General features: G+C 43.5%; 4 protein-coding genes across 8 annotated transcripts in view; 1 reads left to right on the plus strand and 3 right to left on the minus strand.

Annotated features, from left to right (window-relative positions):
• Window positions 1–25,727: 25,727 nt before the first annotated feature.
• Window positions 25,728–32,066, minus strand: LOC105888751 (beta-2 adrenergic receptor). Its single transcript, XM_012814496.3, has 3 exons — window positions 31,521–32,066; window positions 30,038–31,233; window positions 25,728–26,857 (listed from the first exon to the last, which is right to left on the minus strand). The coding sequence occupies exon 2, from the start codon at window positions 31,220–31,222 to the stop codon at window positions 30,050–30,052; it is 1,173 nt and encodes a 390-aa protein (XP_012669950.1). The 5' UTR covers window positions 31,223–31,233; window positions 31,521–32,066; the 3' UTR covers window positions 25,728–26,857; window positions 30,038–30,049.
• A 4,185-nt stretch (window positions 32,067–36,251) lies between these two features.
• Window positions 36,252–50,258, minus strand: anxa4 (annexin A4). The gene is made up of 13 exons (XM_012842147.3): window positions 50,150–50,258; window positions 48,779–48,835; window positions 47,753–47,840; window positions 46,697–46,791; window positions 42,432–42,545; window positions 41,075–41,165; window positions 40,590–40,669; window positions 39,172–39,228; window positions 38,714–38,807; window positions 37,985–38,080; window positions 37,259–37,317; window positions 36,898–37,020; window positions 36,252–36,612 (listed from the first exon to the last, which is right to left on the minus strand). The coding sequence occupies exons 2-13, from the start codon at window positions 48,785–48,787 to the stop codon at window positions 36,553–36,555; spliced, it is 966 nt and encodes a 321-aa protein (XP_012697601.1). The 5' UTR covers window positions 48,788–48,835; window positions 50,150–50,258; the 3' UTR covers window positions 36,252–36,552.
• Window positions 50,259–50,846: 588 nt separating this feature from the next.
• aak1b (AP2 associated kinase 1b) lies at window positions 50,847–95,071 on the plus strand. Of its 5 annotated transcripts, none has more exons than XM_031577296.2 (21): window positions 50,847–52,783; window positions 56,754–56,872; window positions 57,567–57,675; window positions 59,806–59,948; window positions 63,798–63,919; window positions 64,925–65,006; window positions 65,765–65,897; window positions 66,617–66,720; window positions 66,988–67,079; window positions 68,782–68,948; window positions 70,430–70,512; window positions 72,222–72,527; window positions 73,400–73,572; window positions 77,768–78,015; window positions 78,819–78,914; window positions 79,755–79,826; window positions 80,330–80,434; window positions 81,789–81,866; window positions 82,591–82,704; window positions 83,470–83,577; window positions 92,175–95,071. In XM_031577296.2, exons 1-21 carry the CDS (start codon window positions 52,627–52,629, stop codon window positions 92,900–92,902), a joined length of 3,339 nt encoding a protein of 1,112 aa, XP_031433156.1. In that variant the 5' UTR covers window positions 50,847–52,626; the 3' UTR covers window positions 92,903–95,071. The 5 variants fall into 5 exon arrangements, with proteins under 5 accessions (XP_031433156.1, XP_031433155.1, XP_031433157.1 ...); XM_031577295.2 differs by having other exon boundaries at window positions 50,848–52,783; window positions 81,786–81,866; XM_031577299.2 differs by lacking the exon at window positions 92,175–95,071 and adding an exon at window positions 84,551–87,842 and having other exon boundaries at window positions 50,853–52,783; window positions 81,786–81,866.
• Window positions 95,072–122,902: 27,831 nt separating this feature from the next.
• Window positions 122,903–144,179, minus strand: part of antxr1b (ANTXR cell adhesion molecule 1b) — a 26,851-nt gene continuing 5,574 nt past the window's right edge. The window contains exons 6-19 of the mRNA XM_031578027.1: window positions 143,275–143,308; window positions 142,738–142,817; window positions 141,103–141,171; window positions 140,599–140,679; window positions 139,847–139,907; window positions 139,646–139,744; window positions 136,875–136,944; window positions 133,474–133,711; window positions 132,595–132,690; window positions 130,584–130,625; window positions 129,123–129,218; window positions 128,513–128,680; window positions 126,878–126,958; window positions 122,903–124,098 (exon numbers count right to left, since the gene is read on the minus strand). Of these exons, the coding sequence (XP_031433887.1) occupies window positions 123,706–124,098; window positions 126,878–126,958; window positions 128,513–128,680; window positions 129,123–129,218; window positions 130,584–130,625; window positions 132,595–132,690; window positions 133,474–133,711; window positions 136,875–136,944; window positions 139,646–139,744; window positions 139,847–139,907; window positions 140,599–140,679; window positions 141,103–141,171; window positions 142,738–142,817; window positions 143,275–143,308 (1,608 nt within the window). The 3' untranslated portion in view covers window positions 122,903–123,705. The remainder of the gene's footprint in view (window positions 124,099–126,877; window positions 126,959–128,512; window positions 128,681–129,122; window positions 129,219–130,583; window positions 130,626–132,594; window positions 132,691–133,473; window positions 133,712–136,874; window positions 136,945–139,645; window positions 139,745–139,846; window positions 139,908–140,598; window positions 140,680–141,102; window positions 141,172–142,737; window positions 142,818–143,274; window positions 143,309–144,179) is intronic.

Here is a 144,179-nt window from a genome sequence, read left to right on the forward strand (position 1 = left end):
ATGAATACATCTTAAATGTGCTGTGATGATTGCAGGGTATGCAGAAAGATCCAACTGCTTTTCCATAAAAAAATAGAAACAGCAAAAACTACTAAATTTCTGAAAAAATAAAAGAGAAGCCTATCTTGCATTTTATAAACCTGAGTGGCATTTGTTACGTAAATGAACTACGGGGAAATGTCACTTAACTTTGAGTGGCCATTGTGTGTCAGTGACAGGACATGGTGTGAAATTAACATTTTGCCACCACTTGGTTTCAACACTGAAATGCGCATCTGCCAGACATTTGTAAGTAGGTACTCAAGCATAATTATTTTCACACTGAATGTCCTGTCCAGGTATATGTACATGTCGATATGACATGTGGAGACAACTGGTGTGGATGTTCCCATGGTCTCCACGAGCTTTACAATTGAAACTACCCGGATGTATGCTGCTGTGATTTGTAATGACTTTCTTAAGTACCAGGATTAGTGCAGTTTACAGTTTCAAACTGTGACCATGTATGTCGAACAGTGCCATAATGTATCTTCACACCCAAGCAGCCCTGATCGACACCACGGAGAATCAATCCTGCATGTGTGTGAAGAGAAGCCTCTAAACAGCTGCACTAATTAACCAAAGGAGCTGTGCTTGACTGATGGGGGTAACATTTTATAATTCCCCTTAATTACATCAGCGCAAATTTACCTCATTTACCAAATGGAATACAACCCCCCCCCCCCCCGACCACCACACACACACACAGTTGTAAATCGCCCAGTCAGTGCAGAGGGTTAGATGAGATCTGAAGGAGGCTGCTCCCTCTAGTCAGCAGTCATTTGCAGAAGAGGCAGATGACAGCCTCACAGGGAGAATTACTCAACCTGTTTTCCTACAGGTTGCCATAGGATGTCAGGATGATGCACCCTCCCTTCAGAGACGGTACATGCTTAAGGTTTCTTTGGTAAATGATGTTGGTAGTGACGCTTAAGGTCGCTCTTGGGTGGATTTGCTTTCAGAATCTATAAGGTGTCTTGTGACATACTGAGTAGCCACTGATGTAAATCTTGAATTAATCCAATGAATGAAATTGAAAACGAGCTGAAATACACTCATGCGGATTACATGAGCTCACTTTGTGACACAATCATTTTCATAGTATGTTATATGTGAAGGTACGTGAACTTTGTAAGATATATGATATGCAGTTAAAAAACAGAAAAAATTAGATAGCCATCTTATAGCGAGGCTGGGTGGTTTATTCCCTGTAGAGCTTTGCCTGTTGTCCTAGAGGCTAGAGAAGCTGTGGTAGTTGTGGGATGGAATCAATTCTCCTTGTATAGAAAAAAAACACCATTAACAGATGTTCCTTTCTTCATGAGATCCAGGGCTGCGTGGCGTCTCTCATGTGTATTTTCTAAAGGGCGTTCATTATGGATTAACTATCACAGGAGGATGGGGAGGAAGCAGAGCATCATGGCCCCCCTCTGAAATATTAAATTCCTGACGTAATCGCCATTAAATGTGCGCACACACACAGAGAGAGAGAGAGAAGAATGTAGATCTGTGAAGTACTGCTGCCGAGTGTCACTCATACGTTATTCATGTGTACTGTGATAGCCTTGAGTTTTTTTGCTATTGTTTGTATGGTATTAATGTGTTGGCAAATTAGTCGACACAATAAAGAAACCTTTGATGTCTATTGTTTTGGTATAATTTTTACAGTTAGGCTCATTTATTTTAATTTTAATAATAGGTAGTTAAATGAAATCCAACTACACTGTCAAGTTTGAATTTTGTCATATTTAAATCATTTCTTTAAATCATCTTAAAATGTAGTATAAATATATCATATATTCTAAAATGAAAACATCTTAAATTTACTAGCTGGTGGAATGCAATGTTTTAAGTACACACATTTCAATAAAACCAGTGGGTTTGAATAATGCCAATCAAATTTCTTTTGTAGAAATTACTCAACATTTTATCAGCTGTATACCCAAAATCGAAGATGTTGTGCTAAATATTTATGTAAACTACACACATTATTTTTGTGCTGTTCTGTCCACACAAGACCTGGTGTTGTGAAAACGATGTGGACAGGAGGACAGAAGTGAACTTGACAGGGAAGGGAGGAAGGTGTGGTGTGGTGTGGTGAGCTGTACAGCAACTGCTCTTTAAAGTCCCTTCATTGTGGGTGGGTAAAAGAGAATACAATTGCATCCATCTTCTTGTTCTCTCCAATATTTGAAAAGGGTCTCAGTTTTAAGCATATCTTCAACAACATTACTTCCATTTGCAACAGCTACCAAAGGTATGGACAGGGTAATGGAGTTGCTGAACGTTTTATGTCTTATTTCCTATACACTACAGGATAATAACGGGATGTTATGGGCTACATTTAAGTAAAATCTAACATATATTAACTGAATTAGAAATATGGCGAACTTGGACTTTTCCTTGCTTTCCTCAAAATGATGCATGTATAAAGTAAAAACATAATCGGACAAAGAAATTAGGCAAAATACTTTAAAGATAAACCATTCAAGTAAAACGGTATACCCAACAATTTATCATTTATCCACAATATAGAGTGACCAGTTTTTTTTAGTCTCTCCCCATGTTTAGTACCTTTGGCTGAGGCGTCACTGTTTTTTAAGGTAGCTCTAATCATAGTGGCGATTGACGAGAATAATTACTTTTAGCGAGCGAGGAAGATTTGTCTACATGGAGACACAGTACAGTTAAACGCGCACAGTAGCAAATAAAGGTCTCATTGGCTCCGTCTTCACAGACTCCCCTCCAATTAATTTCGTCAATTACTTTATGTCAATGGTTAACAACTTCTGTCAGTATGGTGATGTTCAGGTCACCGTTGCAGATGTCAAAGGGCTTCCATTATTCTGATATATAAAATATTTGACGCTAAAACAGGGTTATCCATCTCAAACCTTCGATTTGAATAGCCCAAGGGATAACTTCTCTTATTCAGTCCCGCTTAAGCGATTACGGTTGAATATTTATCAAGATCAGTGTGAGACTCATAATTATTTCTCCAAACAAAGTGATAAATTCTTACATTACCTGGGAACGGTCATCACAGGAGTTTAACTGTTCGGTTTGACTGAAAGATTGTACTTCGACTTCACGTACTCCCTACCACTGGCAAATTAAAGTACCGTGCGCCTCCTTTTTTCCGCGCGCTACTCACCCGCGTATTAACAGAATGAAAGCGTGCGCACACACAGGGAAAGGGAGAGAGCGTCATAGAGAAGGAGAGAGAGAGGCAAATCAGAATCAGCAATTCACCGTCTCCATACAACGTAATAGCAACGTTTGCCATATGAACAATGTCGTTTGAAAGATTTTTAACTGTGGTGGTGTGTATTTGCATAACCAAGCCTCTGTGCTTTAGTTATACATAGCCTAATATAAAACATAATATTACTCAACATTTTTAAATCTCTGACTTCAGTGAAGCATTGTTCCCTTCTTTTATGGCCCTCACATCCCTGCATTGTGCAGATAATTGAGGCACACTGTCCGTGCTGCCCAATGATTGATGTCTTGGGGTGGTCGATGCCAGTGTTAGGGTACTGCTGTTCCTCTTGATTAACAATTTTCTTCATTGCCTAGCAGTCTCTTGGAGGAGCTGAGCTGATGTCGTCAGCAGAAACTGATGAAGCACCTAAAACCCCACTGCTGTAAATAAACACCATCAATGCAAGTCTGAAAGTCTGGGATGGCAGAGAGAAGAGATGTTACAAGCTCAGGTTCTTGACATGAGGGAGGAAACATCTACAGGAGGTTCACCGGGCTATGGGCTATCTTCCCTGTCTGGCTATAGATGACTGTTGTACTGATAGTAATTTTTATACCATATATTTGTTGGAAACTCAGTCTGAGATATGATCAGTCCAGGGAACAGGTTTAATCTTGTACAATGGTGCGCACCAAGAGAGAGAGACAGAAGTTCACTCAACAGAGCTTCACCTAAGAATCTTTCTAATCAGCCATTGTTACATTTCAGTTACAGTATATGCCCTCTGAGTATAAGGGGTGTTACCCCATAAATTCCATCCCTTCATGAATATGTATCAGATTATTATTTTGGAGACAGGAAGGCTCTGAGCCATTTGCTACGCAGAGGAAATGGGTTAAGAGCTCCAGCTGTGAGATTTAAGATCTCAGAGGCCCTGTATTCATGAGGCCAAGGCCCATCTAAGACACTTTGACATGACCAAGAGGAGGGGAGAGTGGGAACACTCATCACACCTCATTCAGGTCATTCCAATTTAAGTATATTCCATCAAAAATGTTTACATTCTAGCCTAAGTCCAATTACAAGCAACAAATACCAACAGATATAAGATGCATTGGGTTATTGAATATTGTACATCATGGAAGGTGATGATGTACAGTAGTTTGGCTCTTTACTGGCTTTTGCACAGACATCTGTTCCATAGTATTTATATGTAGATACATGAGAGGCTAGTCATTGCCAGTGAGAATCAACTGAGTGCTCTGAATCTCAGCCAGGGAGTAAACATTTTTTTTCCATCACATGGTCCCTGCCCCTTCTTTTCTTCTTGCCAATAAAATACAACTCCTCCAGAATCTATTTCATCCTTCCATTTGGCTCATTAAGATGGCTTTTAAGCTTAGAAGGACAGGCAAAGGAAATTTACAGCGCTACACAAACACACACATTTCTGGCATGCACGCTAGTATTCTGGGCGTTGTGGCTATTCTTTTTTTTAAGGAAAAGTACTTAAAAAATAATTGATATTCACAATGCAGAAGCAGTGGTGAGTTTGTCTTTGGAATACAGGTTTCCATCGTGTGCCATGTTTTGACCAAGGAGCCTGTGGAGTAGAGATTAATTTGGATAACTGCCTTCAGCCTACTCTGATGGGAACAGCTGTGTGTGTATGTGTGTGTGTGTGTGTGTGAGACAGGTTTCCTGGTGACACTGTGTGAAGCCCCTCAGGAGAGGCAATTCCACTCACGCCCCCCCGCATGTTGCAGTCTGAACACTCGCGCTCTCGGTCCGCACACACTGATTCAGATAGCCAGAGCGACACACACACACAACATACAACCACAAGTTAAACGGTAAAAGGAGATGAGAGAACGCCCTTGACAAAGATGCATGGGGTTTAACTAAAATGCTTCCACGAATGTTAAACTAACGCTGTAAATTGACACACACACACACAAACGCACAAACCGAGTATTATAAAAGGCACAGTTTTGTAGTGTCCATCATGATTTAGTTGTTCTGTTCCCAGGGGTGTAGACTGCTGACAGCAGGGACGTGCGGTCCTATGAGGCAGGTGAGGCAGAGCCTCACCTGTCATCTTGAAAAGTAAAAAAAAAAAAAAAATATATATAAAATAAAATAAATATTGATATTTCTCTACTAATCTGTGGTATAGGTTTAATTTCTGCATGATTCCAATCATTTCGAGCATTTTTATAATCAAAATCGCTGAATTCGATGAATTTGCGCATGTCCTATTCAAATAGACGGGAGAAAACAAGGGACGTGCGGTCAGGTTAGGCACCATGTATTGTCTATGGGAGCTAGTGAGGCAGTGCCTCACCTAGGATTGCGCAATCGCTCCAAACTGGGTTTTGCGCATGCGTGCAACTTCGTAAGAAAGAGTTCATATTCATGAGTGCATAATATTTACACATGAGTTCATCACAAGCTAGCAGCTGCCTACTGTATCGTAAAGATACCTATTAACGCCCCAGCTATTAAAATAGTGACTAACAGTTAAAAACATTTATAGATCGAAAAATATTTAATCAATCAATCTTACATATTTCAGTAGCGGTGGGTGTCTAGATTAGGACTGGTAACTTGTTTGGATTTCAACTGAAACGTGTTTTCAGTTTTTTTCTCCGTTGTGTAGACCGACACGCAAAATTAGCTGATACAGGAGGTGGAATCCATTAACAGCCTTTCTGTATGTCTATGGAAAGCTCTATGACCCTCACAAATTCTCGTTGCGAAATCGAATTCGTTCAGTTCGTTCCATGAGGGTTTGTACACACAGAAATAAATCGCTGTCTAGTACACTAAATAACGCTGTACTGCAATTTTTTGCACACATACAAGTTAAATACCCCCTTTGGGTAGGAGCGTATGGTGTTTAAAATCCGTTATCCTGGTTGATATAGAAATCAATATTAAGTAACATGTACCTGCGTGAGGCTGTTAATAGGTTTCGGGCGTTAATAGGCGCCGTTACTAAATTGGGTTTATGTATTTGTAAATTTGACTCTGAAAAAGTCAGTGCCTCACCAGCCACGAACCTCACCGCACGTCACTGGCTGACAGTCCAGCTCTCTCTCTCACACTCACAACCATATTGCAAATCCAAGCCTCTTAGGGAGCAATCCATCAGGTGTCTATATATGATGTTTGAAATGTCTGGTTGTTTAGGGGAACCCAGATGATGTTTGAAAGGCCTTGTTCTTTAGGGGAACCCAGATGATGTTTGAAAGGCCTGGTTCTTTAGGGGAACCCAGATGATGTTCGAAATGCCTGGTTCTTTAGAGGAACCCATATGACATTTGAAAGCAGGGGCGTAGCCAGGACATTATTTCTGGGGGGGCCAGCTCTGGCCAGTCTTTTATTTAGGGTGGCACAATGGATTGAACCTTCTTATGGACACTAATAATGTCTTATTGATAATCCCATGTTATTGGAATGGGTGCTTAGATAATGTGCGAGTGCGATGTGTCATGATTATGTGAGGGGGTTTGGGACCTTAACACGAGACGGGGATGTTTTTAGTGCAAGTGACAGACACAATATGAATTGTCATTTTAGGCGTAATTTATTTAGGTAAACTGTAGCATTTTAAGTGAAATATTCCATTCATTTGCGATAATATATACATATGTATATATAAAGAGAAAGAAAAGCAAAAACATTACATCACACACACATGTCCCATAATACATAAAAAAAAATATCAACAATATGTACAATGTACATTGAACAGTATCACTACAAACAGTGAACAATATCACTAGCTTACTACATCAAATAGATTGTGGTGCTGAATGAAAACAGAGCACTGACAAACCAGGTCTACAAGGGGCACTCTTTGTTTGTGTGTGTGTGTGCGTGTGCGTGTGCGTGTGCGTGTGCGTGTGCGTGTGCGAGTGAGTGAGTGAGTGTAGATCCATGTAAATCATTTTACATAATTGTCATTTTTGTTTGTTAGAGGTAGAGTCTTCACTTATGGAGTATTCTAACCAGGGGTGGACTGCATACCACTCACCCTTGAAGCTCCTGTTTCAGTCTTCCTGGAGTGTCTTGGGGAAATTTAGTTGAGGTTGCGCTGGAGCTTCACCCCTGGACTTGGAAATGTCTGTAAAACACCAAAGAATCCCATTAGTATCAGCTTTTAACATAAGTGCTATCCACTTCCAATTACATGTTGTTCTTTTGTTGTTTTTTAAGACTAAACATGCAATCATTAACATTTTACAGATTGAATAAATATATGTTTATATGGCCAGCCTTAAAATTATTTTTGTTTGCCATAAACCGACCGACCCTGTCCCATTCTTCAGCTACGCGTGCTGGCAAAAAAAGCATGGATTTTCCTGTCTCCCCTGAGGCACTTATCCTTTTCATTGTGTCATCTTTAAAGAAAAGTTTTACACAACATTAACTATAGACTGCTTTTATTTCAATTTCAAGTGTAAACTAGCGAGTGTGTTATCTATGACTAAGTGACACCTGGGAATGGACTTAAGCTAACTAGCTAGCGCTAGCTCGCTAGCTAGAGATAATCTTACAAGTTTGCAAAAATAACAGCAGCAGCCTAACTCAACTCACTCTGCCACAATTCCTCAATGTTGACACATTCTTACACATTAAATTGAGTGTGAAGATAACTTTATGATCTTATCATTTCAATGATCCTTTCAAGTATCACCAACTTACTCACCTGTTAGTTACAGTGGTATCCAGTGGTTAGCTGCTAGTCTCCATTGAAGCGCTGTCAGAATGCAGGCACGTTGGTTTGTGTCTTGCGCTGTTGATGGGGGCGTGGCCCAACATGTTGCGAATATGGAGCTTGTAGCGTAAGTGACAAATGACAATATAAGACGACTTGATAAAAAAATACTAATGCATTTATTTCAGCTTCATACCGTTTCTGTTCAGGTGGGTTTTTTGTATTTTTTTTGCCGTGCCGTGAGGTTGGGGGGGCCGGCAGGGTGGCCATTCTCTGACCAATGGTGGCCGTGGCCCCCCCTGGCCACCACATGGCCACGCCCCTGTTTGAAAGGTCTGGTTCTTTAGGGGAACCCATATGATGTTTCAGAAATCTGGTTCTTTAGGGCAACCCATGTCACATTTGAAAGGTCTAGTTCTTTAGGGGAAACCAGATGACGTTTCAAAGGTCTAGTTCTTTAGGGGAACATATATGATGTTTGAAAAGTCTGGTCCTTAAGGGGAACCCATACAACGTTTCAAAGGTCTGCTTGTTCGTCGCAGCACAGCTGCAACTGTTCTCATCAAATTCCAAAAATGCTATGATTTAGCTGCACTAGTGCTATGGGTCAGGATGGGCCTGGATGGGCCTCAGCTGCCACCCTACATCCCACCACAGGCTGCTCTGGTAAAATGACAAGAGCTCTATTTAGATACACACCCACACCCACAACCCCACACCCACCCCCACACCCACACACACACACACACACACACACACACACACCCCCACACACACACACACACACACACCCACACACACACACACCCACACCCACATACACACACCCACACACACACACACACACACACACATATATATATATGTCTGTTAGGTCTGTGGGAGCAAGCATAGTTCACCCATGCAGGGACATATTATTTAATCCCTATGGTATTTTTACTCCTGGCTAGCACTGTCAAATGAAAAATCTCAAAAAGTGTCAAAGACAGAAAGAGAAGACATCTGCTTCTGTATGTGTTAGAGACAGTGACGAGTGTACGAGCTGAGATGTACCTCTTCTGATTTGAGAACTCACTGAAAGCTATTTCCCCCTCCCTCATGTCTCTCTCTGAAGCACACCTGCCATTACTGAAGAACGTCCAAAATCACAAACTCATCTCTCACTGAGAGGAAAACAGCACTCACAGCTATTTCCCCCTCCCTCATGTCTCTCTCTGAAGCACACCTGCCATTACTGAAGAATGTCCAAAATCACAAACTCATCTCTCACTGAGAGGAAAACAGCACGTGCTTGCTCTTCAGAGGCCTGGCTCATTCTTGAGGTGATAAAGGGTGAGTGTGGTGACTCATGTGGCATTTTCCACAAAGCTTTTAGACTACTTGTCTGAATATTAGACAGGCCCTCGCACAGGACCTCGGGCACGTGTACCTGCCTCAGCCTCCACCTGCACAATCAATTATTATTATTTCATTTATCTTATATAGCGCTTTTCTAAGTACTCAAAGTCGCTTTTTACAGAGTCCAGTAATCATTCAGACACAGTCATACCGGTGGTGGTAAGCTACATCTGTAGCCACAGCTGCCCTGGGGCAGACTGACAGAAGCGTGGCTACCAATCAGTGCCTACGGCCCCTCCGACCACCACCAACATTCATTCATATTCATACGATGCATGTCTTTATGATGAATCAAGCTCATGAATATATTTTCCCTTTATTCCTTTACACGTGCACAGGGCCACACATGTTCTTGGTTATATCTATGGCCACAGTTACAGATAATGGGTCACAGTGAACTCCCAGCATGGTTAACCGTATTTGATTTCAGCAGCTTGTGAGTAGCTATCCTCCAGCACTGGGAACACGACTCAAGGGAGACGAATCTATCAGACAAATCCATTTAGTTAATCAGAGTAGGGAGCTGAAGGAGCACAGGCCTGGCTTTTATTCCACTCCCTGTGAAGGGTTTGTGATAGGTGAAAATTCACCCTAGTTACCTCAGGACTCCGGAGCTGCATATAAGTATATTTATTAGACAAACAACAATTGCAATCGGGCTCTCTCCCAGCACAAGGCTGAAAGTGAAGCAATGATAAACACATCGCACAAGGTTTATATAGACAGAAGTTGAGCGTTCAGCAGGGATAATCACGTGGTGGATTTCTCACGTCCGAGGCAAGGATGGAAGTTTTGCCAGGTCGGAAGAAGCACAGTTCGTCCCTTCTGGTCTAAACATGCTCTTGTACATATGCAGACTAAGTGGCACCTAATATTCTAAGTTACACACACGCAGAAAAGCCATGTTCCTGCTTTCATAAGCACATGATTCATACAAGGAATATATTAATACAAAGCACTTGATTATTATATTCTTAAGTCATTAACAGTGTTTGGAAATTATCTCCATCAGTCCCTCCTTTTATCCGTTTCAATGGATAATTCAAAATCACCATCAAAATCACAAATCATCTTTCTTAATTCGTCAATTATCAATTTCAATGGATAACCTCAAAATCATCACTCTGAGCTTCATCACATGGATTTTCGGAACAGAGATCATTACTGAGCATTATTTCATCTCATCATAAGTCAATCATCATATTTCACATCACACATTTGTATACTTTGCATTTGTAGGCCAACATAGTGGGTGTCGAGTGTGAGTGTGTGTGTGTGTCATTAGCTCGCCTAGGCTTCAGATAACATTCAAACAAGGCCTCTTTGCTCTGTCCTTGAAGGCCCTGTTCCCCATCAGGCATTCTGTTGGACAACTTTTTGCATCTTTTGTAGGATCAGATCTAAGTCTTTCCCATCTCGGGTGTTATCAGGGACATATGTGCAACATTGGTCAGTACCAAGCATGACACAAATGCCTCCATTCATGGCAGTGAGAATTTCAAGCACGGTTGTTTTTTGCCGCGTTAACCTGGAGTTGGCGTGTAGTTCTCTGATCTTTTGTAGTCCGTCTGTGGTCAGGTTCTGGAACTTCATCTCAGCGTAGTAAAGGAAGTTAATCCAATCTGTGTGTGCTCCGATGACGCACCAGGGGCAGAGGGTAGATGCCAGGCCATTGGCTGCTGGGTTCAAGGCTTTGTAGTGGTCTGGAATGCCTCAGGGAATGCCCAGGCCATCGGACCAGATCCCGCTGTCATCCCCTGCTTCTCTCCTCCCTCGTACGGAATGCATTGGAACGTTCCTCAGGTACTGGTGAGTCTTGGACCTGGGGGAAATCTGAAAAGGTTGTACCAACATTGTTCTAGCACAAGGCCCAGACCAACCCACAGGTAGTGTAGCTCTTAATTCACCATCCCCACTTATCAGCTATGGCTATATCCTGTACTTCAAGAAGTCTGCCATTCAAACACATCTCCGCTATTCTACATTCAGTGGAAGTATTTAACTGTATTTCTCTCCCATTATCTATCACATGTGTAATGGTTTTACATTGTGTCCAGTGTCCTAGGTGTGGATCGTTCTTTTCCCCAGGTTTTAAATAGCATTCAAACAGAGCATCTTTTCTAATAATGTGTGGAGGTGGGGCAACATTGTCTGGCATGTAGGGTCAGTTAAAATGTGAACAGTCATGCTGTATAGCTGCATCATTAAACGCCCTATTTCCCATCATCAGCAAACATTCTGTAGAACACATTGGCTGTTGTATGTAGTTACATTGGGCAGGAAGATATGAACATTCTTTTCTACGACACGAGGTGTCCGATAGATGGCACATCTCACACGTGCACTTGATAGCTAAGAGTAAGTTGACCATGTTTCTTCCAGGCTTCAGTTTCTCTAAATTCTTTGTCGCAGTGATCTATGTCATAAGGTACAGGGGTCGCCAGGAGTGGTTTGGTCGGCACCCTGGGCCCTGCACAGACTAAACAGACTAAACTAACTTGTGGTACTTGCGTTCTGACGGTCTGATTTACCCGTTTCCATCACGGATGATCTTTAGCCAGGCCCCATCGTGGATATTCGTCCAGGGCCTGTGTTTGCTGTATCATTCATAAGTATGTTACTAGAACAACAATGTAAAATCCTACAGTCATTGCTAAGAGTCCCTCACATCCTCTGGCCCACTTTCCGTAACCTCCTATGACCTTGCAGAGGAAGAGACCTCTTACTCCACAATTTCCACTAGGTTCTAATCCCCCAGGAGAGTACTGTATCTTCTGCCAGCGGTTGAGACGAATAGAATCTAAACATCTAAACCCCTTTGTAGGCTGGTCTTCTGTCACAGTGGGCACACCCTGGAAACAGCAAAGAAAGATGATCTTTATTCCTCTGCCTCAGCCGTGTGCAGGCTTACCCGTTTGCATTGAGCCAGAAGTATCCACGTGACTCTATCAGCTATTTTGACTGCGGTAGGTGTTGACAGTAGCACTTGTTATGGTCTGTCCCACTTGGGCGAATGGCAGTGTTTTCTTTTGAGGCTGTTGATTAGGACCCAATCTCCTGGTCCAACCTTGAATTCAGCCTCACAGTGTTCCTGTGTAGGGGAGAGAAGTCTGAGAGCATTTAGTTTCGACATCATCTTTGCCATATATTCTGCAAATGTATATTCAATCTCTTTGTCTGTTTCAGCAAATAGTTTGAGAGTTTAGGCAGTGTAGATTCTTCCATACATCATTTCAAACAGTGATAACAACATGCATGCTTAATTTCACTAATTTCACTCTTGGATTCTCAAATTGCTTTCAATAGGTCGGTTCATTCTTTTCTACCAGTCCAGCTGACTGGGGGTTGTATGAACAGTGATTGTCTATGGCTAGACAATATTTCTTTCTTTCGTTGGGATTTAACCCAATAAAATCAATAATGAATGATTAAACATCTTTCTCATGAAATATAAATAAGAAGTACAAATATATGCTTACTATCCCCACTTATTGAGGCATGTTTTCACCATGGCTCAATATTGCAGCATATCTTTTAATATTGTGAGATCTAATTCTTCAATTGTGTATGTGTCAGATGGTTGTTGTAGTGCGGCCTGGTTAGTGGCCTTGTCTGCTTTGTGGTTTCCCAATGAAACCGGGTCTTTGCATGTGTGCGCAATCAGTTCAATTAGTTCCGCTGCTTGTGCAGAATAGTGTGGAAGTATTGGCTATGCGTTCAAGGTTTATTTGCGTGAACCATCAACAAACAATAGTTAAATCAGCTTCTGGAAAAGGCATATCTTGTAGGTCAGCTCTGGCTGCCATAGTTTTTATCTGTCCTCTGCCGTAAGTAAAAGTGTAACTGGGTTAAATGTCACGCAGCGCTCAATATTGATATGAGGCTGAGTGAGCAAAAAAAATTAAAATAAATAAAAATAAGCATGTGGAACTTTCAGTGTAAGTGTCTGTTTAGTACAATAGGAGCAGAGGCCTGCACCGCCAAGGCTGCAGCCACTACTGCTTGTAAACATTCAGACATTGCTTGGGCTACTGGATCTAGCCGTGTTGCCTAGTATGCCACTGGTATCAACTTTAAGTCCCCACTTATGCATTAACACAGATGTTATATAACCTTTTTTTACAGTCTACAGTTTGTACGAATGGCTTTGTCCTGTCATGGATGTGCTAGGACAGCAGAACTGACCAACAGTTGTTTTATCTGTTCAAATGCCTGCTTTCCATCTTCAGGCCTTTTAATAATATCTCCTGCTGACCTGGGCTGAGAATATAGTAAACTCTGCAACATTTGTGTTTCTAACTCGTGGTTAGGAATCCATTATCTCTGAAGTTAGTCATTCTCAGAAAATACATAATTTATTTCTTTGTCTGTGGCTGAGGTGCTTTTTAAGATAGCTTTACTTTAGTGGACCATAGCTGCTAATGTTGTGGCCTTGTTTCTGCTAAAAATCCTAACAACGCCAGGGTATGTTGTTTACAGGTCTTCTTATCTGGAGGAACAGCACTAGATGTTCAACAACAATTGACTGTCCCTCGAACTGTAGCTAAGTTTGAGCTCATGGCTTGTGAGAATACAGTCTTTTGAGCCAGCACTCAGCCCCCACCCATCCTGTCTTAGTCCAATGTATCAGTCTAGGTTAATGTAGTTAGTGTGACAGGCTTACATTTCTCTTAAAATCTTTTTTTTGGGCTAAACAGTGTATATTATATACATAATAATATTTTGGGACATCATTGTTTAATTTATTCTAAAACCCATGTATTGTTGGAACAATTCTAATGCCCAACCCACATCACATCTCTTCCTAATAAGTTTGTAGGGCATGTTTTTGAAACATAATCTGTATTTTGAAATATCTCTCCTGTTTCAAACTCTGCTTTTAGATGTCTCTTTCTTCTTACAACCTTACTGTTCTGGGCATCTAATTCTCTGATTACTGCTCAGCAGGCACCAAAGTCACATAAAACAAAACAAAACAAAAAATCATTGGCTTTCTTGCCGCCATTAACGTTAACTTTGCTCTGTTTGGTGCAACCAATAATGTAAAAACATTTTCAAATCAGTGTTACAATTTTCTTCTTGTTGTAGACATTTTAAACCACCTCTTATTGCTATTATCATGTGCGTCTTCTGCTTTTGACGCACTTTTTCCCATTTGTAAGTTATTTTATGTATTTCTCTTAATACCTCTAATAATAACTGCTCTTGAAACCTTTTAAATTACCTTTATCTTATTCTTCACACTAGGGTTAGTTATGTTTCTATTTTCAGACTCTCATAGTTTGTTCTTGAGATCGCAATGCTGAGTCAACGCGAGCCCGACCAGAGGTCCTCCGTCTCTCTCGTTTTGTGAGGAGGTTGAGGCCAGGGGATTTCCCTGGGGTGATCAGTCCCCTACTGGTTCCGGGTCAAGGCATCTCAGTAATGCGAAATCAGTCCTTTAATTACATAAATTATGACTATAATTATCTGTGTTTTACCCATTGTAAAAAGTTTGTCTCAATCCCACAGAAAAATAACACAGGAGTATCTCTGACTCTTGCAAATTCTTTATCTCTTAAGCAGACTGGAGATAGCTCTTTTAATTCGTCTCCCTCAGGAATATATCTATTCGTAACGTACTATACCCCTCTAACTGAGCTATAACTGAGTTTCTCAATGTTTGTGTTTTGTCTCTTAAGGAGACCGGAATATACCTCAGCATCCAGGAGTATCTCTAACTCTAGCAAATTCTTTCAGGAATATATCTAAAACAGTTAGTATCAACCCCACAGCAAAACACCAGGTAAAGGGGAATGGATAGACCTTTAAAAGACTTCTCCGGAGTCGTCTAGAAATAGGTCTAGAGAGTTTGTACAGGCTTCCAGTGGCCAAGGGGATATATCTCTCATTTACCCCGAAGAGTTTGTACAGGCTTCCAGTGGCCAAGGGGATATATCTCTCATTTACCCCGAAGAGTTTGTACAGGCTTCCAGTGGCCAAGGGGATATATCTCTCATTTACCCCGAAGAGTTTGCGGAGGACCCCCTACCACGCAGGTTTATCTCTCATTTACAACCGAAGAGTTTGCGGAGGACCCCCTACCACGCAGGTTTATCTCTCATTTACAACCTTTTAACACAGCTAGCAAATTCGTTCAACACACGAGGCAAGCAGGAATATCTCTAACAACTTTGTAACCTTAAAGAATTCCTTCTCTACCCCGCGGAGAACAGGCAACACAGCCCCACTCGAAGACACGTGTACACAAAACCGAAACAAACAATAAACCAACAATATACTACCGTGCACTTACAACAAACAAACAATATACTCACAAACAGCTCGGAGTCCACACCCTACAGTCCAATTCTTTTCCTTCACTCTCGGCTCTCCATGCTGGCAGGCCCTGGCCTCCTTCCAATTCAAGGTTGAGGTCTTAAGAAAAACGGAGTCTCGTAAGCCTCCGTACGTTCAGGTCCTGATGATTAGCCCAGCGTGGAGAGTCGATGAGGTTGTTGGAATCCCGGACACGAGCCCCCAAATATGATAGGTGAAAATTCACCCTAGTTACCTCAGGACTCCGGTGCTGCATATAAGTATATTTATTAGACAAACAACAATTGCAATCGGGCTCTCTCCCAGCACAAGGCTGAAAGTGAAGCAATGATAAACACATCGCACAAGGTTTATATAGACAGAAGTTGAGCGTTCAGCAGGGATAATCACGTGGTGGATTTCTCACGTCCGAGGCAAGGATGGAAGTTTTGCCAGGTCGGAAGAAGCACAGTTCGTCCCTTCTGGTCTAAACATGCTCTTGTACATATGCAGACTAAGTGGCACCTAATATTCTAAGTTACACACACGCAGAAAAGCCATGTTCCTGCTTTCATAAGCACATGATTCATACAAGGAATATATTAATACAAAGCACTTGATTATTATATTCTTAAGTCATTAACAGTGTTTGGAAATTATCTCCATCAGTTTGACTTTCATGCGAATCATCTATTTTGAGGCGGTACAGGGCCAGTTCTAGAACATGGATCATCTATTTTGAGGCGTGCAGGGTCAGTTCTCAAAACATTTATCATCTATTTTGAGGCGGTACAGGGCCAGTTCTAGAACATGGATCATCTATTTTGAGGCGTGCAAGGACAGTTCTAGAACATGGATCATCTATTTTGAGGCGTGCAGGGCCAGTTGTAGAACATGGATCATCTATTATGAGGCGGTGCAGGGCCAGTTCTAGAACATGGATCATTCATTATGAGGCAGTGCAGGGCCAGTTCTAGAACATGGATCATTCATTATGAGGCGTGCAAGGCCAGTTGTAGAACTGAGAGTCCCTCAAGTAAGGCCATGTGTGCTCTGAGCACCACACATTGCATCACATAGAATGAGTTAGCCTGGGAGGGTAAATGTGTATTTCTTGACTAAGTAGCTCAGACTAAAGGCTGCTCAAGAATGACCTTTGAGTTGTAGGTCATTGTTTAGTAGATTTAAAGGCAGCAGTGCTCTCAGGGCTGTGATAAATGATCTCTCTCTAAACAGTAGGAGTGGATTTGAGTGCAGTCACAGTGAAGATCTACTGCCAAAACCAATCATGGGGTGAAAAAAAGCTCGAAGTGGAAGTGTAGTTGTCTTTAATTGCATAGCCATAACAAGGAAAAACAAAGATGTGTCAGGTCTCAAGGCTATATCGGAGAAACTACATAGACAGATAGACTGCTTTATTGATTACTTGATTGACTGATTGATTGAGTGAATGAATGAATGAATGATGTAGGGAGGTTCATGAACATTACCTGAGCACTGTGTGAGGCTGCTCTGTATGTCCGCCCGGAATCGGTGGGAAAAGCACAAAACTGAAACGACCTTGCGTGGGAAGAATGAGGAGAGGCTTAGGATTGGTACTCATCTTGACACAAAGGGATTTAAAGCAAAGGACATTGTTATATACCTTGGTGTCTTAATTGATTGTGATCTCAGTTTTAACAACCACGTGAAAGTAATAAGTAAATCAACTTTTTACCAGCTCAAAAACATTTAGCATTATGTCAGAGCATTATTTAGAAAAGCTCATTCATGCCATTATCTCCAGCAGGGTTGACCAAATACTCCTTTCACAGCCCTTCCTAAAAAACTCGAATGAATTAAATCAAACAGCTTCATTTGACATTTGAGGTCGTGAAGTTCGGTCTGGCATTGCTCGGTTGGGGAGGAATTATGCTCGAACCAGAGCTGTTCGTACCAATCAAATTGTCAGGGCGGGCTTTATACGATGATGGACAGATGATCAACAGTAACGTAATCAACCACGTCACCAAAGAGCGCTTGGGTTGAATTTGTTTTCAACAAACATGGCTGCCGCTGGAGAGCTGAGATGTGTAGATTCAAGTCGGTTTTAGAAGACATTGACAGCGCAGGAACAGAGAAACGCGATCAAGGCATTTGTCAATCGAAAATATGTTTTTGCCTTCCTTCCTACGGGATCCGGTAAAAGTTTAATTTATCAGCTGGCCCTGGTCACATACTACATTGCTCTGATTGGTTGTAGGTATATCCAATTGAGCAAAGAGGCATTTTTTTTCCTGGTTCGGTTGAAACACTCCCCATAATCACAGCCCAATGGAGCAAGCAGTATCAGACTCATATTCTGACTAGAATTATGAGTATGACAACGTCAGGCTAGCAAAATGCAGCTGCTAGAAAAAATAACTGATTTCATTACTAAAATATTTAAGTCCTTACACTGGCTTCCAGTAAGTCACAGAATTGACTTTAAAGCACTGCTGTTTGTTTATAAATCACTAAATGGGACAGTACCAAATTACTTCTCAGATATGTTTCAGCAGTGAACACCTGCTAGCCCTCTCAGATCACTGGGAAAAATCTGTTGGTAATACCTACTGTCAGAACTGAATACAGCTCTGGAACCAACTTCCTGATGACAGCAAATGTGCTTTAACTATAGCCAGTTTCAAATCTTTTTTGTATATGTTCTTTTAGATTCCATTTTAATCTTTTATTTTTATATGTTCCATAATTTTTTTTTATGAAAAAAATGTATGCACTCTATTTCTTTGCTGTTTGCTGCATTGAGCTGCATTGTTTTGCATGAAAGGTGCTATACAAATAAAGTTTATTATTATTATTATTATTATTATGATTATTATTATAATGCACTTTACCTTGTTTAAACTCTTTGTTTTCCTATGTTCTTTTAACTGCTCATTTGTAAAGCTGTCACGGAACGGACTGACACAGAGATTGGAGTTTCTTGCAAACAGAGTTTATTGCAGATAGACAGCCAGGGAACAAACACGACAGACCACAGGTTGTAGGGGAACACAGATGACGAGGAACAGATCCTCTTGCACGTAGACAAACCCACGGAGGGCCGCAGGCTCGAAGCACTGAATGAAACTCAGAAAACAGGCACGGAAGGCGCAGAACAGAAATAAACAGATACTTACTCTTAGAACCAACTTAACGAACACGCCTTAGCGTATAGCAAAACACTTGAGTCAAACTCGGCAAGACTATGGACAAACTATAACTGAGGCTATGAAAGAAACAAAGACAAACTTGAATGCGAACTTTGGCGATACTCATCAGACGTCAGGAATGCAGGAACTGGAAAGTAATCTGTATAGTGCGAGACCAGACACGGAGTGAAGGGAGTGCAGATTATATATAGGGAGTGAATCAGGTGTGTGTGATTGTGTGATTTTGAGAGATGTGAATGCAGTGCAGCTGGGGACGGTGAGTGATGCTGATGACTTGCAGCCGGGAGTCTGAGTGAGAGTGACAGAGCATTCACACCTTTGCGTTGGAATGCGTTGATCCGTTAAGGGCGACGGATCCCCATTCACTTTGAATGGGGTGTCGTCATCCTTTGCCGAACTGAATTGTGGCTCCGTTCAGTTCGTCAAAAGGTTGACGTCACCCTATTCAAAGTGAATGGGGATCCATCAACCCTGACGGATCAACGCATTCCAACGCGTTCGTGTGAAAGGTCTCTAACCTGCCATTCACACGTATGCGTTGGAATGCGTTGATCCAACGGATGGCGGAAGAGGAGTCTGGCGCATGGGGTTGTGTTGATACCAGAGACGTTATAGTGAGATTGACAGGTCAACAAACCAATCACGCCACTAGCAAGCTGTTTACCTTGTGAGTAGTAGCATGCTAACATTAGATAGGTGGCTCAGACACCTCACAAATCCGATCAGACGTATTTTTCAGTTACAATAAAGGGGCTTTTACATTGTACAGTGTCTATTTCTCTGTAACTTTAAAAAAATGTAAGCAAAAAAAAGTCAAACAAACAACTTTTAGGTACAAATACGACCATCTACAGAGATTGGTCCGCCACCATTTTTTTGTTGAGTTTCCCGCTCTTTAGACGTGAGCATAAACACGATCTGATTGGCTAGCGCCTGTGCTGTCAGTTATGCATGAAAGGCAATTTGATTGGCTGACGCATTCGTTGCCTCTCGAAAAGTTGAACATTTTTCAACTCCTGCCGCAAGCAATGCATGAAACGCAACGCAACGGAACCCAATGGAGCCACAATTCAGTTCGCCAAAGGATGACGTCACCCCAGTCAAAGTGAATAGGGATCCGTCAACCTTGACAGATCAACGCATTCCAACACGTACGTGTGAATGGCAGGTGATTGCTGAAGGGGGCGTGGCCAGAGCGGAGCTCAGCAGGAACGTGACAAAAGCATTTTGAGTTACCGATGTGTATGAATTGAGCTATATAGATGAACTTGCCTTGCTTTGATCAGTAACTGGAGCATGAAGCCAACAGGCAATGCTGGGGAGAGCCAGAGAAGACCGCGCTGTCGGTAGACAATGGTTGGTAAGTAAGGAAGTAAGGAAGTAAAGAAGTAACTCTTGTTTTGAGTTGTTTGGTGGATTGGATGATTGAACTCTCGATCAGTAACAAGGAACAAACAAGACATATTGGCAATTTTACACTTTATTCATTTAATACACAGTCAGGGAGAGAATGGAATGGCCTGCCATGAGTCCAGACCTCCACCCAATTGAACAGTTGTGGAATCAGCTTGGGCATGCTGTACGTGTTAAAGTGACCAACACAACCACGCTGGCTGACCTGCAATGACTCCTGTCGTGGCTGATCATTCCATTTCTTTTTGTTATCAATGTATTTTCTGAGACTGATTGTAGAGAAATCTGATAGTATTTATTGTAATCGTTAATGTCACAATAAGGAGACGTCCATGGTCAAGCTCGATCTCAGGGCATGTACTGGTCTCTTGGTACTATTTAAGCCTAGTTCTTGTGGGGCGTTGTCCCATATTAATTACCCTAATCATCTGTACTTGGTCTTGTATCGACTACCCCCAGGGGGTCTATTTTCTGAGGCCACCTTTGACCTGACAACTGTCTCTTCAGAGAGCCAGACTTCTTGTCTACTGTACACTTGGCACTTTTTGCTATTCTAAGAGTTCCTTACTGTAAGCATGTCCTTATCTGGCGCAAGTGTCCTTATCTATTCCTGTACTGTACCTTGCTCTGAGAACCAGCCCATTCCATATTCACATTAACATAAAAAATATCCCACACTCCACAGCAACGTGTGACCAGGTTCGTGACCAGCATGAGGAGGAGGTGCCAGGCTGTTGTGGCCATAGATATATATAAAGGCTAGATGTCTCGTCCGCGTTGCCAGCCAACGGAGTCGAACGTCCGCACATGGCGGCCATCTTGCCCCAGGCAGCTCGCTCACCCATAACATTGTGTTGGTAGTGGTATGTACTTTTTAAATAACCATAACTTGTTCAATTTTCAACCGATTTTTAAACGGATTGTTTTGTTATAAACGTCAGAGATGTAGTTATGACACTGCATACTTATGAATAATTATGTTATTTTCTTAAAAATATCACAAAAGCATCCCGAATTATAACCACGTTAATAACGTTTGTAAGAAACCAAACCATTTGTAAATCCGTTGAAAATTGAGCAAGTTATGGTTATTTAAAAAGTACATATCACTACCAACACAATGGTATGGGTGAGCGAGCTGCCTGGGGCAAGATGGCCGCCATGTGCGGACGTTCGACTCCGTTGGACGAGACATCTAGCCTTTATATATATCTATGGTTGTGGCTGCGTATGGATCTTCCACCCGCTACTGAGGCTCATGACGGTGTACTAAAGTAACACTGGAGTTTCTGGAGCCGCCAGGTAGGGTGCTACTTTCTGATGGACTATTCAGTTACTTATTTGCTGTCTTGCTTTGTCTTGTGTTGCACTTGCTTGATGTTTGACTCTGTTAGGAAAGTTGTTGACTCGCTAGTTTGTCATAAACAAAGTAAGCAAATTTCAACAGGTTTCGCTAAGTTTAGCCGCTAGCAAAGACATCTCGTTAGCGATGTTAGCAAGCTTGTTATAACACGCTTGGACATTGATGCTAGTAATAAGTGCTCTCGCGTCTGCTTCTTTGTAATGTTATTGTGATAGCGGAACCTCCCGCAATATCAATATCACAGATATAATGGTAGTAGAACTGAATTAGACTGATTGGAAGGATCAAGCAAAGACTGTCACCAGGCTGCCCACTGCAATCACTCCCAAGGACCCACTCACCATGTGGGCTACTCGTGGTTACCTGGGCATGCACCCCGAGACCAAGGGAGCCGAATCAGGGCTGCCAGCATTTGATCTTTTAAACCCCACAGACCCCCACTGTGGCCTCTGTAGTCTAAAATAATCACACCCTTTGTCAAGCTCCTGGAAAAGGACAAAGATACATTTGAGATTTGTTCCATAGCTCTATAAACCCAGTTCTCCTGTGAGTATCGTTTACGTGACCCCTTTTCAGGCACAGTATGGGTGCTTGATTATCCACATCTGTTCCTGGAAGACAAGTTGATGAGATCCCACACTTGGTCAACTCTAGGGCAGAGGTGGAGGCCCGCAGATGTGTGAAGTTAAATCACAGGCACGACACTTATGTCAGATCTATTTTTTCAATTGGTAGTACATACTGATTATCAATATGCAACAGCACTTTACATAGACTGCTTTATTGATTGATTGATAGACTGGTTGATTAATTGGTACTGCTTTATATCATATCCTAGTTGTTTTATAACAACACCATTAAACATTGATTATTACGGTGGCCGAGAGGTGCAAACCAACAGTACAAAATCTGAAACACTTTTACAAAGCTTGAGACAAATTAACATTTTGGAAAACATTTTTACATATCATAAAACAAAATTACATTACCATAACACATTTACAAGTCCCGAAACAAATTTACATTTCAGAAAACAAATTTACATTTCGAAAAGAAATTAACATTTCAGAAAACAAATTAACAAGACGCAAAACACTTTTACAAGTCCCGAAACAAATTTACAAATGACATTACCCGGAAAGGGAATGTACCAACTCCGTGATTGACGTGGAAATTTGTAAATTTGTAAATTTGTCTCAAGCTTTGTAAAAGTGTTTCAGATTTTGTAATGTTGGTTTGCACCTCTCGGCCACCGTAGATTATAAGTATGTAACACAACTTACAACAGTGTTTTGTATAGCATAAGAGTGAGGCTATTTCTAAACTGGACGTGCTTGTCTTTTCATACTCAGAACAATGAATACATCAGAACAATGAAATCAGTGAGGAGAGACATACAAGGCAGGGTACGAAAGGCAATGTTTTCTTTGGCAATGGCAAATTATCGACTCACAGTGTGCATAGTCTTGTTGTTACACACCCTTATGACTCGATTTCTCTGACTTGGTTCATTATTTAGGTGTTTATCTTCAGTGGTGTAGCTATTTATTCCAGTCAGTTCAACTTTATTTACATAGCGCCATTAACAAATAAGTCAGGGTTCTCCTAAGACACCAACATATTCACCCATATATACATACACATACACACACACACAAAAAAAGCTCTTTTGTCCCCTTATGTGCCTTCCCCTTATGTTTCTTCTTGATGAATAGGGAGCTTTTCCCTGCCCCTGTTGCCATTGTGTAAAACGCGTTGAGACAATTGTATTGTTTTAGCCCTAAATTGAATTTAATTGAATTTAATTGAATTGACACACCGACTTGTAGGTGACCCTGTACAATTTGCTCGTCTCAATTTCTGGTTTGAACATGTATGCCAGTTGCCTGCATTACTCCTATAGTACCACTTGCCTTTGTGTAGCGTAGAGGGGGGTTACTTGCAGCCTCCAGGGATCAGAAATCCAATGTTTTTGAGATCTTTATTTTAATGTATCTTTTCAGCTGCAGGACTGAGACCTCTGTACCACTCACACTGAGGCCATTCAAATGAAACCAAACATGACAAAGAAATCGTCTTGCAAATGCCATACATCACTTAATAACCTTTAATTCCATTTCCTGCCCTTAGTTTAACCCTTGTGTGGAAAAGCACAGGGAGAGAACCAGAGACATATGGTAGAGTTAAGGATGAGCAGAGGAAAGCCAACCTAGTGGAACAGTGCAACCTTGGAATGTTCTTACAGACATGTTCTGTAAACAACGGACCCATATCTAATTACTGCAGAGTAACTGAAACTAGAGGTCCATATGTGTTTTAATATCCAAAGGTTATCTGCCTGCAACTTAGAGCCTTAAAGAATCAATCCTCGTCAATCACATGTGAACAATCAAGGTTTGAATGACAGGTCATTTAGCAAACATAGCAAAAACACCATGTCACTGAAACGAATGAAGCATTTGGTTGATAACTGGTTTAACTGATTTGCATGTCATGACTTACACATTGATGTTTTGGAGGGTAAGCCTAACAGCTGATGATTGTACATACCCTTTTGCACAATGTTCAAATGTTCAAAACAGTGAGAAATTGCTGTTATGATGTGTACGACTGACTAGATGATGTGCAGGTTGAACAAACAGTTTTGAGAATTTAAATTCTGATCTAAGAAATGTACCAAAGCTTCTGAGAAAAACTGTAATTTATGGGTTAAGAAACAATGGATTGCATTGCATACCATATCAACTCTTTGAGAACCAAGTTATCTTATCCAATCATGATGATCATACACATTTCACCTTCATCCAGAGAAGGACTTTGCCATTAGATAAAGGCTGTGTTGGGGCTTCATGTTTGAGTTATGCTTCATCTAACTGGCAACATTCACCAAGGCTTATTGCAAACAACAAGAAATAATGACACATAGTCAACAGATGGCATAGCTCCAGACACTCCGGCTCTGTGGACTCGCGCCATGATGCACTCTGGGTACTTTAGACCGGTACAAAGTTCACTCCTGTTGAGTGTAGATCGTGCATTTTCATGTTCAGTCCAGCTGAGCCTGTAAGTTATGGAAGTGTCTGTGTGCACTGCATGGCAGTGACCAGCTGTCTCAGTCAGTGCTCAGGTAAACACACAGCCACCTCTGTGCCACCTCCATTTAAACTGGGTTCCGGAGGGGAACTAATATCTCAACATTAAAACTGGGTTCCGGAGGGGAACTAATATCTCGACATTAAAACTGGGTTCCGAAGGGGAACTAGTATCTCGACATTAAAACTGGGTTCCGGAGGGCCCTAGAACTAGTATGTGGACTATTTTCCCACAAGTAAGTTAATGTACAGATAAAACAACTAATCGTGTGTGTGTGTGTCAAGCTGCGTGTGTGTGTGTCACACATGTTAAGTGGTCCATGTGAGATATGTGTGACACGTGTGTGTGTGTGCGCACAAATGTGTGTATTTGTTTCAATCTTTTGCTTCTGCTGAAATGCTCAAAGAGAAGAGAAAAATGTAAATAAAATTGCAGTCATCCCCCTTGGGAGTCACTACAATATCCACAAGTGTCTACTCACTCACAACTGTCAGTGTCGATTCTCCACTTAAATAATGACAGACACCCGGGAGCATCAGCGATGAAGCATTATGGTGTCCCATGCAGAGATTCTGGCTGTTCTTTATCTCCTCTAATGTCTGTGAGTAAGGCCAGAGTAGAAACATGACCTGCACATTAAGGGTGAACTAAGAGCTCAGATCATTTGATCTCTGCACACCTGCCTATGTGACTGTGATCAGTATGTAATAACCAGCTGAAGTCCCTCTACTGTGATACTGAGATTACTGCATAATAGTTTGGGTGGGTGGGGTGGGGGTCAACAGCGTTGTGTCTTATATCCCATGTACACCCTGAAGGAAAGGATGACACCCACCACCCCATTATCATTGCATAATTCGCAATTTGCTTCAGATGAAATGAAAAGCCAAAAGACGTGAAGAGTGATAAAGATAGTTCAGCTGTCAGCTGTTCAGCAGGCTCTGTTACTACTCTGTTACTTATCACATAAATGTGAACTGAATGCACATTAAATGAGACAGATGAAGTTTTCTCACTTTTAATACTGACAGTAATTTTTGTCATTCACTATACATAGCTTCTACAACACACACACATTCTCTCTCTCACGCCAGTCAGTGTTCAGCTTAGCAATATGTGCTGCATGGTGTTTTACAACACTGTCATCATTTCAGAGGTGAATTAAGCTGACAACTTCATTGGTGCTCACCGAGAAGCAAGGTAAACATTCTCAGTGCTGAAATCTTCAACCCTTCTGACCTCGATGGGAACAATCAGAAGCATTAGGCATCAATAGATAACATGTTTCACATGAAATGACAAATGTAAAAAAAAAAAAAAAAAACATGTGCAAGAGTGCAAATAACAGCTGTTCCTGTGCCTGAGAATTAAAAATAAAATAGAAATAATGTATTCTGAAGCATTTAAGAAGCCAAAGGCTACTTTTCAGTGTCTCTTATTCCATCCTTCAGAGTGTAGACCTGGCCCACTATTGCACACAGAAGCCTAGTTTTATGATTTCCCGGATGGCTTAAGATTTTGTGGTCTCGAAGCTCTCTGCGTCACCTTGAGAGATCTGACCACAATGTTGATGAGTCTGCCTGTGTGCTCTTTCCACAAAGGTGTGCTTGTCCCTGCAGTTCCAGCTCTCACCTTTCATGTTTAAAAACCCCATCCTCACACTCGTTTCCAGTCCTCTCCTAGTGACAGCTGTATCTGATCCAGTAGAGCACGATGAGACGCTGTCAATCCCAACTTTATTGTTTTACGATGCCAACATTTTTTATTATATAATCCCAACTTTATTTGTTGTTTTTGCTTTGCTTTGTTGCTTTGGCAACACTATCTAAACACTCATGCTAGTAAAGCAACTTTGAAATTGGTCTAGCAAGTTTGTGGAGGTGTATGTGTGGGGATGTGTGTGTGTGTGTGTGTGTGTGTGTGTGTGTGTGGAGGTGTGTTCGTGGAAATGTGTGGGGGCCGCCGCTGGTTGGGGCTTAGGATGTGGACACACGGACAAGCGCAGGCAGAAAGCCTAAGGTTTTAATATGTGTTTCACGTTGTATGTTTCATTTCCCAGAGTGCTTCACGTCTTTGGTCTTCTGTCAGATGCTCAGGAAGAGAGGGTGCTGACTCCATGGGAGAGTGGGTGGCTAACAGGAAGAAGAGCCAGATCACGTTAGATATCACACAATGAAATGCCCTTACATCTAATTTCCTTCCAGGAAAGTACATTTGATCTCACCCAGGAAAGTCCCCAGTGCACAATCAAATCATCTTTACTCTTTATCAGTCCTCTGTGGTAAAAACTATAAAACATTAATGGTCGGTTTTACCTCTTTCTTTCTCAGAGAGCCATCACAGAATGTGGCTAGTAAAGCTATTTGATTTATGAAATATGTTCTCTATTGTTGCGTGGAAAACAAAACAAAAAAACAAATATTAGTAAACATGTTGTGTGGTAATGGACCAAGACTTGTCATGATTTAGAACCCGTTTAGCCACTAATGTGATTATGGTTTCTCTGGATTATGTGCTTTTCTAAATTACAAGATGCAGAAATACAAACAGGAGAAGAGTTTGCAGATTTTGTTACAATGGTGGATTTCGTCTCAACCCATATGGAAAAAGTCTGTCCAATTATTATATGTTCTTTTTTATATATTATATATGATAACAGTGTGTTAACACACATAACTACAGCCCATTTTATACACAGTAACATGCAAAAAATATATGTTTCACATGTGTGATCCAGCTTGAATGTTGAAGGACATTATGACATTTTTTTTTGTCTAAAATGTATATGCAAGCTCTTTACCACAGATTGATCAGGCAAGTATTGTACATGACAAGTGTGATTCCTAGCTCAGTACCATGTGGTCTCTCTTATCCTCATCCATGCATTCACATCACCCTTCTACTTAAAGGTACAGTCCTTAATTGATTGATTTTGGGGAAAGGTTGTTGCTAATTGAGTTCAGTAGCCAATCAAATTACACCCCTCCCTTCAGTGCTCCTGAAGCAATGTTGTTGATTGGCTCAATTAAAGAATTGTTAATTGTATTGTTTCCCATTTACAGAGCCAGGACTGTCTACAAAAACCAAAGTTTTTTTTGAGCGCACACACGCACAACACATAGCTATAGTGAGGACAGTGAGGAGAAATGAGCTCAATTTGACAAACAGCGTATTGGACTGATGGGGAGCAGAAATCAACGCTCTGGTGGCACCTCCATGTTGAAATCATCCAAGGTAATCCCTCGCTAGACTTTTATCTTCGCAGAGGGGTTGATCACCTGGGCCAGCTGGACCTCATTAATATATTTCACAAGGATGCTTATTACCCTGTGGCCGAAGTGGAAAGAAGTTTGTGTGGTTTTCCCCCCCTGCGTTCTTGCTTTCACCTTTGACCCCATTTAATGATATACAAGATAAATATACAAGATGTCAGAGGGCGTGTGTGTGCGTGTGTGTTTGCATGTGTGTGTTCCAGTTGTTCTCTCTCTCACCTTTGACCTGTGCAGGGGGACCTATCTGATAAAAGCAGTTCAGCAGACATCTAGAGGCATGTGTGTTTCTGGTGTGTGTGTGAGGATGTCTCTGTAGCACAGGACATCTACCATATTTAAATGTCTGTCTAGTTTGTGCAAGAGCCTCCCTTTCTTAGTCCTGCATTTAGTCCTGGACATGTATCCATTGCGCACATGTGTGTGTGTGTGTGTGTGTGTGTGTGTGTGTGCGTGCAAGTGCTGCAGAGCAGTTTCATCTGCATTCAGTTTTTGTATTTGGAAAAAAAAGAAGCAAAACCACAAAGAAAGAGAACTAGTGAACTGAAACTTTTGATGGCCTCCTAGATCGAATGTGCCACCCCCACACACACAGACACACACACACATGATTGTGTGGGAACATCTGATGTGTGGTTTTCTCAGTTCACAGAGCCAGCTTATCGCACGCTACAGACAGAATGAGAACAGAGGCACATGTGGCATGAGCCGTTTGCATGCCTCTTTGCATATATATAAGCATGAGTCAGATAAAGCCTTTTGTGTCAATGTTGCAACTGGATCAAAGTTGCTAACATAAGATTAGACATAGTCACTGTTAATGTTAAAGGCTGTGGTTTCTTAACATCAAGTAAACAAACATAATCAAATTATGAGTATTTTGGAGGAATGTCTTCTATCGTTTTGACAAGTAACCGGATAATAAACGGGATTATGCTAGTCCAGCGGTCATTATCAGAAAATAAATCTAGCTGCGTGTCAAGCTGCGTGTCAGTGTGTATTCTTTTTTTTTGCTTAGATTTTTTTTAAGTTACAGAAAAATAGACTCTGTGCAATGTAAAAACCCTGTTATTGTAACTGAAAAATATGTCTGAGGGTATTTGCGAGGTGTCTGAGCCAGCTATCTAATGGGATTATGTATAGTCCAGAGGCCATTATCTGAAAATAAATCTTGCTGCGTGTCAAAGGCAAAAATTTCAGTGCGTATTCTATGGCTCTGGACGAGAGTACTGACAAATGATAATACTTAGCTCGCGATTTTTTTCTGCGGTGTTAACAACCAGTTTGAAGTGACAGCGGAATTACTTTGTGTAAAAACAATGCAAGGCCGTACCACAGCCAAGAATGTATTTGAACAACTGTGTGACGAAATGGAGCATGCTAGTCTGTCATTGAAGTCGCTCCGAGGAATAATACATTTATTTTGTAAAATAAAATGATTCAGATTTTTGCTGAAACTTTATTCAGTTTTCTGCTTTGTTTTGTTTGTTTGCAGCCTTGTTAACAACTATACAAAAGTGGTGCAGTACAGCATTTGCTTTGAAATGTGCATGAATGAAGGAAAAATATAGATATAAAATATATAAAATATAGAATACTGCTGTATATGTAAGTCATGGGCTATCAATGGGACAAAGTGAACCAAAAGAGCAACTTTAACAAACACCTTTATCCAAAGAGCATCTTGCATTGCCCCAGAATTGAAACTCAGGTCAGCTACTTGTTATTCAACAACACTAACCATTGTACCACTAATCACACATGGTAGATTTGCCAACTCAAAAGTGGTATCTACAGTATTGTGATAGGCAAGCCAACAGATCAAAAAAATCTGGCCCCCCAATGACCAGACTGGATGCTCATCAGCCCCCGGGTAATTTGAGTTTGAGACCCCTGTGTTAGACCCTGTCCTTGTGATCTAATCAGCCCCCCATGTGAACTGTGTCTGACCATCTAACGTATAAGGATAGCCTTCAGACATTGTGAAAAAGATGCTTTCAGTCCCAGTCTGTATAAACATCAGAGTAATGTTGTTATACTCACATCTCCCAGGCCTCAGCTCTGTTGCAGTCTCTCCTCACCCGCCTCCTTCATAGCAGGAGCATTGCCCGCCTCTCCCTCCTCGGCCCCTCCTGCCCCCCTCAGTTCCCCTCCTGGGTTGGGGGCACAAGGGCACCTAATCCACAGCCTTTTGTAGAGGGCATCCATGCAAGGGTGTGCCAGTCTGGGGCTGCACAGCAGTGCCCTGAAAGCATGGCGGTGGTCAGGACTGTGGCAGTAGATGATGGGGTTGAGGGCTGAGTTCAGGTAGCCCAGCCAGTTGAGCAGCAGGTAGAGCTCCCTGGGCAGCAGGTCCCTGTGGAACGGCCGGATAATGTTTGCCACAAAGAAGGGCAGCCAGCAGAGGGTGAAGGAGCCCATGATGATGCCCAGCGTCCGCAGTGCCCGCAGCTGTCTCCGCTGTGCCAGTAGGCCCGTGGGTCGCTGCCCAACACTGCTGCGGTCGGCTAGGGTGCGTCCCCCCAACCCAGGCATCAGGGATGTTGGGCTGGAGCTGGTTGGACTTGGGAAGGAGTCCAGTTCTCCGGTGATGGGGCTCTGGGTCCTGAAGCGCCGCTGGCTCTGGTCGATGGTGTGGAGCTGGCGGCGGGCGATATTGTAGACGTGGCTGTACAGACACGCCATGATGACCAGCGGCAGGTAGAAGGACACGACCGAGGAGACGAGGGCGTAGGTGCCTGAGACTATGAACTCACAGCAGTCCTCCTGCCACTTCAGCTCAGTCGCTATGGGAATGATGTTGAGCGCCGACACACCCCAGATGAGGCACACCATGAGGCGGGCGCGCCGCTTACCCATCAGGCTCTGGTAGCGCAGCGGCTGTGTGATGGCCACGTAGCGGTCCACGGCGATGGCGCACAGTGTCCCGATGCTGGCCGTCACACACATCACATCAAGACACGTCCAGAGCAAGCAGGCGCCCATGCCCAGCATCCAGTGCCCAGTGAACACCTGACGCGCGCCCAGCGGGAGCACCAGCAGCCCCACCACCAGGTCGGCGCACGCCAGCGAGGTCAGCAGCACGCCGGTGGTGGTCCGCAGCGCAGGGGTGAGTGCCACCGCTGCAATCACCAGCAGGTTCCCGGACACCGTGGCGAGGATGAGGAGGAGAAGAGGAAGGAGGAACAGATGGGTGGTGCTAGTCGCATGGCAGGTGGAGTTCACCATCCTTACCGACTCTGAAAGCCCAAATCAGGAGATGTGGCTCATGCATAGGGAATTCATTGCAAATCCTCATACTCCAACATGTTCCTGCGACTGGCAGGGCAACTGGTAAAGCAAGATGCTTACAACACCAGGATCATGGGTACGCTTCCCAGGGAGCACACATTGGCTACTGATCAAACTGTGCTCCAGATCTGTAGCTGCTTTGGAGAAAAGCGTCTGCTAAATGAATAAATTAATAATGAATGCAATCACACTCCATACTCCATACTTCATACTCCATACTCCACTGGCTGCTTACCTTCTGCTCCAACACAACAACATCCACCACTCACTCAGGACGTCCACTTCCACTAGTGTGATGTTTCACCAGTGACCTCTCACTATGCGTGAACTGCCCAGATGTTCCATGTTTGATGTTCTCTGTCGATCCTGAAATGCAGTTCGAGAGTGAAAGGGGCAGCATGGGTGTGGACGAGTGAGAAGTGATGTCTGTGGCTTTGGGTTTGGCGCATAGCTTTACTTCATTTAAGAACAAGCTGCTCGTCCACAAACACTAACCTCTCTCATTCTCACTCATATTCTCAATCTCGCTATTTCTCTTCTTTTGCCCTCTACTTTTATTTACTCTGACTCCACTCTCTGTCCACTCGCTGTCTGCCTGTCTGTCTGTCTGTCTGTCTCTGCCTCTGTCTCACCCTCTGTCTGTGTCTATCTATCTTTCTGTCTCTGGTCTCCTTCACTCCTCTCCCTCTGTCATTTAGTCTCTTCCTCCCCTGGCTTTTGTAAAAGACTTTTACATGGCCCGTGTTGGCTTTTATGTCCTATACTTTGGGGAGGGGCTACAGCTACCTATCAGCAAACAGATTTGGCCTAAAGGACGACCTTCAGCTCAGAGGCAGTCACTCCAAAAAAAGCACAGGAGCTTGAGGTTACTGCCACTCTTGCTTCTTTGACCTTATTTGCCCTGAGCTTTGCATGATCAGCATGCCTAAGCTGCACTTTCACTACAAGTTCTCAGACACGCTTGACTATAAATACTGTATACTGCTCTGTTTTCACTACAGACCTACCTTAAATATACCAATGTACTCTTTAAGGGGTACATCTATGACATTAACAGCTGTAATTCTTAATGGAGTTGGCCTCTTTATGATCAAACAGGTGCATAGTCCACTAGCCAAATGAAAGTTAGTTTCACACACACCCTCTGCTCTCCAGTAGACCCAGAAGTGCACCACCGCCACTGCAATGTCTCTCCCTCTCTCCCTTTCCCTCTCTGTCTTTCTCTTTCCCTCTTCCTCTCTGTCTCTCTCACTTTCCCTCTCTGTCTCCCTCTCTCTCTCTCCCTCTACCTCTCTGTCTCTCTCTTTCCCTCTCTGTCTTGCCCGCTCCCTGTCTGTCTCTCACTCTCCCTCTCCCTGTCTATCTCTCTCTCTCCATCTCTCTCTCTGCACTCAATGCTGAGCAGCCCTGCGCCCGCATTCATGTGGAGTTTCAGAGCCGTGTTCACATTGTGTTGCCCAGTTGCCTTTGAGTGCTCTGTGAAACAGTTCTGGAGAAGTTTTCTGCTGTAAATGCTGTTCATTTATGTCAAATGACAAAGCAGAAGTAATGGAGATGGATGAGAACACTGGCACAATGGCCCTCTCATCACATCTACGTACACAAAGACACCACAGCAGCCAATGAATGGTGAACAGGGTATTTATCAGGTTTATGTCGGAAATGAAAAGTTATCTTATTAAAAAGTCATCTAAAAAGCGAGTCGAAAATGTTTTGTGAGTGTGTGTGTGTGTGTGTGTGCTCACACAGAGTAATGCGCAACAATGACGCTCACCTTGACTAGAAGCCTGCCTCGTCAGAGAATGAGCGTGATGTTCCAACGACAGTAAAAATGAGGTCGTTCTGTCCCAATGTATGCAGCAGAGTTTCTCATGGAACATTCACATGCGCAGTGACGCTTCGTGCGGCTTCTGAGAGAGCAACGCGACTTCTGCTTGTTTCCTGTGGTTTCCAGCGCAACTCTCAGATGCAAAAGTGCATGAGTTCACACACACCTCCCACAATGAGCAGCGGAGAGCACAGACAGGCATCGGCCGTGAACTTGACCACAATGAAAAGGTTCAGTGGAGATAGACCTGCCCTTAGCTTATGAGTTTTCACATGTCTATATGTTTAAGCTAGTGTATGATGTATGTGTGTGTGTTTGCATATTTGTTTGCACAAAAAAAAAACGTGAATTGGGTCTTGAGGATCTCAGGAACCCTCTGCAGCCAGAGTGGAGAGAATCTCCTGTTTTGGTGTTGTGTCTTTATCAGTTTAACATGAGTCAGACAGACAGTCACCGATCTCCTCTCTCAGCACTGGTAATGAGTTAGAGCTGAGTTAGACACACACACACACACACACACACCTCGGTACTTGTCCACAGGCAGCACTGCATGTTGTGACGTGACGCCCTCTCAGAGTCTCTGGGCCTGCTGGAGAAATCAAACTTCTGTTTCTGAGGGAGGGCTCGGGGACTTGATGGAGGCAGCCGATCAAGAAAAGGTCACATCCTGAAAAGGCCAGCAGACTCAGCAAAACATGTCCCCTGAGACAGATGCATGGCTCTGGAGAACACTGTCTGGGGTTGGAGACCTGATGTCTGTGTGTGCGCTGCAGCTCTATGTGCACAATATAGACACACACACACACACACACACACACACACACACAGACAGACATTCTCTCTCCCTCTCTCTCACTCTCCCAATAGATATGCACACACATTCTCAGGAGAATGTCACAAACCCACATGGACACAGACACATGTGAATGTCAGGAAAGAAGTGCTCTGCACAATCCAGTACTTCAGAGGGTCTCCTCTGGACTCCACCTGGGAGTGTGCGGGCACTTAGGACATCAGAGACTGAACCTCCTGTCATTCCGGCCCTCATACTTGCGCAAGTCGCAGCTCTGCACACAACGTGAAATAACCCACAGGCCGATCGATAACACTCCTGCTAAGTATAGGCTGAGAGCAGATGACTTCACACCGATGGCAAATGCAGAACTGTGCGAGGTTTGGACTGCATACACTCTTGCTTTTGCTCCTCAGCAGGTAGAGCAAGATGTTAACAACACCAAGGTCATGGGTTTGATCCCCAGAGAGGACCCATACTGATGAAACTATAAACTATATCAGAAACAGGGTTTCTGTTAGTGGCCAAATTGGCTTCGGATGACCATATGCAAATAATGGGGAGAATAAGGGCTTGTGTATCGTTCAGTAGAACACATTTAACAGGGAGTTTCTCCTTGCTCCTGTCACCATTGTAAGTCCTCTAGGGGGTTCAGGCCCTGCGCTCAGTAAAGCGCCTTGAGACAGTTTTATTGTTTTGGCCAGTGGCGATTTTAGCCCGAAATTTATGGTGGGGCAATTTTGTATGACGTCATGTCATCGTCACAAAAATACAACTAGCTGATTATTATATTATTATATAAGCAATTTGCCTATATGCCCAGGTAGGCATAGGCTATGGGCTGCATTTTGAGTGCCGGCAGGGAGGAGAAATCCGATTTCACATGCTTCAGTTCTCAGCGCGACACAAAGTTGTTGCTTATAATACAGCAACAAAGTAAATAAAATAGATTGCAATTAAATACAAATATTAGATAGACTCATAGTTAAAATAACTTGCATGCTTTATCAAGCTTGTGGCACACGCATACAATATGAAGCGAAAGGCACAACTGAAACAAATAACAGAAACAATTCATGCTGCTAAATGAACAAAACTTACATAAACACAGAAACAGATCAAACACAAACACAGAAACACACACGAATCAAATTATTCCAAAACAGCACTACAATGCTTGTGAGTCTAGTTTTTTCACACACACACATTTACAATTGAATTGCTACTTTGCATATTAAATAAAATAAGATATATTTGGCCACAAAGCACAGATGCATTGAGCTTTCTGCACCACAGCGCCATCTGGATCTGGTGGGGCAGTGCCTCATGTGCCACTAATGTCTGAGTTAATCAATCAAACCAGTTATCCTCTGCTGCAGTGTCTCTATTAATGCAACAATATTCCTTCGGATTTAATTGTACTCTCCATGACGACACCCCTGCCATGCATGCCAGTCAGCATTTGAGTGGAAAATGGCCAGAGGCCAGTGTTAACTATGTAGATGCGGGCGCCACCTTGTGGTCATGTTACATAATCAAACCAACCTTGGATTTTCTGATGAACGAACATTCAGTATAGTATACTGTACACAGCGTTGCAAACGACACGAGAGGAGTTAAATCAGGCCAGACTCCACCCCTGGAAGAAAACAAACCTGGATGGGAGGAGCTGGATACGTTCTGACTCTGATGTTCAGGATTCCCTCTGCACTTAGCTACTTCAGCTGCTGCTAGGAGCACACAATGAAGTGCACTGTTGGAGTATTTCAATTCAATTCAATTTTATTGATGTAGCGCCAAAACAATACTTTACAGAGCCCAGGGTCTGAACCCTCTTGAAGCAAGCACAATGGCGACAGGGGCAAGGAAAAACTCAGGGAAAAAAAGCATTTCAAAATGCTGCTAATAGGGCCAGTCTAATAAGCCACATTCCTTATCTTTAGAAGAGGGCTTCATGTACAGATGTTATGATTTCTCATGTCATGGGGAATGTATCAGGTGGTATCAGAATGTGGTGGTGTTCACAATTCGTAATGTGTTTTCAAACTTCATATCAGTCCTCCCAGCCTATCACCCTGTTTTGTATGTGTGTGCGCATGCTTGTGTGTGTGTGTGTGTGTGTGTTTGTTTGTGCGTGTATGTGTGCTCAATGTAAGACATAAGAAACACACTTAAAAATATAGAACAACTGACAGAAAGCTCTAGATGAGACAAGGCAATCACATAACACTTGTCTATCTCCTGTCACAGTCACCATTCACCTCTGGTCCTTTATCTGTCATCATCTTACGAATAAGAGCAGAGGTTGCATGGACCTGAATTAAAAACAGAACTCAGACACTGTGTGGAGATGAAAACTATGTTTATTGAAATGAGAGGATGTTAGAGGACACTAACAATGGCCATTTCTGTTAGCTTTTTTTTTTTGACACACTCTTGTGGAAAAAAATATATCATTACATCACAGAAGCCTTTCAGTACAAAATATCACATAGTTTAGTATAACTGGTATTATAAAAACATGTAAAAAAAAAAAAAGCTTTGGCGGATCTGTGAAAACCGGGGGTGGGGGGGTGGTGGTGGTGGTCAACTCTCAGCTGGAGCACTAATGGCCGCCACGGACTTCAACAGCCTCCAGGTGACCCTCTAGTTATCGCCACCACACAGCTCCAGTAGGATCTTGCGGTAGTCACCTGATGTGTCCCCCTGGCGACAACAGAACATTTGGCTCTTTCAAGAGGACATAAATTACTTCCTAAACAACAAGTTAACAACAATATATTGAATTGGGGTAATGGCTTAATACCTCTTCATCAACACGCTTGCCTAACAAGAACATTAGATGCTATGGCCTTTAAGAGATGTGTCACTATGCTGGTGAACTTGGTGGACTGTGAAATGCAATTGAATTGGTTGTATCTGGGTGTTTATTTCAAAGCTGAGCCCTCAGGCCTCCAGTGATTGGCTGCCTGCTGCAGTCTGATGTCTCACCTTGATGAAGGAGTGGAGAGTCTTTCCATACATTTTGTTAAACTCAGCTTTGATGTCCATCATGTCAATTTCAGCTCGGGCCACCATGATTCTGATCAGAATGCTGTCTGTAGTACCTAGGCCCTGTGCCAAGGGGACATGATTTCATTTTACATAGCACACTTTCACGCATGCACACACACACACGCAAATATATACACAGACAACAGACACAGACACCAGACACAGACAACAGACACAGACACAGACACAGACACAGACACAGACACAGACACAGACACAGACACAGACACAGACACAGACACAGACACAGACACAGACACAGACACAGACACAGACACCCCTGGAAAATAGATTTTACCTTCATGGATTTGTACAGACGCTCTGCAAAAAACGCCGGCTTGTTTCTGATGCATTTCACTAGGGAGGAGAAGAGTAAACAACACGTTATATGTGGACTCACGACTTAATGTTATTATATCTGAGAAGTGTGTCTCAGATGGAACACACATATACCGGTGTCACTCTGTTTACAAAAGAGAGCAGGGGGAAAAAAGCAGCAATATTTCAAACCAACACCCTTTTCTGTGAGGTAAAATTGAAAATGAAAATCTAATATCCAATATTGACAGAAAGTGATTCTCAGTCTGTGGTCTGGCCATGCCGTTGTAGTCAGTAGAGTTCTACAGCTATAGACAGAAGCCTGGGGTCGTCAGTAGAGTACTATCGTAACAGTGTTAATTATCAGACAATGTGTGTTATCGGCAAACGTTCGCGTTGCCATGTTAACCCATTATTAAACTGAGCATATCGATTGTTAACCCATTATTAAACTTAGCATTTTGATTGTTTAACAGAATGGCCGATGTTTGACACTCTCCGATAACTGACATAGCTACGCTACATCTGTAGATAGAAGCCTGGGGTCGTCAGTAGAGTTCTACAGCTCTAGATAGAAGCCTGGGGTCGTCAGTAGAGTTCTACAGCTGTAGACATAAGCCTGGGATCGTCAGTAGAGTTCTACAGCTGTAGAATGTGTCTGATGGCTCAGTGAGGGATCGGTGTCAGTGAGGTGAATGAGACTCACCTATGGCCAGAAAGACATCCTCCAGACAACCAGACATCTCTCTCTTAATGCTGTCCTCAATGTCCCGCCCAGACACCTTCTTATACTCGTCAAACACTGACGGGAACAACACATACACAGATGACAGACAGAGAGAGACAGAGAGGACAAGAAACAGAGAAAGTGAGAGAGAGAAACAGAAAGAAAGAGAGAGAAGTCCTGTTAGTGCCTCCATATGCGGGAAGCAGGACAAAGGGTCAAAATGTTGTGCAGTACAACACAGTGGGACACCTGGTCACCCTAACACACACACATACAGTGGTTAGCGTCGCTGCCTTGTAAACAGTTGACTTGCGTTTGATTCCCGGCCACTGCAGGATACCCGTCAGTCACTTTAGATAAAAATGTCTGCTAAACACCGGACCTTAACCTTTAAACACACACACACATATATATATGTATAACATTTTAGTTCTGATTGTAGCTGAGCTGGATTAGTGAGTATGGGCACAGTCGACAAACTGTACAGATCCTCTGTGCATCTCGACAGCATATGTGTTTGTTTATATGTGTGTGTACAATACAAGTGAAGGGGTGGGTATATGTGTGTGGAACAGAACTGTGTGAGTGGGTATATGTGCGTGTTTATATATGTATGTGGATGCATACAACAAATGTGTGTGTGTGTGTGTGTGTGTGTGTGTGTGTGTGTGTGTGTGTGTGTGTGTGTGTGTGTGTGTGTGTATGTACCTTTAAGCAGATGGTTCCTGTTCCTCACACACAGAATTGTGAGGAACTTCACCTCGTCTGTGCCCCAACGTGCTTCTCCTGCCTCGAAGATCTCCTGGGGAAGGGTGGGTGAGTGTGTGTGTGTGTGTGTGTGGGGGGGGGGGGGGGGGGGGGGGGGGACAGCAGCACATTTTAGAGGGATTTACCATCACATTCTTCAAAGCCAATCAGTTCACATGTAACTGAATGTACGCACAGATGAGGGAGGATGTATTCATCTGGGTGTAGACAGAATGTAGCTTGGTAGAGATTAGCTTTTGTGTTTTAGCAGTGGATTGTGGGACAGATCACGAGATCAGACCCACGTGTGCCACAGACATTGTCCGGATCTGGACCCCATCATTATCGGATCAGAACCCGGGTCTGTGGGAGAGTCTACTGCTAGCATTAGATGTTATTAAATCCCGGGCCCAACTCACCTTGGCATCCTGAGCTGCCCCAGCGTCATTCACAGAGTCAGTCGTATCACGCCCGGCCTATCCAACACACAAACACAAAACACACAGTCACAAAAGAGCGAGCAAAGTCAAACTCACACACACACACACAGTGCCCAAGGACTGTTTAATAAAAAGCTCAGCATCATCTGCTCACCGAGTGAGAAAATGCCAAGACCTCAAAATAAAGTACATTGTAATAACTTCTGCTGATTGACATTTTAGTTATTTGTGCCTACCTGTGTATCGCACTGTCAATGTGTTTTGTGTCTTGAATGTGGGCGTGTGATTGTGTGGATTGTGTGTACTGTATGTGTGTGTGTACTGTATGTGTGTGTGTGTATGTGTGAGTGACTTTATTAACCATAGTGCTACAGCTTACTATAATCTGGTCTGGATTTATGGTTTGTGTGGTCTTAAGGAGAAGTGTGTGTGACTGTGTGTGTGATCTGAGTTAGCTTTGTGTGTGTGTGTGTGTGTGGGTGGGGGGTATTAACCACAACTCTATAGCCACTAGCTGTAGTGGAAACCACTAAAGAAGTCCAAACACATTAACACCACACCCACAAACACTGCACTGATCCTCAGACACACTCTCGACACACACAGACACATTCACCACATGCACCCTGCAGTGCATCACACATGACTAGAGCTCAGCTGATTTCCCTTTGCCCTTGTCTCTGCACTCCCTGAGTAGAGCAAGGTCCTCTCTATAATGTTCAGGATATTAACCCTCACCTCATTTGCCCTTCGCTTTCATTACATGGAATTGTATGAGGGAAGAAATGACAATTAATTGTTTCTTAAACTCCTTATCAGTCTCTCAATGTGAGTTTGAACAGTTACATAACATGCAGAACAGCATAGAACAACTAAGGAAAAGGGACGTTCAGGAAACAGGAAACTCCAAAGGAACACATCCACCTGGGGGTTAAACTGCGACAGACAATACCTGACATTCAGCCATGCAGCACAGTGACTGTTCAAATCAATTAGGTTCTTGTGCGTGTCAGCGATCTAACATCCTACATTTCAACCTGTGTGAAAAGCCTGCATTAGGTGATGGGCACAGCCTTGAGTCTCCCTACTGTTTGCACGACAAACATGAGGTGGGCAGTGTCAACATAGGTGGCTCCGGGACAAGGCAAGGTATGCTTGTACCTGTGTTGCAGAAGGGTGTTTTTCGCTGTGTGTGCATATACACACATGAGTGTGTGTGTGTGTGTATGTGTGTGTGTGCGCAAATATGTGCATTCACATGTGTGTGGGTGTGAGTGTATGTGAATGTGCTGCACGTGTGTGTGTGTGTGTGTGTGTGTGTGTGTGTGTGTGTGTGTGTGTGTGTGTGTGTGTGTCTCTACATGTATTTGTGTAGGTGCATGTCTGGCTGTGCTTACCGTGGTCAGAGAGACCAGAACCCTCTTGAACATGCCAGAGGTGTCACTAGAGATGTCGTCCTCCAGGCTCTTGTCAAACTCTGCAGCAAAGAAACCCACACACAGGGCTGGAACTGAGCATATCATTCCTGAAGATCTCATCAGAGTCTGCCTCTCAATCAACACACAACACTACACAAGCATACAGAAGCTCTATTGGGAGCAAGCTTTGCAAGACCCCTCTGTCTGCGCTGAATTATAGCATCAGTAAAAAAACAGGTTTACACATAGCACACCAACACCTCAGCCATTACTCTGGTGTTGGTAGGCGCTTAGACTTAAAATCCCAAGGGGTGACAACAGTCTATATTCCACTGGATGATTCCAGATGTCCTTCCTTCAGCCAATAAATACGCCACTCTATTAGATATCAGGAATTACAACTGTATCAGTCATTTTGTCACAAAATTGAGCACTCATTAGCATACAAACACAATGGTACTTACTCTTTTTGTAATAGTTGTTGATTGCCCTGACTTCTTCACTGGATCTAGAGGCTAGGATGTCAATAAGAGCAGCCTCTTCAGTTCCTGCACCCTGTCATTACAGGAGAGAAAAACATACTAAAATGTAATGCTTTATTCAGGCTTATGGAGCCCAGAAAGTCTGGATTCTCACATGCATCATTTACCAGCTAATTCTATAGAAATGGCTAGATTTATACACATGCCATCATTTATGTTTGACAGACATCAGAAGACCCAAAAATCCCAACATGACAAACCAATGACCACCGTACATGATGTTAGAAACACTGGGCACTTTATTTTTTCCGCTCTGTTAAAAGTGTACCCCGCCCTCCTGTATATAACTGATAAGAGCTCTGGCTACATGCTAATTCCATTTGTATATCATTCATAAGAGCCCATGCTAACTCCCTCTGTATGTCATTAGTAATAACCCTGGCTACATACTAACTCCCTCTGTATATCACTGATAAGAGCTCTGGCTAAATGCTAATTCCATTTGTATCGTATTGGTAGGAGCCCATGCTAACTCCCTCTGTATGTCATTAGTAATAACCCTGGCTACATGCTAACTCCCTCTGTATCTAATTGATGAGACCTGCATTTTGCAAGCTTGAGTAAACTGTGAACTAGAAAACTGTGAAGAAGCATAACACAAAATGGTGGCCTTAAGCCTTATGCTGCCCTGCTATTAACCTAGATAACATCACATGTCATAATTTGCTGAAGTAGGGAGAAATGGGAACCCAACATACTAGTGGCAAGCTGCCAAGGGGATGTTGTTCCTAAATGATAGGCCAAACTTAGTGAGACATAAGGGAGTGGGAGGTAATAGATAGGAAGGGTTAAGACTATAATAATTCTGACACTTCGTGAATCACCTCATTTTATTGATCTTCAATAAAGGCCTTGCTACACAACGAATCTCCGAACTCAGACTCTCCTTGAAGAAACTTTATTTTATAAGTAGTTGAATGCCTACTCCCTCTGTAACTCATTGGTAAGAACCCTGGGTACATGCTAACTCCTCTGTATCTCATTGGTCAGAGCCCTGCCCACGTGTGAACTGCCTCTTTAGAGTGCATGTGAATGTAACGTCGTAGCGCCATCCAGCAGGGCTATCTAAGCGTTTCCACACTGACACCCTGTACAGCTGGAGTAACCAAGGCCCACAGGGGCGAATAACCTTGATAGCACTGTGAAGCTCAAGACTGGCCCTCATGGCACTGTGAAGCTCAAGACTGACCTTCATGGCACTGTGAAGCTCAAGACTGGCCTTCATGGCACTGTGAAGCTCAAGACTGACCTGAATGGCACTGTGAAGCTCAAGACTGACCTGAATGGCATTGTGAAGCTCATAGGCATCATACTCTGGTGCAGTCATCAAGAGACCAACCACCACCTTCTCAAAGTTCCCAGTCAATTCTCCTATCAAGTCATCCTTCAAGTCCTGAGAGAGAGAGATAGAGAGAGAGAGAGAGAGACAAAGAGAAGAAAGACACAATATTCATTATTTGTTATTACACACACACACACACACACACACACACACACACACACACACACACACACACACACACACACACACACACACACACACACACACACACACACACACACACACACACACACACACACACATATAGATATAGTTTGAATATGTATATATAAAGTTTTCCGACCCTTTCAAGTTTTTTCTCATTACTCCACAATGACAAAGCAAAAACAGGTTCTTGGGAGTGTTTTCTTAATTTATTAAAAATAAAAGTATTCAGACCCCTAGTTACGACTCTTGCAATTGAGCTCTGGTGCATCCTATTTCAATCAATAGTTGGGTTTCCATCCTACTTCTTAATGTGAATTATGACCATTCTAATAGGAAATTAGAGTAGAAACGCTTGAATCGCGCAAAAAATCTTGTAAGACAAATAAGAAATAGATTTGCTAGAAGGGGGTGGATTAACTTCCGATTTGCATAGGATATAATGCGACTAAGGTTGATGGAAACGGGTTTATTTGAAAAGATTCGCATTTGTTGTATTAGGTGTTCCCATTCAAGTGTCCCTGGAAAACTTACTTCTTTTAATCCCACGCCTGTTCACAACTCGCAGAACTCAGGAGATGGAAACATGCACAGACTCTCATTTTATTTATTCGAATTGTCATAAATGCGTTGAAAATATGGGTGGAACCACAATTTGGCCACAATTCCCAATGGCGTGTGTGGAAGAAACCAGGCACTGAGCATCACTTCATTAATACCACCTCTACAGTCAAACAGTGTGGTGGCACCTTCAGGGACTGTTGGGCTTTTTCCATCGGCTCTTTTGGCCAGGTTGTGCCGAGCTAATTTGCATTTCCATTACAAGTTAATAGCGGCAAACTGCGCCGCACCGCACTCATTTTGTGAGTGGCTCAGTCATTACTTAGAGGTTGCCATAGTGTGTCTGTATGTTTGTATATCAAGACAGGTATAAAGCAGAGCTGCCCATCGGCATTTCTACCACAGTGTTTAGGTAGACATTAAATTAACAAAATAAATGTATTCTCTCATTTTGATAAGTGGTATAAACGTGATAAAAATTACATGTTTAAATAACATTGTCATCTGAAGAACTAGCGAGCTGGCACACAGAAATAGAAACAGCTAGAAACAAAGCAGATGTATGGAAATCCAAAACCAGGCTGTGATTGGTCAACGGGCTAAGCTGGGCTAAGCTGAGTGAAGCCGCGCTAAGAACCGCCATTTAAATAGAAAAACAGCAAGGAAGATATGTAGGATAGAGGGAAAAGATGGATGCAGAAAAATATAAAGCAATCCTGAGTGAAAACTTTTTCCAGAGTGCTCAGGCTGGTGCAAAGGTTTATATTTCAACAAGACAACGACCTGAAGCACACCGCCAAGAAAACACAGGAGTGGCTTCGGGAAAACTCTGTGAACGGCCTGGAGTGGCCCAGTCAGAGTACGGGTCTGAACCCAATAGAACCTGAAAATGGCCAAAAAGAAAATCTGCCAAAAAGAATGGGAGACATTTCTAAAAGAAAGGTGTGCCAAGCTTGTAGGATCATTCGCAAGAAGACACGAGGCGGTCACTGCTGCCAATTGTGCTTTAACCAAGTACTGAGTGAAGGGTCTGATATTTTTTTATAAATTAATGAAACACACCAAAAACCTGTTTTTGCCTTGTCATCGTGGCGTATTGGGTAGATTGATGAGAAAAAGAAATTGAATTGAATCCATTTTAAGATGAGTCTGAAACCTATGAAAATGTGGAAAACTTTCCGAAATGCACTGTAGGTATATATAGTAGGTATTATGGGTATTATATATATATATATATATAAACAGACATAAACAACGGGTTATTGCTATGGAAAAGTATAAAAAAGAAAATGACACACTGCTCTAATGTGATGGATGTGTTCTAGGCAGCCCTGCCGGGAAAATACAACCCACACAGCTGCTAACCTAAGAACTGTTCCACCATTTCATTCTAGAACCATCTGAACACAGGGTGTGTGTGTGTGTGTGTGTGTGTGTGTGTGTGTGTGTGTGTGTGTGTAGTGTTGCGTGCTAATGTATAGGATAGCAGTGCTGGAGGGTGAAGTTATGTTGTGTTTGAAGACTGCTGTAGCTTTGTAGATGTTTGAGCGCTGATCCAGAGACAGCCGAGATTGTGCTGATGAAACAGCTAGAGAAACAGTAACAGTTCTGATGTAGGGCTATATAGACTAGTATTTAGATAGGCTTTTGTTGCTTCAGGCATGTTTCTAAACACTGTGCAATTCATTTTTTTAAGCTCTGGGATGTTTGTTTGTGTACTGCTCGTGAAACAGCTCGAGGAACAGTGCTGATGTTGGGCTATGGAGTGTTTAGACGTCTGTGTGCTGATCCAGAGACAGTGGAGAGTGGAGTGAACTACAGCCCACAGACAAGCTCCTCTTTAAGACCGCCTCGACCTCAGCCTGCAACACCCTGTGCTGAAGTATGAGTCAATCTTTCTGACCACATCTGCCAAACATACACACACACACACACACACACACACACACACACACACACACACACACACGCACACACGCACACACACACACACACACACAGGCACGCACACAGGCACGCACACACACACACACACACACAGGCAAGCACACACACACACACACACACACACACACACACACAGGCACGCACACGCACATGCACACGCACACACACACAGACACACAGGCACGCGCACACACACACAGGCACGCACACAGGCACCCACACAGGCACGCACACACACACGCACACACACACACAGGCAAGCACACACACACACACACACAGGCACACACACGCACACGCACACACACACACAGACACACAGGCACGCGCACACACACACAGGCACGCACACACAGGCACGCACACATGTACAGGCAAGCACACACACATACACACACACACACACACACTGAAGACTTCCCTGGATCAGCAGAACCTCCACAAAAACTTCACTGCACAGCACAGGACCTGACAGCCATTGTTGAGAAAGTCCAAGCACTGCATTCTTCAGGGACTGCCTGGTATTCCAGATCCCTCCTCCTGCTGCTAAAGCCCTTCCACAGCTAGCAGACACTCATGAACCGTCATTAACTGGCTGGTCGAGTACTCTGAAAACTACACTATCAGGACATCCCTGACCCCTCTGACAGTTTCTCTCAACCAAACTGGTGTGGACCACTGCCCAGTTAATAAATGGCACTTTAATGCGTTAACCATTAGGAGAACTCTCTCATAGGAAACGGTAACCGGGAAGTCTGTTATTTTATAGCCGTTATAACCAAATCAGTTCTATCAGACAAGTTAGAGGTCAGTGTTAGTTCAACACGTCAATCATCAGCACTCAAGGCCTCTCAGATAACCTTAGTTCCACAAAACTAGACGGCTTTAAGCTACTTCATCGACTGCTCTGAAAGGCAAATCAGACAGTGACAGGGAAGCCTGCTGATGAGGTTAAATACATCATCTATTAGGTGGAGTGCCTCATCTGCCACCCACAAAGAGAAGCCTGTTGGTTTATGACTGAGTCAATACTGTCTGTTGGGAGACAGGTTCTCACACACTCACAACTTCTCCAACAGCAAGGACATTTGACTTAAAACATTAACTGTCTGATCAAAGACGACCCATATACAGTATTTCCCTATTATCTCTGTTTGACAGTGAAATAACACTGCTATCTATGCAGACATCACCATTACCAGTTAACAGTCCCGTTTTTATGACGCCATTTTATAACATCTGCCTCTGTCTAGTGTACTATTTACCTAACCACAAATTACCCACAATCTTACAATCTTTCTTTCTTTCTTTCAGGAGTTAAACAAATTTGAATTAACAAAGATACTGAAAACTTGGTGCGTGTGTGCGTGTGCGTGTGCGTGTGCGTGTGCGTGTGCGTGTGCGTGTGTGTGTGTGTGTGTGTGTGATGAGAATGGGGATATAGGGGAATATGAAAGAGAGAATGAAAAAGAGAGAGACAAGGAGTCAGAGAAAACATGAGAGAGAGAGAAAGCAAAGAGGCATGCTGTGTAACATGGCTTCTTCAGTACCTTCCCAATAGACTGCTTGTAAGCTTCCTTGATGCGTTGCCTCTGTGCAATAGTGCGATGAGCCAGGACCTCAATGACGGTTGCCTCGTTGGTGCCTGACAAAAAACCAACATATTCCAGTCAGTCGACCTGCAGCAGCCCTGTTAAGCGAGCCACCCCAGGCCAGACTGCATTAGCGTGGTGTCCCTAGGAAAACAACATAATTGGAAACTTTCTGAAGAATGAAGGCTGCTGCCATGTGAGCGCTCGTCTGACCCCTCACACATCCCACGTCTTCTCTTGGCACTGCGCCGGGCCTGAGCAGGGTGGCAGTGAGTCAGTAATGAACCTCAGACCACTATCAGCTGACTTCCATTACAAACTACAGCCTGCAACCTCACTCCCAGAATGCCAACACCGAGCCAAGGCCAACTCTCAAGACTCAACCCATTGTCCCCTACAACAGGTTAGATGACACACACACACACACACACACACACACACACACACACACACACACACACACACACACACACACACACACCATTTCACAAGGTCCCCACCTGATCTGATAGAATTCAAATTGGTCATCTCCTGATCTGGTTTAGTGAGTGAGGTCAATCCTTGATTTAATATAGTACATGTGGTCACTTAGACCTACTGAGGGGAAAGTGTAGGTCACAGAAGAAAACCACATATGGTTATGAGGAAACTGTGGCGTCAGACCAGCGAGTAACCTGTAATTTAGAGGGAAAGGCCACATCACTGAAATCTAAAATCTAACTGTATAAAATCTCCTCTAACATCTAACTGTATAAAATCTCCTCTACTTTAAAATCAAACGAGGAAATGGCACCTAAAGCTTTAGAGGAAATGAAGAAGATCTCCAGCTGTTAGCTCCCTTCCAGTGGACAACTTATTTATCTAGACTGCAGTCACAGGTCTAAACAGAGAACCAACTCTGAAATGACAGGCAAGCCTGGATGCTGTTTCTGTTAAAGGCTGTGCAGCCCAACACATGCTCAGTCTGGTGTGTATGTGTGTGTGTGAGTGTGTGTGTGTGTCCGTGCAACACACCTGCTCCTTTCATGGCAGACCTGAGCTTCTCGACATCCTCCTCAGGTTTGAAGGGGGAGGCTTCAGGAATCGTTCCACGAGATCCCACCTAAAGGAACAGGAGATAAAGGACACAACATGTACACCAGCGCTCCATCTCTCCTGATTCTCCACTATCATTCACTCTCACAAAACAATATTGTGTGAAATGAGTAAGGAAGGAGTCAAAAGCACCATCAAGACAAAATATGTAACATGATGAGAGAAGCAGACACAAACATGGGAAGGTCTGTGTGGATATGGATGGGTATATGTCTTCTCCTATGCGTGCTTTCGTAAACTTGAAGGCTACTGAACTGAAAGGGTAGTTATTTATTCCTGCTTCCATATCTCGTGCATCATTCTCTGTGTGTTCACTCCTTCTGTCTGACTTTGTGAATTCAGCTGGGACTGCGCACAGGGAGCATTGCCTTATGGAGAGACCAGCGTTTGGATAATTTAGAACATTATGAATGTGTGTAAAACAGCATAACCATGAACTAGATCATGGCTTAGAGATAGACAGACTCTAAACCGCATCCGTGCCTGGGTTGGCCCTGTTCTGGCAGCTATTTAGAGAGGGACATGGGTGGCTCAGGTGGGCCAGTTACACACAGCAATCAGCTCTGCGCACAGGCACCATTGACTTACGGAGAGGCCAGCATTTGGATGATCTAGAACATTATGAATGTGTGTAAAACATCATAGCCATGAACTAGATCATGGCTTAGAGATAGACAGACTGTAAACCGCATCCGTGCATGGGGTGGGCCTGGTCTGGCAGCTATTTAGGGTGGCTCAGGTGGCTGTCATGCAACAGGATAAGATAATAGATACTATAGTAGCACTCGATCCTGGGGGCAGGTTACCAACGAACACAGAACACAGAGGAGTGTATGGGGTATGCAAATCAGTAAAACAATAAATGAAAAACTGTGATGTAAATATGAAACAAATACATGCATCAATGATGTATTTCTACTGCATTTCATGGGGATGTTTACTTACTGCTGCCATTGTAGTATGAAAGGGATGCTTGGAAACAAAGCAATAAAGATGCCAAAGCTGAAGAGACATAAAACAAAAATCAATTAAAACCTATAAGGATCAGGACAACTTAGATACTGCTTATGTTTTAACATATACTTTAGATTTAATATATTTATATACAAGACATCAGTAATGCATGTATGTAGTTTATGACAATCAAAATGCGAAGCACACTTAAAAACACGCAACTGATCTAAAGGGTGCTTTAATGCAGGATATGGCACTGTGTGTGTTGGCACAGAGTCCTTCTTGTTTACCGTAGCAACCAGCATGGGCTGGGATGACAACAGGTGGTTGCTGAGACCTATAATTACCTGGACCTCACGTTTAGCTCAAAACCTCTACGTGGTTTCCCCTTATGCCCTACAGAGTATGCTTAAGGTGCTTTATAGATGCTTCTCCTGATAAATAAATGATGAAACACTAAGCTCAGTTTTCCTCACACAATCATCTCATTAAGCCTCGAGGCTGACCTGTGATTATTACTTGTTTTCCAGGTAACAATCTGTCACATTCATCTTCCCTTCATTTAATCAGATTACATACCAAGACTGGTTCAATTAAAGAATGAAGATGTGATTTCAGTCTAGTCCTAGACTTGGTTTTTCGATCTACGTTTAGCCACACTGTGAAAAGGAGGCATAGCAAAAGGTGTTGGCCTAATTATTGTAATGTTCATCTTGAGACTGTCGTTTTCTTAGCCAGTTCACGTTGTCCTTTTAGACTGAACAGCAGCAAAACACATTTAATATAGCAAAGGCTCAGCACTTTAACTAGGCTATTTCTGTGCATTCATTTTCAAAAAGTATGCCTGCATTATCTGTGAGAAGCAGCTATAGCAGCTGTCATTCCAATCTTTCATTCTAAACATGCTAGTTAAAAGGGCGAGTGGCCAAGCGGCATCACCTGCTGCTGGGAGGACACTTTAGTGAAAGGCCGGGTAACTCTCGACGTTTTGTTGGAAATGCTTGCATGGAAATTTTATCGGGTAAGCAAAGCGTTGTGAAACAACCTGGAAAGCCAGTCGCTATTACAGTGCGTTCACATGACATGACGGAGCAGCCCGGGGCGTAACCGGCTCACTTTGCGCCGAGTATACAGTAAACCAAGCTTTTCAAACAGTAAAAAGTAAGACTTCATCAAAACATACACAATATTATGCTACTAGAGTGCTGTTGACAAACTGGCCATTTGCAACAAAAGTAATTTCTCAATTTCCTCTTACAGTGGCCAAGAGCCTGCTGGAGAAACCGTAACGCTACATTATGTCATACACAAACTTAAAAAAAGAGGCAATAACCTCATATTTTATTGTATTTAGAAGCCTACCTTAGGCGGGTTTGATTCAGGTCCCAGAGATGAACACAGGAAAAAATGAAGACGGCAAGGAGAAACCCACGGGCACTGCTGGGTTTTATGACAAGGGAGTGGGTGTGTTGTATTAGGGATCAGGTTACATTTCCTCATTCATAAACACCCTTTTGCTGCCAGTGCGTTAGAAGGCACCAAGCAGAACCCTGTTAAATGCTAAATGTGGTATTTTGGGGGAAGTAAGAGGTTTCGTCTTATCAACAGTTTTGTTCATATAGCTGATAGAGGAAGAGAAGCATCTGACCCAGAAAAGTCTCTGTTGGATTTTGAACTTGTAAGTGCAAGTCCTAACTCAGGTGGTCAGTCCATTATAACACACTTTGACTGGGGTGAATGGATGTTTTATATTTTAAAAAGAACACCTGAGTTGACGCAGTAGACTGTCTGTGACTTGCTAACCATTCCGTTGTGATCAGGGCGACTGGACTTGCGCTCTCTAGTGGTGACTAGAGTGATTGATAGGTGTTGACAGTGACAGAAACATTCTGCTAGTAGCTATTCTTTTCTTTGTCCCCCCTAAAAACAATGACTACTTTCGCTGTTTTATTTATATATAAATTGCATCTAGAGAGTTTCCCTCTCATAATTAAGATTATTTGGTAAATAACCTTTTATGAACAATGCCTTACTTTCAGTTCTCTCTCTAAAAAAGGGGGAAGGTTGGGTCATGATTGCCCTTTTTAAGGGACATGTTGCTATTCTGATGTGGTTCTGCAGCAGATGTGGGACAGATCTCACATAGGCACTGGGCAAGTAGGCCTACATGATGATAACATAGATGATTCCAAAATGTGGGCATTAAGAGGGTTCTTTTAAATGTTTTCTATTTAGCTATGAAGCACAGTACGTGTTAATTAAATCATGCACAATGTCATATGATTTCACAGGGTAAGAATGATCAACTAGCATACTTTTCACTGGAAATGGCCAGATGTGGGTTTCAAATCAGATGGATAACGGGAGACTGTGTGTAAGTGGGCCAATTCTCTAGATGGCGGTATAGAAAAATCCTCATTTGTCCTCAGCGAATGAAAACGAAGAAGGTCAGGAATTTCCTGTTACCAGATATCTCCTCATCATCAGAAATCTGTAACGGTTTTCAATGGAAATGGCCTTGACAGTGCGTTGAAATTGCATGGCAAAGGAACTCTCGGATGGCATCGAATTTGATGCTCCGAAGAAGAGTCACGACTGGTAGAATATCTGCAGGACGGCCTTGACTGTATGGGTTATTGACATGCCATAGCTTGTCAGTAATTTGGATGAGCGCTAACGTTAGCAAACATTAGCTTATCAAGCTGTGATTTAGGCTACTTCATGTAGGATAGCTAGCCAGCCAGCTAACCTGTGACATTTTTTGATGTGGATAACCACTGCATGGATCTGACCGTTTGCAGTAGTAACGTAAGTCATATGTAAGGTCAGATGACTTTATTCATTATTATGGTCAACCCATTCCTGCTTTATTATAACGTGGCATAATTCGCCAGTCGTCTAACCAGCTCACATATCAAATAGCCAACGTTGCAGTAAATGGGTGTACATAGTCCGTTGGTAGTCCTAGGTTACATTAACGTCCAGCGCTAGCTAATAAATATAGCTAACGGTAGTGTTGTCTGGTGGATTTACATCGTTTTGGCAGTTTATCACAAGCTAATTTACACTTACTACCAGTGTTCTAGCTATCTTGCTGATTTTGAGAGAGCAATACATGCAGCGCTGATTTAAAAACGCTACATAACGGATTATGTGCAGCAGCGTTGTCCTAGTGAGTGGTGGTTTGTGTTAAGGAACCTGAGCGCAACCTACTAGCTAGCTATCAGCAAGTACTAGTGGCTCATTAAGATGTTTATTTTGATATCCTTGTAGCTGATTAGCTACCAGTCTGTGGCTTGCTTAGTTGCTTTTTACATAGTTTACCAGGGTATTCTATTCACTATTAGCTTGTAATGGTACAGCTATTCATCACTCCGCACAATATTTATCCAGCTGTTCTAAAATAGAAATGCAAAACCAGTGAGCATTGGGTTTAGCGCAGGGAAGCTACATACCACTGAATTTAATATCTAACGTTAGTCAACACACAGAAATTGACGGGCTGTCAATGTTGTCATATTTGCCAATAATCTAGCTAGCTGCATGTTAATGTGGTTTGGCTGTTTTCTTGGATTTGAGACCGTGCTTAACTGATAATTATTTAGCAACTAAACTGGCACCCTATGGGAGAGTACAACCAGTAATATTGCTCTTGTTTTAACGCTAACTGAAATCTGCAGGTTAGCAGTAGCTTATAGCAAGTCAGCTAGCTAGCATAAGTAAACGTTTCTTGAATCAGTCAACTGTCCAGATTGGGGCTCATATCTTATTAAATCAAAGCCATTCTGGTGGCCTGTTAAACGAAGCTTTGCGAAAAAACTTGCTAAGCACAAATAATCATGAAGAAGTTCTTTGAGGGTCGTCGAGAGCTGGTCAGTTCTGGGCCCGGTTCGGGAGGGGGTGGTGGCGGATCAAGCAGCGCTGGTGGCAACTTCATCGGACGCGTGTTTACCATCGGACGTCATCAAGTCACCGTTGACGAAACTCTAGCTGAAGGTGAGTGGCTGTGGTTGCTAAGCTTGCCACGCTCTGCTTTGTCGTGACCTAGTGAAGTGATCAGGTGAAGATTTGTGTTTCTGCAGAGACTGTTACCCCGTTGCAATAATTTTTCTTAATCATCAAATGTACCCCGACTACACAGTCACTGAATATTTTAACATAGTTTCCCTCTGCTTGAAATCACATCTATATGTTTAATCTCAACACGTTAACCTTAACACGTTAAACGATATACATTACAATATGAAAATGCCCTGAGGGGGAGTTGTTCGACAAGCATGTTAAATAAACCCAAATGAACTGAAGGGTGCCCGTTACTGAGGTGAGTCTTGTCGGGCAGCTCTATATTGTCAGCATAGCAGATTAAAGTAATACATTTTTGGAAATCCGTTTCGTGTGTGCCGTTGCTGATTGAATGGCGTGGCCGTGTGCCATCAGCGTTGGGTTAGAATATGAGTTAATTGTGAGGATTCCCAGCTAGGGTGACAGCAACCCCTTAAAGTAAATGATAGTGATTCATCTATTCCCGAAATCACACAACTAAGAGAGAGCAACTGCAGTGACAATTTGGTTGGCACCTGTCCATAGAAAAGGCTTTGGAATAACATTTGAGGTTTAATGGGTCTTAAGTATTTGAGCCTAGGAGTGATGAGGTGGGGTGGGTGTAAATCATGGATGTCAGCGATGTCTGCATTGCCTTAGTAGCTCCTGAGGAACTGAAACGCCCTGTACCAGGAGAACTGACAGAGGCTGTGCCTGTTCCTGGCGTGATTTTAGAAGTCCTGGCATCTTGGTCTGTCCAGATGGGCCCTTCTGCGTGTCTGTGATTCAGTGTCATAGTCGCTGAGTGGACCTGCTGTGCTGCATCTCTCCACAGTGGCCTGGTTAGTGCAGACCACACTGGGTTTGCACACACTCAAGCTCATATCTGTATTACTGCAATCGCTGGCCTTCCACAGTATTTTACTGCCTCACTATGTGTAAACAAAACTTCTCACGCTCTGTTTTGTCACGACCTAGTAGATGGGGGTCCAAGGTTTGTTTCCCGTGGAATGTTGCAGAGGCTATTACCCCGTCCCTATTCGTTTTCTTGGCTATCAAATGTAGCCCGACTACACTGTCACTGAATATTTTAACATGGGCTCCCTAGTTTTACTCCCTTACGGTATGTGTAAACAAAACTACGCCTGTGCTTGTAGTTGGAGCACCTCCACTCCAGTCTGCCCTCTCCACCCTCCTCTGTGACTCTTCCATGAGCAGCGGGGAGGTGTTGGAAGCAGAGCACGCTCACTGGTGGAGTGCGTCCCAGGAGGGTGTGGGCTGAAGCCTGTATCTTACTGATCTCAGAGAGATGTTCTGCCCCAGATTCAGCAGGAAAACCCCCACTCCTCTCATCGTATAAACACGCACACACACACACACACACATACACCCATTCCAACACACACAGTCAAACAAACATGTACAGATATACACACAACACACAAACATACACCAATTCCAACACACACAGTCAGACAAACATGTACAGATATACACAAACACACACAGGATACACAAACATACACCCATTCCAACACAGTCAAACAAACTTGTACAGATATACACACACACACACACACGACACACGACACACAAACATACACCCTTTCCAACACACACAGTCAAGCAAACATGTAGATACAGACACACACGCACACACACAATCTCCTCCCTGCTGTAACTGCAGCCCCAGCAGCGCTGTGCTGACGAGGTCCTAACGTGGCGGTCCTAATAGTCTCTCAGCGAGCCACACATGGTTTTGATTACAGCGGGCCTGTGGGGTGGAGTACACAGAGTGAATAGCCTGTGTGTCGCCTCTGCAGTTCCCCTGCATTTGCTCAGCAGCATTGCTCAGTTAGGCCTATTCTCCCCCCCGCCAACCACACAGGCTTTTACCAGTACACATTCACAAACCACTGATGCTTTTTCAGTGATACACACACACACACACACACACACACACACACACACACACATACATACACCGCCACACACCGCATGCTTTCACTGTCACACGCCCCACATAAATACTTTCACAGTGTTGTACACACTCCACGCATGTTGTTGCAGTGTCCAACACATTTCACATATATTCTTGTATCGCCACATACATTCCTCATACTCCAAGGATGTCCTCAAACAGTCCATCCCACTGCACTGAAGAATGTTGGGTGTTTTTCATATACTTTTTAAATTGTTGCAAGTCATATGAAGCCTTCCCCCTCAAGAATGTATCAGAATTACATTAAGTAAACTGGCACCAAAAGAGGGGGCACGCTCATTAACATTCAAATGGTCTATCCCTCCTTCTGTCTCTCCATCATAGTGTGTTGTGCGCTTGAGATCTGTCGCATAGAATAAGCAGAATAAACCAACACCTTACCCGTCTGACCGGCATTCCATCGAGTCCTTTGCTAAATCCTGCAACTAACTTCATTACTAAAACAGAGTTCTGTTATAATATAGTATAACCGTTGGTGTTTTCACCTGAAATCTGTCATAAACACGACGATCTTTCAGCACATTGGCAGACTGTTAAATGCTCCCCCATTCACTGCACCTACATGCTCACAAGATCCAACACACTCCTGTTTCAACACAATGTAGATCTGATCTTACATCTGCAATGCCATAGACACACTCTGTACATACTGCAGTCTGCACAGATGTGCTCTCCTGAAGTGACCCCCAGCTCAAGTGTGTCTCGATGTGTGTGTGTGTTTGCAGTCAGTTACAGTTGGAGGCTTGCTATAGTGTGTCTTTGGATACTTAGCTTCCTTGTTTCCCAGCCAGCCGCCACCACCCATACTGGGACACGTGCACCCAGGGTCAAGAGTTGACCTGGTCTTTGTGTTTTTCTGGGTCCAGTTTCACCCAGGAGGATGTGGATTAATTAAAGAAGTTGACTTGATTAGCAGAAGTACCCTTTATGTTTTTCCCAGGTTGTAATTACAGGTGATTGATCACTGTGTGGGCAATTGCCTCCCAGGTTGATAGCAAACAGATGAAAGTCAGTTTGTAGGTTCATCCAGTTTTAATGTTAATTATCCTTTTGAGGTAGTGGTGGTGGTCAAAGATAGGCTAATGGTAATTGCTTGTGAATGGTATTGATGAGTGAAGTACTGGAGTAAGTGGAGGATGTCCACCATGTTCAGTTGGAAGCGTACACTATTGATTAGGATGATTTCAAGAGTGGTTGAAAACCTGCAGAGGTTGCCAGGTCTCTTGTCTCTATGGGAAGCCACCACCACTGTAAATATGAGGAAATAAACTGGAAGCTATTCTTTGAACCACGCCCTCACACACACACACACACCCCTAGCATTTTATACCATACCAGTGAGATCCAGCTATGGTATCTGACAGATTTTATCATTGTGTGTAGGGCTGAACGATTTGGGAAAATAATGTAATTGCGATTTTTTTCCCCCCAATATTGCGATTGCGATTTAATATGCGATTTTTTTTTTTTATCCTCATTTTTTTCCCAACAAATCGTAATGAATGATTTAAATATGACCAACACAATATTAGACACATTTAGTGTAAAATGTTATTTCCCACATTTTACATTTTTATTTAACTGCTCATTACCGAATCAAGAACAACCAATCGGTGGCTTTGCCACTGTGCATTTAAGTAATTTAAACAAAAGTAATTGTAAGAATAAACACAAGGCATGCACTTTTGTTCACACGTTGTGCAAAATGTACCATCTTCAGAATTTTTTTAAAAAAAAAAATATTTTTTAAGACCACGTTTTTAATCGCGAACGTTGCGGTTAGAAAATCACGTTTTATCATATCGCAATTAAATCGCAAATGCAATTCATCGTTCAGCCCTAATTGTGTGTGCTCTGTTTAAAAGCTGAGCTAAAACCTCTATTCCTGGCTGTCATTAATGAGTGCATCTTATTCCTCCACAGGGGGTTTTGCCATCGTCTTCTTGGTGCGGACACACCAGGGGGTCCGCGTCGCTCTGAAGAGGATGTATGTCAACAACGAGCACGATCTCCAGGTCTGCAAGCGCGAGATCCAGATCATGGTGAGAGGCCAGACTGCTGGGGACACGTGCCAGCTGGGGCAGGTGGACAGGGGTTTGAGTAATCTCTGTCAGTTTTCCCCAGTGCTGACTCACTGTCAGTATTATACTGGATGTGCTCTGCGTTCATTAAGATAGGATGTACATCATTGAGAGACCTTCATGAGTCCCAGTAGCCAACCACTTAGCCTAGCTAATCACAAGGGTGGTTGAGTGGCTCTTCAGATCATATCATAGGCCCATAATCTAATTTATATTGAACACCAACACATCTGATTAACATTATGGAGCATGATTTTTAAGAATTAGATACATCTGTTACAGATTTCATCACTTAAGTCGCTTGATTGCACTTGAAGGGATGGGAGTGAAGGGGTGTTTTTCATTAAACATGCGCTTACCCAAGTCATGAGGGAGTTTTCCCCTCAAAGTCTTTCATGTACAGCTTGCAGTTGTTCAGGGGAAACTTGAGAGAAGCCTGCTAATGCCCTTCTCCCCCTTTTCTCCGAGCACCATTTTATTTTTTTCTTTGTCTTCTGCTTTTTCATTCTTGGCCTTCAAGTATGACCTCTGTGTTATAGTAATAGAGAAGTGTTATGTAAATAAACCCCACGTTCTCTCTCGCTCTCTCTCTGAATGATGCTCTGACCTTCCTCTCTCTCTTCATTTCTGCTCGGCTCCTGGCTGGGCCTTACAGAAGGACCTAGTGGGCCACAAGAACATCGTGGGCTACCTGGACTCCAGCATCACAGCAGTGGGAGGGGGAGATGTGTGGGAGGTCCTTATCCTCATGGACTACTGTCGAGGTGGGTGGCCATGCGTCTCGCTCAGGTTCACTGTGGGTAATTCGCAGTAACCGAGTGGTTTTTTTATTGTGTAAGCGGCGCTCATGGTTCTAAAATCTCAGCTTCGCTTGAAGGTTGGGAGGTCAAGCAAAGCGTTGGTGACTACCAGTTTACCCACAATCCACCAGAAAAGGGTTTACTTCTCGTGTTTTCTACAAACCATCAGCTGGTGTGTTTGTGTTTGTGTTTGTGTGTGTGTGTGTGTGTGTGTGTGTGTGTGTGTGTGTGTGTGTGTGTGTGTGTGTGTGTGTGTGTGTGTGTGTGTGTGTGTGTGTGTGTGTGTGTGTGTGTGATGTATTGCTTATCCCTGTATATTTTATTTATATAGCGCCTGGACATGGATCAAGTGCTATACTACTTAATTGTAAGGGAACACGGCATAACAAACAAGTGCAACAACAACACAGGGGAAGCAGAGAGGGAAACATCAGAGCACAAGTTACAGGGAGCAGAAAGTATAGCACTCTCAGTAGAGTTAAGCAAAGAGATATGTTTTCAGCTGTGCTCTGTGTGAGGTGATGGTGGAGCATTCACGGAGATGTTGTGGTAGGATGTTCCAGAGTCTGGGGGCCATGACACTGAATGACCTACCCCCCATGGTGGCTAGTCTGGTTTGGGCACCCACCAGTAGTCCAGTGCCAGAGGACCTGAGGATGCGTGTGGAATTGTAGATGCGGGGGAGTTCTGGAAGGGGAGGGGGAGCTTTAATGGTAGTGAGGGGGAGTTTGTATTGGCTCCGTGATGAAACTGGTAACCAATGGAGTTTGTATTGTATTGGATCCGTGATTAAACAGTAACCAGTGGAGTTAACAAACAATGGGGGGGTGAGCTAAACGTGTAGTGTGTGTGTGTGAGGACCCTAGCAGCTGGGTTCTGGATGCTGCTGTTTGTTTGGCTCTATTAGTAATGGAAGTGAGGAGGGACTTACAGCAGTTGAGACAGGAGGTAATGAAGGCATGTATCGGTGTTTCTGCATCTTCCAGGTGGAGATCTACTGTGTTTTTGTGTGTTAGCAGAGATGGTTTGTGTGTTGTTGTGTTCTGGGTGACTGGTGACACACTTCTCTAGCACCCCCCCCCCCAAATGTGTTGAGAAGACTCAGCTAATAACAGCTTACACTGCAGCAGAAGGATTGTCACCACATGAACTCTTGCCCACGGGCCTTTTAAAGTTTAATATCTCAATCTAACCATCCCCAAGGCAGTCATGTCATACATAAGTGGGCAAATCTTCTCTGTGTTGAGATTGCTTCATGATGATGGTGTTATTTGCGGTGGGGTTGTGCCTATCGGGTTTTCATGGAATTTGTGAGCTATGCATTGTGTGTGTGTGTGTGTGTGTGTGTGTGTGTGTGTGTGTGTGTGTGTGTGTGTGTGTGTGTGTGTGTGTGTGTGTGTGTGTGTGTGTGTGTCGGTCAGTGTCCACAAGGCGGCACCAGCTCCCCACTCTTCCTGCGCGTGCATCTTCAGCAAGAGGATAACTCTCCTCTCCAAATCACGCGCTCACATTCACAGTTATTCTACTGACAGGCAGACTTATGGACTGCTCTGTGCTGGGATCAGCACACCTTGTAGCTCAGAGAGGGTTTAAGCTTAAACATTTGAAGAAGTTTGAGTTGTTTCTGCCCTTTAAAAAAAATGTCAGGTTTTTTTTTTTGGCTCCTTCCTTGTTTGATTATAAAAAGTTGTTTGACATTACTGGCGATGTCTTAGTCCTCTTCCATAAACCTCTCTCCTGAAAGCTTCAGTAGAGCGCCTGTGTGAGTGTGAGTAGCTGACGCAGGAGTCTGACGCAGGCGCTGCTTTCTACCGCGTCTAAAAGCACCACTCCGCTGTCTGTCTCAGCTTTCTTCCCCTGTCTTAATGCTTCTCGTCTGAGGCTACGTGCCCCATTTACGTTGCGCGTCCACATCAAGTTGCTAAGCTACCTGACTACCTCTGGCGGGTCTACAGAGAAGTTGTCACTCTTCAGAAGAGAAACCCAAAGGATATGTTGTGTGTGTTTTTGCTGTGCGTATTGTGCAATACTGACGTGTGTGTGTGTGTGTGTGTGTGTGTGTGTGTGTGTGTGTGTGTGTGTGTGTGTATATAGGGGGTCAAGTGGTGAACCTGATGAACCAGCGTCTGCAGACTGGCTTCAGTGAACAGGAGGCGCTACAGATCTTCTGTGACACGTGTGAGGCTGTGGCTTGCCTGCATCAGTGCAAAAATCCCATCATCCATCGCGACCTAAAGGTAAACACACACACACACACAGACCTCTTTAACTCATCCCCTGGGTCCTCAAGGTGGGCAGGCTTCCACTCTTCCTCTCACTATATCTTCGTCATACCTCAAGCACTGTCACTTTTTCTCCCTTCCTGTTCTTCACCTGATTCATCTTCACTTCTCTCATTGCGCTCTCTGAATATGTCGAGTGCTCAGTGTTTGCTGATTGGCTGTGGGACGTAATGGCCAACATACATGCAAGCGAAGTTCTGTGTTCCATTTTTTTTATTGGAGGCAGTTAGATGTTGAGCACGGCACCACACAACTTGATTTGATTTAGGCTGTGGACTTAGTCCGTTATTTATTATTTAGTTGAAAATATGCCTACTGATAACTGATAAAACTTTCTAACAATAATTATCCTCTCTGGAATTTTTTTTTCGGTTGCCTTGTTGGCTAGCCTGCAGGTCAACAGCACATAGGCTGTGTTAACTGAATAAAATAAATAGTAGAGCGGATATGTTTGCTGATATGCGTACTAATGTTGCATATTTGGACAAATGTATGCAGTCAGAGTCCTTGCACAACCTGCCTTAACTATACTGTTATTATTTGGCTTATATTACCTTTATGTAAAGAAAGGATTTTGTTGAAACAAAATAATTACACTTGATTAATAGACTGAAACTGGTTTACTGCGCATGTGGAGGGCAAACATTAAGCTGGGGCTGCACAATGGACACCTCGGTGCTGACACAGTGGAGCAGGCCTGCCAGACGAGCGCTCGCTCTTGCCAATGGTATGATCAATTTGATAAATGTGAATGCGTCTCGTGAAGATCGGGGACAGTATCAAGTAAATAGGCAGATGTCCTTCGTCGGTCCACATCCTATTGCATCACCCTTTAAAGGTGCAGTCAGCGATTCTAATCCAAGACACTTGTCAGTTGTCAAATTCAGCAAGTTGTTCCTCAAGGTCCTCTAGCTATCCATTTGGCTTGTGCCAAACCCTCCAGGTTTAGTTCACAGTCCTGCCCATGTTAATGGACCAAGGCAGCCACCCCCCGTGTAGTGATATGGGCTAACTGGAGTAGGTGGTGAAGGCAGGAAAAAGACCCAAACATGTAAACAAAATAAAAATAAATAAAAACTCAAAAGTTCTCCAAAAACAAATCTCTCTCGGACACTCTATGCAGAATTTACTCGACCGGCAGCAGGCAAGCACTCCTTCTCTGACGCCCCATGTGAAGAAATGGGTCACCCTTTAAATAATACAGCCCTTTGAGCCAAATTGGTCCAATCAGACCTAGTTGAGCACAGCACAACACCAAGTGCACCCAAAGCCATATATTACAATATTTACATACCCTACGCACACAACACATATTATTAACATACATACATAAACTGAACATCCAACACCCCTCAGGACAAGGATAAGGTGGGAGGGTAGTTTAGAACGGGGGATGTGGAGAACAACTGCTTCTTACATTTACATTACATTTAGTCATTTAGCAGACGCTTTTATCCAAAGTACAACAAAGAGAACGATCATGCTACGAGCAATAGAGACCTAGTGTAACAATAAATACTTTACATAATAAATAAAAAAGTGCAGGAATGTAAGTACTGTAAGTGCGAGTTAAGTACTAGTTAGAGGAGATGGCATTAGAGGAAAGATAAGGAGAGGTAGAGAGTTCTTAAAGGTAGAGAGGGACGCCCTTGCTCTAGTAGTGTTAGGCAGCTCGTTCCAACAACGTGGAACTACAAATGAGAATAGTCTAGAATCTAGATTGCCTTAGCGGTGCAACTCGAACTATATAGTACTAAGGTCCATTAGACTCGCATTAGGGGTCCACAGACCTTCTGAGTGGGTTGAGCTTGCTGGCATTGCATGTGCCACACTGCAGAGGGCAGAGTGAATCCATCTCAAAACACATTGGTAGTATACCTACCCTCCCACGCTGTCCTTCTAAATTGAACAGTAGGGTGCTCAGGGTTAATGGCAAACATGCTTCCCAAACATATTCATTCAATGATTGCGATTCCCACTGCATGCGTGCGAGAGGATTGTCATTTATGGTAGCCTACTAGGTCGTCAGAGGACCGATTCATGATTTGACTTAACCGTTTAGCATCCATTCCAACACGACACCACAACACTGAATAAATGCTCAATAAATGGTTTTCATTGAGAGTGGAAATGAAGTAGCCTGTAATTGTGTGTGTGTGTATGCGTTAGGGGAGGGAATGTAGTATTTTTGCCTGAAATGCCCATCCTTCATACAACTTTTAAATGGCGGATTGAGAGGAGGAGGATTGAGTCTGTCATCAAAAACTAAGGTGGACATACGAAATATTGAAAAAAATTAAAGATTTAAATCTCTGTAATGAAAGGTGAACTGACTTTTGTTGCATTGAGCTCCTACTGTGGGACTATACTATCTTTTTTATTATTACACAGCTCTTCAGAATGTTCCAAAAAGTACCGTTGATTTGAATGGGACATCCCAACGTTCGCAGGTGAATATTTCTTGATATTCACCGCTGCGAAAAGAGTTCGGTCATTTAACGTAACAGACTCATTGTAATTTGAAGTAGTCCGGCCATTTAACGTAACAGACTCATTGTAATTTGAAGTCAGCAAGTAATGGGTTGCTGCGCGTCGGGGTGCTGTTTGCCCCGTCGGGATTTATTTTTGGATAATGACCTCCGGACAATACATTATCCCTTACATATAGTAAATCAACACTGTTAGTTTTAAATTTTACATCAGAGCAAATACCCTGTTGTTCAACTTAAAGGTTTTTGATAGATTAAATAGATTATTATGAGTAATTATTATCATCTGTAAAAAGCGCTCTGTGTAGTTTTGTTTTGAATGGCAGCCATGGTGTGTTTAGATAATGTGGGGGATAATGTCATTAACACTGTAATAAAACGATTATGAGTAATTATTTAACAGCTCGCCAGAATGTTGCAAAAAGTTCCATTGATTTCACCCCAACGTTCTGAGGTCTGTCCTCCGTTGCGTGTCAGGGTCCTGTTCGCCCCATCTGGATTTATTTTCCTATACTGACTGGCGGACTACAACATCCCTTAATTATTATAATCCATGATCAAGTGCTCTCTTATGGGTTATTTTGAATGGCAGGCATTGAGTGCTGAGATAGGTAGGCGCCTCTTGAAGTATGATCCTGACTCTAGGGGAGGATTCCTGGACCTGCTCGAGGATGCCATCTCTTTCTTAAAAGCTCTCAACCGAAGCTTGTACGTCTTCTGCATGTAGTGTGGAGTGTCTGTCAAGATGAACTGTGTCCCACATATCCAAGATTCTACAGCCAAGTCTGAATAATACAAAAAAAATATGTGCTATGATTTCTGTTCTCGTCTTAGAAGATGTTCTCAATGGATTGTCAAACCTTCAGTGGAGAAGATGACTCCTCTCCTCTAAAGCATATTTTACTGAACTGTCCAACACTATGCAACAATTTTCCATTTACTGAAATGTTTTTTTTTAGAGGCAACTAGTTTTGTTATCATCTTCATATTCATTTTTATGTGAAGGACAGATAAACACATGTGTCGTTTCACACTAGTCATCCAGGATGTGCCCTATATAGTTCTGTGTTCCAAGAAAAGCTTTCACGGCGCAAGATTGGCTATTGGCTAATTATATTGCCAAAACAAAACACCAGTTAGCATGCTAGCAAGGCTTTACCAGTGCCAACTGTGCTGTTATTGGTGTTTTTGGACACCTTTTAGGTAGTTACCGTACTAGTTTTAGACCAAAACCCATGCACACACACACATGACATGACAATATGTATCTAAAATCTGTCTCTCATGTTTTCTCTCTGCCCCTCTCCTCTACCAGGTGGAGAATATCCTGCTGCATGACCGAGGTCACTATGTGCTCTGTGACTTTGGCAGTGCCACCAATAAGTTCCAGAACCCGCAGGCAGAGGGGGTCACCGTGGTGGAGGATGAAATCAAAAAGTGAGTTTTCTCCTCTTCATCTTTTATTTTTACAATGTTACGCCTCATTTTGGTACCACTCTGCTCCTTGCTCGACACATCTGTCTTGTGCAAAGTGGATGTAAGAATTGTTGCATTGCACCATTGTAATGAATGGTGGAGTGTTGGCCTTTGTGACGTTACCTGCTCTGCCAGCGCATAGGCAGAGCGATGGCAAGTGGGGTTTTGCTCTAAACTTAGATAACAACCGATTTCGTGTAATATTCAGATAAATAAGAAGACACCACCACCCTTCACAGATTACAAACCGCCCTATATTTCAACTGATGTTTTGCTCGTTTGAATTCAAAGTGACGAGGTAATGCCTACAACGACTAATCAATCCACTAGTGCCAGCCAGTCAGTTATGAATTGAAACATGTCTGTCGCTGTCGTTTTGGTTTATAATCAACAGTCCATAAGTAGTCACACAGCAAGCGGCACACGCCACTAGCCTAACAATGTCAGCGTTACGTTTACTCTGCCTATTAGGCCAGAAGTATCGGGTGACAGCGACCTAACTGATGCACTTAAAGGCTTTGGATAGCTGGTTAACTGATGCACTTAAAGGCTTGCGATAGCTGGTTAACTACAAGTTAACAAGATAGGTTAACTCAGAGTAAGTAAACCCTTCTTAAAGAAGAGCCCTGTTTGTTTGTTTTCCTTCTATTACTTAAAATACCACCAGGACTTCTTAAAATGCACAGTCACTGCTGGGCAATGAGGATCATTATACTAATTTCAGAACCAACATCAAAAAATCCTCCCTTGTACCTGTAGACAGCTGATGCTGAATGGTCCTGATTGGGTTATCATTATTCTGGTCCTGCTGCTTTCTGGCTGGCTGGCCGGCTGGCTAGCTGGCCTTCAGCTCTTCAGCTGTCTTGAATGGGTGATGTTACCTGAGCTTGGGATGGGAGATGGATCTTTCCTGATCCTGATGTGAAAGTGTAGCCTTGGTGCTGAAAGCTTCTCTCTTATCTGAAGGTATACCACTCTATCCTACCGTGCACCAGAGATGGTCAACCTGTATAATAGCAAGATCATCACCACTAAAGCTGACATCTGGGTAAGACTTTGAACGTGTGTGTGTGTGCGCACGCGCGTGCGTGCGTATTTTTCTCAGGATTACACCTTTGTGTTGTTCAGAAGAATACACCCTATGAATACACCTCATGTTTGTGTGTGTGTGTGTGCTTGTGTCTCTGCATGTGTGTTTGTGTGTGTGTGTGTGCTTGTGTCTCTGCATGTGTGTTTGTGTGTGTGTGTGTGCTTGTGTCTCTGCATGTGTGTTTGTGTGGTGTGTGTGTGCTTGTGTCTCTGCATGTGTGTTTGTGTGGTGTGTGTGCTTGTGTCTCTGCATGTGTGTTTGTGTGGTGTGTGTGGTGTGTGTGCTTGTGTCTCTGCATGTGTGTTTGTGTGGTGTGTGTGTGCTTGTGTCTCTGCATGTGTGTTTGTGTGGTGTGTGTGCTTGTGTCTCTGCATGTGTGTTTGTGTGGTGTGTGTGCTTGTGTCTCTGCATGTGTGTTTGTGTGGTGTGTGTGTGCTTGTGTCTCTGCATGTGTGTTTGTGTGGTGTGTGTGTGCTTGTGTCTCTGCATGTGTGTTCGTGTGGTGTGTGTGTGCTTGTGTCTCTGCCTTTGTGTTTGTGTGTGTGGTGTGTGTCTATGCTTGTGAGTTTGTATGTCTTTGTTTTGAGAGTGTGTGTTTGGGTCTGTGCATTAATGTATGTGCGTGTGTATGTTTGTGTGCGTATAGTTGTATGTGTGTGTGTGTTTGTGTCGGTGGGTGTGTATATTTATGTGTGTGTGTGTTTTTCTCCCCCCAGGCAATGGGTTGTTTGCTGTACAAGCTGTGCTACTTTACTCTGCCGTTTGGTGAGAGCCAGGTGGCCATCTGTGACGGCAACTTCACCATCCCTGACAACTCCCGCTACTCGCAGGCCATGCACTGCCTCATCCGTGAGTATCTCACAATGCACCTCACCACCGCACTCACCAAAGCACACCATTGGATGAGGAAAAGCAGAGGGACCTCGCTTGTCACTTGGATGACCAGTTTATGATCATTGACAGACCAGTCTGACCTCTGATATTCAGACTACAGCTGGTCTTGCAAAGCAGGGGGGCCTCGCAGGAGAGACAGTGGAACAGAGGAACAGTGATGTTGTTCAAGGGAGAATAGACTGCAGGAGAGACAGTGGAACAGAGGAACAGTGATGTAGTTCAAGAGAGAATGGACTGCAGGAGAGACAGTGGAACAGAGGAACAGTGATGTAGTTCAAGAGAGAATGGACTCCATAGGTCATAAGTTGTAGTCTTCCTGCCTCTCTTCTCCTTGCTCTGTTTGCTTGTGTGTGTGTGTGTGTTTGTGCATGTGTGTGTTTGCGCGTGTGTGTGTGTGTGTGTGTGTTTGAATGTGTGTGTGCGCTCAGCACTCAAGAATGTGTTCTTACAGGGCGATGGGGCATGGGTGAGATCAAACAGCAGGATTGGGTGTTAGAAGTTAATCAAACTTACCAACCAATATTTCTTTTTTTGGATCAGGTGTCTTAATCACACTCTCCTCTCTCTCTCTCTCTCTCTCTCTCTCTCTCTCTCTCTCTGTGTGTGTGTGTGTGTGTGTGTGTGTGTGTGTGTGTGTGTGTGTGTGTGTACATACGCGTGTGGCTGGCTGTCAGGCTATATGCTGGAGCCGGATCCTGACCAGCGCCCAGACATCTATCAGGTGTCTTACCATGCTTTCAAACTGGCACGCCGGGACTGTCCTGTTCAGAACATCAAGGTCAGTGTGTGTGTGTTTGGGCATATGACTGTGTGTGTGTGTGTTTGATCATGTGAGTAGTGAGCATGCATGTGTGTCTGTCTGGGTGTTTGAGGGTGTGTGTGTGTGTCTGTGTGTATGGGGATGGTGGTTACTGGTTATAGGTGCTTCTGGTGCTTCAGGCTTTTGTGCTTGTTGGGTTGCACTGCTAACTTGCATAATTTCAGAATTCTTTCTTTCTTTCTTTCTCCTCTATCTGTCTGTTTGTCTTTCCCTCTTTCCATTCAGAACTCTCCCATCCCTTCTAAACTCCCGGAGCCAATTCGTGCCAGTGAGGCGGCCGCGAGGAAGAGCCAGAGCCAGAGCCAGAGCAAGACCAGGTGAGCCACACACCTGCTGTGACGGCGTGAGAAGTTGAACATTTCCCTTCTCACTGCTATGAACTTTGTGGACTGTTTGCCCGCTTTACCACGAGTGCAGGAGAGGGGGAGAGAGAGAAGAGCAGACTTCATTCATTCATTCATTCATTCATTCATTCATTCTAGCACGCACGCAGCGATATAGCAATCGTGCATACATTGTAACATTTTCCTACACCTCTTCCTTTGGTGAATTATACTGGTTTGTAGTGTGGTACCCATTTTGTCATCATCCATTTGCCATTTATATTTCTATAACGTCCATAAACTGGTTAAACATACACTTACACTTACCACTAGGGGAGGGAGCAGGACATTATGTTACCAGGGTGTTTGCTGTGTTCACTTTTTCATTATGTTATTATGCATTCTGGGGTTATAAGCTATGGTATTAAATGGGTGTTTGATAGGTAATTATTATCAATGTTATTTTGCATACATGTCATGAATGGATGTATTTGTTAATAGGGAGCAATCTATACTATGCTTCCATATATTCATAGTTCAGCCCTATTAGGCCATTTTGCGGTAATAGGTAATTGCGGTAGTAGGCCTTCTTAAGAGGGTAGCTCAGTTCCCCTTGGTCGGTTGAGAGAGAAGGATAGCTCTCCTGGTGCGAGGCAGAGGTATTTCTGGCCGTGTCAGTCACTCACAAATGCACACATGGGCACACACACAGACACAAACACATGCGACAACCCCTAAGAAAGATGTGTTATGTATCCCCGGGCAGGAGCGGGGGGGGGGGGGGGGGGGGGATATCCATCCTGAAAAATCCATCCTGCACAGGCATCTGCATCAGGGCATGTTGATTACCTGTTGCATACACATACTGGCTGATTAGACTGAATTAGATTCATTAACGTTTCCGGGTAAGAGCTTCTATCCCGGACAGGCACGTGTGGTTTCTCTCCAGAGCTGAACAGTTCTCCTTGCATATTTGTTTGCATGTGCTGGTGCCTATCATTGCTCACATTACTGAAGCGATTCACTGGTTCTGGTGTCGAGCACGGACTACCATCACAGCAGCTAAAATGCACTGCTGATACGTGCACCGGGACCAGACGCTTTCAGATGCCTCTGGTGTTCTAAAGCCGCTTTTTTCTCTTCTCCTTTGATTCCTTCACTGTTCTCCTCTATCTTTCTGTTCTGTTCTCTCTTCTCCTTTGTGCTCCCTTTCTCTACCCATTTCTGCTCTCCTCTCCCCTCTTTTCCTCTTTCTGACTATCATGTCCTCTTTGCTCCTCCCCTCCTCTCCTTTTTTCTCTGGTCCCTCTGTTAATTGTTTTCTTCTCCTTCTCCGTCTTCTGTTTTCTCTGCCTCTGTCATTTCCCCTCGCCCTTTTTCCTTCCTCCACTTCTCAATCTTCCTCTTCTTGTTCTTCTTCTCCTCTCCTCTTCTTATCTGCTGTTTGGGGGGTAGGGGTTGCTGTGTCAGGTTGAAGACGATGGGAATGTGGTTTTAAAAGTGTGAGGGGAGAGTTTTTTAGTTTTTTTTTGTTGGTGGGAGGATGTAGGGTTTTGTTGGTGTGTTATAATGATGAAACTTTGTGAGAGCGTATGGGAATGGTTTATTAAAGCATCTCTCTCTCTCTCTCTCTCTCTCTCTCGCTCTCTCTCTCTCTCTCTCTCTCTCTCTCCTGTTCTCTTCTTACCTCTTCTAGGTTGACAGACCCCATTCCCACCACTGAGACCTCCATCACCCCCCGCCAACGTCCAAAAGCAGTGCAGTCCCAGGCCCAACCAATAGGGGGCATCCTGCCCATCCAGCCTGCCGCGCTCACCCCACGCAAGAGAGCCAACCTGCCCGCGGGCACTGCCCAGCCCATTGGTACACAGACACACTACAGTGCACCACACTCACTGCAATACATACACATTACAACACACAGTCTACAGTACACACACACACACACACACACACACACACACACACACACACACACACACTATACCCCCCTCTCAACACACACACACACACACACACAAACATTGTACATGTCTAAGACAAAATGAGTAGACAGCGTGGGGTACAGGCACAACGTTTATTTGCACACAAACACAACGAGTATATTCCACCACGATCATCACCGCATCTGTAAGACACAAACATAGAACATACCATTACAGAAGAGCCTTCCATACAACACGTTGCAAACATTGTACCAATCTAGACAATGGCGGACTTCTTACCGTGCGGTGGCATGTTGACGTCCTGCGTCAGAACAGAGGAAAGACCCGGCGTAAAGTCGGAAGGGACTTTTGAACTGTGGGGCACGGAACGTCAGACGTGCACATGCCAAGTTGGGGGGGGTGAGAGGGTTGTTTGTAGTGTGTGATCACTGGTGAGTTATTTAGAGTGCTAGATAATTATATAATATGATTGTATTTGTATAAACCTGTCTGTATTGATATAGGGAATGTATTTATTGATAGTTAGGCAGAATAGGTATATTTCTATGGATAATTGATTTAGGATAGGTGTAATGGTTTAGGCTGGGTAAGAAAAATACCAGCGCAGAACATGTTTGAGTCAGATGGGTCTAAGGTGCACAACCGACAACACCTCTAGACTACATAGTTTGAATTGAATTGAAATTTAGTTAGCTTACTTTGGATTGTTAAAGTTACTTTGTTATTTTGAAATGTAATTAGTTATTGGAAATTATTGTTTGGAGTTTTTTTCTTTCCTTTGTTTTTCTCCATTTTGGCATGTTTGCCTGCTACCACTGGCCATTAAAACCTTTTTGATATTTTTCTAAATCTTTGAGACACTGCTTCCAAGCTTTTTTTCACCACCGCAAGGTCAGCCCGGCTACAATCGAGAAGTGACAGTATGTGTTGTTTGCCCATGATTAACGCCAAACACTCCGGTAGGAACTATTCTGGGGCGGAGAATAATGAGACATAAATGCAAGAAATCACAATTGGGTGTTTTCAGTCTCAGTTAGTTGGTAGTAGAACTGTTAGTAGTGGGACACTTGTGTTTGTGAGGTTGCAGCCTCTGGCCGAATCACAGCCCGGACATGCTTTACCAACCCCTCACTCATGCCATATTGCTTAAATATTGTGTGTATGTGCATTTGTGTGTGTGTGTGTGTGTGTGTGTTTTTAATGGTCTGTGTGTTTGTGTTTTTAATGGTCTGCGTGTTTGTGTGTGTCTTAAAGTGTGTGTGTTTGGGGGTGTGCTTATTCTCTATAAGTTGTGTATCAATGTGCATATGTTAATTTTCCTAAAGTTTGGGTGTGTAAATATGCTGTGTGTTTGTGGGGTTGTCCTGAGCTGATTGGATGAATCTGTTGCTTTTCCAGCTCTGAATCTCGCCCAGCCAGCTGCAGCCCTGCAGTCACAGAAAGCCCTGCCCTCTCAGCCTGCTGTCCCTGAGCCCAAACAGGTAACACACACACACACACACACACACACACACACACACACACACACACACACACACACACACACACACACACACACACAAATCTCAGCCCTCTTGAGACACAATTATGCTTGACACATTAGTAATTGCACGCACAAACTGTGCATCGCTTTCATCTGTATTATAGTCAACAGTATTTTTGTCCACCGATCAGGAAAAGACATTATGCATGAGCACAGCCTAAGTGCAAAGTTTTGAACCTCAGGCCTTTATCAGGCAAGATGGTTACATTTGTAAGCCACTCAAACAAGCTTGCCAGCATCGTTCAACAAAACATTGAACAAAAGAACAAAAGTTCATACCCTATCAAAATGAATAGTTGTCTCCCTGAGAGCAGGGAATCAAACATCCGTTAGTTATCACGCAAGTTAGCAAAACAAGCATTTGTTAATCTTTAGTAGCCGGCTATGTTGTGAATGCGCCATCCGCACCGCCTGGCTGATTTACAGAACTACAGAGTAGAGTAGTTCCTAGCCTGGGTGGTTAGCGAGAATGACAGGTGTGTTCATCTGTCTGTCACATGACCATACACAGTCGAAATTAATTTGAAGATGAAACCAAAGCTAGTTGCCAATAAAAACATCAACGAAACTCAAAACTTCAAACTCAACGAAAAATGGCAAATTGGTGCATACTGTTACTTCCATAGGGTTAAAGCAGCCTCAGCAGAAAGTTGAAGTTGGGAGTGTGTGTGGAGCGGAAAGGAGTGGTTAGGAGTGTGTGTGGCGGAGAGGTGTGGTTAGGCGTGTGTGTGTGTGTCAGATTGGAGAGGTTAAGAGTGTCTAACACACTAACAGTGGAGGAGGAGAGGTTAGGTGTGTGTAGTGCAGAGGAGAAGTTAGGAGTGTGTGTAGCAGATTGAGAGTAAAGGAGTGTGTGTACAGGAGGCTGGGCTGTGTGTGAGCTCTTCCTCCTGCCAGTTCATTTACCCAGAAGCCCGAACAGCAGGAGTTCACCTGGGTTTTAACTGCTGCTGCTGCCGCTCTGAAGTTTAAATCCTAAAGAAATAACCTCAGCACAGTAACAGCAGCAGAACCCCAGGACATTAATAACAGTATAGGAGCATCAGGACATTAATTACAGTAAAGGAAAAGCAAGCTTGTGCCCTAGTGAATGGGAGGTGGCCAAGACCCTTACCGTTGTACTCCAGATGTAATGTCAGCAGAGCGCCCAAATGAAGATGTCAAATCAGACCGTGAATCACAATGACAGCTTGACATCAGCGGAGTTTGTACGGTTTGCCAGAAATTGACCCAACAATGGGAGAAGGGCCTTGTCACAAATGAAACTGTGTCAGCTGAACTATGAGGCACGATGAGTGGGAGTTTATATAGTCACAGGATGTGGGACTGCAGGATCTGCCTGCTTGTCATTGCTATCTATCCCAGTACTGTTCAAGGACAAATTGTTGTCTTTTTTTTTTTCCGTATGAATGAGCACATTGTGTGTGAATGCTGACACTAACACTGAACTCTGATTTTGGTTTATTGTGTTGGCATGAAGAAAATATGTTGTAGAACTGAGTTTTTTTTTTTCATGTGAATATTTCATTTGTACGTGTGAGTGCTAAGAGCTCCTTTAAGAGTACAAAATATGGGTGAATGAACAGACAGTGTGATTGGCTTGCTGCAGTGGCCCCTCCCACCTTGTGATGTCACCTGTCTCCTCAGTCAGCTGCAGCAGCGCCACAGGCCCCTCCCACTGCTGCTGCAAGTCCCACCCCTCAGAAAGCGGCGGTTCAACCACCATCCAGCCCTGCCCCACCGACAGCCCCGGCTCGCAGCGCTCGGCGTAAACAACAGCAGGCTCCTCCTCCTTCCCAGCCTGCCGCTACTTACCAGCCAATAGCATCAGCTCCAGCCATTGCGGGACAGCAGCAGTCTGCAGTTTCCCAGGCCCCACCCCCTACCCAGCAGACAGCCAATCCTCAAGCAGTGGCACAAGCTCTGGCCAATCAGGAAGATCCTGAGGAGACGGTAACGCCTCAGTGCCAAACTCCACCCCCCATTTCATCCTCCAAACACCTGACCAGACCCCCCCCTTGCCTCAGAGCATCTCACTCTAAATACACTCATTAACTCTGCCAGCATATTTGCTTAATTTTTTATTAGTCTCGTTTTCATTTTTGCTGTTTGTGTTTCTGATTTGAGCATTTGTCACATCAGTTGCCGTCTGCTTATCCTTTGTAGAGCGATGGTGATTTGTAAAAGTGTTAAATATTATTTTCTATCTTTGACAATGGGTTTAGTCTTGCTATGTAGTGACTGTGTGTGTGAGGGGGGAGGTGTGTGTGTGTGTGTGTGTGTGTGTGTGTTTGAATGTGTGTCTGTGTGTGGTTGTAGGTGTGTGGGTGTGTGTGTGGCTGTTATTGCTTTCACCTTTTTTGCCCTTCATTCCAAGGTAATATTTGCACTCCTTTCATTATTTTCACTTCAATATGAATTTACATTTTTCTTTGATTTGAAGTTTCTTCATCTCAAGGGAAGTCACATCCCCAACAGTGCAACATTCACATTCACTCTCCCTCATCTCTCCATCTTACAGACTAGACTAATCCCTTCTCTCATCTCTTTCACTCTCTCTCAGTTCAACCTTCAACCTCACTCTCAGACCAGGTCTCTTTCTCTGACTTTTTTCTTTTTTTTTCTCCCATCCCTCTCTTTCTTTTCTCTATCTTTCTCTATTCTACTGCTCTCTTTTCTTTTCTCTCTGCATCTAACTTTCTATGTGTCTCTCTCTCTCTCTGCATCTCCCTCCATCCATGTATTTCTCTTCTCTCTTTCTCTCCTCAACTAACTTTGGTCTTCTACACCTCTGTCAATCTCTGCTCCTAACTCTCTCTCCCCAGGCTGCACTAGGCCAGTCCCAGACCCCCCCATCGTCTCCGTGCTCTGGCCAGCGGGGGGGCCACAGACGTATCGTTAGCGACGTGACCCACAGTGCCGTGTTCGGCGTGCCGGCCAGCCAGTCCACTCAGCAGCTTCAGGCAGCCGCCGCCGAGGCCAGCCTCAACAAGTCCAAGTAAGAGACAACACACACACACACGTATACACACACACACACACACACACACACAGGATCTCTGACTAGCCTCAACAAGTCCAAGTAAGAGACAACACACACACACACACACGTATACACACACACACACACACACACACACACACACAGGATCTCTGACTAGCCTCAACAAGTCCAAGTAAGAGACAACATACTCTCTGGCACACACACACACTCAAACGCATATGATTGTTTTTACCAGTCTGGACACTCAAGTCCAAGAACAAGGACACTACACAGAAATATATAGGTTGAACATGCACACACACAGACTGATTTACAAGAGAGTACACACACACACACACATACCTACGCCCACACATTCTTACTGGAGCGTGGGTGCAGTGAAGTGTTACAGCTTTTCCTCTCCATGTTATCATCAAACTAGGTGCACCGGAACTGGCAGATAAATCCCCCTTTATGCCCAAACACACACACACACACACACACACACACACACTCACAGACACACACACACACACACACACACACACACACACACACACACACACACACACACAGTGGGCTTATGTGTGACTGCACACAGGTTTTACCGCCTGTCTGTCTTGTGTCTTCGGTGTGAAAACTTTAAGTGTGGCATAATCCATAGGAGGTCAGCAGCCTCCTCAAGGAGATTACTGCTATGGTGGTGAACTCCTCTGCTGCTGAGCTTGGCTTCGCTGGGCTGAAGGCTGAAGTTCTCTGTTTTCTTTATTTATTGATGTACACGCAGCATGTGAAGAAGACTCACAGGGAGTAGAAGACATGGGAATCCAACAGATGCATCCTAATCTATAGCCATGGCAAGGCGAACACTGACAAAATCTAAATCAGGCACAGCAGGAGGGCGAGGCGCTGCTACAGGATGCCTTGGGGTTAGACTCTCACGCAGCACATGAAATGGAAATCCACCAGATGCGTGAGGGAATAGGGGATTTCATGAAGGTGTGCAGAGTACATTTTCAGTCCCTTGTTTGTGTCTAAGAGCTCTGCATCCAGCCATCTGATATGATTGCACAGAGCATCAAAGCTGTCAGGCTGAATCGTTTGAGTAAGTCGGACTTTATTATCTCAAGCAGCCAGGCATGACTGTCAGAGAGCTCATTAGGCAGGTCTGTGGAGAGGGTCTCAATCATATCCCCCCCCCCCCCCACACTTACACACACACCCAAACCCACACCGCTAATAGAAACACAGTTCGTTTCTGAGCAGCTGGAAAAACAAGTTGGCATAAGCAGTGGTCCTGAGACCTGACCTGGCATAATGCACCTGGTGTGTGGGTAATTATAGGAGTGTCGTTCTGTATATTAATCAATTGCGATGTGTAATGAAATGTGTCAAATTGAATTTGACACATTTCAGCTTTGTTTTGACGGGGTTTCTTAGGCCGACACTCTTCTAGACAAAGGACCACGAGGCGAATCAAAGGTTTCTGGAGGTGTATTTCAAGGTGCTCCTGCAGGGAGTCAATTCCACATCGAGTAGAGGCAGGCAAAGACTAAAGAGGCACCACAGTGTTACAGGTTAAATACCAGTCAATCATGGGAGGATACCTTGGGGGTGATAGGTCAACATTGGGGAAGGTTCTACAGGTCAAGGTTGGGAAGGGGAGGTGAGTGGGAGGGGATTTTCTTATGGAGGAACACACACACAGGAGAACATGCTTGCAATGCAATGTAAGTCTATAAATTAATGGTAATATCAATTTCCATCAGTTTCCACTACAGTAAATCGCATAAGCCCAAGACAACATGGCAGGAAAATGAAAAGATTTTCACTGGCTGCATTTTTCAGAAAGAGATCGGTGGTTCAGACATAAATGATGTAATAGGTTTAGCACTGATCAGAAGGATGTGATTTGGGTACTGCATGAGGTTTATTAGTTGTTGCAAAAGTCTCCTGCTCTGGTCAGGCTCAGTTTGTCATGCCTGTTGGCTTAGATGTCTGAATTACAGTTTGGTTACACTATCATTTTTTATCCAAATAATATTTCTTATTTTATTTCCATTATATTATCAGAATCAGAATTGTATTTATTGTTTACACCTACCTGGAATTTGCTCTGGTGTATAGGTGCATACAGTAAACATAAAACATACAAACACAATAAGTACTACACATAAGAAAATTACTACACATAAGAACAAAAAGACACAGTATATAAGATACAAAAATATGAAAAAATGTGTATAAAAAAAGTAAAGTGGAAAGTAAAATGCAAAACAGGAGTGCAATGTGAATGTACAATGTAATGTAATGTGTGTTAATGTAACACAGACTTGAGGCGTGGGGGCGGGATAAGAGTCCAAGTCAGGTGGGGGTCCCGGGCCTTGTCAATAAGGCCAACTGCAGCGGGGAAGAAGCTGGTTTTGTGGCGTGAGGTTTTGGTCCTGATAGACCGCAGCCTCCTGCCTGAGGGAAGTACCTCGAAGAGTTTGTGACCCGGGTGGGAGGGATCGGCCACAATCTTAACTGCCCGCCTCAGGGTCCTAGAGGCGAACAGGTCCTGTAGAGATGGCAGATTGCAGCCAATTACCTTCTCAGCAGTACGGATGATACGCTGCAGTCTGCCTTTGTCATTGGCAGTGGCAGCAGCTGATGTTCAGCTTCCACTTTAGGTCCTGGGAGATGATGGTGCCCAGGAAGCGGAAGGACTCCGCAGTGTCGACTGGGGAGTCTCTCAGGGTGATGGGGGTGGGTGGGGCTGGGTTCCTTCTAAAGTCTACAACCATCTCCACTGTTTTCAGAGCATTTAGCTCCAGGTTGTTCTGACCACACCAGATCAGGGGCCGCTAGCGAAAAGGAGCAACTTCAGGGGGCGCTAGCAAGAAGGGACACGCCAACCTAGAGATGCAAACCTCTTAGTCTGTAAAAGCCACGTAGGGCTACAGTCATGTGAAGTTTCATGTGGATCGATGAATTCTAAGTTTCTGATATCGTCGACCAAAAAATAAAATAAAAAAATGTACCATCACTTAAAATAAACTATTGGAAATTATTTTTTAATATGTTATTCATTCTGTGGTCGTTTATCTCTGTGCAAAGTTTCATAACGATTGAATGACAGGAAGAAATGGTTGCTATGCATTAATTTCAATTTACACATCACAAAAGTCACAGTTGATTTTCTCCAAACTTGATTTTCTGTTAAGATGATGATACCGTAAACATTTTTGCAAATTTGTCTGGATGGCTGCACCAAATTGAACAAATTACCCCTTACTGTATTTTAAAGTTAATTAACTGTAGATTTAGAATATCCAATAAAAATACTTTTAATTCAGTTGAGTCATAGAAGTGATTAATGTGTATTTTAAAGAGCGTGAAGAAAACGGATTGGCTTTCCACTGTCCGCCCTTATTTTTCATTGTTGCCAAGCAACATCTGTAAATAAATGCTTCTCGTTCCTCACATGTTGATGACATTAACAAACCATGGTTTGCAACCAAATAATGTAGTGTGAAAAGAGACCAGCGGTGGCAGTGGGAGGGTGGAATGATTGCGCTCTGGATCAAAAATAGACAAGAACTGTGAAAACAGCCTTAGTCGCGCACCAGTAGTCTTATCCTCCTCTTCTCCAGCTAATGCTGCTGCAGGGAGCAGGGCTGAGGAGTTGACCAGATGTTTTCTCATCTCTCTCAGGTCTTCTCTCCTGCGCAGGTTCCTCTCAGATCAGATGCTCAGAGGAGAGCCAGTCTCGTTACTCCTGAGCTCAGCTGGCTTTTTGAAGTTATATCTGAGAATGTTTGCTATGTTGCTCTTTGTTTCCCTCACTGCCTGTGAAAGCATTGTGCCGTTTTCTTGCTGATTTTATTGATAAAGATGCTCATCCCTCAGTCATTCTTCCACCAATATTGGTCTGCACATATCAGTATACATATTGTGTATTGCCTATATTTGAATAGTGAATATTTCATGACTTTGAAAAGGAATTGGAGGAGTTGGCAAACAGATTCCTCCATGGCCCCAACATCAGGTAGTAGCAGTTTGGCTGAAGAGGTTGTAATATCTGTAGTTTTTTACCATGCCGTATCCTTTTCCTTTAGCTCCCCTGTTGGGGCATTTGCTGTGACTTCTCTCACTTCTTCCTCTAAGTGACTAGCAACTTAATGTAATCTCCAATTTGGTGTTCTTGAATGTCCCCCCCCCCCTGCAGGTCAGCGAGTGCCACTCCGTCCAACTCCCCCCAGTCGTCTCAGCAGAGTGTGTACCAGCCTGCCCAGGCCAGCGGAACCCCCCCAACTACCCCCACACCCGCTGTTGCCCCCGCCTTGGCCCCCCCATCTGTCCCTGGACAGGTCTCCTCAACTGACCAACCCGCCTGGAACCCGTTTGGAGACGACAACTTCTCCAAACTCACCGCTGAGGAGCTGCTCAACAAGGACTTTGGCAAGCTGGCAGATGGTAACCAGCCTCTGCTTCATTCTCCATTACCATACCCCTTCTTCAATGTACACTGAAATAATGAATGGTGATAAATATTGATTGATTTAGATACTTATGGATAGACATTTAAAGATATAGATAATATGTATATATTATTATGTACTGTATATATAAGTATATAAGATACACAGAGATGAGAGAGAGAGAGAGAGAGAGAGAGAGAGAGAGAGAGAGAGAGAGAGAGAGAGAGAGAGAGAGAGAGAGAGAGAGAGAGAGAGAGAGAGAGAGAGAGAGAGAGAGAGAGAGGTTACAAGATAGATCTATGTGTATTTATGTTAGTGTTCTTAGACTCTGTGAGTGAAGTTTTTAGCTTCATGAAAGTCAATTTGATTAAACATTTATGTGTATGTTGATCAATGAACATGCAAATGGAAGAGACAGATCAATATAGATACATATGTGTGTGGATTAATAATATGACAAAAATGTATGTAGGCTGCATTTTAATTTGAATGTCAAGAAAGTGCAGACTTTTAGCTTTTACCAACTTCACCAGTTTGAAGAGTTTCAGCTAAGGTTGTCATATAGACTTGTGGCCCTGTGTTTGCAGAGGCTAGGTTCAAGTTCAAACAAAATATTAGCCTCCAGGAATTCTGTCTCTCTGCAAACATCTCTCAATTGTTTTATTTCTCAATTTTGCACTGTCGCTCCTCCACACCCTCTCCCCGTCCTCTCACTTACTCACTCACGCTCTCTCTCTGTCCGTCTCTTCCACTCTCTTTCCCCTCTCCCCCCCCCCCCCCCCCCCCCTCGTACTGCAGAAAAGCTTGCTGATGCTTCGAGTGACAGCTCCAGTGAGGATCTGATCCCAGGCCTGTCCAATCTCCACACTGCAGAGAGTGGCTCTCAGCCTTCTGGTTGGTTCCCAGCACCGCTACACACACACACGCACGCACGCACGCACGCACTGACGCACCCTGGGGCGCATATAATTTAATGTATAACTTAATTAAACAAAAAATGGGTTGAAATGGATTACTTGAGTGTCTTCCAGGTGATCTATTCTAATCTATTATAATAGAGGAAAAAAACTCCAGTCTCCCCAGTTGTGCTTTAGAAAGTCACTTCAAACAACTTAGGAAATTGATTATTTTCTCATCCACTGTCCTAAAAGTCATGTTATGTTGTAGCCTCTAGCCTCAGGGAGGGCATAAACTCCATCTGCTGATGATGCTGTCCGCAGACATATGAGTGGGTGATCAGCTAATTGGGACTGACAGGGCAGCTAACTCATTTCAGACTTAGAACTATGTTTTGAAGAGAAAGAGAGAGCATTTTTGACAGGTACATCTCATTCCTGTGCTGCTGTTTCACACCTGCTAGTTTTCACAGTCTTCATAACCATGGATGCTCAGCTGTGTGTGTGTGTGTGTGTGTGTGTGTGTGTGTGTGTGTGTGTGTGTGTGTGTGTGTGTGTGTGTGTGTGTGTGTGTGCAGGTCTTCACATGTGTTTATTTTAGCTGTTCATAACAGTTTTTTCTGCTGTGGATGTGGTGTTAAAATCTTTTTACCCTCTGCTCTCCTCTTTCCTGCTTTCCCCTTTCCCGCTTCTCTCTTCTCCTCATCTCCTTCCTCTTTCCTCCTTTCATCTCCTATGATCTTCCCTCCTCTCTCTTCTCTCCCCCCTGCTCCTCTCCTTTCCTCTCCTCTCTGCTTCTCTACCTCCTCTCCTCTCCTCTCTCTCCTCTCTCCCTTAGCGGAGAGACCTGTTGATATCCTGGGTCTGGAGGTCTCTTCTTCTCTCCTGAGCGTCCCTTTCAGCGCCCCAGGTAGGCCACTCTGCACAGGGATATTTCATGCGAGCTCAGAGTGCACTCAGGACCTAATGTATTAATATAGGGCAGTGGAACTTGGCCCACAGCCCCCCCCCCCTCCCCACATGCTACTGTTTATGTACATTTTCATGAGTTTTCTTTTGACATTTAGCTGTAACAGTAGCCAGTGGGTACAGAGCTGTGCAGTGTGCAAATGTCGTCCCCTGACACCTTAAGAGTTGTGTTAGCGACAGATGCTAGCACCCAGTGACTGATTATGGTTCCCTGCCAAAATGTCACTAAAATGTTTTGGTGTGTGCAGGGCCAGTCCCTCTGCGTTTGCTTTCTGTGCATAGACGTATAGGCATGCATTTTCACACTGCCTCTCTGTCTCTTCCTCCCTTCTCTCTCACCTCTTTTCCTCCATATGTCTTCCCTCTACTCCCTGTATCTCCTTATCCTCTCCTCTCTTTGTCTCTTCCTGCTCATGCGCGGTGGCTGGCGTGGCCCTCCTCCAGAGAAGCTTATCGAGGGGTTGAAGTCCCCGGACACATCCCTGCTGCTCCCGGACCTGCTGTCCCTGAACGACCCCTTCGGCAGCTCGATGGAGCCCCCTGCAGATGGTAAACATGCAGAGCGCCGCATGCTGGCTGGGTAGGCTGGCTGGACTGGCTGGGTAGGCTGGGTAGGCTGGCTGGCTGGGCTGGGTAGGCTGGCTGGCTGGACTGGACTGGGCTGGGCTGGGCTGGCTGGGCTGGGTAGGCTGGCTGGCTGGACTGGCTGGGCTGGACTGGACTGGGCTGGGTAGGCTGGGTAGGCTGGGCTGGGTAGGCTGGCTGGCTGGGCTGGGTAGGCTGGCTGGCTGGGCTGGCTGGCTGGGTAGGCTGGCTGGCTGGGCTGGTTAGGCTGGCCGGGGTGGGTAGGCTGGGTAGGCTGACTGGACTGGCTGGGCTGGACTGGCTGGGCTGGGTAGGCTGGGCTGGTTAGGCTGGCTGGCTGGGCTGGCTGGGCTGGTTAGGCTGGCTAGGCTGGCTGGCTGGGTAGGCTGGCTGGCTGGGCTGGTTAGGCTGGCCGGGGTGGGTAGGCTGGGTAGGCTGGCTGGGCTGGGCTGGGCTGGACTGGACTGGCTGGGCTGGGTAGGCTGGGCTGGTTAGGCTGGCCGGGGTGGGTAGGATGGCTAGGGATGTTGTCTGTGTCTGTGCACCTTACTCAGGGTCTTCCACTACCTGTAGGCCACCTTGTGTTTAATGGTAATTTTGACAAGCACAGAGAAGGAGACTCGGTGATGGTGATCAGACAGAGGACGCGGTCTGTGCACAGACAGAGTAGCTTCACAAAGTTGATTCACAAGTTTCTGACTAACTCAGAGTATAGCTTCACAAAGCTGATTTGCCAGTCTCAGAGAAGATTCTTATACCCAGATTGACATCACATAACAAGAACATATCTTCCAAATCAATCATGACCCGACAAGTACATCACTGCCATACCAATTAAAGTGGCAGATATTCAGAACATTTCTCCTTCATTCCTTCTGCGTGTCTCACATTCGTCTCAGGCCCCCGTACTGAGGCAGGAACATGATTTAATTGCACTCAGTGACCACATAATCTTGCCTGTGCGTGGTTGTGTCCATGCTCCACACGTCATTACGAGCCTCCACACGTCACATCCTCTAGCACTTTGTTGTTTCAGTAGGCGTTTTGCCTCTCGAGTGTTTTTCAGTTCGTTTCTCATCCTGTTGCTATGGCTTATCTCTTATCTCTTATTTCACAGTCTATTCAATCTCCCTCTTAACGTCTGTGTGTCTCACTGTCTCTCTCTTCAACACACATCCACACACACACTCACACTCTCTCTCTCTCTCTCACACTCTAACTTTCCCCCTACCACTCTTACCTTACTGAATAATTCCATTATCTTATACTTCTCTCTCTCTCTCTCTTTCTCTCTCTCTCTCGCTCTCTCTCTCAGCAGGTGACCCAGAGGTGTGTGATTCTCTCATCCCAGGTCTGGTGCCTCAGGCCCAGGGGCAGGCTGCTCAGATGGACACAGGTGAGCTGTTCTTCATGTTCAGCTTCCACACATAACAGGGGTGTGTGTGTGTGTGTGTATTTGTCTGTGCATGCTATTTTTTGTTCTCCGTTAATGTGGGTGCTTTTGTGTGCACAAGTCCAGTAATTAGTTTGTGTGTACGTGTCTGTGTGAACTGTTTTATAGACCTACGTCTTTATTTGCAACCCATTACTAAATCGAAATAGATTGTTGCGATGGCCACCGTTCCATTGTTCTTTCCATACCTCTTATTGCCTAGTTGACCTTCCATTAAGCAGTAGCTTAACATGTTAAACTACAGAAGGCTTTAGTCGAGTTGTTAACTTCAAATCAAATACAAATGTATATATATAGCTCAGATAGTGTTGTCTGCAGGTATTAATTTGGCTCCTGCCAGCCAATTTGTGACAATTAACATACAAGAAAAAAATTCTAAAACCTGTTGCTACTTTCTGAAGCTTTGTGCATGTTGATGTTGTCGATGTTAACGGTGAAACCTGGAGTGATTACTTGCCGATGAAGAGTCTGAGTGGGGTTGTGACAGGATATCCCCACTCATAGAATGCCTCTTGTCCAATTAGAATTTAATTAATTGTTCGACCGGATCTAACTGTTGTATAAGAGGCATTAATTAACATTCTGCAGAATGCATCACAACCAGGAATTCCCTCCAGTGAACCGATATTTTACTCTACTTTTCAATTACTCTTATTCCCTCCCCTAGACCTAGATCTGATTGGTGAGAGCTCTCTGCTGTGCGGGGCCCTTCTGGCTGACCCCGCCTCCTGTCTTGACCAGTTTGCCCCTGTCTCTGGAGGGTCTTCTCAACCCTTACCAGGTACACACACACACACACACATACACAGATTTGTACAGACACACACACACACAGATACACACACATAAAGATACGCACACATGCAGATACACAGCTATACAATCACACTAATATGTGTGTTACACACAGTCACGCATACTAAGACACACACACACACACACACACACACACACACACACACAGATCTGTTTAAATGTTCCCAGGCAAGCAGCTTGTTGGCCTGTGCTTGGTAGCTGGAGCAGTGGGTCTGCTATATTTGACTCTTGGGCCTCACAGAGCCGACTCAGCACATTCATTCATCTTCCTGACTCGGCATTTTTGGAGAATCTGGTTTTCAGTTCTGTGGTTTTTGTCTCTCTGCATGCGGATGTGTGTCTGCCTCTCCGCCTGCCTGCCTGACTGTCTGCCCTATTGCTCCCGTCTTCCTGTGTTTTCTCTTCATTTCGTAATCCCCCTCTTCCTCTCTCCCCTCCCCTCCCCGCATGCATTCATGCCATCTCCTCCTTTCTTCTCCTCCATTTTATCATTCCCTCTGCATCCATCTGTCCTCTCTACCTTGTCTTCCCCATCTGCCTTCATCACATCTTTTCCTCTCCTACGACTCTCTGTGAACCATCCCAAATCACTCAATCATGCCGCCCTCCTCCCCAAATCAACCCCCCCCCCCCCCCCCCCAAAAAAAAACACATCATTCATCTACCCTCACATCCCCTCACATCCAAAACCCTCACCCATTCACCCCCCACCACCATGACATCCCTGCAGACTCGTCTTGCCTTCTCTCCGGCCTTGAGCCGCCCCTGAGCGCAGAGAAAGGCACAGAGGACGAGTTTGACCCCATCCCCGTGATGGTCTCCAAAAACTCCTCCCAAGGTAAGATTCTGATATGGGGGGGGGGGTGTAAGAAGAGTGCATTTGGACCCTGCTACCCCGATACGCACTTGCATATCAGCATATGTACACACCAACTTACTCACAAACTTGGAGACATTCTCTCTCTCTCACATACACACACACACACACACACACACACACACACACACACACACACACACACATGCACAGGTTCTTCACTTCACTCTATATCCAGACCTGTGTGAGCCTCTTCCCTGTGCACGTACATACACACACACACACAGGTTCCTGACATCTCTGCAGACCAATGTGAGCGTCTTCACTGTAGAGGTGAATATGATTCGATTGGATCACATAATCTTTGGTCATGCTATGATTATAGTATGAATGTATTGATATTCTGTGATGTATTGGGGGTGCCTTTGAAACATTCATACGTTCTTACAACCAGCCAATGATAAAAAAAAAAAGTGAATCTCGTAATTAAAAGTTTATGTCTTCCTCTGATACTAAGCTGTATCTTTCTGCAGACAGTATTTTTGTCTCCTCTCCCTTCAAAAGCATCAGAGATGGAAACAGCTCAATACTTATGTCTGTCCAGAGTCTTGGGGGATGTTTACAGAAATCAATGAGGTGCAGATAACGAATGAAAAGTCTCTGTGCATCACAGACTAACTTTCAGTTTTGAGATAAAAGATGAAAAACATGGCAAAGATGTGTTGTTGTATCAGCTTCCACTGGATGCAGTGCTTGGTAGAATATGGAAACCCCTGTCCTGGTTCCACCCCAATGCCATCCCACACGCCTAACTTCTATTTTTCTGGGTAGTTGGCCCTTTTCCCAACAGGCATCCCTGTGACCACCTTGTAGAAGAGCCTTCTTGTAGAAGTTCTCTCATATCCTTTCTCTCTTTTCTCTCTTCCTTTTTCTTGACCCCCCCCCCCCCCTTTTTTTTTTTGGCTGCGCCCCCCCTCCCCAACCCCTCCCTCAGACGGTCACTCCCGCAGTAACAGTGGCAGCTCTGAGTCCAGTCTGCCCAGCCTGGCTCGCTCCCTGCTGCTGGTGGACCAGCTCATCGACCTGTAGCTGTAGAGCAGCGCACGCTTCTGCTAGCTCCTCCGCTAGCCTCCAGCGCTGAAGAGGATGTCTGCTTTCTTAGTCGCTCCGCTTCGGCCACCTCCTCCAGTCTGTCCTGCTCTGACCCAGCCCGGCCCCGACCAGTCGCGGGTTCCACCCCAGCTGCCCCTCCTCAACCCCCCCGCCACCCCACCCCATCCTCCTCTTTTCCCCCTCAGTGTGTTTCTCTTGCTCATCTCTGTGTCCATCTGCTTGTCGCTCTGTTGTTGTTTATCTGGACCTCTTCTTCAGTTTCTCTCCCTCATGGCTTCTGCTACCATGTTCTGTGTTCACTGTTTTGGTTTGCTTCTTTGTTATCGTTGGTCAGCCTTCAAAACTCTTGAGTTCCTTGTGAAATGCTTCATGATTTTTCTTTTCTTTTTGTCCTTCTCGTGTCTCATTCTCGTGTCTAACTGCACTTTAATTGTGACGATGTGACTCCTGAAGTGGCTAGTCACCGCCTGCGTTCTTTTTCCCATATCACCTGGGAGTTTGAAGACCTGCACCCTCAGTGTAGGCTCTGTCCAGCAGTGCAGCTCTGTTTGAATGGCATCCTGTAGGTACTTAGGCATTCTCTGGATGATTGCATGGTTCGCTCACTCGTTCACCACCATATGACATGGACCCTTTTGGATTAGCAGGAGAAAATCATTTGCAGAACTGTGGCATAATGGTGGTAATGACTCAGATCAATCTAATGGCATATTTTAATTGATGGGTGTCGCCAGCACTGACCCTGATAGTTTCTAGTCTTTAATACTTAAACCGAGGTACATTTCTTGTACTTATTGGCTGTTATCCACATTTGCCTAAAGTGTGTGAGGCGAGCTTTATTCCATGAGAATAATAATAATCGGTATTCCGTATTGAGAAGAGGTACTCTGTTAAATGAAAAGGATCGGAAGGCCAAGTCTTCTCTAGGACTGTGCAGGCTGGCTGTGGGTGTTTTTGTGTAGATGTTATCTCCCTTCAGAAAAGAAAGGAAGCTTTCAATGTCTCTCCTTTTACTCGTCCTTGAGGTGTCAAAACAAACCTGTCACCTAAAGTACTCAGCTATTCACCTATACATTTGGTCATTTATCAGACGCTTCTATCCAAAGCGACGTACAAGGCCAGAAGCTATGTACGTTCTGGTAGAATTGGACCTGTGGCATTGGCTGAGCATTCACAGGCAAGCTTGAGATGTAACTGCAAAGACACCAATACATTCCCACATTCATCATCTCTTTGATTTTTGTGATTGGTTGTCTAATTGCATGGCTGTCCATTTACGTCTTCATCATCCTCTGTCCATTCTTTGTCCTTCAGCCCCAAGCTGCTTTGGATCCTGCTCCCTGTAAATAGCCTCTGTGATGTGGATCGTTGAGATGCTGTAAATTGATGTATATCTGCAATTCCTGATGCTGGTCCTAAGAAGCAGTTGTATGTTCTCTTGTGTACAGAGCCGCTATTGACATGCCCTTTCTTCCCCGTCCCTCCATAGTATACAAGAGATTATTTAAAAGTATATTTCATATATGTTTAAGATTATATGTGGATGTAAGTGGAGTGGTAGAGACTGAATGTATGAAATGAGTATCAGTAAAAAAATGCTAATATATGTATATCATTCTATAATAGCTGTTCAGAGAAATTCTTTATCTTCTGTGTTCTGTGTGTGAAGATGTTGAGAATGTGAAGTATCTTCCTCTCTCTCTTTCTCTCTTGTTTAACTCTCCAAATGCCATTGCTTTGCTGGCCAAGACCCAAAAAAAAAGACAATCCATGTTTTTGGTCTCCAGTGGCTCCCTGTCTTTCATTGATTTGGGGGCTGGTCAGCCGTGTTGGCCAGAGAAGGTTTTGTGTCAGTGGGTGAGCGCTATGTACAGGCTGTCTGCGTACTCACTGCAGGCTACAGATGCTAGCACACAGATGCTAGCCGAGACTTTCACGAAGCTTTGCCGCTGTCCTGCTCAACCCCTCTGAGTCCAGCACACGCATATCAGAGCATGAGCGTGTGTGCTTTTTCAGAGAAGTTTAAGTCACGATGCATTTGTGTCCAGTGTTATGATGATTACTGTGTGAGTGTGTGTATGTATGTATGTATGTATGTATGTATGTATGTATGTGTGTGCGCATGCATGCGTGCGTGTGCGCAAGTCTGTAAGCTTGTCTGAGCGTGTCTGGATGTTAAGGATATGTACTGTAGTCCAAGTGGTGAGGTTATATCTGTATTACTGGTGGCTGTGGCGGCAGCTGCTCCTCTGAGACTAAAATAACTGAGCTTACTATGGGCACCTCGACAGGCACCTTCCTGGGCACCTCTACCGTCGGAAAGCACAGGCCCTCCTCTCTCTGGCAGAGTGCCCTTCTCATCAGGTCTCCAAACAGATCAGCAATGATCTCAGTGACCCCCATATATGACCTTTGCATCGCAGTGGCCAACACCTACCATTTTCCTTTACCCTTGTTATCTCAATGGTGAAACCTGCGTAGTCGCAATTCATCTGATTGAAAGTGGCTTTCCTGGCTGTAAGGTGAAAGACCACCTTTCATGTTCCTAGCACTATCCTACATAGCACACATGTGTGTCTGTATGTGAATGTCTTCTATATTCAGTTGTGTTTCTCCATCTTAAAGTGTCTGCCACCGTAGAGCCATTCACTACACTTCACTATGTCTGATGTGCATTTCAAATCAGACGACTGTTTTTCTTTGATCCTTTGCACCGCCAGTTTCCTCTTAAAATCTCGTTCAATTCCGCATTCAGTGACTGCTGACACCATCAGTGCTCCGTCACCGAGCGCATGTCCTGCGTGTGACTGTTCACCTGTTGATTTATTTTTGGCCAACCTATGCAATCCCCGTGTCACCACCCTGCCACCCCCCGATCCAAGAGAGCCATTGTCTCCTGCAGAGGTCCTGCCTTTTGCCCGATTCAGTTAACCGTGTATTGTGAAAAATCAAAGACCCTTTTCTGGTGTGCTCAGTTGTTTTATTTTGATAGAAAGATAGAGAAGTTTATTTATGACCATGGCCACCCAATGATGCAAACCTACCAATGGTCTCTGTAGCAAGTCCCCAAAAATGTTGTTAGAACAGTGATCATTCGATGTGCACCCTCTATTTTTGTGAAGAAAAAGGAGAGCCAAGAAATGGGGTTGTTAAATAAAATAAGTGTCATTGTGTGGAGATATCCATTGGCTTTTTTTCGTAAGTTTGACATCTGGATGCTGGATGTGGATCTGGATGATGCGCACACACACACACACACACACACACTCGGTTGTGAGGCTAATATGTAGAATTAGTATATCATTATGACACACAGGCATTCTTTCAACTGCATCTCAGACATAATGGATATGTGGTTTCTACCAGAGTGGAGATAAAAGGTACATTACGCCTAGAGAAGTGCTCTGGCCTTTGTCACCTACATGCCCTTCAAATCAAATCAAATCAAACTTTATTTGTACGGCGCATTTCATACAAGGAAGTAACACAATGCGCCTCACAGTAGGAAAGAAAAGGGGGGGGGGGGGGGGGTACACTTGTATAAAACACACAGATTTTCAAGAGATAAATGAATGGGGGGGGGGGGGGGTTACAAACACTTGTAAAGAGACACAGATAAGTAAATAAATAAATAAATGTTACATTAATGTTAAATAAATACATTTTACAAGTTACAAAACACTTATAAAAAGACACAGATTTTGCCAGAGATAAATGAACAGGAAATTACGTACTAACCGCACTGGCACCATAAAGGACTGCTCAGCACAGTTATCGTCAAACTAAGAGACAGCTGCTGGGGGGGGGGGGGTACAAATACTTGAAAAGAGACAGAAATAAGTAAATAAATAAATGTTCCATAAATGTTAAATACATTTTACAGTGAGTGATAAGCGAGATCAAAGAGGTATGTCTTAAGTGCATGTTTAAAGGTTTCAACCGTTTCGGCCATTCTTAGGTATTCTGGCAGAGTGTTCCAAAGGTTGGGGGCATAGAAACTAAAAGCTGCTTCCCCATGTCTCTTTGTCCTGGCTTTTGGAACTGTTAGAAGTTCAGTGCCGGAGGACCTCAGGGATCTACTGGGTGTGTACCTTGAGAGCATGTCTGTTATATATTCAGGTGCATGACTATGGAGTGATTTATAGACTAGTAGGAGAACCTTGAAATCTATTCTAAAACTAACAGGTAGCCAGTGCAGTGATTTTAATACTGGTGTGATGTGCGCTCTCCGTCTTGTTTTAGTGAGGACTCGCGCTGCTGCATTCTGTATTGTTTGTAGTTGACTAATGGCTTTTTTTGGTAGACCAGACAAAAGCGAGTTACAGTAGTCTAGCCTGCTCGTGATAAACGCGTGCATCAGTCTTTCGGTGTCAGCCTGAGCGAGAAACGGTTGCACCTTAGCAATGTTTCTTAAGTGATAAAAAGATGTTTTAATTATATTTTTGATATGGGTTTCAAAATTGAGATCTGAGTCAAGTATGACGCCTAGGTTTCTGGCTTGGTGCTTGGTGTTAAGTGCTAGTGTTTTTAAGTGTGCAGTTAGTTTCTCTCTCTCGTTTTTTTCACCAATGACTAATACCTCTGTTTTATCTTGGTTTAGCTGGAGAAAGTTTTGTGACATCCATACATTTATATCAGAAATGCAATTTACCAAACAATCAATAGAGCTGTAGTTGTTGGGTGTTACAGAAATATAGAGCTGGGTGTCATCTGCATAGCTATGATAGTCGATGTTGTGCCTCCTAATTACACTACCAAGGGGTAGCATGTATAGACTGAAAAGTAAGGGCCCTAAAATGGATCCTTGAGGGACCCCACAGGTCATACAAATGTTTTTTGAGCTGTGGTCTCCGAGGGCGACAAAGTATTCCCGGCCAGTTAGATAGGTCCTAAACCAGTTTAGGACCGGACCAGTGAGGCCAACCCAATTTTCAAGTCTATCAATAAGGATATTGTGATCAACAGTATCAAAGGCTGCGCTCAGATCCAGAAGGGCCAAGACAGATAGTTTTTTGGAGTCAGCATTAATCCTGAGATCATTTACAACCTTGACTAATGCCGTTTCTGTGCTATGATTGGAGCGAAAACCAGATTGGAAGGTGTCAAATGCACAGTTAGCATCTAGGAAATTATTTAACTGTTTAAAGACAATTTTTTCCAGGATTTTGCTTAGAAAGGGAAGGTTAGAGATGGGTCTAAAATTGTTTAGAACTGAAGAGTCTAAATTGCTTTTCTTCAGGAGGGGTCTCACCAGGGCAGTTTTAAGTTCTGATGGGAAAATACCTGTAAGCAGGGAACAGTTTATAATGGCTAGAATGTCCTTAGACACAGAGTCAAAGATGGTCTTAAAAAATTTGGTGGGAAGGGGATCAAGAGGGCATGTAGACGGCTTCAGTTGTGACACTATTTTGCTCAGCATTTCTATATCAGCCAGTGCAAAAAAGCTCATACTGTTACAGCATGGTGGAAGGGGATCAGAAAACAAGACATTTGGAATTTCTTGAGCAATATTTTTCCTAATGTTCGTTATCTTATCTCTGAAGAATGCTGCAAATTCCTCACATTTGGAGGTGGAAAAGAGACTATCATCTACTTTAGGTGCAGGATTTATAAGGCTGTCTATTGTTGAAAAGAGGACCCTGGAATTGTTAGAATTTGTAGATATCAAATTAGAGAAATGATCCTTCCTAGCATTTCTTATTGCTTTATTAAAGACTGAAAGTTTATCCTTATAAACTTTATCCTTATAATCTCCTACTCTGCTGCGGCCTTGACGTGCAAGCAACGGGAACTGGCCAGTATCCATGACAACCAGCAGCCACCTACCCAGTGTGGTAGTAGGTTTGACTTGCCTCATCTGCACTCCAGGTGATTCTATTTGAAAAGGCGGCATGCATTCTACTCATGTAATGTAGAGTAATTAAACCAATAACACTGTTTCGTAGGCATGAGATTTTTCGTTTTTAGTGCACATTTGAGGCTTTTGCCATTTGAATTTGATGAAATACGTACACTACTGTTCAAATGTTGGGAGTCACTGAGAAATGTCCTTGTTTTAAAAAGAACATGCCACAGTTTTGCCAATGCCAATAACACAAAAGTGATCAGAAATGTAGTGTATACATTACTAATGTTGTAAATGATTGTTACAACTGGAAAAAAATTAGCCTGAGTGGATTATCTACCTAGGCGTAAAAGGCCCATTTTCTTCAAACCATCATGCCTTCTCTGGGCTACTTGGGTAGCTGGAGCGTCAGCACTTGTGGATTTGATGGTGGCCTAAAATGGTCAGAAAGAAAGGACTTGCTTCAGAAACTTCACTTCACAGATTGTTGTTCTCAAACATTTCACACAGTTTGTTCCATGCAAGAAATTGCAATGATACTGAATATATCTTACAAAGGTTGTGTACCATATTTTTCACAGAACAGTGCATACTGCTTTAACCAGGATAGAAAGAGAAGAGGCCAACTGCACAAGAGAATACAAACATAAGAACCTCTAGTTTGAGAAGCAGGTGCCTCACAGGTCCTCAGTTGGCAGTTGTTATAAAATAATATCCCCAGAACACCAGTGTAATCTTCAGCAGTGAAGTGGCTCTCAAATGACAGCAAACATCATAATGATTTATGACGCAGTCCAGCTACTGTAGGCTGTAATGGCTTGCCTCTGTCCCCACACCCTTGATGGGTTGAATTGAGCTCATTCTCTGCTGGAGACGCTGATGCCAAACACTGCGTACTGCGCTGTCTGCCTCAAGGTAAGACCTGAACTCTCAGCGGTTCTGTCACCGTCATCTGCCTCATCCTTCAAGTGGAATCCTGTTTCTTCACGCATTGATTCATATAGCTATTAGCTCCCGTATTCCCACCAGCAATCACCGGCCACTTCATCACCCCATATAATCCTTCAATTGTCTCTACAGGCCCCCTTGCCAACACTCAATCATCTCACATTCAGGCCGCTCAGTCTCACCTTTCACCACTCACTTTCCTTTGTGTTTCCTGGTCTTCATCTCTCGTCTCTCACGCCGTCATGCCATCTGGGCTCTGTTTTTTTTTAAATTATTATTATTGTTTTTCCTTTGAGGCTCTGGGTGTGTAAAGCGCCTTTAGGCAATTTTATATATGAATAAAATTTAATTGAATTCATTGTAACTGACAATAAAATTGCTGCACAGCCTTCACCTGATCCATTCAAAGCCTGTTGTACAGGCAGTGAAAACACGAATGAATGCAACCTGACCACTTGATATGCACTTATATTTTTTCCGTATGGTTGCTAAGCATTTTATTGTCAGCCCTAGCATGATAAAGAACAGTTTTGTTGTAATGGATGTTTCTTTTCACAGACTGTGTCGTACATGAGGTTAATATTTATAATTTTTTTTCATATATGTTTTAGTGAGTCACTTTTGACAATAGTCCATGTTCTCTCATACTCCATCTTCCTGCGAGCCGGTGAGAAGGTATCAGACTGACGTTTTTCTCTCCATTCCTCCGCAGATCCCCAGCAGAATGTGAACGGCTACGGTGTGTATGTGGAACCGCAGGGAGCGCCACTGTTAGACCCTCTGGCGGAGGACGGTAGGGGGACACAAGGAGCCCCCGAGGAGACTGAGGTGGCCCCCCCTGGCCCGCCGCTGCTGCTACTGCTCCAGGCAGGGGAAGGCGGCGTGCCGCCCCAGCAGCTCACAGCCTCTACACAGGCTCCCCCACTGCAGATGCAGGACGCCTCGTTGCCATTTGATGACGTGTTTATGGGCGCGCCCTTCCAGGCGGGCGGCGGTGACGTGTTCAGCAGCGCCCCGTTCCTCCAGCCCCACCTCAAATCCCCCCATGCTCCCCAGTCAGACATCTTCCTGCAGGCACCGTTCAGCAAGAGGACCCCCTCCGCCTGTGAGGTGCCCCCCTCCCTCCAGCCCTCCCAGCCCGTACAGCTACCCCCACAGACCCGCAGACAACCCCCTGCGGGCCCTGAGCTGCCCCCCCATCAGCCCCAGCCCCTGAGCGTGGGGGTGGGGGCGCCCGGGCGTCTTCTGCGCTGCTCGGAGGTGCCCCTGCCCCAGCAGCCTGTGGCGGCCCACCGCGTGATCTCTTCTGTGGGCCAGCAAGCTGCTGTGGGCTCGGTGCCAGTCGGGCCCCTCCACTCCTGGACTGTGGGCGTGCGTACCGTCATGGACCCGTTCATGGCTGCACCTTTCCATTCTAGGGGCACGCAAGGGAAGCCTTAACAGCCCAGCCCAGCCCAGCCCAGCCCTCTACCCCACAAACATACATACACTCACACGTATACGCACGCACACACACACACACACACACACACACACACACACAGACAGAGAACTTTTACAACCTACCGTTAGCTACCGTTACATAATCTCCGTTCCTCGACAGTTGACTCTGGAGTTGGGCGGCATCAGTTGAAGTCCAGGGTCTGCTTGTGTCTGGAAGGAAGCTTACCTGTGGCCGTGATGTGTTATGGGAAGGGTGGGGGGGGCTGTTGGAAATGTACATATGCACCTCTGTACAGGTGCAAATCTTTTGCTGTTGTCCACCCTCACGGTGGACGGTCTTTAAGGAATACTCACATTTGCGCCTCAGACAGGCTTTCATCCCTGAGCCTTGGACTGAGCTGCAGTGCTGGGCACATTTAGGCCAAAGGAAGTCTTTTTGTACATGCCTGGAGCTGCAAGGCACAGTTCACAGTACGTCTGTTTCACACCGGTTCCACCACCGCAGCGTTACCCCTTGAAAAGGGAATCCTAGGAGATCACGGATCAATGGATGACACTTTGCTGCTCTCGCACATGCTGGGCAAGCTCCTGGTGAGAACACACACACACACACACATCAGTTCTCTCGTCGGTCATCTGTGTGTGAAATGGTGGGATCTCGACCTCACTGGGTTTCATCTCCCTAAAGAGCCCAAGTCCTCTGAACTGTTTTTTTTAATTATTATTTTTATACATACTGTATATATATCAGACTACCTCGAGTGTCTGACGAGATGTCAGATGTTAGCTCTCAGCACTTTATCTCCTGCCCACATCTCCGTCTTCGTCTCAGAAGCCCCTCTGCATGGACAGTCCCTCAGTATTTGTGTACGTTAAACTCTTATTCATCATGCTGTATTACTCAATGACATTTATGACCATGCATATAGCGGTATAATTGTTGTCTATTACTCGCGCCTTGTATCCTCTGCAGTATTAAAGTGGCACATGTGTGTAAATGTGTCTGGGGAAGGAATGGGTCACTTTAGCAACCCTGTTGTGATGTTAAGTATGTTAACCTCTTGTGTAACTGTAGTCTAGCGTTTCTCGTGAGATTGTCAGGAAGTGATCTGCTCTGATTTGAGACCAGTTCAGACTGGGATGAATAGGGCCAGAATCACCTGCTGTTGAGAACATGTACTGTATGTTAAAACACACACACACACACACACACACACACTCTCACTCGCTCTCTCTCTCACACGCACACACTCTCACTCTTTCTCTCTCACACACACACACACAGTCTCACTCTCTCCCTCTCTCTCTCACACACACACTCCACATTTGCAAGTAAAGACACACACAGCCAGACCCATTCACAGCCACATTCACATGCAAATGCAAACGCACACTTGCACGCACACACACGCACACACACAGACCCACACTCACATGCGTGCACACAAACACACACACACAGAAAGAGCCCATGAAGGAGACACGAATGCCTGAGTGAGCAGCATTCTTCCCCATGTGGTACCACACGGCTCCTTCTGCGTGTTGAGCTGAGGAGTCTGGAGGAGTGTGTGCAATCATTCCTGCACACAACTGAGACGTGTGTGTGTGTGTGTGTGTGTGTGTGTGTGTGTGTGTGTGTGTGTGTGTGTGTGTGTGTGTGTGTGTGAGAATCATGCCACCCGCCAGGTTTTTGCACAAGCTGAAAAAGGTCCCGTCCGTCACAAGCGAGTTGAAGAGTCTGTCAGGCGTCCTGCCGCTGCTGAGAAGTGCCCATGGGGCTGCGTAGTTTCAGCGGGAATCATGTGACCATGACACGTGAGATTGGACCCGATAACTGTGGCTTTAACGGACACAGAGAAGCTTTTTCTCTTCTAGCAGCACGGGGAGCATTCCCTGAGATGCGACCTGTGTTCATCTGATTCATCCGCAGGGTTAGGTTGCATTTGCCGTTTTTTTTAAGGAAGGTGAATCAGTGTGTCCTGACAATGTGAAGCCATTCGAGTCCCTGTGTTTGCCGTCTCGTGGATGGGACGACTGCTCGGGGCGGTTTTACAGAAGGAATTGTGCCTCTCAGAAGAGCCCCATGGGGTAGTTGCCTCTGACATTCTACCCATGTTTATGGTTGTATTCAGCGCTTTATTAAAAAAAAAGATTTTTTTTTGGTAATACCTGTGTGTGTCCATTCACTGCTGTTAAGTACATAGTCCTTTATGTTCACTCACTGTTTAATCGGCGTGTGTTTGTAAATATGAGTCTCTGTGTTACTTAGTGTGTGTGTGGAAATCACGCCTGTCGGTGATTGCAAGTGTGTGTACGAGTTGTGCCTGGACTGATGGCATGTCAGGTATTCTGCATTCATAACTGCAGTCACAGACCTCCAGCACCAACAGAAGCATCTTGAAGGTGTCTGTGTTCCCGATTGCAGGTGATGCTGTAGGGGTGAAAATCATTGTGTGTTAACTGCAGTACTCTTGGTTTCTAACATACTTTGTGCATTTTCTTCATCTGTCTCCATTTGGGCAATGGAATACATTTTGATGGTACACGGTCATGTAAAGGACAGATAAACATACCTTACGTTCCAGGTATGTAGCCGTCGAGGCTTTGTACTATGTAGTTCTGGGATTTGGGGATGAACCTCCGTGAACATGTAGGAAAAGCCTTCACAGCGAATCGCCACAACACAATATCGCCGGAAAACACCAATTAGTTTCTTAATCAGTACCAGCTGGGCTATTGGTGGCATTTGCAAGGTTTTGGAAAGCCTTAAAGGTAGTTTAGTTTAGTTTTAGACCAAAACTTCATCATGCTGATTTAACATAAATGAATGCATTGTTTAACAATAACCATGAGCATGAACTGATGCAGTTAATGACTCCTTTTACAGTTTTTGTAATCATTTTCACACTTCTGAAATCTGATACCTTCTCACCGGCTGGCAGGAAGTTGGAGTATGAGAGAACATGGAGTATTGTCAAAAGTGACTCACTAAACATATTTGAAGAAAAGAAAACATTAACCTAAAGTACGTCACACTATGTGTTGCTGTATCCTCTATTTTTGCACAGTGTAGCGTTTTATTGCATTAGAAAAGAAAAACGTATGACATACACATTTTAATATAAAATAAAATACAGTAAATATGAAATTCAGCTATATGCCTCCATGCTACATTTTCTGTGGTATACTATAGTACAAAAAAAGCGTGCAGTCTTCACATTTACAGTACTGTCAAATTCTCCCTTGCCTTGAATCTTTAGAAAAAATCTTTAGCACATTTTATCCACCCCTAAAATTCCCTGTATTCCACAAATATTTCAAGGTGAGCTGTTGTCATGACACCAAGAACAAACTTTTTTGATCTGTTGGTTTGCCTGTCACAATACTGTATGTACCACAGTGTGGCAAATTTACCATGTGGTTAGTGTTGTTGAACAACAAGTAGCAGACCTTGGTTCAGTTCCTGGGCAATGCAAGATGCTATTGTAAGTTTGTTTGTTGTAGTTGCATTTTATGGTCCCTTTGTCTCATTGATAGCCCATGACTTATACTGTACAGCAGTAATAGTGGGAAAATCAGCGGCAACTACATCTTTATTTTTCCTTCTTGTATGCACATTGTACTGCCCCACTTTTGTATAGTATAGTATGTAACAAGGCTGCAAACAAAAACAAAAAAGCAGGAAACTGAACACATTTTCAGTAAAAATTATAAAATAATCTGTTTTATTTCAAGTGTATAATTTCATTTGTCAAAATACAATCTACATTATCTAAATTTTGTCCGGTTTTGAACTGAAAGTTATGAAGAGTATCTAAATGTCTGTAGTTGAACAGAGTTTTGCTGGTGGTGAACATTGACTAAGACAGGTATCCATGAATTTCGAAAGAAGTGGTCATTGAATGCATTTTGTATCTTAGCAATGCAAAATTATCGACAATTTAGTTTGTATAGTTTACTGATATGATGATTGTGTTTAGGGTTTTGAAAAAGTGCACATGGTATTGAAACAAGTGTGAAAATGATTGGAACAAACTAAACTATCAATCTATAAAACACTAGGCTATTCTGTTTATGTTTATTATTAGTCTACACTGTAGTGGAGACTATTCTTCCTGGGGTCCAGGCAAAAACATTACAATACAATATAAATACATAATTGATCATGCTGTTATCACAAAAACACAGACTTAGAAAACAACATTTACATTAAAAGTAAAATAATACCTAAAATACCTAAAATAATAACCTAATCTACTATAATTTCCTTTCTGATTATTGCTGCCTTAAGTTTCCTTTTGAAATCACATTTATTTCTTGTTAGTCACATATGAGGGGAGCTCATTCCAGTATGCAATGGCTCTGTACATTACTCTTAAGTGCATTGGTTCTGGGTAGAGGAAAAGTAAAGTGACCACTTAGTGCCTGTCTAGTATTATAACCATGTCTCTCATTTGCAGGTGATAGCTGTAAAGACAAACTGACAGGTTTCTGTGAGGAATACACATTATTTAAAAACAGAATAAGGCTACATGCCAGTCTTTCATCCACCCTCATCCATGACAGCCTGGCATGCATAGCATCCACACTACTCCTAACAGAGCAGTGAAGTGCTAGTCTTGCCTCTCTGTTCTGAGCAAGATAACAGGACAGTAGTCCAGATTTGACAGAACTAGAGATTGTATGACTAGTCTAATTGTTGTATTAGTTAGCAGATGAGCACTCCTTCTAATGGCATAGATACCATTAATCATTCTCACCACTGTATTATTAATCTGAGTGGACCATGAAAGTGTTTCGTCAATAGTGACACCCAACAGTTTGACTTCTTTAACCTGTTCTATAGCAGCACCCTTTAAAGAGAGGCTTAATTTCTCATCTGTCCTGAGGGCATATTTAGAACCTATTACCATGCATTTAGTTTTTAAGACATTCAACTTTAAGACATTCAGCTCTAGTTGAAGCACCTCATTAACATGTTCAATGCTCTCTGACGATACATACATTCGCGTCATCCGCATAAATCCCCATTCCTGCATTTTTTAATACATATGGCATGTCATTAACAAAAATAGAATAGAGAAGGGGGTCAAGGCAGCTTCCCTGAGGAACTCCACACTGAAGTGTCTGAATATTTGAAAGGGAGCCATTGAACATAACACATTGTTGCCTGCTCACTAAATAGCCCTTCAATAAATCAATAGCAGAATCTTTGAATCCATACGCCGATAGTTTCATGAGTAGTAGCTCATGATCTATGATGTCAAAGGCTGCACTGAAATCCAAGAGCACCAGCCCAACAACTGACTTCATGTCAATCTGTTTGAACCACTCGTCAGTAAGACATGTCAGTGCAGTGCTTGTAGAGTAGCCTGCTTTGTATGCATGCTGTATATCTGGGTTAATGTTGTTTTCTGCAAGATATTGCTGGATCTGCTTAAATGTAATTCCCTCCAAAAGTTTACTCAAGACAGGTAAAATGCTGATAGGCTGATATGGCTCCCTACTGTTTTTGGACAGAGGAGTAACCTTTGCAATTTTCCACAAATCAGGATAAGCACATTCCTTAAAACATAAATTGAAAATATGGCCTGCAATTGATTTAGCTGATAACTGAAGCAGTCTGCCGTCAATATTATCAAACCCACAAGGTTTATCACACTTAATTGTGTGAAGTATCTTAACCATAAAATCAGCACTGATTGGCTTGAAATCAAACACACAATCCTTACCACAAATAATATGATTTTTTTATTATAGCTTTGAACAGCCCACCACTCACAGGCAGCATTTGATTTCTTAGTGTGTTCACTTTACTGAGGAAGTAATTATTGAAGTAGTTTGCTATATCAGATGGTTTAGTAATGAATTCTCCATTCAGTTCAATAAATGAAAGTGTTTTGGCCATTTTACTTCTGCCCATAGCATCATTAAGTACTCTCCAAAGTTTATTTACTGTCTCCATGGCATTCCTCAAATTTAGAATGATAGTAATATTTTTTCTTTTGTCTATTTAATTTAGTTATTATATTTCTTAGTGAGCGGTAAGCTTGCCAATCTGCTACATTACCTGACATGATGGCAGATCTTTTCAGTAGGTCCCTTTCTCTCATCAAGTTTCTCAATTCCTCATCCAGCCAAGGTGCTTTAAGTGATCTAACAGTGAGCTTCTTAATTGGAGAATGTTTATCACACACTGCAGAAAATAAATTCATAAAGTAGTCCAGTGCAGCATTTACATGCATCTTCTCAAGCACAGTATCCCACTCAATATTTTCTACATCCGCAATAAAATCATTTTCTAAAAAGGTTTTATATGTTCTTCTATGAATTACTTTATGCCCTGCTTTAGGAACCTTTGTTTTCACAGTTAAAGCGACAATATTGTGGTCACTGGCAAGCCTTATTAAAGGTGTCAGTTTGTCTGTCCAGTATCTCCACGTAATGGGCTTTCTGCTGTATCAGCATTTGGTTGATCAGCTTTCTGACAGAGACCATGGTGACCAGCTCAGCCTCCTCTTCAGCCGGAGAGGAGGCCTCTCCCTCGTATTCACTGGCTTGTTCATCACTCTTGTTGTTCTTGCCCTGCTTCTTTCTTGTTCCTCCAGCCATCTTCCCTAGCTGCTTGCCGCTCCCTGGTGAAAGCTGGCTGCTGCCTGATGGTGGATGGCTGCTCCTAGGCCCGGCTTGGTGGCTAGCTGCTTCCAGCTCGCTGGTGTTACCTGGTGGTGGGTAGCTGGCTGCCTGGTGGTAGCTGGCTGCTTCCCAGTGGTGGCTGGCCTAGTGGCTAGCTACTTCTGCTACCTGGTGAAGGCTGGCTGCTGCCCGGTGGTGGCTGGCTGCTCCTAGGCCTGGCCTGGTGGCTAGCTGCTTCTGCTGCCCAGTGGTGGCTGGCTGCTTCCCAATGGTGGCTAGCTGCTCCTGCAGGGCCTGGTAGCTGGCTATTTGCAGTTTACTGAAGCCTGGGCCTGAAGAACTGGAGCTTGGGCTTGAACTGGTTTCCGTCACAAATAAATCTTACAGTTGCTAATTTCACTCTCATATGGTGAGGAACCCACTTACAAACAAGTCAGGAAACTTAAATGTAAGAAAATATATGGGATTATCAAGACTTATGTCACATTGACCTGCTGCCTGCTGCCTGTAAATACATGCTTCAAAGCTGAGCATCTGAGCATCTGAGCATGTTTTCAACACATCTCTCTCAAGGTACCATAAAAAACTGTAAGGCTAACACGCCAGACTTGACACAACTGGTGTGGACACACGGCGCCCTTACAATTGACAGAATACAATCAATCAACTGATTGAGAGAGCAGGTTGGACAGCACACGTTGATCATGTTATGAAATTGTCAATATGAGGATTCGTGAGGTCAGTAACGAGCATGCTGTGATTCTGCACTGGATGAGACACAGGAAACAGACCGCAGCGAATCTGCCACAGAGCCTCGTCATTGTTGAAACAAGCCAGCTGTTTTATGCCTCGTCTGCTTGAGTCCCCAGGCCGGAGCCTCCTCTCATCACCTTGTTCAGGTACTGATCCTGGAGCGCTGTCAGGCTGTGGAGTGATTGGACTGCATTCTGGCATAGCAGGGATGTATCACCCCATACTAGGACAGGACGGGTTCAACAGGTTCATTTGTGTGTCTTACCTGTACAGCTAGTTCTCGCTTGAGAATACCAAAGTCAAAGTAGCTTTATTGTCAATTTCTTCACATGTCAAGACATACAAAGGAATCAATAGGACGTTTCCCACTCTCCCACAGTGAAACATATAAAAGTGCACAGGCACAACAGATAAGACAAGACATTTCCTAATACTAAGTAAACATAAAGTATACCACTGATAAATGATATTTTCCATTAGACGTGTGAAATTCACATCTAGCTGTAATTGGTTTCTGAGTGATGACCTTTGTCTTCCTGTCAGAAGTGGCCCTTTGTGGTCTCTGTTGTGCATTCTGACCTCCATCAGCAGATCTTGAGTGGACTGAGACCCATCTGCCTGGGTTGCCATAGGGTATCATTATACCACTATCTCTGGAAGGTCAGTAATCAGAGAAAATAGGGGCCACAATTACTGCATTCATACTAATTACAGGGCTTGCAAAGCACTTTACTAACGAATTTCTTGTAAATAGCACAAAATGTATGTTATTTTCATTTTTCCACACTTTATACTTTTTAAGATATTAAAGAAAAGTAAATATTTGAATGTTATGTATGCACAGAGAAAGAAAGAGATAGAGAAGAGTAAAATCAAATAAAAAAATGTAAATAAAAATCACATTTTGAATAAATATGATGTGAAAAATTTGAAAGTTGAAAAGACATCAAATGCATACGCAGAGAGAGGAGGAGGTAGAGAAAAGCAAAGCCAAGTGAGGCCAGTTGACATTTGGGGAAGGTGTTAAAGACAAACATAGAGATAGACAAAAAAAAATCTTGAAAGGAAGAGGGGGAGGAAAAACAGTATAGTCTCAAAGAAAGAAAGAAAGAGATGGAGAAGTTGATAAACATTTTAAGATCAAAAGAAAGAAATGAAAGATAAATAGATAGATAGCTTGGTTGACTGATATGAGTGAATGAGGGAGAGATCAACAAATGAAATAGATGGGGAAGTTTGATATGATGGAAGAAAGAAATAGGTGGACAGTCGGACAGACAGACAGATCGATAGAGGAGGAGGGAGAGAGAAAGACAGGGAGAGAGAGAGGCAGAGACTGCAGCTCTGACAGTTGAATGTTGACAATTGACAGTTTTAGAATGTTAAGCTGAATTATTTACAGAAAAAAAGCCTAGGTAGAACGGTATAGTGCTTCGCTTTGCAAGCACTAAAACTAGTAAAATGTCTCCCATAGACTTACATTGGGCCATCATAACATCATAATCAAGTAATTAAGGTGGCTTGCACCTGTGCTTCACTGTCACCTCCGCCAATATAAAGGCTCTCTTTCTTTCTGTCCCTCTCAATATAACTGGATAACTAGGGACTCATATGAGGCACCCTCCATAGTTTTTCATTATCTTCACTCTGTCTGTATGTATATATCCACTCTTTTCCACTCTTATTCACAGTTTTCTATTACTCTGTCCATCAATTCCCACTCATTTTCTCCTTCTTCATGTCAGCTTTCTCTGACTTTCAAGATTTCTATCCTCCCGTACATCTTTTTTCCTCCTTTCTTCCATGTCTTCTCTGTTTTCCACTCTATCTACCAACCATTCTCAGACAAGTCCCAGTCTGTTGATTCGTAGCATACAGCTCCAAAAACCCCGATCTGCACACTTTCTAACCTGATGATGTAATTGCCCCACGTGAACGCCTCGCAACCTCAGCCTGAACCCTTATTAACCCTGCTGCGTGACTTCATAACAGCAATAACATAAACTAAATCGATGTTGTTAAGAAGCTGATTAGGAAAGGGATGTCATTAACAAGCCACACTTTAATCTATCACTGTTTAATCTATTTGCATCAGACCATTGTTCAAAACCGGTTTTTAAAAGTGTCAGCAATAGCCTATATGAGCAAATCTGACGTGAAAATATTTTGATTATAGAAGGAAGTTTCAAAACGGTAACTTACACAAACGAGGGTTATGGCGAAGTGCGCGATGTGGAGCGAAATGGAAAACCCCTCTGCTTAATATGCCAGTCGTCATTGTTGCATTTTAAAGCCTCAAACTTGGAGTGCCATTTCTCCACACACCATGCTAACATAGCCCAAGAGTTTCCTAAAGGCACAGAGCTACACAAGCACAAGGTAAATACTTTGAAACGTCAGTCAGAGAAACAGACTCAGCTTTTCGAAAATTCACGAAGTACTCTTAAACGGTCACGTTGGCATCGTATCAGGTGGCATGGAATATTGCTCGAGCAAAAAAGTCATATAGTGAGGGAGAGGTTGTGAAGTCTTGTGTACGTGATGTCATTGCTATCCTCAACCCTGACAATGACGGATTAAAGCAGTCTATGTCAGACCTGTAGCTGTCAAGGCACACCGTTGAACAGGGGATATCTGACATTACCAACGTTATTGAGACACAGTTATGTACACAGTTTTTTTCTTTCTGTAAGTGAGTTAGTTGGAGTGTATGTGTGTGTGTGTGTGTGAGTGAGTGTGAGAGAGAGAGAGAGAGAGAGAGAGAGAGAGAGAGAGTGTGTTGTTACAGTTATTTTATCGCCACCTTGCTCTCCTGTATTTAGAAAACATGATAATTTATTAAATACAATTATTATTCTCCGTCACCACTTCTCTCTGGCTCTTATGCTATGTTGAACCATTTCATGCCATTGATGGTCTGGTAACAGTGTGGCTCTTCGAAATGGTGGGGTTTATTATGGCTCTTTGAGCTGGACTGGTTAGCCACCCCTGAGCTAGTTGGATCTCGACTTCTGTCTTCTGTCACTTTATGCGCATGCTCCACAATGTCTTTACAGCAGATTCAACCACTCCCCTCTGCTCTAGCGTTTCTGTGTAAACGCAAATAAAATTAGCATTTTCTTGACACGGCTCCGTGTTTTCGCGATAAAAAAAGGTACCGGATCCAAAAATGAAGCCGGATTCAGGCAATCCATGCTTCGTGTAAACATGGTCTTAAATAGTAGCCTCAGCTATCGGTGTGTGAAAGGGTAGATGTCTGAGGCAGTAATCTGTAAAGCTCTATGACTAGAAAAGTTATATATATATATATATGTATATTATATATATACAGTGCCCTCCACAATTATTGGCACCCTTAGTAAATATGGGCAAAACAGGCTATGAAAAAATGTGTCTTTGCTGTTTATCCTCTTGGTCTTTCACTCAAAATATTCACAAAAATCTTACCTTTTCATTGAAGTAAAATTATTGAAAGAAAAAAAATTCTAAATAAATATTTTTCTCCAAAACATGTGTGCCACAATTATTGGCACCCCCTAGAAAATCTTCTAATTAAAATCTAACTGAAATATATTTCCAATCATGTTTTACATTTTTAACTTCACCTGTTTGATTAGGAACTCTTAAGTGGTCAACCATGACTTCCTGTTTCACTGGGGTATAAATATGAGTGTCACACAGGCCAAATTCCTTTAGTCACTCATCACTATGGGAAAGACCCAAGGACACAGTGACAATGTGCGACGAAAAGTTGTTGATTTGCACAAATCAGGAAATGGATATAAGAAAACCTCTAAACCAGGGGTCTTCAACCTTTTTCAGCCCAAGGACCCCTTGGCTGAGAGAGACACTGAGCAGGGACCCCCACCCCCGCCGCCCCAAATTTGGGCCTGATATTCATATAATTTATTTGGAACTAAGTGTCAGTCACACACACACACACACACACTCCCCTACACATTTTTTAACAGAATTACAAATCATCTGTGACACACAACTCGTTTCAATTTATTCTGTTTATTATTGACATTTTTTCTCCCTTGCAGTTAGCCATCACTCTGTATTCAATTAGGGAGGGACAAATAAATGAGTAGCTTGAGAAGCTTAAGTATGGATGAAATATCTCATACCTAGTGAGAGATCTGACGTTTGAGAATTCATCATTCATGTCTTTGGCAACAACATTCTCCCTATGAAGCATGCAGTGCGTCATACATGGCTCTTGCACCGTCTGGGCACATCGCGACACATTTTGGCCATTATATCATATATATGGGTATATCATGTTCACGGAAAAAATTGTCGATCACTTTGAAAATCTCTGAACTTTTTTTACCTCCAGGCAGCTGCTTACACAATAGAAGTTCCTCCTGCATCTCATTTTGGTCGACAAATCACAAAAAAGTTAAAAGCTGAGCGTCGTTTGACACATCGGTGGATTCGTCTAATTGTAGTGCAAAATAATCTGCCTTTGGGAGTTTTGCGACTAGTAGTGCCCTCACATCAGCTGCCAATTCATCAATAGGGCGGGCATTGGGATGCTTTTCAGTTTTTGTACGTAGACTACTCATCCTTCCCAAACATTGTTTTGCACATATCACTAGCTGTTGGCAATATTAAACTTTCCGCAATTACGTATGGCTGTTTGGTCTGAGCAACACGTAATGCAACTTGATAAGAGGCTTTTAAAGATAGCTCGCACACTTGTCTGATTGTCTCATCAAGGTCTGCTGGCCCTCAAAAGATTTTAAACAGGAAATATTAAATGTTTATTTTTTTCTTTCAAGTGAGCATGGGTTGCCTTTGAGTGTCGTTGCAGCTTTGATGGTTTCATAGTTTCGTTTGATAGCACGGAAGAGCAAACCACGTACACTGCTAATTCTTCACCATCATTCTCTTTGTAGGTGAAGGCAAACGTCAGATAATTCTCTGAATATTTACGTGTCTTCTCCCGTTTGCGTTTTTGGCTGTTCATGGAAGGGGTGTTGGCATCCTCTGAAGGTAGATCATCTGAACCGCCATCAGTGGTGTCTGACGAGGAGCTTTTGTTCCGAGAAATTACAAAACGATCAATTATTTCAAATTGTATGGTTATGGCAGGTAACGTCTTTTGGCACCAGATAGCTAAATGTAGCTAAAAGTGCATATGTTACCATTATGATCAAATGATCGCGTGAAGACTCATGGGTAGCCTATGTAGGATATTATTTTTAAGGAATAGAAATCCATTTTTACGTTTTGTTTATGTTTATGTAGTCTTTTGGACGTTTTTAATTTTTGGAAGAGGGAAAAAATGCTTCAGATGAAATAATTTGGCGGACCCCCTGCAGTACCTCCGCGGACCCCCTGGGGGTCGCGGACCCCCGGTTGAAGACCTCTGCTCTAAACAGTTGAAAATACCCATTTCCACTATCATGGCAATAATTAAGAAGTTTAAAGCGACAGGAGATGTAAGGAATCAGCCTGGAAGAGGACCTGTCTGTAAATTGACCCCACGCACCGTGAGTAGGATGGTTCGAGTGGCAAAGGAATCTCCAAGGATCACAGCTGGAGAATTGCAGAGGTTAGTTGAGTCTTGGGTTCAGAAAGTCTCCAAAACTACCATCAGATGCCACCTACATCACCACAAGTTGTTTGGAAGGGTTGCCAGAAAAAAGCCTCTGCTGTCAATCAACAACAAACTAAAGCGGAGTTCCGGTCATGACGTGGACGTGAGAAGTCGCAGAACCCATGTGCTCCGGTGAAATATATCACATATAAAAGTAAACCTGTTCGTTTGATGTTGTAAAAAGTCTTAGTCGAGTAATATAAGTGCAAGATATCAGTAGGATCCAAAATGAAGTCGAGTAAACCCAATTCAAGAGGTAAAGAGAAGAAGAGAGATGGCGATTTGGAATTAGCTCATGGGCTAGCTGAAGCCCCAGAAACCCAAGCTAGGGAGGATGGAATTTTAGCAGCTATTCACGCTCTTCGGAAAGACTTCTCTGCCCAGCTCAAAGAAGTTATCACCTCAAACCACGAGATCAATGAAGCCTTAGACTCCTTCTCCGAAAGACTAAGTGGAGCAGAAACCCGTATAAGTTCCGCTGAGGACCAATTGAACAACCTAGCTAACGTTTCTGCAACCACTCAAAGAAAGATGCTAGCACTCACCAGATCAGTGGAGACCATGGAGAACCGCCAGCGCCACCTGAATTTGAGACTGGTGGGCTTGCCAGAGGGCACAGAGAAAGGTGACCTGGTGTCCTTCCTTAACATGTGGCTACCCGACCTCCTTGGTCAGGAAAATTTCCCGATTCCACCTTCCATCGACCAAGCATTCAGGCTTCCAGGGCAGCAACTCTAAGGCTAGCAAGCCCACACCGAAAACCGTTTCCTCTGGGCGATCCTCGTGAAATTCCGCTGGCTGGCCGACAGAGGCGAGTGATGAAGGCTGCTCGCAAGATGAAATCGCTACAGTTCGAAAGAGAACCGTTTGAGTTTTTTCCAGACCTTTCCGCGGAGATCCCAGCAGCAGAGGAGAATGTTCGATGGCGTGAAAAAGCTGACTGCATAATCGGAATATTGAGTTTGGATTCACAGTTCCCAGCAAAGATGAGAATCTACCACAAGGATAAACTGCTCACGTTCTTACTCCATCAAGATGTAGAGGCCTTCATCCAAAAGATCGAGACAGAACGGTCTCAGACTGAACGGGACAATTATGTGAGTGGAGTCTAGCTAGACTTTGCTAGCACGCCTGGATCCAAAATAAGGAACCGACTTAGACTAAGCTTTATTGGATAAGAGTATTGTGTATCACATTGGCTGTATTATAGCTGGCCCTCGTTTGATTGTATTAATACGTTTGGTTTTATTGTACATAATGTCATGGGTCAATAATCACACATACTTGGGTATACTTTAGTTTTTTATACGTAATTCTTTCTGCCGGACGTGGGTTCCACCCAAATTTGTTTAATGTTTTGTATCTGCTCCTTAGTTAAGGATCAATGCAAGTTGTCCGGAATTTCAGTGTATTGCAAGAGTGTGAGTGGGGTCTGTGCAATTAGGGGGCGCAGGAATTTAGGAGAGCTCCGTCTCTGTTCTAGAGAGGGGGCGTTTGTTACTATTTTTTTTTTTTTTTTCATGTTTTGATGGCACACTGGTCTCCTATAGAGGAGTTGAAATTATAATGATAATATTACTAAGGCTGGGTTATGAGTAATGCCCCTTTTCTCAATATTACTTCATGGAATGTCAGGGGTATGAGAAAATTAGTTAAAATTAAACAAATACTGTCCAGACTTAAACACCTCCAAGCAAAAGTCATATTTCTCCAAGAAACTCATTTATTGCCAGATGAGATTGTGCGCATAAGGAAGAGATGGCCTGGGCAAATTCTAGCTTCTTGCTGCTCTTCACAGGCAAGAGGAGTAGCAATCCTTATCCATAAATCAGTCCCCTTTAGGATTCACAAACTTCTTCAGGATCCTGCGGGTAGATTTGTGGTGGTTGGGGGAACTCTTTTGAATCAAGAAATTATTCTTGTAAATGTTTATGGGCCCAACAATGACGATGCCACATTCTTTAGGAACCTCTTCATGACCATTTCCTCTTTTCGAGGTGAAATAATTATGGGTGGAGATTTTAATTGTGCTCCTAACCCCCTTCTAGACCGTTCATCGAGAAATGACTCCTCCCACACAAATACCCGAAGGGTGATAGGCCACTTCATGTCAGAGCTGCATATTTGTGATATCTGGAGAATTAGAAATCCCACCACACTAGAATATTCATGCCACTCAAACACACACCAAACACAATCCCGCATAGATTATTTTTTAATCTCTGTGACTCTTGCGGCCAATGTACAGGACTGTGGACACAAAGGAATAGTTATTTCAGATCATGCCCTATTGTTTTTGCATTACCGCCTCACTTCACATGCCAGGGGCCAAACAGTGTGGAGGCTTAGCCCGAGATGGCTACATGATCAGAATTTTCTATACTTTGTGAAAACGAATATTGAGTTTTTCTTTGCTACAAATACAGATGAAACCTCAGCATCTATTAGATGGGAAGCCTTTAAAGCCTATATTAGAGGTGTAATGATTTCTTATACTAGTAGCAATACAAATAAGACCCATCTCCTTATGACTGAACTTGAGCAAGATATTAAAGACCTAGAAAGGGAGCTCTCAGTGAATAATACACCGGAGAATCTACAGAGGCTCTCAGAATTAAGGGCTAAATATAATAATGTCACAGCAAGTAAGGCCTTAAACAGTATCACTCGGTTAAAGCAGACGTATTATGATCAGGGAGAATCAGCGGGTAAATTACTAGCTTGGAGGATTAAAACACTGCAAAATGAAAGGGCTATCACTGAGATTGAAACTGAAAGTGGGACAACAACTAATCCAGCAGAAATTAACAGAGCTTTTCAAAAATATTATATGAACCTTTATACGTCAGAGTCCCCGGATACTAATGACCTACACCCCTTTTTGGATCAGCTTTCCATTCCAACTTTAGAGGAAAGGGTTAAAGAGGAGCTAGACTCTCCCATTACAAAGGAGGAACTGTTTGAAGCGCTGTCCCATATGAACGGAGGGAAAGCTTCCGGTCCTTCTGGTCTACCCATTGACATCTACAAATGCTTTAAGGAGATGCTTGTGCCACCCCTCTTTGATATGTTAGTCGAATCAATTGAAGCCGAACATTTACCACCTTCCTTATCAAAGGCCTTAATAACACTGATTCTAAAGCCAGATAAACCCCACATAAAATGTGGGTCATATCGTCCTATTTCACTAATAAACTCAGATGCTAAGATTATAGCAAAGGTGTTTGCGAGACGTCTTGAAAACCATCTTCCTTCTCTGATCACCTCTGACCAAAATGGTTTCATAAAGGGTCGTCAAGGTTTCCATAATATTCGAAGACTACTAAATATTATAGATGTGAGGAAGGAAAGCCCAGACACAGCAATAGTCTCCCTGGACGCTGAAAAAGCGTTTGACAGGGTGGAACACAATTATCTTTTTGAAGTGCTTCAGCGGTTTGGGTTTGGGGAATACATCTGTAAGTGCGTGAAAATGTTATATCACTCCCCAAGCGCGTCAGTCATGACAAATTTTTTAACCTCCCAACCCTTCAAACTCCAACGAGGGACCAGACAGGGGTGCCCCCTTTCGCCCCTTCTGTTTGCATTAGCAATCGAGCCACTTGCAATCGCAATTAGACAAAACAGCAGTATAACAGGTATCACAATAGGGAATGTGGAGAATAAAATAGGATTATTCGCAGACGACATAGTTTTGTTCCTGACCCAGCTAAAGTGCTCTATTCCAAATCTCCTTAGATTAATAAATACTTTTGGATCAATTTCAGGATATAAACTGAATGAATCCAAGTCAAACATCCTCTTTCTTAAACAATCAGAGAGAAGTTGTCCCCCAATACAAACCACATTTAGGAATACTTCTAGTTTTACTTATTTGGGGATCAAAATTACTCAATCAACAGAGGACCTTGTATCCACTAACTATAGCCCAGTGATATCAGGAGTGACTAACCTTATTAACAGATGGACAACAATGCCAATTTCAATGATTGGCAGGATTAATATCCTCAAAATGAATGTCCTACCTAAATTTCTTTACTTATTCCAATGCATACCACTTCCACCTCCAACAAACTTCTTCTCAAATCTGACTAAAGTCTTCAGAAATTTCATATGGAGTAACAGACGAGCAAGATTACGCCTCTCTCTACTATATCTGCCATATGACAGGGGAGGGTTGAAACTCCCCAACCTCAAATGGTACTACTGGGCTTGCCAGCTTTGGACAACCTCCTTCAGACCCAGTCCATCCCTCTCATGGGTGGAAATGGAAAGAGAGACTTCAGCCAATATAACCTCTTCATATGTATCTATACTCAGATAAACCGGATAAACTAAAGAAATTCACAGGTAACCCATTTGTTTCCAACTCCATTCGTGTTTGGCATGACGTTCATAGCTTACCTAAAGGTTCCCCTTAAGCTATCACAGTTCACACCATTTGGGGGAAACAACAAATTTTCATCCAGGGGCAAAAAGACAAGGGATTTAAACTATGGGGCAGACAAAGGTATTGGCCAAATAGCAGATCTCTTTCAGGAGGATGTTCTCATGCAATTTGAAGATATTAGAAAACAATTTGACATACCCGCTAAACATTTCTTCAAATACCTACAAGTCAGAGACTTCATCTATAAGACTCTCAAAGCTCTCAATACCTGACCTCTCAGCAGTAGAAAAAATTGTAAAAAGCCCTCACCAGAGAAGACTTATTTCCATCTTTTATAAGATTTTGTCATCTGGGTCACCAGAGACATCAGAGGACAAGAGACTTGCTTGGTGCGCAGACTTAGGGGAGGAGATAACTGGGTCTGAATGGCAAAATATTTGTACCCTATCACAAACACAATCATCTAATTCAGGTTTCAGACTGTTGCAGTATAAATGGTCCATGAGGCTGTATATCACTCCTGAGCTTTTGAATCATTTCAATGAGAATATTCCTGATGTATGTATTAAATGTGAAACGCATAAAGGGACGCTTTTCCATTGTTTATGGTCCTGTTCAAAAGTACTAGAATTTTGGAGGGAGGTTGTTGAGACACTCTCTAATACATCAGGGGCGACTCTTCCTATGTGCCCAAGAATGTGCGTTTTGGGACTCATACCAAAGGACATTAATCTCAACAGAGCTAACAGAAAGATGGTTACCCTAAGCCTACTACAAGCCAGACGGACTATTGCAAAATGTTGGAAATCTATACAGAGGCCGACTACCAAAGGCTGGCTAGAGGACATTGTACAAGTTATAGCCATGGAAAAAATAACATATTCACTGAAAGGAAAATATGCACAGTTTGAAGAAATGTGGACTTCCTTCTTGGACTTTGTAAAGGGCCCTCAATTTACTAGGGCTCTAAAGTGACCATACAGACATTACCCCCGTACAATCGATGGGCAACCCACTGTCTAAATACCCCTTGCCAATGTACCAATGAACCTGCCATCTGGTTTTGAGTGTGTCATTTTATATAATTTATTTTATTTGTATCATTATTATTATTATTATTATTATTTTATTTTGTATTTATTTTATTTTTTGTCAGGTAGCTTGTTTCTTATGTTTACTGTATTTGTAACTTGTTCTTCCTTGAAAGGAAGGGGAAAAAAAGAAAAACCAATAAACACATTTTGAAAAAAAAAAAAAGAAACAACAAACTAAAGCGCCTACAGTTTGCCTAATGTTAATGGGACTTTCAATGGGACCGGGTTATATGGTCAGATGAGACCAAAATAGAGCTTTTTGGCAACAAACATCAAAGGTGAGTTTGGCGTAGACAGAAAAATAGCCATAGAGAAAAGCACCTCATACCCACTGTGAAATATGGTGGCGGATCTTTGATGTTGTGGGGCTGTTTTGCTTCCAAAGGCCCTGGACATCTTGTTAGGATACATGGTATCATGGACTCCATCAAATACCAGCAGATATTAAATAAAAACATAACAGCCTCTGCCAGGAAGCTTAAAATGGGCCGTGGTTGGACCTTCCAGCAGGACAATGATCCGAAGCTCACCTCAAAATCTACACAAAAATGATTCACCGACCGCAGAATAAAGGTTTTGCCATGGCCATCACAGTCCCCCGACCTAACCCCCATAGAAAATCTGTGATGAGCTGAAGAGGAGTGTCCACAAACGTCGACCTCGGAATCTGAAGGATCTTGAGAGATACTGTATGGAGGAATGGTCTCAGATCCAGTGCCATGTGTTCACCAACCTCATCACGCATTATAGGAGAAGAATCAGAGCTGTTATCTTGGCAAAGGGAGGCTCCACAAAATATTAAACGAAGGGGTGCCAATAATTGTGGCACACCTATTTCTAAGAAAAATATTTGTTTCATTATAAGAATTTTATGTTTCTTTCAATTATGTTACTTCAATTAAAGGTTTGATTTTTGTAAATATTTTGAATGAAAGATCATGAGGATAAATAATAAAGACATTTATTTGCATCTCATTATGCTCATCTTTACTAAAGGGTGCCAATAATTGTGGAGGGCACTGTATATATACACTGTGCAGTGTGTGTGTGTGTTCTTGATTTGTCTGTTGAATGCTTGGAAAATTAATCTTTTTTCTACAGCTGAGCGGCTATAACCTTAAATGAGAAATGAGTGAAATGTCCACCTCATCAGCCTGGCCCACAGCAATAACTTGCATATTAACTAGGAGAGGATGTACACCTGCACTCATAACAGCAGTGGGATAATTGGATTGTACTACTCATTATTAACTCTCAATTATTTTAATGACAGTTCCTGTTCAGGTAAAGCAAATTCAAGACAAGTCTTGTAAGGCTGAGAGAGAGACTGACAGACAGAAAGATTGAGTGAGGGAAAAGAGAAGTGAGGGGTGAAAAAAGGGAGAAAGAGAAAAAAAAATCTTTTAGACTGCCAGCGGTCATTTGAAAACTCTGTCTCCCTTGGTACATCTGATCAATTGTGTTCTATGCTGTGTGATTTGAATGCTCCACTCTCCCTGGCTGGCTAACTACTTTCATCTTGCCAACAGTAAGGTCCTCTGTCATAGGTCACTCTGTCCCACACCTTGTCCCCAGCCATCCTCAGAATTTTGCGGGACAATTAAAGAGACGGTCCATGATTCTGGTGAAAGGTTGTTGACAATTGAGCTCAGCAGCCAATCAAATTACACCCCTCCCTTCTGTGCTCCTGAAGCAACTGGTTGATTGGCTGGAATAGTTTGAATAGTGTATGGCTCAGTCTGAGCCACTTTGTTTGTTTCCCATTTTCAGATCTAGGACTGAGTACCAGAGTACTTTTTTTGAGCATATACACAGAACAAACAGCTTGAGGACAGTGAGGAGCAATTCACTGAATTTGACAAAAAGTGTATTGGATTAGCATTGCTGAATACACCTTTAAGGGTGAGCAGAGTGACAGACGGTCTGACATCAGAGGCATGTCTGTGGCCGAGACGCCAGCCAAAGGCGGTCTGGTTGGAGGCTGTAAAAATCCAGGCCAAGGACGATGGCATTAGGAGCTGGCAGAGATCTCCAAGGCTTAAGGACGCCGGCATAGACAGGGCCTCAGTTTTGTGTCTGAGGTGTTTAGACTATAGATTTACACATGATTATCATAAATTCCACCCTCTGTGGTAATGTTCTTGTCCCAAAAAACAAGCACATAAAGACTTTGCTGTTACGGGTTTGGACTGGTGGTCGGCCACCATTTCTTTTCCCTTTCCTTTGACGTCCTTATGTAACTAGCCCTGAAACTGTTCTTGTCTGGCAAAGCCACTCCACACCACTTAAATCCTGCACATTACATCCATGTCCAAGAACCTTGGGTTGATCGTTGGCTCTAACCTTATCATCAGAACATTTAGATAGAGTTGGTCCTGTCTGCCTTTACCATCCCAGAGACATCATGTCACAAAAGGAATTGTGTTTCAGTGTCACCACCTCTTGGTTACCATAGCAATCTTTCCACTTGGTTCTTCAACCACCACAATATTGCACAGGAGGACAGAACTCGGCGGTGATGCTTTTAACTGCGACCTGAGAGAGTTTGTGTGCTACTCCATATGAAGCCCCACTGCTTATCCGGAAACAAGCAAATGTTGTTTTGCAGCCTTGCAGTCTTACATTCCAGAAATGTTATGATTAGGATGTATGATCATTTGAAAAGCTCCATCTGCAGTATTATTTGTGTTATTACCATATGGAAAAAGTCTGTAAAATTCATAAATTTGATATATGACCTGCCTTGCATGTTGAAGGCTATGATGCCATTTTAGTATGAAATGTATATGCAAGCTCTTCACCACAGATAAATCATGCAAGTATTGTGTAAGTAAATAACTCAGTAGGTGTGATGCATTAATGGATTGTACAGTCCTTTTCCATATGGGCATCCAGCTGGATGACAAATGCCCTCTGGAGGCCCAGCAAGAAGGCCTCTAGCCCTCCGGACAGGGAAATGCCATTTAGGGCTTACGATTAAGCCATACTAGAGGGCATCTACCCAGGTTCTATTCCCAGGCTAAGCTGTATCTTTCTCTGAAAACAGCTCTAACAGGCTCTGTTACAGATTCTATTATGGATACTGTTTGGGCTATTGCTTTATGGTTCCCTATTCAGTGTTCCTAAAGACTAAGAGGTAAACACATTACTTCCTCAATGTTTTTTTATTTTATTTTATGGACTTTGTCCTTTATTTATGTACTATGTTCTTCAGCTTTTTCTATGTTCTGTTACCTGTAACAGTGTTCCTTTTGCTTTTATTTATGTAAAGCACATTGAATTGCCTCTGTGTATTATGGATTCAAACCATAACCATAGTCATGAGTCCTATACTGGAGCGACCTGAACACTCATGTACGGGCAAACGCTTAGGGTTTGCTAATGTGAGTCCTGGGCCCGGTTCAGATAGTGTCTTTTGCTTAGGTTGGTTCCTAATTGGGGTAGGCCATTGAGAACCATCTCAGGCAATGGGTCAGAGAAACTTTATTATCACACAGAAAAACAACTGGTCGCCAAACCTGCTATTTGCATTAGAAGCCTAATTAATTTACATTAAGAGCCTAGTAGGTATCTTAACCAGTATATATGGCTACAGTTTGAGATGCTTGTTGTTCAGACTTACACCACTGAATCTGGAGTATGTTCCATTCTGCTTCGTTACTGCTTTCTACTGGACAGATTGCAGTATCAACCACGGAAACATCTTTTCTTTTTCTTACCATAGTTTGCTGATGATGCTGCTGGGTTGGGGTTAAGACTGGTCTCCTATGAAATCCCACACTCAGATCAGACATGGCACGCCTCTGACTATGCACTGCTCTCCAACCGCTCGGTTAGACATTTACCCAACCTCTGCCTGTTGTATGCGTGTTGTATGTATGGTGACGTATGTGTGTCATTATGTGGAGTACTGCAATTAGCTCTTTCATCTAACATTCAGTCATTGGGCTTTCAGTGTTGCTTTGAACTCTTCTGATCAATAATAGCATCCTTGATGGCGAATAGTTATTAAAGCAAGCAATCCAAGCCATGGAATAACATCATAGCTCGCATTTGAGTGTCTATTCTATACAATAGTGGAGTGGCTTTTGTTTGTAAATAAAAAAAATGATTAAGGAGTCAGTGCCTATAAGGTTTGTTGTTGATTTTTGTGTGTGTTATTTTACATGGGCCAGAAATTCTTTGTGTAAACTACGAACACAAAGGGAGTTTACATTGGGGGGGGGGGGGGGGGGGGGGGGGGGGTGAGGTATGCTGATTTCTATGCTGTGAACATTAATGGCTTCTGTCTGCTTCAGGCTAACCAACCAAATGGAAGCAAACGATATTTCCCCTCTACTTTCTTCCTCGTCTGTTTTTAATTGATTTGTGTTCTTGCTGTCTGTGTCCAACTTGCTTTTTTATCTTCAGGACTTTCAAAACTGGTATAGTTGGTATAGTTGGTTTCTTCAAATGGTACCAGATGCATTTCATTTAAGTGTGTTGTTCTCCTTAGCTTTTTGATCTCGAGAGCCAACAGACCTTTTATGATGAATTGTTTTTCTGCCCTGAAGAGGCACAAATCAATTACAATAGTTGTTTGGAAAGAGCATTTAAGATGGCTACTGGTGTGACAGACCACTTCTGACTCTACACAGCCTAAAATAACTTTACACTTAACGCACATAAATATCCCTCACATGAATATTTCTTTCCCAGGAACTTGAGTAAATTGTCTTGAACTTCAGTCATTGTTTTTCTTATCCTTTCTCTTTATAGAAGTTACAGCATGGTAGAAAACACACTTCAAATGAAGAATCAGACATATATCAAGCACATAACAGCAGGAAAGCGGGTGGCAAAGCCAGCTTGGTCCACATGAAATCAACCTCACAGGTGTGTGACTCAGGCAACCTCACGCATATGTGACACAGTTTGTGAGAGTGCATGCGTGCCTGTATGTATGTGTATATACGCGTGTGTGTATGTACGAGTATGCAAGCATGTGTGTGTGTGTGTGTGTGTGAGAGAGAGTGTATCCAAGCATGTATGTGTGTGTGTGCACACGTATGTGAGCGGGTGTGCATGCATGTGTGTGTGTTGCAACCACTTTCCTTGTGCATAAATCTCTCCTGGTCCAGCCACTGTGGTTCACCTGCTTTCTATTTACACCTACAGTATACCAACCCAGGGTTTTTCTGTGTGTGAAAATCTACATCTGTACACATTTACAGAGAAACATCATAAAATGTACTCCGTCCAGGAGCTTGTGCTTACAAACAGAGTGCAATTGGCATACTTAAAAATAACTCGCAATGTTCAACCAATGCTTTGAAAAATGTGTGTCTTTTAAAAAAAGAGTGTGTGTATGCATGTGTGTTTGTATTTCTGTGCACGTGTTTGTATGTAGCAAAGCTCTTACATATCATAACAGCATGACATGACACACATGAATGTGCTTTGCTCCTGTGCTGTATGTGTGGGACTGTAAATATTAAGCATTTCTTATACAGCTCTTCAGAATGTTCCGTTGATTTGAATGGGCCACCCCAACGTTCGGAGGTCTGATATTTCTTTATATTGACTGCTGCGAAAAACTAATGGCTGCTGCTATTGACAACAGGTTTTGTGCTTCTAATTCACATCTTTCATATTATTCCGCAAGTAGTCCGGTCATTTAACGGAAAGTCATTGTAACTTCGTAACGAGCGATAACGAGGTTGATATGCCAAAGCCTAAGTTTGATACTTCCCGTCATGACCTAACGGTCGAGGTTAGTAAGTTGTTTATTAGATGACACTTTTATTTCCTTTGCCAAATCAAAATTGTAAATAGAAAAACAATTAGTTTTGTTGAGCTCTCAAGTCTTCTCATTAAAAAATTTTGTCGGAGGGGAATATGCAATTCCGTATCGCCGTCTGAGGCACCTCACTATCACTAGCTCGATACGCCAAAGCCTCAGTTTGATATTTCCCAGCATGACCTCACTCTTGGTTAGTAAGTAGTTAATATTGACCGTCCTTTCACTTAACTTTTTAACGTAACGGAAATCTATTGTCACTTGAAGCTAAAAAGCCTGAAACTTTTAAATTCTATTTTAATTAACTATTTTTTCTTAGCGGAATTCACGAAACAGCAACAAAATCATTAAAAATAGGTATTTTGGAGGAATGTTATTGTTTTGACAAATAACCGCTTATTAAGCGGTTCAGCTTCATGACTCGTCGGGAATTATTTTCCAATACTGAACAGCGGACTATATATTATCCCTTACATATCATGCTCAGCTCTTTCTCATGGGCCTACCTCTAATAGTTGTGATTTGATTGAATAAGGCGAGTCAATCTGACACTAATAGCTCATACAGTACACAACAGAAATGAGTACATCCATGTGTAGTATCACTTATGTCAAATGTCAATGATTAAAAATTGTATCACCGTACAGTAATTGCATTAAAAGGATAACAGTTTAGATTAACTATATTAAAAATGCAGGCCCACGGTAGGAACTCAATGCAACAAAAGTCAATATACCTTTCATTACTGAGATTCAAATCTTTTTTTTTTTTAATACTTTGTATGTATTTTTGATGGCACACTCAATCCGTCTCTCCATGGGGGATACTAGTGTTGCACAGATTTCTGGAGAAATGTTCTGCCATTCTTCAGAAACCATTTTGTTCAGCTGCTCTTTGCTGAAGGGGTGGTGTTGCTCTACCTTTCTCTTTTAAACATCCCAAAGGTCTTCTACTGGATTCAAATCAAGAGACATACTTGGCCAGGTCATAGTTTTCACCTTTTTCTTTTTTAGAAGCTCTTGGATGATTTTGGCAGTGTGCTTTGGATTGTTATCATGCTGGAATATTCCTCTTGTGCCAAGTTTCTGGAGACTGGGAGTCAACTTGTCAACCAGTATTTAGGGATATCCTCAGGCATTCATGGTGCCATCTATAAATGTAATCTTCCCAACACCTTTTGCACTCATGCAGCCCCATATCATCACACTCCCACCTCCGTGCTTCACTGTTGGGGTTATGCATTCACTGTGGTAGTCCTGGCCAGGTTCACACCAAATATGCTGGACCCCATCTGACCCCATCTTCCACACAAAACTGCAAGATTAGACTTTGCTAAAGAACATGAAAAGATGCCTGATGACTATTATTCTTTGTCCAGATGAGACCGAGACAAATCTGTACTGACTGACAAAATTCTATTCAGTTTTGAATCATCTGACATGTAAGTGATATTGCACAGGGGTGTACTCACTCCTTGTAAACTGTAGGATGCAAGGTCCAGTACCCTGAGAGTTTACTGTTGGCTACATTTATTAGAGACCTTTCATTCATTAATGCGATTAGGTACATTGCAAAGGTCAACAAATGCAGACCAGTCAATACAAGGTTAGTAATTTGCCCTCTCTGTGTGTTTGTGTGCGTGTCTGAGTTTGTGTGTGTGTGTGTGTGTGTGTGTGTGTGTGTGTGTGTGTGTGTGTGTGTGTGTGTGTGTGTGTGTGTGTGTGTGTGAGAGAGAGAGAGAGAGAGAGAGAGAGCCAGTGCGCGTGTGTGCCTCTGTTGTGATTTAACCTCTCAGTATATCAGTATATTCATTTTTTATTTAAATGGAGGTTCATAAGTAGCTGTCTGGGCCTGTTCATAAACTGAGTGTTAACATGAAGGCAAGAAGCTAATGCATTGTTTTCTATAACTCTCCTGGCTCCTCCAGGCCATTCATTTTATTCTCAAACACTCTGTGCTGTCTGTCCAACGCCGGCAAGGAACATAAGCAAAATGCTAACTGGCTACACTTCTGATTTCTCAGCTTGAAACGACTTTACTAATATTGCTGAAGCCTTTGCTTAAAAGTTTCTGCATCCCTTCTATACCCTTTAAAATATATTCAAGTTACACGCAGGTAACCTTTGTCCCTGGATTTCCCTTGGCATTTGAGTGGGAAGCTGTAGTATCACTGAACATCAAAAACAAACGCATGATAATATATCATACAGCGCAAAAATTCCTCAACCAAATATGCCCTGTCCTGCAAATGCATGCGAGTCTATTCCTTTGTGACAGAGAGGGGAGAAAGAGAGACAGAGAAAAAGTGCAAGAGAGAGAGAAGGAGGAAGAGAGTGTGACAGAGAGAAACAGTGATAGAGAGAGGGCGAAAAGGAGAGCGACAGGGAAATGAGAGAGAGAGAGAGAATTGCTGGGGGGGGGGTATGCTGATTTCTATGCTGTGAACATTAATGGCTTCTGTCTGCTTCAGGCTAACCAACCAAATGGAAGCAAACGATATTTCCCCTCTACTTTCTTCCTCGTCTGTTTTTAATTGATTTGTGTTCTTGCTGTCTGTGTCCAACTTGCTTTTTTATCTTCAGGACTTTCAAAACTGGTATAGTTGGTATAGTTGGTTTCTTCAAATGGTACCAGATGCATTTCATTTAAGTGTGTTGTTCTCCTTAGCTTTTTGATCTCGAGAGCCAACAGACCTTTTATGATGAATTGTTTTTCTGCCCTGAAGAGGCACAAATCAATTACAATAGTTGTTTGGAAAGAGCATTTAAGATGGCTACTGGTGTGACAGACCACTTCTGACTCTACACAGCCTAAAATAACTTTACACTTAACGCACATAAATATCCCTCACATGAATATTTCTTTCCCAGGAACTTGAGTAAATTGTCTTGAACTTCAGTCATTGTTTTTCTTATTCTTTCTCTTTATAGAAGTTACAGCATGGTAGAAAACACACTTCAAATGAAGAATCAGACATATATCAAGCACATAACAGCAGGAAAGCGGGTGGCAAAGCCAGCTTGGTCCACATGAAATCAACCTCACAGGTGTGTGACTCAGGCAACCTCACGCATATGTGACACAGTTTGTGAGAGTGCATGCGTGCCTGTATGTATGTGTATATACGCGTGTGTGTATGTACGAGTATGCAAGCATGTGTGTGTGTGTGTGTGTGTGAGAGAGAGTGTATCCAAGCATGTATGTGTGTGTGTGCACACGTATGTGAGCGGGTGTGCATGCATGTGTGTGTGTTGCAACCACTTTCCTTGTGCATAAATCTCTCCTGGTCCAGCCACTGTGGTTCACCTGCTTTCTATTTACACCTACAGTATACCAACCCAGGGTTTTTCTGTGTGTGAAAATCTACATCTGTACACATTTACAGAGAAACATCATAAAATGTACTCCGTCCAGGAGCTTGTGCTTACAAACAGAGTGCAATTGGCATACTTAAAAATAACTCGCAATGTTCAACCAATGCTTTGAAAAATGTGTGTCTTAAAAAAAGAGTGTGTGTATGCATGTGTGTTTGTATTTCTGTGCACGTGTTTGTATGTAGCAAAGCTCTTACATATCATAACAGCAAAAAGAGCTGATCAGTAATACTATGACACACATGAATGTGCTTTGCTCCTGTGCTGTATGTGTGGGACTGTAAATATTAAGCATTTCTTATACAGCTCTTCAGAATGTTCCGTTGATTTGAATGGGCCACCCCAACGTTCGGAGGTCTGATATTTCTTTATATTGACTGCTGCGAAAAACTAATGGCTGCTGCTATTGACAACAGGTTTTGTGCTTCTAATTCACATCTTTCATATTATTCCGCAAGTAGTCCGGTCATTTAACGGAAAGTCATTGTAACTTCGTAACGAGCGATAACGAGGTTGATATGCCAAAGCCTAAGTTTGATACTTCCCGTCATGACCTAACGGTCGAGGTTAGTAAGTTGTTTATTAGATGACACTTTTATTTCCTTTGCCAAATCAAAATTGTAAATAGAAAAACAATTAGTTTTGTTGAGCTCTCAAGTCTTCTCATTAAAAAATTTTGTCGGAGGGGAATATGCAATTCCGTATCGCCGTCTGAGGCACCTCACTATCACTAGCTCGATACGCCAAAGCCTCAGTTTGATATTTCCCAGCATGACCTCACTCTTGGTTAGTAAGTAGTTAATATTGACCGTCCTTTCACTTAACTTTTTAACGTAACGGAAATCTATTGTCACTTGAAGCTAAAAAGCCTGAAACTTTTAAATTCTATTTTAATTAACTATTTTTTCTTAGCGGAATTCACGAAACAGCAACAAAATCATTAAAAATAGGTATTTTGGAGGAATGTTATTGTTTTGACAAATAACCGCTTATTAAGCGGTTCAGCTTCATGACTCGTCGGGAATTATTTTCCAATACTGAACAGCGGACTATATATTATCCCTTACATATCATGCTCAGCTCTTTCTCATGGGCCTACCTCTAATAGTTGTGATTTGATTGAATAAGGCGAGTCAATCTGACACTAATAGCTCATACAGTACACAACAGAAATGAGTACATCCATGTGTAGTATCACTTATGTCAAATGTCAATGATTAAAAATTGTATCACCGTACAGTAATTGCATTAAAAGGATAACAGTTTAGATTAACTATATTAAAAATGCAGGCCCACGGTAGGAACTCAATGCAACAAAAGTCAATATACCTTTCATTACTGAGATTCAAATCTTTTTTTTTTTTAATACTTTGTATGTATTTTTGATGGCACACTCAATCCGTCTCTCCATGGGGGATACTAGTGTTGCACAGATTTCTGGAGAAATGTTCTGCCATTCTTCAGAAACCATTTTGTTCAGCTGCTCTTTGCTGAAGGGGTGGTGTTGCTCTACCTTTCTCTTTTAAACATCCCAAAGGTCTTCTACTGGATTCAAATCAAGAGACATACTTGGCCAGGTCATAGTTTTCACCTTTTTCTTTTTTAGAAGCTCTTGGATGATTTTGGCAGTGTGCTTTGGATTGTTATCATGCTGGAATATTCCTCTTGTGCCAAGTTTCTGGAGACTGGGAGTCAACTTGTCAACCAGTATTTAGGGATATCCTCAGGCATTCATGGTGCCATCTATAAATGTAATCTTCCCAACACCTTTTGCACTCATGCAGCCCCATATCATCACACTCCCACCTCCGTGCTTCACTGTTGGGGTTATGCATTCACTGTGGTAGTCCTGGCCAGGTTCACACCAAATATGCTGGACCCCATCTGACCCCATCTTCCACACAAAACTGCAAGATTAGACTTTGCTAAAGAACATGAAAAGATGCCTGATGACTATTATTCTTTGTCCAGATGAGACCGAGACAAATCTGTACTGACTGACAAAATTCTATTCAGTTTTGAATCATCTGACATGTAAGTGATATTGCACAGGGGTGTACTCACTCCTTGTAAACTGTAGGATGCAAGGTCCAGTACCCTGAGAGTTTACTGTTGGCTACATTTATTAGAGACCTTTCATTCATTAATGCGATTAGGTACATTGCAAAGGTCAACAAATGCAGACCAGTCAATACAAGGTTAGTAATTTGCCCTCTCTGTGTGTTTGTGTGCGTGTCTGAGTTTGTGTGTGTGTGTGTGTGTGTGTGTGTGTGTGTGTGTGTGTGTGTGTGTGTGTGTGTGTGTGTGTGTGTGTGTGTGTGTGTGAGAGAGAGAGAGAGAGAGAGAGAGAGCCAGTGCGCGTGTGTGCCTCTGTTGTGATTTAACCTCTCAGTATATCAGTATATTCATTTTTTATTTAAATGGAGGTTCATAAGTAGCTGTCTGGGCCTGTTCATAAACTGAGTGTTAACATGAAGGCAAGAAGCTAATGCATTGTTTTCTATAACTCTCCTGGCTCCTCCAGGCCATTCATTTTATTCTCAAACACTCTGTGCTGTCTGTCCAACGCCGGCAAGGAACATAAGCAAAATGCTAACTGGCTACACTTCTGATTTCTCAGCTTGAAACGACTTTACTAATATTGCTGAAGCCTTTGCTTAAAAGTTTCTGCATCCCTTCTATACCCTTTAAAATATATTCAAGTTACACGCAGGTAACCTTTGTCCCTGGATTTCCCTTGGCATTTGAGTGGGAAGCTGTAGTATCACTGAACATCAAAAACAAACGCATGATAATATATCATACAGCGCAAAATTCCTCAACCAAATATGCCCTGTCCTGCAAATGCATGCGAGTCTATTCCTTTGTGACAGAGAGGGGAGAAAGAGAGACAGAGAAAAAGTGCAAGAGAGAGAGAAGGAGGAAGAGAGTGTGACAGAGAGAAACAGTGATAGAGAGAGGGCGAAAAGGAGAGCGACAGGGAAATGAGAGAGAGAGAGAGAATTGCTGGTGATGGGTGCAGTGGCCCACAGTCCTTCAGGTTGGCTGGTGCTTTGAGGTTTGAGAGCCATCATCTCAGAGTTCCTGTCCTCCATGCACGCTCTATGCCTATTCCATGCCATCAGAGCGTCCGTGTCCTCTCGCCCGCGGGCACACGGGGTGGAGATCAGGAAGAGGGTCGAGGTGGAGGACGGGAAGGGGGAGGGGCTCTGCCCGGGGGAGGAGCCTGAGGAGGCGGTGGCAGAGTTCCAACTGGCGATGGTGGTGCAGGGGGCGGAGGCAGGCAGGCAGAGGTGGGAAGCAGATCTCTGGTTGGGGGAGGCGTGTAAGGGGGTGGGGTGATGGTGGTGGGGGGAGGGGTGGAGGGCAAGGGGGGCAGGGTTGAGGTGGGTGTTGGGGGGGCGCTGGATGAGCTGCAGGGGATGGGGGGCAGCATGCCCTGGGGGGCAGGAGGGTTGTAGCTGTGGGGGAGGGTGTAGACTGGGGTGGAAGGGTGGTTGTAGACCGGATAGCGAGGTGGAGGGCAGCTCTTCACCCGACTGAAACTAATGCAGCGACCCTGAAAGTGAAGGCAGAGGGGAGGGTTACAAGCAGACAGGACAACAATTTCCATCCTCTAACCAGAAGCCCACTAGTCCACTGACTAGTACTCCACCAGTTCACTAGCCCCTACCATCCACTAACCAGCAATCCACTAGTGCCCTAGCCATTACTATCCATTGACTAGCATTCCATTAGTGCACTAGCCATTACTTAGGGTGACCAGACCTCCTCTTTTACCCGGACATGTCCACTTTTCGAGACCTAAAAAATGCGTCCGGCAGGGATTCCAAAATCGTCCGGGATTTTGCTTTGTCGGATATTTGTGCTTCTCTGGGTCTTTCACAAACTAGTTATTACGTCCTTACAAGTTTTGGAAAGGGTATCTCCCTTACGTTCCACCTTCTTGCGCGAGCTCTGACTGTAGAGAGAACTGTCATTGGTCGACCGCCTTCCCAGTGTTGCCAGATGTATGATAATTATCCTCCAAATACGATCATTTTGAGGCTTTGGTACGATACTTCGCCATTTCCAATCTGGCAACACTGAACACCTTGCCGCCTCCAGTAGTTGCATTAATTATAATAGTAGCCTATATGACATCTGCATGTGAAAAAGATGTCAAAACTTCATCGCGGGGGAGGGGGCGGGGTCCCGCGACGAATTGTCCTCTTTTTCACAAACCCAAATCTGGTAACCCTACATTAACTAGAAGCCCACTAGTCCACTAACCAGCAATCCACTAGTGCCCTAGCCATTACTATCCACTAACCAGATGTCCACTAGTCCAATAACCATTACTATCCACTGACAGGTGTCAACTGTTGCAGCAGTCATTACCAACCAGATCTGGTGCAAACCTGGCAGATCCATAACAAATGAAGGCTATGCCTTTAACTTAAACTTAAGTTTTATACATGGGTTATGTGCAGGTGAATAATAAACTTTTGCTTCAGTTCAGTCAAAATTTTACTGACGATGAACCTCATAATAGTGTTTGAGCACAGAGGAAGTGTGGTGCATGCTTTAAGAGTACAGTAAGACGTATGACGAAGGAATATTTTTAATAGTTGGTGAACATGGATTCATTTATGAGAGTATGAATGGCGTTATGTTGGCTGTGATAAAGTGGGGGTGGTGCCAAACAGGTAACATGCTCCGATTGAGGGAAAGTCAGTTAGCAGGGTTAGATCTAATTGGCCGTAGGGGTCAACCAAACAAAAGAAAGATGGGTGTGACCGAATTACTTTTAAAAGATGAACGCGCCATTCATACAATGAGATCATTCATGGAACATCTACTTGTTGAAAGCTTAGAGCCTTTCAATAAAGAAACCGCAGATACACGTGTTTGGCGTCTCGTCTTCTGATTGCGAAATCTGGAATAAATTCCTCTTTTTTTCAACCGACTGTTTAGTAGCAGTTTACTGCTGACAGATTATAAATTGCGATCTCATTGGGATTATAAATCTTTTCTGTTTTGGGGAAAAATATCCTCCCTTCTGCTGGTTCATTCTCTCTATTAAATATATCCCTCTGTCTGTGCTGGCCCAGGGGAGGGGGTGTAGGGTAGGCTGGCCATGAACCTTAATGACTTTACCAGAGCACATTCCAGGAGATGAAGGCAATATTAGCAGTCTGGCTACAGTGCTCAGAGTGGCCAGTCAGGGAGTCAGGGACTACCTCTTCCTCTGTTTCTACCTCTGTGTCTGTCTTTGTCTCTATCTCTGTGTCTGTCTCTCTCTCTGTCTCTACCTTTGTGTCTACCTCTGTCTCTACCTCTGTGTCTGTCTCTCTCTCTACCTCTGTGTCTGTCTTTGTCTCTACTTCTGTCTCCGTCTCCTTTTCTCTCTCTCTCTCTGTCTGTCTCTTTCTGTATCTGAGTGTCCTTATTAAAAGCAGCCGAGTATGAATGCCAGCTCACTCCTTGCTGGTGCTTCACGTTCCCAAAGCAGGAGATTTTCCATTGGCTTTGAGTGGTGGACTGGGGGATTGTGGGATTGCTATGGGGGCAGAAAGGGTGGACTCCACCACTGCATGCTGCATGGAGATTGGAACCCTTAGGAGAGGCATGTGCTCGGGAACAAACTAAGTGCAGAAGCAGCAGTCCCCCCGCCTTCCCTTCCCTCTCCCATTCCCTCCATCTGCGGCTGAACTCAGACGAGGGGATGTGCCAATGTGTCGCCTGCTTTCCTGCCTTGGGATGAATCTACTTTTCCATTTTCAATAAACAACATCATTTTGTGTGCCTTATTGTGTCCCTTAGGCTGTCATGCTGTGACATCGACACAGATTCTTTGCTGTGGGTGTGTGTGCTGTATTGTGGAGGTGTCCTCAGGGCTGTCATGCTATTTATAGTGAATGGGAGGCATGAAGCAGGGAGTGTGTGTGGGTGTTTGTGTGAGGAGGATTATGAGAGAAACATCAGCGGCAGGTGTGGGATTGAGTGTATATGAAACAGGGATGAAGACGAATGAAAGGAAGTGTTGTGCACACAGACTGAATGAAACGAGGGGCTGACTGGGGCCTATAGAGCCTGTCTGCACATCATTTTATCCAGAGCGCAGGAGATTGGGTATTGACATGGTTGCTGAGGGGAGAAATTTAAATTGGTCTGAAATGAACAAGCAGCAGCAGCAGCAGCAGCAGAATAGGCACACAAGGAAATCAAACAATCTTTTCTGTTTTGTTATGTTCTGTTCTATTCTATTCTATTCTAGGGTTAGGGTTAGGGTTATTTTTTTTTCTTTTCTTTTCTTTTTCTTTCTGTTCTGTTTTTTGAAGAGACAAGGCTCTTACCTTTTCTCCAGGATGTGGTCTCATCACAGATACACGGTCATAGCCTCTTCTTAGCCAAACCAAGAGAGCATCAATCTTACCCTACAGAAAACAACATGTCCATGAGGTAATGTACAAGATGCACACAGACACACACAAACACACACTAATAAACAAACATCTCCCTCTTCACACCAACCTTTCAGGCTTTCTCTTGCGCATCTCAATGTCTTTCACATCTATTGTGGTGCATTGATTTGCTCTTGACTTTAGAACATTTTCAATACTTAGGGACAGACCAGTTGCCTTGAACTCTGATGTGAAGGGATAGCTATTTTCTTGCAAACCGAGTGAAATCCGAGCTGCTGTGTGTGTGTGTGTGTGTGTAAACTTAACTATTTTTCCTCTCAGTGCAGTGGTGGCAATGGGCAAGGATTTAAAGCTAATTAGTTCTGAGACACATGAAAGAACCAGTGAGTGTTTTGCCACGTGTACACACACACTGAGGAGAGAGAGGGAGAAAGGAAGGGAGAGAGGGAGGGAGGCAACGAGAACAAAAAGTTAAAGAATTTGTTTTGTTGTGAGAGGGTTAGCCTAGCGCACGTCTGTTTCGGATTACCTCCTCCAGCTGACGGGACGTTATGAAACAAAGCATTGACCGATTCCTGAGCACAGCAAGGCCAACGACACACACACACATTTGCACACACACACACACACACACACACACACGCATTCACACACACACACACACACACACGCATTCACACACACACACATACACACACACACACACACATTTACACACACTCACACACACAGTCACAGTCACACACACAGTCACAGTCACAGTCACACACACACACCACAGTGCCTGTCTACCGGTCCGTCTTGTCAACTTTCCATGACATCATCCCACACTGTAGCACATACCACCAATCACATGACACTCACTGCAGACTGCACTTGTGCATTAGTGGTCGCCAGTGCTTTGACTAGCAGTGATGACTGAAAGCCCTTCTATTGTTGTGCGTGAAAGTGTGTGAGTTTTCACACTAAGCATGCTGCACAGGATAGGGAAGTAATTTCTCCATACTGATGCAGTGTAGTATGTTATGACAGTAGAGAGTTTGAAAGTAACACTGTGCTTGTGGTTCAGCAAAAACTATTTGTAATAAACAGGGAAAGGGCTTATGCACACAGGAAAACAGACAAAGGCCGTTCATGTTTCATTTTTTTATTCTTGGTTGGCAGGTAGAACAAGCATTTTGGCACAAAGAGCCTTATTGTGGTATCTGCCAGCCAAGAATGAAAACATTCACAATTCTAGGTTCGGTCTTCCAGTGTGTGCATAAACAGATGTTATTTTATAACAACCACTCGGTGTAAACACTGTTACCAAACTAAGCCACCCTAGTCTTCTGGTCACACGCATACACAGCAGACAGCAGTGTTTACAGTGTAGGTTGGCAACCCAATATCTCCGCCTCTCACTGTCTTCATTGGTGGTATGATTGTTAGGTGTGTCTGTGTGTGTGTGTGTATTGTATACGTGGTGTGTGTGTACTGTGTGTGTGTGTTTGTGTGTGTGTGTGTGTGTGTGTGTGTGTGTGTGTGTGATTGATTGTAATTTTCCGAGTGAGGGGGTACACACACCTTGATTGGTGAGTACCATTTGTAGGGCCTGATGGGCTTACGCCGACCATTGTTGAGGGTGCGAGAGGGCAGGTATTCATACTCCTGTTCTGGCAACTTCACTTGGGCATTCTTTGCCAACTCCAGTTTCGCTCCCTCCTCAGTAGACCCCTTATCTCCCCAGCGCACCTGTTAGAGAGCACACACCAGTGTGTGTGTGTGTGTGTGTGTGTGAGAGAGAGAGAGAGAGAGAAAGATAGAGTGACTCAGTGTGTCAAAGTTAAAAGAGTAACAGACTGATGACAACTTTTGCACGGAATGAGACACAAGGATTAGAAATCAAGATGTGTGTGTGTGTATCTGTGTTTGGGTGTGAGAGAGAGAGAGAGAGAAAGACCTTGCATGACTTTACCGCAAGTGAAACTCAGAGAAGACTGACAAAAACTGTGTGCAGTATAAGAAATGGATGGAGGTGAGTGTTTTTGTGCGAGTGTGTGCATACACCAAATGTATTCATTTGAACAAATGTCATAGTCAACTCAAATTCTGAGTAGGAATACATTAGAAAGAAAAATCTCGGAAAGCAGTGTGTGTGTGGGATAAGTCACTGTGACGTGAGGTTAAATCTTACCTCCATTCTCTTAATGCCACCAACACCTCGTCCTCCATAGTAGGATGCATCCACAGTAGGCCAGTTCTTTTTGGGGTAGGCGTTATCTTCATCATCCTTACCGAGGGGGAGAGAAGCCGTGTGAGTGGGAAAAAGAGAGAAGGGTAGAGAGGAGGAAAGGGAGAGAAGAGAAAGAGATGGACAAAGAGTGAGTGCCAGTTTAGTTTTGGAGATGTCAAAAACCATTTCACCATCTCAGCGTTTGTTTTGTAGTGAATCATATATTCAATTGAATTTCAGAGGGGAAAGGACAGAGATAAGGTAAAGCGGAAAGTCTACCTCTGCACAAATATGCAATCTCCAACTCCAGCCCTTAGACATTACACTACAAAGGCTTCCTGCTGTTTGAGACACATGCCGCCTCTCATAAATGGACTCAAGAAGGAGTTCATCTTCTCTCTCTCTCACTCCCTCTCTGTCTCTCTGTCTCTCTCTCTCGCTCTCTCTCTCTCTCTCTCTCTTGCTCTTTCTCTCTCGCTCTCACACTCAGACCTGCCCCAAAAAAGCAGTCAAGTCCTTGCTCTGTGATGTGAGATATAGAGGGTCGACTGATGTTTCCAGTCTGCCTGGCTCGGTGTGTCAGGGCAGAAACAGCTGGTTTGACAAACAAAACCCCTTCCAAACCCACTGATCAAATAAACTCAGTCATTGGAAGGTAATCCTGTGCAATAAGAGATAGTCTGGGGCAGATACCATTGAGCTTTACAGTGTTTCTAATGGCTGGAGAGAGCAGAGCTGACTGAAGAAGAAATGCATAAAGAGGCTCTCTATGCACTGGCACAACAGGCTGCCATTTCAGTGCTTCTAAATGAGAACCACTTCAATGCATTTAAATTTAGATGAGTAGAAAGATTTAAAAAAAAATGAAAGAAAGAAAAAAGAAACAGACATAGAGCTAATCATAATGCATTTCTCTTTTAGTGTGAAGCTTTTCTAAGAAACGGCACATCGCTTCATCATTGTGGAATTCTGTAATGAAAAACTGAAACCTTTTTTCCGATCTGCTCTAGCACTCATGAGATGTCCACTACAGCCAACAGTCCTTAAAATGAAAGGGGCACACAGTTCTGATCACGGCTTTGCCAGCTCTGATGGTAGCCCAGCCCATTCTGGTCCCAACTAGTGGCTCTAATGGTGGCTGTGCCTGTTCTGATGCTAGCTGTGCCGAATCTGGTGATCACTTTGCCAGCTCTGATGAATACCTTGCCAGTGACATCATTTCCTGTCTTATGTAATGGCTTGCCGTTTTATTCTCTCCCTCCCTGCTTAAGCTGCCAAACCAGACCTCTTCTGCCCTGCAAGTAGAGTGATGAGAAACATGATATTGGAAAGGAAAATTAGCGCTTTATTTCCCCCCTCCCTAGCACAAAAAGAGGTGAATTCTGGACAGAAGAGAGTCAGTTGAGTTGAGTCGTTTCTTACCGAACTGTCTTCTGTAACTGGTGGTGGGGCCTCGTGAATGATCTGCTCTTAACAAAACAGGGAGACACAGAACACACTAGTCAGCCCTTTGACAGGGACAGCAGAGGGAAGAGAAGCATGGCAAGAATGTGCTCACACACTTAGCCACACACACACACACACACACACACACACACACACACACACACACACACACACCCACCATTCACAGATAAGCCATCACTCTCTCCAGGTCAGACAAAGCAGTCATAGGTTCTCCACCACTCCATCCCTGATCGATTAGCTTGGACATGTTTTGATGTAGCCAGCCCCCCTCTCTATCAGACCGGCTCAGCTGAACTCGCCTCCCTCTCATCCACGACCATTAGCCAGTCAGCAGCCCCCAGGGTCGGCTTGATAGGCAGCTCTGGCCGGCAGCTCCTGGTCCAAGCTCTCAACTCAGCCCAGCCAGTCAGAGCACCACGCTCTCAATGATGAAAAGCATGCTGCTAATTGTTTGTAATATGTAGTTATGCAAGGCACAGTGTTGTGTTTAGCATGGTGACTAAGATCATGACCTCTCACACTGTGAGGATATCTTAATGTGTGCTTTGCATACTGAGTTTGTGATGCTGCATATCATAGGCGTGTCTTTTAACCGCCAACAGAGATCATTAATGATAAATGGTCTTTTCAGAATTGAAAATTGATTGATAATTGATTGATTGGGGGTGGACAGAGCCACAGAAACAAGGAAATTATTTTTTGTATCTTCAGGGCTGTCATTAGTTGGGAGTGGGAGTTGGTCCATATCTTTAGAGTGGGTCCCATTACTTCCACATTACTGCCACCAAATGACAGGCAGATGAGGTGTCAAGAGAGAATGGGGCCGGGGTCAGACTCATGCTGCACAGGGTTACGCTCCTCTCCCTTCCTTCAGGTCGCTAAGTGATGTACTGTCACTGGTGCTTGAAATAAGCACCACTGAAGTGGCATTGATGTGATGCTTCAGGCGGAAACTGATCCAAATTCAGATCAAATGGACAGAATTATCAGCTCTGTTGCAAAAACACTTCCCAGTCACAGCAGTCAATGGTAAAGGTGGGAGGAAAGGCAGCAATAATGTTCTCCTCACAGTGTCCTCCCCTCAGTGTTCTCTTCACAGTGTTCTCCTCATAGTGTTCTCTTCACAGTTTTCTCCTCACCGTGTTCTCCCCTCAGTCCTCTCCCCTTAGTGTTCTCTTTACAGTGTTCTCCTCACCGTGTTCTCCCCTCAGTGCTCTCCTCACAGTGTTCTCCTCACAGTGTTCTCCTCACAGTGTTCTCCTCACAGTGTTCTCCTCATAGTGTTCTCCTCAAAGTGTTTTCTTCACAGTGTTCTCTTCACCGTGTTCTCCTCAATGTGTTCTCATAGTGTTCTCTTCACAGTGTTCTCCTCACAGTGTTCTCCTCACATTGTTCTCTTTACAGTGTTCTCCTCAAAGTCTTCTCCTCATAGTGTTCTCCTCACAGTGTTCTCCTCACAGTGTTCTCCTCCCAGTGTTCTCCCCTCAGTGTTCTCCTTATAGTGTTCTCCTCATAGTGTTCTCCTCACAGTGTTCTCCTCCCAGTGTTCTCCCCTCAGTGTTCTCCTCATAGTGTTCTCTTTACAGTGTTTTCCTCACAGTGCTCTCCCCTCAGTGTTCTCCTCACAGTGTTCTCCTCATAGTGTTCTCCTCATAGTGTTCTCACCGTATTTTCCTCACAGCACGTTTCTCTCGATTCTCTACCTTCCAAAAACCCTCAGTGTGTCTCGGTGAGGCAGCCTTCAATTTCCTGTCTGATAACCAAACAACCTTTGACTGTGTGGCCAGCGAGTGAGCAGGTAATGGACGGCTGGAGAGTAAAGAGTAAAGGCAGCAATGCCAGTTACATAAGACGCTGCCACTTCAGTCTGGACTCAGCTCTTATGTAGCACGGACGTGGGCCAAGTGTGGGCCAGATCTGGGTTGTGCCTGTGCCTGAGGAGGGTGTGTGGGCATCTCTGACTTACCACTGTGCAGCAGAGAGGCCAGAACCACCAGAGCAGAGCCATGGCCAACAGCAGCAGCAGGATGAGCAGGGCGATCACCAGGAACGTCCCGTCAGTCTGGGGGAGGGGAGAGACACAGGCACGGCATTATGGGAGTATAGTAGTCCATAAGCGTGCACACACAGAGATACAGATGCAGACAGACACATTTTCTCATAATAAATACAGACAGTGAGCTGTCATGCACTGAATAAGTAAATGTAAGCACATACTGTATATTTCACTGCAAGATCACTTGGCTTATCTCTAGAAGACATTTAAAGAGACTATACTGATAGCCATGCCTTTGTGTTGCAGTCTGAGTGACATAGTGAAGTCAGCTGGATAGAGCACACAAAAACATGACAGGACTCTTAGCTCTCATATGCAAAGCTTTTTGAACAGTGCAGCAATTCGCAATCACAGTGCTGTGTGTGTGTGTGTGTGTGTGAGTGAGTGTATGCGTGTGTCTGTGTGTGTTTTTGTGTGTGTATGTATACGTATTATTGTGTGTGTCTGTGTGCATTTGTGTGTATACATATTTGTGTGTATGTGTTTGTGTTTGTGTGTGTATGCATGTATATGAACGTACTCTTGTGTGTGTTGCCTGTGTGTACGAGTGTGTGTGTGCATGCATGGACATGTATGTGTGTGTGTGTGTGTGTGTGTGTGTGTGTGTGTGTGTGTGTGTACGAGTGTGTGTGTGCATGCGTGGACATGTTTGTGAGTGTGTATGTGTGTGTGTGTGTGTGTACGAGTGTGTGTGTGCATGCGTGGACATGTGGGTATTTTTATATGTGTGTGTGTGTGTGTGTGTGTGTGTGTGTGTGTGTGTGTGTAAAGAAGCATGGACACACATACATCACGTTGCGGGTGCAGCGGATGGAGAGGTGCCAGTGACGTTGGGGATGCGGTTGAGAGCGCCGGAGTGGAGGGAGGAGCAGATGGAGGTGCAGGAGGAGGTGCAGACGAAGGCGGAGGTGGAGGAGGTGGAGGCGGTGGTGGGGGCGTGATACTCACACAGGCCTCGGCTCTGATGGTGACGGAGCTGGAGATGAAGCTCAGGCCGTTGTTCATGCTCACGTACAGAGTGGCAGTCCTGCAGGGACACAGCAGCAAGGCTCCTATGTGCTTTCTTTTAAGGTTTATTTATCTATCCATCCATTCTTCACTCCATCCATCCATTCATCTATCAAGCCATCCATCCATCCATCCATCCATCAATCTATCGATCCACCCATTAATCTATCTATCCATCCATCCATCTACTCATCAATACACCCATCCATCTGCCTACTGCATTACCTACCATTGTATCCGCCTATGACTACGTTCTGCTACGCGTTGCGGGACCAAACAACCTTATTTCAGAGCTCTCACACGTGGTCCAGGCGTTAGGCTTTAAGCTGCTGTCTGTACTGGTGTTACAGCACCAGTCTCCCATTCCTTACACTGTGGTGTGTTAAACCACAGGCATGACACCACAGCAGCAGGCAGGGCCTGGGCCTGAGTAGTTTAGGGGGGAGTGGAGCGGAGGAAAGCTCCAGTCGAGCTGTGAAACCTGCACAGCCACCCCACCACCAACACCACTATAGTGCACACCATAGCTACAGTACACTTCTCACAGTGTTCACCTTATAGTGTTCTACAGTAGCTACAGTGTTCTCCCCTCACAGTGTTCTTCTCACAGTGTTCTCCTTATAGTGTTCTACAGTAGCTACAGTGTTCTCCCCTCACAGTGTTCTTCTCACAGTGTTCTCCTTATAGTGTTCTACAGTAGCTACAGTGTTCTCCCCTCACAGTGTTCTTCTCACAGTGTTCTCCTTATAGTGTTCTACAGTAGCCACAGTGCTCTTCTCCCAGTGTTCTCCCCTCACATTGTTCTCCCCAAAGTGTTCTCCTTACAATGTTATACAGTGTTCTCCTCACAGTGTTCTCCTTACAGTGTTCTCCGCTATGAGGTACAGTGCTGTACAGCGTTTTTTTTTTTAATTCTCTACCTTCCAAAAAAACACCTGCCAATGGTCCCTCAGTGTGTCTCAGTGAGGCAACCTTTTATTTCCTGTCTGATAACCAAACAACCTTTGACTGTGTGGCCAGCGAGTGAGCAGGTCAAGGGGCTGGAGAGGACTAAGGGAGTGCAGGGCTGTGCAGTCCACTGTCTAGAGTCCAGCATGGTGATTTACATGAAGAGAGACCATGCAGAAAGTCTTCATCTCCGCTCACATGAAGAGAAACCATGCAGAAAGTCTTCATCCCTACTCTACATGAAGCGAAACCATGCAGAAAGTCTTCATCCCTACTCTACATAAAGCGAAACCACGCAGAAAGTCGTCCCATCAACATGAGGCGAAATTCATAATTCTCACTCGCATAAGGAGAAGCAATGAAGAAACTCCTCATCCTCAATCCTCATTCTGTGTGCTGTTCTAAGATAAACAAAACGCCTGGCCTCGTTTAAGAGCTGGCAGGGGATAACGGGGGAACGAGAGGGGAAAGAATGTGGCAACAGAGAGAGGGAGGGAGGCGGAGAGTAGGAGAGTAGGAAAGAGATCTTACTGCTGATTTTGAGCCCATCTGGTTCTGGGCTGGAGCAGGGAGGTAAACAGCACTCATGAGCACTTAGGTCCCTTCATAAACACTCATATCACCTTATGACTTACATTCTTTCATAAACACTCATATCACCTTATGACTTACATTCTTTCATAAACACTCATATCACCTCATGAACACTTATGACTTACATTCCTTCATAAACACTCATGTCACCTCACGAAGACTTAGGTCCCTTCATAAACACTCATATCACCTCATGTAGACTTAGGTCCCTTCATAAACACTCATGTCACCTTATGACTTACATTCCTTCATAAACACTCATATCACCTTATGAAGACTTAGGTCCCTTCATAAACACTCATGTCACCTCATGAGCACTGAGGTCCCTTCATAAACACTCATGTCACCTTATAAAGACTTAGGTCCCTTCATAAACACTCATGTCACCTAATGAAGACTAACGCCTCCTCATAAACACTCATGTCACCTAATGAAGACTAACGCCTCCTCATAAACACTCATATCACCTCATGTAGACTTAGGTCCCTTCATAAACACTCATGTCACCTTATGACTTACATTCCTTCATAAACACTCATATCACCTTATGAAGACTTAGGTCCTTTCATAAACACTCATATCACCTCATGAAGACTTACGTCCCTTCATAAACAATCAGAACAACTCATGAAGACTTAAGTCCCTTCATAAACACTCATATCACCTCATGTAGACTTAGGTCCCTTCATAAACACTCATATCAACTCATGAGCACTGAGGTCCCTTCATAAACACTCATGTCACCTCATGAGCACTGAGGTCCCTTCATATCACCTCATGAAGACTTAGGTCCCTTCATAAACACTCATATCAACTCATGAAGACTTAGGTCCCTTCATAAACACTCATGTCACCTCATGAAGACTTAGGCCCCTTCATAAACACTCATATCACCTCATGAAGACTTAGGTATCTTTCTTAACACATATATCACCTCATGAAGACTCAGGCCCCTTCATAAACACTCATATCAACTCATGATTACTGAGGTCCCTTCATAAACACTCATATCACCTCATGAAGACTTAGGTCCCTTCATAAACACTCATATCACCTCATGAAGACTTACGTCCCTTCATAAACACTCATATCACCTCATGAAGACTTAGGTCCCTTCATAAACACCCATATCACCTCATATAGACTTAGGTCCCTTCATAAACACTCATGTCACTTCATGAAGACTTAGGTCCCTTCATAAACACTCATGTCACTTCATGAAGACTCAGGTCCCTTCATAAACACTCATATCACCTCATATAGACTTAGGTCCTTTCATAAACACTCATATCACCTCATGAAGACTTACGTCCCTTCATAAACAATCAGAACAACTCATGAAGACTTAAGTCCCTTCATAAACACTCATATCACCTCATGAAGACTTAGGTCCCTTCATAAACACTCATATCACCCTATGAAGACTTGCCTTCCTTCCTTCCAAAGAGCAACAATGATGAACAGATTCCCCATGGGTATCTAACCCATGGTGTTGGTGTTGTTGGTACGTTGCTATACTGATTGAGATACAGGAACATGGTTACATCACCAAGGATGAACATTTATCTGAACACTGTCATGTCCCGTCATAAACTCTTATGTTCCTTCATAAACACCAACATCCTTTCATAATCACTTACGTTCCTTCCTCTTGCAGTACTGGAGCTGGACAGAGAAGATAGGTGTCCTCAATCACCAGTGGTCTCTTCACTGTCAAAGCAAATGAGAGAAGAAAGGGGAGAGAAAGACAGAAGAGATGAGAGGAAGAGAAGAAACGTGTGAAGGGGAGGCAAGAGGGGGGAAGAGGAGAGCAGAGGATGGGAAGAAAAAAAGAGAGGAGAGTAGAATTGAAGATAAATAATAAAAGAGGAGAGGGGAGTGGATCAGAGGATGGGAAAGAATGGGATGAGAAAAAGAGGAGAGAGAAGAATTGAAGGTAAATTATGAGGAGAGAAGAGCATCGTGAGAGAGGGGAGAGTAGATCAATGGAAGGAGGGAGAGAGAAGAGAGAATATATTTTCATATAAAAAAAAACACATGTCGAAACCTTTGACAGTCCATCAACATCACCCACTACATACTCTGATTTAATACAACAGTGCATTTTACAGCTCACGAAGCACAGGGCCAAATAGACTATTTTCGCTACTAGTCTTCATTTGGGGGTTGGACATCCAGTCGATGTCTGAAATATGTTAGAGGGGCTGTGTGCAAGTGAGAGGAAATTAGACCCATATGGCCGCCCACCCTCCTGAAGGCCCATCCATTTAGTCAGCAGAGTGGAGATTAATTGAGGGCTCAATCCTGCTCATTGAAATGGACTCATCAGTGTGAGGATTCAGTCCGTTCACAAATCAAGCTGGTGAAACGACTGCTCCTCTTCTGGAAAATAAAACGACTGGATTTCTCTCAGAACATAATGGTCTATTTACCCTGGCTTGAAAGGAGCTCACACACACACACACACACACACACACACACACACACACACACACACACACACACACACACACACGCACACACACACACACACACACGCACAGCCACACTCACACGGACACAGCCACAAACCCATGCACGCACATACAGACAGACATCCACACACACAGACAGACAGACATCCACACACGCACACAGACAGACATCCACACATACACACACACACACACACACACACACACACACACACACACACACACACAGACAGACACACACACACAGAGAGACAGACGCACACACACATACGGCTCAGAGGAGCTGCACATTCCATCTGATACTCTTTAAGTGAAATAACAGTCGCAAGGAAAGGACCGAGCTACGAAATCAACTCACTGCGGCAGAGGGCAGGCCAATGCCAACACAAAATAACCATTAGCTCCCCTGTCTGCCCAGGAGAGAGACAGAGAGCAGCGAAAAGAAATCACTGCCACATTTCACAGTTTTACATTTAAATCATTAGGAGGCCCCTGCCTTAATGATAAGGCAGCCAGTGCCTCCCTAAAGTAAAGTCCTCGGGCATTAGTGGATGTAATATGGCAGCCAAATAGAGGAACACAAGCAGTCTGGAGAAAGGATGTTGATGTTTGGACAGTCAAATTACACCCCTCTCTTCCGTGTTCCTAAAGCAAGGTGGTGATTGGCTGGAGGAGTGTACAGCTCGGTCCAAGCCACTTTGTTTGTTTCCCATTTACAGAGCCAGGACTGTGCACAATTACCGGAGTCTTTTAGAGCACATGCACTGGACAGATAGCTAGAGGAACGTGAGGATACTTTTGCTGAATGTGTAATGTATTATAATCAAGGACTGCATCTTTAAGGTTTAGTGTTGCTGGAGTCAAACCACAGAAATGTAGAACATTACTGACGTGTCACTGTGAAGCCAGCAGATCCACACTATTCTCTCCGCTCAAACAGTCTTTGAGGTGTGTGTGTGTGTGTGTGTGTGTGTGTGTGTGTGTGTGTGTGTGTGTGTGTGTGTGTGTGTTCAGAGGGAGAGATAAGTGGGAAGGAATGCATATAAATCTGTGTGAGTGTTTACTTTGTTTGTCCTGTCTTTGTTTATAAATGTATTGTCTTTACTCCAGTGTTTCAACAGCCTTTTCAACTGACTTTGCATTGACTTGCATGATTCTCTATTCAAAGTGAGGTCTCTGCCCTCTGATGTCTTTGAGAGACAGCATCTGGTGCGTTTGCTGATAAGGTCAAGTTTACTGATGTGGTCCCTTCTACTATGCAGGACCGCCGTGCTTAGAGAATGCCTACCTAATCTGACCAGCATGCTCTGCAGTCCGGTCTGGGCTCTTTCTGGCGTCTTCCAGTCTCATCGTCTGCTGTCTGGATCTCTCACGAGCACAGATCTCATTCAACTCTGAGCTTTTCAGACACAGAACTCTCAACGGGGGCTCTCTCAAGGCCTGGAATTCTACTTACATTTTGGGCTTAACCATAGCACTTATAGAAGCTGTGTAAAGCAATGACACTTATAGAAGCTGTGTAAAGCTATGGCACTCACAGAAGCTGTGCAAAGCCATGGCACTCACACTCAGGCACTGCCTTAAACCATGGCACTGGGGAACTAACTTCTTTCTTCATTCTTTGGAATGTATAGTAAAGATGTTATGTGACTGTGTTGTGTGTAAAAGTGTTCCCCCTTACTCAAAGTGACTGTGTTAGGATTAAAGGCGTTCTCTCTTACTCAGAGTGACTGTGTTATGAGTAAAAGTGTTCTCTCTTTCTCAGAGTGACGGCGTTAGGTTTAAAGAGGTTCTCTCTTACTCAAAGGGACTGTGTTAAAGGTGTTCTGTCTTACTGAAAGTGACTGTGTTAAAGGTGTTCTGTCTTACTGAAAGTGACTGTGTTAAATGTGTTCTGTCTTACTCAAAGTGTCCGTGTTAAAGGTGTTCTCTCTTACTCAAAGTGACTGTGTCATTGATGCGGAAGCTGCACAGGATCTGTTCCACGTTCCGTGCGTGCAGGAATCCATTTCCACTCACCACCACCTGGAACACCTCTGCAGAACCAAGACAAGCCAGGTGAACATAGAACATGGGTGAGCACAGGGCCGGACACAGCACAGGTATCAATCAGAGGGGGGATGAAATGAATGGCCTACCTCCTGCACAAATACTCGATGGTTCAACGGCCAGGATCTCAATGCATGATCTCTTCAAGATCTGTGTGGACATTTCACAGGCAATAATATCACTAGCAATATCTATTCTATTCTATTCTATTCTACACTAGTCTCCACAGTTCTGCTGTAGTGTACTGGTTGTATTCCATGTATTGCTACAAGCCTGGATAGTGAAAGATCACTACAATGTGACTGAGGTAAATAATGAGAATTAAATATCTTGGCTTGGCTTGGCTCATTAGCATGTCTGCGGAAATGTTCAATTCTATAATCTCTCGGTGCACTGTTCAACAGCATGTTTTTCTTAAATGTACCTAAATATCTAAAAATGTACATTTCACAGTATGGGCTAACATGTTATATTACAAATAATTCCCAGCCACATACTACAAAGACTGTACTGCCTCAAAAAACATCTTATATTTTACCTGAATAGTGTGATATAGGATTAGTTTAAATGTACACCTCCAGGCTCAGATTAAACCTAGCAGCTCACTGATTCTCTCTAACCACCATCTTCTACCTGGCACCTTCTCCCAGAAATAACTCCTGACTCCTCCATCTATATACACACTCACCCTCGCCCACATGGCACTTACACCCAGATCTCTATCTAATTAGACTAATTGATTTTGATGTCCTTAATGAACTGATGGTCATTGGGTGTTGGTGTGACAATGAGAGGGAGGATGAATCCCAGTAGTGTTTAGTTATCTAGCTGTTTGCCGTACCGAATCAATGACACCCTGCAGTGCCTCAAAGCCATCGTTCACCGGAAACACGTGGTCTTCACTGTCCGCTATTGTTGCCAGCTGCAGACAAAAGACCACAAACACTGCTGTAAATTGTGTGTGTTTGTGTGTTTATGGACGAATGCGTGTGTGTGTGTGTGTGTGTGTGTGTTAATGCAAGCGTGTGTGCATGTGTGTGTACACGTGAGTGTATCCATGTGTGTGTGTATGTGAGTGTGTGTGTGTACATGTGAAGGACAGGAGCCCTTGTATCAGAGCTAATGCTAGCTTTCTCCTCATTGTGATTAAACTAAAACAGGTTTTGTGTGTTTGTGTATTACAACAACCAAGGTGGGTTTATTTTGTGTTTAAAAAAAAAATCAAAGCGAACATATTCCATTATAAACCAGAAGGGCACCCGGAGAGCGTAGGCTCTATGTTAACTGAATTTGTGGATCTGTGATGTGTGGCCCAGTTTTGATGGATCCAACTGGGTAGTCTCACCTGCGTATCATTGAAGTCCTTTACGCCAACGCAGTACACAGTGGCACCCAGCTGACGCGATCGACTGGCCTGCCATTGGATGAGGGTCCAGTGCCCGAGAAAGGAGAGAAACAGACCACAGAAGCCATTAGATTACTATTGGGGACACACAGAAGCCATTAGATTACTGTTGGGGACACACAGAAGCCATTAGATTACTATTGGGGACACACAGAAGCCATTAGATTACTATTGGGGACACACAGAAGCCATTAGATTACTGTTGGGGACACACAGAAGCCATTAGATTACTGTTGGGGACATACAGAAGCCATTCGATTACTGCAGGCAGGGGCGGACTGGCCATCGGGGATACCGGGGAATCCCCGGTGGGCCGACAGGGTTGGGATGGTCCAAAATACCGGCCCACTCCGCTCACCAAACGGCCCTTCCCTCTAACATCGCCGGCACCTACGTTATTCTATGCTACACAGAACACATATTATTGACTCTATTTCCAAAAGCTATTTAATTTCACTGACTGATTTTTATACTACTCCTTGCGATCTGTATTCACACACATGGTGCCTATTTTTTGAAACTATTCTGAAGTGTCTTCTTTACTCATCTAATGTCTTCCGTAAGTCTAACTTTGTTTTAGGCGTTATTAAATGTCAATCGCTCTAACCTACTCAACACTTGCATCACTCGCTCTCAGACACCCCTACACACACACACACACAATCACACACCCAGCATGCAACACTACTGATAGCACTGATGTTCACACCCCATCGTATGTTCTGTACTGTTCATTTCTACAGTATAGTGGGCGGCTTGTCCATAAGGGCGACGCACTGCCTACGGGAAAAGGAGTTTTTTTTTCTGTCGGATTCTACCACTAGACCAGGGGGTACTCAATTAGAAACCCAAAAGGTCCACTCGCCAAATTTCCATTCAGTCCAGGGTCCGGAACAGTGACGGTCAAAATCCAAAAACATAACTCCAACAAAAACGTTCAAACTACCGTATGCACAAAAGGTTATGTGGTCTGACCTTATTTGTGTGAAAGGTGACACTTTTTTGTGGTTTAAACTTGGGGATAAAAGGTGTGATGGCGTGAATAGGTGACGACTGGTCGATACGTGCGATGCATAGAGTGGGCAACGCGCCGTGTATTGAGTGGGCCAGTCTGACAGTAACTCCCGGGCCACTTTTTCCCCCCAGTCTGCCCCTGAGTCCTGACTGCAGGGGACACACAGAAGCCATTAGAACAAAAAAGGCTGCTGGCATCTTCAGCTTCATGCTGCTCAGATTTGGCACCAAAACTATGAAGAGCCAATTGCCTGACCTGGAAATGGTACATGACCAGCAACCACAGTAACCAAAACCCTACACTTATTGGCTACACAGGTGCATGATTGAAAAAAGTGGACAAAAATGCATACACATCCACTACAAATAATGCAGGTGCTGATCTGAGAGGTGTCAAATGTAATAATAAAAATAGGAACCTTGTTCACTGCAATAAACACTTCAAATTGACAACATTTCCATCCTCAAACAAGCAAACTTCTTGGCACCAAAATGCTAATGCTAACTGGCTGAAGATGACGTTGTAAAGCCTGACATGGTGGAAACAGGAGCTTAGCTCACCTCTCGTGACGCCAGGTCAAACTGAGTCTCCCGGAGCTCCCCGTCTGTGAGGGCGATGATCACACTGGCTGTGCGGTACCCTTAGAGAGAACAGTCACAGTAGAGCACAAGCCAAGCTCAGCAACAAAGGCTCTGAAAGCATCTTAAAGGTCCAGTCCACGACGTTGATATATTGATATTGACGTTGATATATGATAAAGTTGTTGATATTTGAGCTCAAAAGCTAATCAAAGTACACCCCTCCCTTCCGTGCTCCTCAAGCAATGTGTTGATTGAATGGAACAGTGTATGACTCGGTCCGAGACCCTTTTTTGTTTCCCATTTAAAGAGCCGGGTATAAGGCTCTAAGACGATGTCACCGTGATCCGTCTGGACAGTCAGAGGGGTAAGAGGGGAATTTCGTTGAATTTGGCAAAAATTGTGATGGATTATAATCAAGGACTGCACGTTTAAAACCAACAGCTAGCACTGTCTTCGGGTCAAACATTTACCAGCAAACCAAAGAACACAAAGGACCACAGGCCTGTGAGCACTCACCATCTCCGGTTCCATAATAGATCTGCTCACTGGCCTAAAAACACACAAGGACACAAACATGAAGCCTGTCTGTTTATGATTGTAATCAGATGCAATAGATCTTCTCTCTTATTTCCTCTTTTTATTTATCTCCAGCTCTTGACACAGGTTCGGGAAAGCCCCTTGAGCCTGTCACTGTGGTATCTGTGATTTCACCTCTTTAGTGCTGTAGGTTTTTTCACCTCCGCCTCTTCCTTTCTTCTTCCACAACCAAAAGACCAAGGGCTGACAACGCCAGCGCCATTTGCAACTTCTTATCAGACATATTCTCGATTAGAAGTAGCTATATTACAAAACCATCTGTGGTGAGCAAGAGTGGTGTGAAAATGGTAAGCAAACGCTGCTTTGTTTATGATTTGTGTATCCGCAGTCCTAGGACTTCCGGTTTCCCTTTTTGAATGACATACAGACTATATATGTAGTCATAGTATATATAGTACTGTATATCTACAGATGTTCTACGTTCTACATATATATATATATATATATATATACGGACTTGCTGGTGTGGAGAGTTATTTCCTCTCATACAGACACAGAACATGTTTTGGCCCAGTAACAGGTGACATGAGGCGAAGCCTTCACCGCTAGTTCTTTGATGTTGGTTTGTCTCTGGCTTAACTCTAAACCTCTCTCCTTCTGACCCGGGTTGTAATTGAGATTTCCTCCAGTTAAATGGAAGATTTTCCTTGCCACCATCACCATGAAAGTACTTTGAAGTTTTTTAAACCTTTAGTGCGAAAACACTTTTAAGACAATGTTTTGATAAAAACAAATAAACTGAATATCAACCTGATCTAGAGTTTCCATGTTTTGTTTTGACAATTATGACCATAATGAACCCTCTCAGCACAGTAAACACAGCT

Source organism: Clupea harengus, chromosome 12 (genome assembly GCF_900700415.2).
Source record: "Clupea harengus chromosome 12, Ch_v2.0.2, whole genome shotgun sequence".
Classification (NCBI taxonomy): Eukaryota; Metazoa; Chordata; class Actinopteri; order Clupeiformes; family Clupeidae; genus Clupea; species Clupea harengus.

Coding starts and splice junctions, on each gene's coding strand:
- LOC105888751 (XM_012814496.3), bottom strand. CDS start 31,222: ATGGTGAACTCCACCTGCCATGCGACTAGCACCACCCATCTGTTCCTC.
- anxa4 (XM_012842147.3), bottom strand. Junction 42,546..46,696: donor ACAAGCAGTCTATTGGGAAG/GTACTGAAGAAG, acceptor TCTCTCTCTCAG/GACTTGAAGGATGACTTGAT. Junction 40,670..41,074: donor CAACAACTATTACAAAAAGA/GTAAGTACCATT, acceptor TCTTTGCTGCAG/AGTTTGACAAGAGCCTGGAG.
- aak1b (XM_031577295.2), top strand. CDS start 52,627: ATGAAGAAGTTCTTTGAGGGTCGTCGAGAGCTGGTCAGTTCTGGGCCC. Junction 66,721..66,987: donor GTCCTGTTCAGAACATCAAG/GTCAGTGTGTGT, acceptor CTTTCCATTCAG/AACTCTCCCATCCCTTCTAA. Junction 79,827..80,329: donor CGTCCCTTTCAGCGCCCCAG/GTAGGCCACTCT, acceptor GCCCTCCTCCAG/AGAAGCTTATCGAGGGGTTG.